Here is a 144,179-nt window from a genome sequence, read left to right as displayed (position 1 = left end):
AGGAGATTGATGTTGATTTTTATGGGTGAGGATATTAAGGAGATTGATGTTGATTTTTATGGGTGAGGATATTAAGGAGATTGATGTTGATTTTTATGGGTGAGGATATTAAGGAGAATTGATGTTGATTTTATGGGTGAGGATATTAAGGAGATTGATGTTGATTTTTATGGGTGAGGATATTAAGGAGATTGATGTTGATTTTTATGGGTGAGGATATTAAGGAGATTGATGTTGATTTTTATGGGTGAGGATATTAAGGAGATTGATGTTGATTTTTATGGGTGAGGATATTAAGGAGATTGATGTTGATTTTTATGGGTGAGGATATTAAGGAGATTGATGTTGATTTTTAGGGGTGAGGATATTAAGGAGATTGATGTTGATTTTATGGGTGAGGATATTAAGGAGATTGATGTTGATTTTATGGGGTGAGGATATTAAGGAGATTGATGTTGATTTTTATGGGTGAGGATATTAAGGAGATTGATGTTGATTTTTATGGTGAGGATATTAAGGAGATTGATGTTGATTTTTATGGGTGAGGATATTAAGGAGATTGATGTTGATTTTTATGGGTGAGGATATTAAGGAGATTGATGTTGATTTTTGGGGTGAGGATATTAAGGAGATTGATGTTGATTTTTATGGGTGAGGATATTAAGGAGATTGATGTTGATTTTTATGGGTGAGGATATTAAGGAGATTGATGTTGATTTTTGGGGGTGAGGATATTAAGGAGATTGATGTTGATTTTTATGGGTGAGGATATTAAGGAAATTGATGTTGATTTTTGGGTGAGGATATTAAGGAGATTGATGTTGATTTTTGGGTGAGGATATTAAGGAGATTGATGTTGATTTTTATGGGTGAGGATATTAAGGAGATTGATGTTGATTTTTATGGGTGAGGATATTAAGGAGATTGATGTTGATTTTTATGGGTGAGGATATTAAGGAATTGATGTTGATTTTTATGGGTGAGGATATTAAGGAGATTGATGTTGATTTTTATGGGTGAGGATATTAAGGAGATTGATGTTGATTTTTATGGGTGAGGATATTAAGGAGATTGATGTTGATTTTTATGGGTGAGGATATTAAGGAGATTGATGTTGATTTTTATGGGTGAGGATATTAAGGAAATTGATGTTGATTTTTATGGGTGAGGATATTAAGGAGATTGATGTTGATTTTTATGGGTGAGGATATTAAGGAGATTGATGTTGATTTTTATGGGTGAGGATATTAAGGAGATTGATGTTGATTTTTATGGGTGAGGATATTAAGGAGATTGATGTTGATTTTTATGGGTGAGGATATTAAGGAATTGATGTTGATTTTATGGGTGAGGATATTAAGGAGATTGATGTTGATTTTTATGGGTGAGGATATTAAGGAAATTGATGTTGATTTTTATGGGTGAGGATATTAAGGAGATTGATGTTGATTTTTATGGGTGAGGATATTAAGGAGATTGATGTTGATTTTTATGGGTGAGGATATTAAGGAGATTGATGTTGATTTTATGGGTGAGGATATTAAGGAGATTGATGTTGATTTTTATGGGTGAGGATATTAAGGAATTGATGTTGATTTTTATGGGTGAGGATATTAAGGAGATTGATGTTGATTTTTATGGGTGAGGATATTAAGGAGATTGATGTTGATTTTTGGGGTGAGGATATTAAGGAGATTGATGTTGATTTTTATGGGTGAGGATATTAAGGAGATTGATGTTGATTTTTATGGGTGAGGATATTAAGGAGATTGATGTTGATTTTTGGGGTGAGGATATTAAGGAATTGATGTTGATTTTTATGGGTGAGGATATTAAGGAGATTGATGTTGATTTTTATGGGTGAGGATATTAAGGAGATTGATGTTGATTTTTATGGGTGAGGATATTAAGGAATTGATGTTGATTTTTTGGGGTGAGGATATTAAGGAAATTGATGTTGATTTTTGGGGGTGAGGATATTAAGGAGATTGATGTTGATTTTTGGGGGTGAGGATATTAAGGAATTGATGTTGATTTTTGGGGGTGAGGATATTAAGGAAATTGATGTTGATTTTATGGTGAGGATATTAAGGAGATTGATGTTGATTTTTATGGGTGAGGATATTAAGGAGATTGATGTTGATTTTTATGGGTGAGGATATTAAGGAGATTGATGTTGATTTTTATGGGTGAGGATATTAAGGAGATTGATGTTGATTTTTGGGGGTGAGGATATTAAGGAGATTGATGTTGATTTTTATGGGTGAGGATATTAAGGAGATTGATGTTGATTTTTATGGGTGAGGATATTAAGGAGATTGATGTTGATTTTTATGGGTGAGGATATTAAGGAAATTGATGTTGATTTTTGGGGGTGAGGATATTAAGGAATTGATGTTGATTTTTATGGGTGAGGATATTAAGGAGATTGATGTTGATTTTTATGGGTGAGGATATTAAGGAGATTGATGTTGATTTTTATGGGTGAGGATATTAAGGAGATTGATGTTGATTTTTATGGGTGAGGATATTAAGGAGATTGATGTTGATTTTTGGGGGTGAGGATATTAAGGAGATTGATGTTGATTTTTATGGGTGAGGATATTAAGGAGATTGATGTTGATTTTTATGGGTGAGGATATTAAGGAGATTGATGTTGATTTTTGGGGGTGAGGATATTAAGGAAATTGATGTTGATTTTTATGGGTGAGGATATTAAGGAGATTGATGTTGATTTTTATGGGTGAGGATATTAAGGAGATTGATGTTGATTTTTATGGGTGAGGATATTAAGGAAATTGATGTTGATTTTTGGGGGTGAGGATATTAGGAAATTGATGTTGATTTTTGGGGGTGAGGATATTAAGGAGATTGATGTTGATTTTTGGGGGTGAGGATATTAGGAAATTGATGTTGATTTTTGGGGGTGAGGATATTAAGGAATTGATGTTGATTTTTATGGGTGAGGATATTAAGGAGATTGATGTTGATTTTTATGGGTGAGGATATTAAGGAGATTGATGTTGATTTTTTGGGTGAGGATATTAAGGAGATTGATGTTGATTTTTATGGGTGAGGATATTAAGGAGATTGATGTTGATTTTTGGGGGTGAGGATATTAAGGAGATTGATGTTGATTTTTATGGGTGAGGATATTAAGGAGATTGATGTTGATTTTTATGGGTGAGGATATTAAGGAGATTGATGTTGATTTTATGGGTGAGGATATTAAGGAGATTGATGTTGATTTTTATGGGTGAGGATATTAAGGAGATTGATGTTGATTTTTATGGGTGAGGATATTAAGGAAATTGATGTTGATTTTTATGGGTGAGGATATTAAGGAGATTGATGTTGATTTTTATGGGTGAGGATATTAAGGAGATTGATGTTGATTTTTATGGGTGAGGATATTAAGGAGATTGATGTTGATTTTATGGGTGAGGATATTAAGGAGATTGATGTTGATTTTTATGGGTGAGGATATTAAGGAGATTGATGTTGATTTTTATGGGTGAGGATATTAAGGAGATTGATGTTGATTTTTGGGGGTGAGGATATTAAGGAGATTGATGTTGATTTTTGGGGGTGAGGATATTAAGGAGATTGATGTTGATTTTTGGGGGTGAGGATATTAAGGAGATTGATGTTGATTTTTGGGGGTGAGGATATTAAGGAAATTGATGTTGATTTTTATGAGTGAGGATATTAAGGAAATTGATGTTGATTTTTATGGGGTGAGGATATTAAGGAGATTGATGTTGATTTTTATGGGTGAGGATATTAAGGAGATTGATGTTGATTTTTATGGGTGAGGATATTAAGGAGATTGATGTTGATTTTTATGGGTGAGGATATTAAGGAGATTGATGTTGATTTTTATGGGTGAGGATATTAAGGAGATTGATGTTGATTTGTTTTTTGGGGTGAGGATATTAAGGAGATTGATGTTGATTTTTATGAGTGAGGATATTAAGGAATTGATGTTGATTTTTATGGGTGAGGATATTAAGGAGATTGATGTTGATTTTTGGGGGTGAGGATATTAAGGAGATTGATGTTGATTTTTATGGGTGAGGATATTAAGGAGATTGATGTTGATTTTTATGGGTGAGGATATTAAGGAGATTGATGTTGATTTTTATGGGTGAGGATATTAAGGAAATTGATGTTGATTTTTATGGGTGAGGATATTAAGGAGATTGATGTTGATTTTTATGGGTGAGGATATTAAGGAGATTGATGTTGATTTTTATGGTGAGGATATTAAGGAATTGATGTTGATTTTTATGGGTGAGGATATTAAGGAGATTGATGTTGATTTTTATGGGTGAGGATATTAAGGAAATTGATGTTGATTTTTATGGGTGAGGATATTAAGGAGATTGATGTTGATTTTTATGGGTGAGGATATTAAGGAAATTGATGTTGATTTTTATGGGTGAGGATATTAAGGAGATTGATGTTGATTTTTATGGGTGAGGATATTAAGGAGATTGATGTTGATTTTTATGGGTGAGGATATTAAGGAGATTGATGTTGATTTTTATGGGTGAGGATATTAAGGAAATTGATGTTGATTTTTATGGGTGAGGATATTAAGGAGATTGATGTTGTTTTTATGGGTGAGGATATTAAGGAGATTGATGTTGATTTTTATGGGTGAGGATATTAAGGAATTGATGTTGATTTTTATGGGTGAGGATATTAAGGAGATTGATGTTGATTTTTTGGGGTGAGGATATTAAGGAGATTGATGTTGATTTTTGGGGGTGAGGATATTAAGGAAATTGATGTTGATTTTTATGGGTGAGGATATTAAGGAGATTGATGTTGATTTTTATGGGTGAGGATATTAAGGAGATTGATGTTGATTTTTATGGGTGAGGATATTAAGGAGATTGATGTTGATTTTTATGGGTGAGGATATTAAGGAGATTGATGTTGATTTTTGGGGGTGAGGATATTAGGAGATTGATGTTGATTTTTATGGGTGAGGATATTAAGGAGATTGATGTTGATTTTTATGGGTGAGGATATTAAGGAGATTGATGTTGATTTTTATGGGTGAGGATATTAAGGAATTGATGTTGATTTTTGGGGGTGAGGATATTAAGGAAATTGATGTTGATTTTATGGGTGAGGATATTAAGGAGATTGATGTTGATTTTTATGGGTGAGGATATTAAGGAGATTGATGTTGATTTTTATGGGTGAGGATATTAAGGAGATTGATGTTGATTTTTATGGGTGAGGATATTAAGGAGATTGATGTTGATTTTTGGGGGTGAGGATATTAAGGAGATTGATGTTGATTTTTATGGTGAGGATATTAAGGAGATTGATGTTGATTTTTATGGGTGAGGATATTAAGGAGATTGATGTTGATTTTTGGGGGTGAGGATATTAAGGAAATTGATGTTGATTTTTATGGGTGAGGATATTAAGGAGATTGATGTTGATTTTTATGGGTGAGGATATTAAGGAGATTGATGTTGATTTTTTGGGTGAGGATATTAAGGAATTGATGTTGATTTTTGGGGGTGAGGATATTAAGGAATTGATGTTGATTTTTGGGGGTGAGGATATTAAGGAGATTGATGTTGATTTTTGGGGGTGAGGATATTAGGAATTGATGTTGATTTTTGGGGGTGAGGATATTAAGGAGATTGATGTTGATTTTTATGGGTGAGGATATTAAGGAGATTGATGTTGATTTTTATGGGTGAGGATATTAAGGAGATTGATGTTGATTTTTATGGGTGAGGATATTAGGAGATTGATGTTGATTTTTATGGGTGAGGATATTAAGGAGATTGATGTTGATTTTTGGGGGTGAGGATATTAAGGAGATTGATGTTGATTTTTATGGGTGAGGATATTAAGGAGATTGATGTTGATTTTTATGGGTGAGGATATTAAGGAGATTGATGTTGATTTTTATGGGTGAGGATATTAAGGAGATTGATGTTGATTTTTATGGGTGAGGATATTAAGGAGATTGATGTTGATTTTTATGGGTGAGGATATTAAGGAGATTGATGTTGATTTTTATGGGTGAGGATATTAAGGAGATTGATGTTGATTTTTATGGGTGAGGATATTAAGGAGATTGATGTTGATTTTTAGGGGTGAGGATATTAAGGAGATTGATGTTGATTTTATGGGTGAGGATATTAAGGAGATTGATGTTGATTTTTATGGGTGAGGATATTAAGGAGATTGATGTTGATTTTTATGGGTGAGGATATTAAGGAGATTGATGTTGATTTTTGGGGGTGAGGATATTAAGGAGATTGATGTTGATTTTTGGGGTGAGGATATTAAGGAGATTGATGTTGATTTTTGGGGTGAGGATATTAAGGAGATTGATGTTGATTTTTGGGGTGAGGATATTAAGGAATTGATGTTGATTTTTATGGGTGAGGATATTAAGGAATTGATGTTGATTTTTATGGGTGAGGATATTAAGGAGATTGATGTTGATTTTTATGGGTGAGGATATTAAGGAGATTGATGTTGATTTTTATGGGTGAGGATATTAAGGAGATTGATGTTGATTTTTATGGGTGAGGATATTAAGGAGATTGATGTTGATTTTTATGGGTGAGGATATTAAGGAGATTGATGTTGATTTTTGGGGTGAGGTATTAAGGAGATTGATGTTGATTTTTATGGGTGAGGATATTAAGGAATTGATGTTGATTTTATGGGTGAGGATATTAAGGAGATTGATGTTGATTTTTGGGGTGAGGATATTAAGGAGATTGATGTTGATTTTTATGGGTGAGGATATTAAGGAGATTGATGTTGATTTTTATGGGTGAGGATATTAAGGAGATTGATGTTGATTTTTATGGGTGAGGATATTAAGGAGATTGATGTTGATTTTTATGGGTGAGGATATTAAGGAGATTGATGTTGATTTTTATGGGTGAGGATATTAAGGAGATTGATGTTGATTTTTATGGGTGAGGATATTAAGGAGATTGATGTTGATTTTTATGGGTGAGGATATTAAGGAGATTGATGTTGATTTTATGGGTGAGGATATTAAGGAGATTGATGTTGATTTTTTGGGGTGAGGATATTAGGAGATTGATGTTGATTTTTATGGGTGAGGATATTAAGGAAATTGATGTTGATTTTTATGGGTGAGGATATTAAGGAGATTGATGTTGATTTTTATGGGTGAGGATATTAAGGAGATTGATGTTGATTTTTATGGGTGAGGATATTAAGGGAGTTGATGTTGATTTTTATGGGTGAGGATTTTAAGGAGATTGATGTTGATTTTTATGGGTGAGGATATTAAGGAATTGATGTTGATTTTTATGGGTGAGGATATTAAGGAGATTGATGTTGATTTTTATGGGTGAGGATATTAAGGAGATTGATGTTGATTTTTATGGGTGAGGATATTAAGGAGATTGATGTTGATTTTTATGGGTGAGGATATTAAGGAGATTGATGTTGATTTTTATGGGTGAGGATATTAAGGAGATTGATGTTGATTTTTATGGGTGAGGATATTAAGGAGATTGATGTTGATTTTTATGGGTGAGGATATTAAGGAGATTGATGTTGATTTTTGGGGTGAGGATATTAAGGAGATTGATGTGATTTTTATGGGTGAGGATATTAAGGAGATTGATGTTGATTTTTATGGGTGAGGATATTAAGGAGATTGATGTTGATTTTTGGGGTGAGGATATTAAGGAGATTGATGTTGATTTTTATGGGTGAGGATATTAAGGAGATTGATGTTGATTTTTATGGGTGAGGATATTAAGGAGATTGATGTTGATTTTTATGGGTGAGGATATTAAGGAGATTGATGTTGATTTTTGGGGTGAGGATATTAAGGAGATTGATGTTGATTTTTTGGGGTGAGGATATTAAGGAGATTGATGTTGATTTTTATGGGTGAGGATATTAAGGAATTGATGTTGATTTTTGGGGTGAGGATATTAAGGAGATTGATGTTGATTTTTATGGGTGAGGATATTAAGGAGATTGATGTTGATTTTTGTGGGTGAGGATATTAAGGAGATTGATGTTGATTTTTTGGGTGAGGATATTAAGGAGATTGATGTTGATTTTTTGGGTGAGGATATTAAGGAGATTGATGTTGATTTTTGGGGGTGAGGATATTAGGAATTGATGTTGATTTTTATGGGTGAGGATATTAAGGAGATTGATGTTGATTTTTATGGGTGAGGATATTAAGGAGATTGATGTTGATTTTTATGGGTGAGGATATTAAGGAGATTGATGTTGATTTTTGGGGGTGAGGATATTAGGGAATTGATGTTGATTTTTATGGGTGAGGATATTAAGGAGATTGATGTTGATTTTTTGGGTGTGGATATTAGGAGATTGATGTTGATTTTTATGGGTGAGGATATTAAGGAGATTGATGTTGATTTTTATGGGTGAGGATATTAGGATTGATGTTGATTTTTTGGGGTGAGGATTTAGGAGATTGATGTGATTTTTATGGGTGAGGATATTAAGGAGATTGATGTTGATTTTTATGGGTGAGGATATTAAGGAGATTGATGTTGTTTTTTGGGGGTGAGGATATTAAGGAAATTGATGTTGATTTTTATGGGTGAGGATATTAAGGAGATTGATGTTGATTTTTATGGGTGAGGATTTTAGGAGTGATGTTGATTTTTATGGGTGAGGATTTTAAGGAATTGATGTTGATTTTTGGGGTGAGGATATTAAGGAATTGATGTTGTTTTTGGGGTGAGGATATTAAGGTGATTGATGTTGATTTTTATGGGTGAGGATATTAAGGAGATTGATGTTGATTTTTGGGGGTGAGGATATTAAGGAGATTGATGTTGATTGTTTATGGGTGAGGATATTAAGGAGATTGATGTTGATTTTTATGGGTGAGGATATTAAGGAGATTGATGTTGATTTTTATGGGTGAGGATATTAAGGAGATTGATGTTGATTTTATGGGTGAGGATATTAAGGAGATTGATGTTGATTTTATGGGTGAGGATATTAAGGAGATTGATGTTGATTTTTGGGGTGAGGATATTAAGGAAATTGATGTTGATTTTTGGGGGTGAGGATATTAAGGAATTGATGTTGATTTTTATGGGTGAGGATATTAAGGAGATTGATGTTGATTTTTATGGGTGAGGATATTAAGGAGATTGATGTGATTTTTATGGGTGAGGATATTAAGGAGATTGATGTTGATTTTTATGGGTGAGGATATTAAGGAGATTGATGTTGATTTTTATGGGTGAGGATATTAAGGAGATTGATGTTGATTTTTATGGGTGAGGATATGAAGGAGATTGATGTTGATTTTTTGGGTGAGGATATTAAGGAATTGATGTTGATTTTTGGGGGTGAGGATATTAAGGAGATTGATGTTGATTTTTATGGGTGAGGATATTAGGAGATTGATGTTGATTTTTATGGGTGAGGATATTAAGGAGATTGATGTTGATTTTATGGGTGAGGATATTAAGGAATTGATGTTGATTTTTATGGGTGAGGATATTAAGGAGATTGATGTTGATTTTTGGGGTGAGGATATTAAGGAGATTGATGTTGATTTTTATGGGTGAGGATATTAAGGAGATTGATGTTGATTTTATGGGTGAGGATATTAAGGAGATTGATGTTGATTTTTATGGGTGAGGATATTAAGGAATTGATGTTGATTTTTTGGGGTGAGGATATTAAGGAGATTGATGTTGATTTTTATGGGTGAGGATATTAAGGAGATTGATGTTGATTTTTATGGGTGAGGATATTAGGAGATTGATGTTGATTTTTATGGGTGAGGATATTAAGGAGATTGATGTTGATTTTTATGGGTGAGGATATTAAGGAGATTGATGTTGATTTTTATGGGTGAGGATATTAAGGAGATTGATGTTGATTTTTATGGGTGAGGATATTAAGGAGATTGATGTTGATTTTTATGGGTGAGGATATTAAGGAGATTGATGTTGATTTTTATGGGTGAGGATATTAAGGAGATTGATGTTGATTTTTATGGGTGAGGATATTAAGGAAATTGATGTTGATTTTTATGGTGAGGATATTAAGGAAATTGATGTTGATTTTTATGGGTGAGGATATTAAGGAGATTGATGTTGATTTTTATGGGTGAGGATATTAAGGAGATTGATGTTGATTTTTATGGGTGAGGATATTAAGGAAATTGATGTTGATTTTTGGGGGTGAGGATATTAAGGAGATTGATGTTGATTTTTATGGGTGAGGATATTAAGGAGATTGATGTTGATTTTTATGGGTGAGGATATTAAGGAAATTGATGTTGATTTTTATGGGTGAGGATATTAAGGAGATTGATGTTGATTTTTATGGGTGAGGCTATTAAGGAGATTGATGTTGATTTTTATGGGTGAGGATATTAAGGAGATTGATGTTGATTTTTGGGGGTGAGGATATTAAGGAGATTGATGTTGATTTTTGGGGGTGAGGATATTAAGGAGATTGATGTTGATTTTTATGGGTGAGGATATTAAGGAAATTGATGTTGATTTTTATGGGTGAGGATATTAAGGAGATTGATGTTGATTTTTATGGGTGAGGATATTAAGGAGATTGATGTTGATTTTTGGGGGTGAGGATATTAAGGAGATTGATGTTGATTTTTATGGGTGAGGATATTAAGGAGATTGATGTTGATTTTTGGGGGTGAGGATATTAAGGAGATTGATGTTGATTTTTATGGGTGAGGATATTAAGGAAATTGATGTTGATTTTTATGGGTGAGGATATTAAGGAAATTGATGTTGATTTTTATGGGTGAGGATATTAAGGAGATTGATGTTGATTTTTATGGGTGAGGATATTAAGGAGATTGATGTTGATTTTTATGGGTGAGGATATTAAGGAAATTGATGTTGATTTTTGGGGGTGAGGATATTAAGGAGATTGATGTTGATTTTTATGGGTGAGGATATTAAGGAAATTGATGTTGATTTTTATGGGTGAGGATATTAAGGAAATTGATGTTGATTTTTATGGGTGAGGATATTAAGGAGATTGATGTTGATTTTTATGGGTGAGGCTATTAAGGAGATTGATGTTGATTTTTATGGGTGAGGATATTAAGGAGATTGATGTTGATTTTTGGGGGTGAGGATATTAAGGAGATTGATGTTGATTTTTGGGGGTGAGGATATTAAGGAGATTGATGTTGATTTTTATGGGTGAGGATATTAAGGAAATTGATGTTGATTTTTATGGGTGAGGATATTAAGGAGATTGATGTTGATTTTTATGGGTGAGGATATTAAGGAGATTGATGTTGATTTTTGGGGGTGAGGATATTAAGGAGATTGATGTTGATTTTTATGGGTGAGGATATTAAGGAGATTGATGTTGATTTTTGGGGGTGAGGATATTAAGGAGATTGATGTTGATTTTTATGGGTGAGGATATTAAGGAGATTGATGTTGATTTTTATGGGTGAGGATATTAAGGAGATTGATGTTGATTTTTATGGGTGAGGATATTAAGGAGATTGATGTTGATTTTTATGGGTGAGGATATTAAGGAGATTGATGTTGATTTTTATGGGTGAGGATATTAAGGAGATTGATGTTGATTTTTATGGGTGAGGATATTAAGGAATTGATGTTGATTTTTATGGGTGAGGATATTAAGGAGATTGATGTTGATTTTTATGGGTGAAGCTATTAAGGAGATTGATGTTGATTTTTATGGGTGAGGATATTAAGGAGATTGATGTTGATTTTTGGGGGTGAGGATATTAAGGAGATTGATGTTGATTTTTGGGGGTGAGGATATTAAGGAGATTGATGTTGATTTTTATGGGTGAGGATATTAAGGAGATTGATGTTGATTTTTATGGGTGAGGCTATTAAGGAGATTGATGTTGATTTTTATGGGTGAGGATATTAAGGAGATTGATGTTGATTTTTGGGGGTGAGGATATTAAGGAGATTGATGTTGATTTTTGGGGGTGAGGATATTAAGGAGATTGATGTTGATTTTTATGGGTGAGGATATTAAGGAGATTGATGTTGATTTTTATGGGTGAGGATATTAAGGAGATTGATGTTGATTTTTATGGGTGAGGATATTAAGGAGATTGATGTTGATTTTTATGGGTGAGGATATTAAGGAGATTGATGTTGATTTTTATGGGTGAGGATATTAAGGAGATTGATGTTGATTTTTATGGGTGAGGCTATTAAGGAGATTGATGTTGATTTTTATGGGTGAGGATATTAAGGAGATTGATGTTGATTTTTATGGGTGAGGATATTAAGGAGATTGATGTTGATTTTTATGGGTGAGGATATTAAGGAGATTGATGTTGATTTTTATGGGTGAGGCTATTAAGGAGATTGATGTTGATTTTTATGGGTGAGGATATTAAGGAGATTGATGTTGATTTTTGGGGGTGAGGATATTAAGGAGATTGATGTTGATTTTTGGGGGTGAGGATATTAAGGAGATTGATGTTGATTTTTATGGGTGAGGATATTAAGGAGATTGATGTTGATTTTTATGGGTGAGGATATTAAGGAGATTGATGTTGATTTTTATGGGTGAGGATATTAAGGAGATTGATGTTGATTTTTATGGGTGAGGATATTAAGGAAATTGATGTTGATTTTTATGGGTGAGGATATTAAGGAAATTGATGTTGATTTTTATGGGTGAGGATATTAAGGAGATTGATGTTGATTTTTATGGGTGAGGATATTAAGGAGATTGATGTTGATTTTTGGGGGTGAGGATATTAAGGAGATTGATGTTGATTTTTGGGGGTGAGGATATTAAGGAGATTGATGTTGATTTTTATGGGTGAGGATATTAAGGAGATTGATGTTGATTTTTATGGGTGAGGATATTAAGGAGATTGATGTTGATTTTTATGGGTGAGGATATTAAGGAGATTGATGTTGATTTTTGGGGTGAGGATATTAAGGAGATTGATGTTGATTTTTATGGGTGAGGATATTAAGGAGATTGATGTTGATTTTTATGGGTGAGGATATTAAGGAGATTGATGTTGATTTTTATGGGTGAGGATATTAAGGAGATTGATGTTGATTTTTGGGGGTGAGGATATTAAGGAGATTGATGTTGATTTTTATGGGTGAGGATATTAAGGAGATTGATGTTGATTTTTATGGGTGAGGATATTAAGGAGATTGATGTTGATTTTTATGGGTGAGGATATTAAGGAGATTGATGTTGATTTTTATGGGTGAGGATATTAAGGAGATTGATGTTGATTTTTATGGGTGAGGATATTAAGGAGATTGATGTTGATTTTTATGGGTGAGGATATTAAGGAGATTGATGTTGATTTTTGGGGTGAGGATATTAAGGAGATTGATGTTGATTTTTATGGGTGAGGATATTGAGGAGATTGATGTTGATTTTTATGGGTGAGGATATTAAGGAGATTGATGTTGATTTTTATGGGTGAGGATATTAAGGAGATTGATGTTGATTTTTATGGGTGAGGATATTAAGGAGATTGATGTTGATTTTTATGGGTGAGGATATTAAGGAGATTGATGTTGATTTTTATGGGTGAGGATATTAAGGAGATTGATGTTGATTTTTATGGGTGAGGATATTAAGGAGATTGATGTTGATTTTTATGGGTGAGGATATTAAGGAGATTGATGTTGATTTTTATGGGTGAGGATATTAAGGAGATTGATGTTGATTTTTATGGGTGAGGATATTAAGGAGATTGATGTTGATTTTTATGGGTGAGGATATTAAGGAGATTGATGTTGATTTTTATGGGTGAGGATATTAAGGAGATTGATGTTGATTTTTATGGGTGAGGATATTAAGGAGATTGATGTTGATTTTTATGGGTGAGGATATTAAGGAGATTGATGTTGATTTTTATGGGTGAGGATATTAAGGAGATTGATGTTGATTTTTGGGGGTGAGGATATTAAGGAGATTGATGTTGATTTTTATGGGTGAGGATATTAAGGAGATTGATGTTGATTTTTGGGGGTGAGGATATTAAGGAGATTGATGTTGATTTTTATGGGTGAGGATATTAAGGAGATTGATGTTGATTTTTGGGGGTGAGGATATTAAGGAAATTGATGTTGATTTTTGGGGGTGAGGATATTAAGGAAATTGATGTTGATTTTTATGGGTGAGGATATTAAGGAGATTGATGTTGATTTTTGGGGGTGAGGATATTAAGGAGATTGATGTTGATTTTTGGGGGTGAGGATATTAAGGAGATTGATGTTGATTTTTGGGGGTGAGGATATTAAGGAGATTGATGTTGATTTTTGGGGGTGAGGATATTAAGGAGATTGATGTTGATTTTTGGGGGTGTGGATATTAAGGAGATTGATGTTGATTTTTGGGGGTGAGGATATTAAGGAGATTGATGTTGATTTCTGGGAGTGAGGATATTAAGGAGATTGATGTTGATTTCTGGGAGTGAGGGTATTAAGGAGATTGATGTTGATTTCTGGGAGTGAGGATATTAAGGAGATTGATGTTGATTTCTGGGAGTGAGGGTATTAAGGAGATTGATGTTGATTTCTGGGAGTGAGGATATTAAGGAGATTGATGTTGATTTCTGGGAGTGAGGGTATTAAGGAGATTGATGTTGATTTCTGGGAGTGAGGGTATTAAGGAGATTGATGTAGATTTTTGGGGGTGAGGATATTAAGGAGATTGATGTAGATTTTTTTCGGTAAGGGTATTAAGGAGATTGATGTAGATTATTATGGGTGAGGATATTAAGGATTATGGAACCAGCCCGTTGATGCAGTTAAGATGCAGATCTGCCATGATCTAATTGAATGGTAGAGCAGGTTTGAGGGGCTGAATGGCCTCCTCATGCTCCTCGAGTCGTTGGCAGAAGGTTGGTCAGTTCTGGTTGAAGAGAGGCCAGGAAGGAATTTGTGTATTATTATGTCCTGGGAGAGGAGTGGTTAGTGGTATGTTCTTGACATTTAGGAATTAAATATAAAAATGGTTGGTTTGTTTTGACAGATAATGACAGATGTGGTTGGGAACCCAGAGGCCGAACGAAGGGCTGATTTTTACCAGCAACCGTGGTCCCAGGAAGCAGTCAGCAGATACTTCTACTGTAAGGTGACTATCACGGAGCTGGCCAAAGCCCCATTGCACAGTGTTCCTAATTTCCTGTCTCCACACAAACTCCTGTCCCATCAACAACTGAAGTGGGTCACAAGGGTCAGGCGGTGTTGAAATGCGGTTGGGGGTGGAGATCGCTGCCTGGGGGGGGCCTTGGATTTCACCCAAAGGAGGGAGCCCCAATCTTGCAAGGATGCGGTGTCCCCCCGCAGCGGTAGACCCCTCAGCCTTCAATTAAATTGAGGCAGAGGTGGGAATAAGCCCTTAAATGACCATTAATTGGCCACTTAAGGGCCTCAATTTTATGCCCCCCCCCCCCGCCTCCATTCCCCTCCTGAGGGTACCCATAAAATTCTGCCCTATGTGATTCCCATCACACGTCAACAAGGTTGACTCTTAACTGTCCTGTGAAGTTGCCCAGCAAGACAATCAGTTGTATCATAACCACTGCTACTGGTTCAAGAAGGCAGCTCACCACTACCTTCTTCTAGAAACTAGGGATGGGCAATAAATACTGACCTGGCCAAGCGACACTCACATACCGAGAATGAGTTCTAGGAAATTGCATTAGAAAGTCTTCTGAGTGAGAAATGAATGATTAATCCCAAATATATCTTTGATGAAGCAGTGAAAGCCTTTACTTGGAGCTGCCAGTTTGTGGTAACTTGTGGCTCAGTTAGAGATTCGGTGACAACTGGAAATTGTTTCTATTTTTTATGTAAATTGCAGTGTTCCACCAGCCCTGCAGCTCCTACAATGCCAGTCGACTTTCTTTCCTACTGTGGTGTGAGATCCCTCATTTTCTCTCCTGCAGCCTCTTTTTATTTCCTCCTTCCAGTAATTCTGTATTACCCTCGACAAAAAAAACCTTCCAGAATTTTCTTTTTTCTTTCCCTCTGCTGCTGGTGTGACTGGGGAACTGTCCCTGGAAACTCCAAACCCTTCACCCAAGTATCCATTTTTGATTCCGAGCCAGGGCACCAAGTGCGATGTATCCCAGTGACACTCGCTTTGACGGTTGAAAGTGCATCTGTCAGATCTCCAGCAGAGAAACAGCATTTCCCCAACTGGGCTGTGCCACGTGAGCCTCCTCCCACTCTCTTGTCATCTGAACACAGACTCTGATTTATTGCCTGTGCAAGCCATTGGCCGAGGGTGGCACAGTAGCAAAACATCTCATAACAATACCTTCCATTTATAGATCACCTTTAACATCGAAAAATATCCCAGAGTATCAACTAAAAATAAAATAGACAAGGCAGGAGATATGAGGAAGGTTGGCCCAAAGCTTGTTCAAAAATCGAGGTTTCATGGAAGGTCTTCGGAGAGAGAGAGGTTTACGGATAAAATTCCAGAGTTTATCAGCGAAAGGGACATCAATGGTGCATTTAAGGAATCGAGGGATAGACAAGAGTGCGGAATGGGGGTGGGGGTAGGGGAGGCAGATTTAAGACTGAACGACATTAGAACCAGGAAGGATTGAAGACATGAAGGGATTCAAACATAAGGATGAGAATTTTGAATTTTAGAAATTGGGAATAATTGTTCATCGTAGGTCAGCAGTGAGAGGAACGTTGGGTGAGCGGGATAGAATAAAAGCAAGAGGGTTTTGATCTGTTTAGAGGGATCCAGCAGAAATCGCTGGAGGTGATTCAGAGCTTGGACCGAGTGCTGCTCTGTCCCCGCTTGGAGAACTGGATAAGCCGTGACTCAGCGGGTAACTAGCACCCCTCCACGTCAGACAATCAGGGGCTCAAGCCCCACTCGAGAGGCCAGAGCTCATAAAATAGGCTGACATACCCAGCACAGTACTGAGGGAGAGCTGCACGGTCAGAGGGTCAGTACTGAGGGAGTGCTGCACTGTCGGAGGGTCAGTACTGAGGGAGTGCTGCACTGTTAGAGGGTCAGTACTGAGGGAGTGCTGCACTGTCGGAGGGTCAGTACTGAGGGAGTGCTGCACTGTCGGAGGGTCAGTACTGAGGGAGTGCTGCACTGTCGGAGGGTCAGTACTGAGGGAGTGCTGCACTGTCGGAGGGTCAGTACTGAGGGAGTGCTGCACTGTCGGAGGGTCAGTACTGAGGGAGTGCTGCACTGTCGGAGGGTCAGTACAGAGGGAGCGCTGCACTGTCGGAGGGTCAGTACTGAGGGAGCGCTGCAGTGTCAGAGGGTCAGTACTGAGGGAGTGCTGCCCTGTCAGAGGGTCTGGACTGAGGGAGTGCTGCACTGTCAGAGGGTCAGCACTGAGGGAGTGCTGCACTGTCGGAGGGTCAGTACTGAGGGAGTGCTGCACTGTCGGAGGGTCAGTACTGAGGGAGTGCTGCACTGTCGGAGGGTCAGTACTGAGGGAGTGCTGCACTGTCGGAGGGTCAGTACTGAGGGAGTGCTGCACTGTCGGAGGGTCAGTACTGAGGGAGTGCTGCACTGTCGGAGGGTCAGTACTGAGGGAGTGCTGCACTGTCGGAGGGTCAGTACTGAGGGAGTGCTGCACTGTCGGAGGGTCAGTACTGAGGGAGTGCTGCACTGTCGGAGGGTCAGTACTGAGGGAGTGCTGCACTGTCGGAGGGTCAGTACTGAGGGAGTGCTGCACTGTCGGAGGGTCAGTACTGAGGGAGTGCTGCACTGTCGGAGGGTCAGTACAGAGGGAGCGCTGCACTGTCGGAGGGTCAGTACTGAGGGAGCGCTGCAGTGTCGGATGGTCAGTACTGAGGGCGTGCTGCACTGTCGGAGGGTCAGTACTGAGGGAGTGCTGCACTGACGGAGGGTCAGTACTGTGGGAGCGCTGCACTGGCGGAGGGTCAGTACTGAGGGAGTGCTGCACTGTCGGAGGGTCAGTACTGAGGGAGTGCTGCACTGTCGGAGGGTCAGTATTGAGGGAGTGCTGCAGTGTCGGAGGGTCAGTATTGAGGGAGTGCTGCACTGTCAGAGGGTCAGTACTGAGGGAGTGCTGCACTGTCGGAGGGTCAGTATTGAGGGAGTGCTGCACTGTCGGAGTGTCAGTATTGAGGGAGTGCTGCACTGTCAGTGGGTCAGTACTGAGGGAGCGCTGCACTATCAGTGGGTCAGTACTGAGGGAGCGCTGCACTGTCAGAGGGTCAGTACTGAGGGAGTGCTGCACTGTCAGAGGGTCAGTACTGAGGGAGTGCTGCCCTGTCAGTGGGTCTGGACTGAGGGAGTGCTGCATTGTCAGAGGGTCAGTACTGAGGGAGTGCTGCACTGTCGGGGAGTCAGTACTGAGGGAGCGCTGCACTGTCGGGGAGTCAGTACTGAGGGAGCGCTGCACTGTCAGAGGGTCAGTACTGAGGGAGTGCTGCACTGTCGGAGGGTCAGTACTCAGGGAGAGCTGCACTGTCGAGGGTCAGTACTCAGGGAGAGCTGCACTGTCGAGGGTCAGGACTGAGGGAGTGCTGCACTGTCGGGGGGTCAGGACTGAGGGAGTGCTGCACTGTCAGAGGGTCAGTACTCAGGGAGTGCTGCACTGTCAGAGGGTCAGTACTCAGGGAGTGCTGCACTGTCAGAGGGTCAGTACGGAGGGAGAGCTGCACTGTCGAGGGTCAGTACTCAGGGAGTGCTGCACTGTCGGGGGGTCAGGACTGAGGGAGTGCTGCACTGTCGGGGGGTCAGGACTGAGGGAGTGCTGCACTGTCAGAGGGTCAGTACTCCGGGAGAGCTGCACTGTCAGAGGGTCAGTACTGAGGGAGTGCTGCACTGTCAGAGGGTCAGTACTGAGGGAGTGCTGCACTGTCAGAGGGTCAGTACTGAGGGAGTGCTGCACTGTCAGAGGGTCAGTACTGAGGGCGTGCTGCACTGTCAGAGGGTCAGTACTGAGGGAGTGCTGCACTGTCGGAGGGTCATACTGAGGAGTGCTGCACTGTCGGAGGGTCATACTGAGGAGTGCTGCACTGTCGGAGAGTCAGTACTGAGGGAGTGCTGCACATTCGGAGGGTCAGTACTGAGGGGTGCTGCACTGTCGGAGAGTCAGTACTGAGGGAGTGCTGCACATTCGGAGGGTCAGTACTGAGGAGTGCTGCACATTCGGAGGGTCAGTACTGAGGGAGTGCTGCACTGTTGGAAATGCCATCTTTCAGATGAGATGTGAAACCATGGTTCTGTTTGCTGTTCGATGATTCTTAAAGATCCTGGGGCCACTATCTGAAGGGCAGGACAGTTCTCCCTGATGTTGAGGGCCGATATTTATTTCTCAATCAAAATCAACATAATTAAATCATCTGGTTATTATCACATTGCTGTTTGTGGGTGTTTGTGTACAAATTAGTCGCTGTACAGCAGTGACTTCACTTCAAAAGTACTTAATAGATGTAAAATGCTTTGTGACTGCCTGAGCTTGTGGAAGGTGCTATAGAAATGTAAGTCTTTCTTTCTAACAAGCTTCCATTTCCTTCTTTAGATACAACAGCGAAGACAGGAACTGGAGCAAGCCATGGTAGTGCGCAACACCTAAGGGCTTCCCTTGGACAATCATCACTACTGGAACAGACACTACACTGCCATCCGTTAAACTGTTACAAACACCCGACAGCCCTGTCTCACAGGCCTCTCCCCAAAACATGCTCCTGTTCCTTATGCTGTCCTTTGCTCTTCCAACTTCTCTCCCTGCATCACTGCTCCCCCTCCCCAACACATCAATACCCTGACTCTGTCTCGGGTCTCGTGTCAACTCGGTTCCGACTCCGGTGTTCACCTGCAAGCCCAGGCCAACAGGTATCAGTTGCCTATTTGTCCATGTTGGGCCTCACAGCCCAGCTTGATTCAACATTCCTGCCTGGTGTCAGCAGCTGAAACTGGGAGGTAGATCCTCACTGCTTCTGCGGCTGAATCCAGCCAGAGCTGCAACTGGGAGACTCTTGTCCACACCAGGCAATCCCTTGACCACAGAGCAGGGCTGGGAGAGAGAGGGGGAGGTGGAGGCTGTGTGCAACATTGTTATTGCTCCCCAAGTCTTATTAAATGATGATCGTGCGCCGACCCTGTGAAGGAGCGTGTTCATGGGTTATCCAACATGGTCAACTGAGTGGTGCAAACACAGGCTGGACAAGGCTCCGTCACTGGCTCACCAAGTGTTGTTGCCTTGGAGACCACTTAACTGTAACCAACCAAGCAAGCCAATCATGGTGCACTGCCACTGGACCTCAAAACTCATGAGAACACCCAACTAGCTGGGACTGTCTCTAAATCTCGTGTCTCCTCGTGCAGTTCAGTTCATCAAAGAAGGTAAACATCAGCAGGAGCTGGCTCTCGATTTGACCATGTTGCAAAGTTTGTCCTCGAGCAGTCAGTCAGTGAAACTACAAAGTTGGATGGTATGTGGCTCAGACTCTAGGATCTGGGTTATAATCCAACTGAAAAGGTTGAGGTGATGTTCTCCTCAGTCAGGTGTCTGTCTGTGTCCTCTGTAAATTGGGTTCCGATAATCTTTATCTAGTTCCAAGTAAGAATAGGTCAAAGCACATCATCGCAGTCCATGAATTAGCGATCTTGATCCAAGAGGCCGCAGAATGGCTGGTGTATGGAAAGGGAAAAGGTCACACTTAAAACAATTTTTTTTATTCGTTCACTGGATGTGGGCATCGCTGGCCAGGCCAGCATTTATTTCCCATCCCTAATTGCCCTTGAGAAGGTGATGGTGAGCTGCCTTCTTGAACCGTTGCAGTCCATTTGGGGTAGGTACACCCACAGTGCTGTTAGGAAGGGAGTTCCAGGATTTTGACCCAGCGACAGTGAAGGAACGGTGAGACCAGCATCTGAAGACCAGTAGCTGCGACCCCAGTTGTGCATCCTCACAGCCTTCAAACGGCGACTACAGAAATTATCCAGTCATTGCTATGGTCACCATAGATGAACATCTATAATATGTAGAGGCAGCATTGCAAGTTCAGATCTTTACTTTCATGGGATGTGGGCGTCACTGGCAAGACCAGCATTTGTTGCCCCGTCCCTAATGGTCATTGAGAGGCTTGTTTAGCCATTTCAGAGGGCTGTTAAGAGTCAACCACGTGCCAGTCACCTGGAGGCCAGACCAGGTAAGGACAGCAGATTTCTTTCCCTAAAGGACATTGGTGAACCAGATGGGTTTTTATGACAATCGATAGTTTCATGGCCATCATTACTGAGACTAGCTTTCAATTCCAGATTTTGATTAATTTTTTGTTATTAATTGAATTCAAATTTCGCCAGCTGCCGGAGTGGGATTTGAACCCGTGACCCGAGAGCATTAGGCTGGGCCTCTGGATTACTAGTCTAGTGACATTACCACTACACCACCTTCTCCCCATATCTTTGCAGCTGTTGGAGATTTATTGAAACATTTGAAGCTCAGGAATTGGCTGTACTTAACCAGCATCTGAGTGAATTTGTTGTCTGTGTGGACATCTTGGTGTAAAGCACAGGTTGCAGTCAGTTCTGTGACTGTACTGATGTTAGATTACAGTATCACTTTATGCTGTGTTGGTTCCCATTCTCTAAACACTATGTTATAAATGGACACTGGGATTAGCAATATGATAAAGGAATAGGCTCAATTCTATTTTTGTTCTGCTTCCTGGTAACCTCTGTACAGACACCAGCTTGGTGCTTTATCCAAATGGCTACTTCTAATTCATGGAATGACACCGCACAGTAGGAGGCCATTCGGGCCATCATGCCTGTTCCAGCTCTTTGAACTATCCAATCAGTCCCACTCCCCCCACTCATTCCCCAGTCCCTGCAAATTTCTCCTTTTCAAGTATTTCTCCAATTCCCTTTTGAAAGTTATTATTGAATCTGCTTCACCGCCCTTTCAGGCAGCATGTTCCAGATCACAACAACTTGCTATTGTTAAAAAAAATAAATTCTCCTCATCTGCCCCTCTGGTTCTTTTGCCAATGATATTTGTGTTGGCCTAGAGGATTGGCAAGGATTTGGGAGGGAAGGGTATCACTGCCTCACCTGATTCTCTCCTCCTGCCGTCAACACATGGAACTTCTCAATAGAGGGCAGGAGGCTGATTTCCTTTTATTATTCTATATCCTCCCTGACCACCACCACCCCCCCCCCCCCCCCAGAGGAACTGAGGTCAATCTGTGATGTGTCCAACTGCCCCATGGCTGATATCAGTTAGCTCTCTCCAGACAGGAACTAAGCCTTGGGACCTGGGAGCTTCTAAACTCAGCTGCCTCTGAGCTGACCCACCTCCATTCCAAGCCCGGGTGTGCAAACATTTTGCTAATGAAACGCCTGCAGTTTAACTCCCAGCCAGTGGCTTCTGGTCTTGCACAAGTGACCTAAATCTCATCGGAGCAAGTCTGGGAATCTGTAGGCTGGCACCAGTAAAAGACCAACTGGGTCACTAAAGTTGTTTAGGGAAGGAAACCCTCCATTCTGACCAAACTCGACACCTGACTTCAGTACTACACTGTGTGAATGATTCTTAATGCCCTCAGGGCAACTAGGAAGGGTCAGTAAATGCTGTTTTGACAGTGTTTCCCACATTCCAAGAACAAATTTAAAAACCCACCTCTCCCCTGAGGGCCTCTGCTTCTCATGGCAGTGCCATTCTGCTCCAGTGTTATTGTTCCATTCCTGGAAGCAATGACACCTGCTGGGCTTCCATGAGAGCAGAAATGCTCCATTACTTTACTGTTCTGAATGTCTGGGCTGTGTGCAGGCAGGCTAATTGACATTGGAGGGCATCGCAGCTGTCCCTCTTCCTGTCCCAACACTTTCCATGATGGTAGCTGGAGGGCAGTTGGAAAGAGGCCGATTTATTTTAATACTCGTTCTCGGGACGTGGGTGTCGCAGGTGAGACCAGGGTTTATCAGCCATTGTTTGGTGCCCTGAGTAGGCGGTGATGGAGTTTCTGTTCAAACCACTGAGGTCTGTGTGGTGCTCCCACACAGGTAGGCAGGGAATTCCAGGATCCTGACCCAGCGATGGTGAAGGAGTGGCAGATATATGTCCAAGTTTTTTTTCATAGAAACCTATAAAATTCTAACAGAACTTTACAGGGTAGATGCAGGAAGGATGTTCCCGATGGTGGGGGTGTCCAGAACCAGGGGTCATAGTCTAAGGATACGGGGTAAACCTTTCAGGACTGAGATGAGGAGAAATTACTTCACCCAGAGAGTGGTAAGCCTGTGGAATTCGCTACCACAGAAATTGGGGGCAGCGCAGTGGTTAGCACTGCAGCCTCACAGCTCCAGCGACCCGGGTTCGGTTCTGGGTACTGCCTGTGCAGAGTTTGCAAGTTCTCCCTGTGACCACGTGGGTTTCCGCCGGGTGCTCCAGTTTCCTCCCACAGCCAAAGACTTGCAGGTTGGTAGGTAAATTGGCCATTGTAAATTGCCCCTAGTGTAGGTAGGTGGTGTGGAGATGTGGTAGGAATATGGGATTAATGTAGGATTAGTATAAATGGGTGGTTGTTGGTCGGCACAGACTCAGTGGGCCGAAGTGCAAGTTTCAGTGCTGTATCTCTAAATAAATAAATAAAAAATAAATTAAAAAGCAGTTGAGGCCAAAACATTGTATGTTTTCAAGAAGGAGTTAGATATAGCTCTTGGGTCTAAAGGGATCAAAGGGTATGGGGCGAAAGCGGGAATTGGATAATCAGTCATGATCATAATGAATGGCAGAGCAGGCTCGAAGGGCTGAATGGCCTACTCCTGCTCCTATTTTCTATGTTTTTTATGCTTTAAGTTAGGATGGTGTCTGACGTAGAGAGGAACTGAGAAGTGATGGTATTTCAATTACATTGCTGCCCTTGTCCTGGTAGGTGGTGGAGGTCACAGGGTAGATCGGTGCTGTGGAAAGGATCTTGGCAAGTTGCTGCAGTGCATCCAGTAGATGCTACATACTGCAGCCAGTGGTGGAGAGAGTGAAGAGTTTCTTGACAATTGTTAAGGCTGTACCCATCCAGGCAAATGAGTGTTCCATCCTCTTCCTGACAAGCCATGGAGATGGTGGAGAGGCTTTGGAAAGTTAGGAGATGAGCCAGAAGGGTACCCAGCTCTGCTCTGCTTGTGGGGCCATGCTCAGCAATGGGCTGCTAACTGGTGGTAATGTGGTGCCAGTGTCCCTAATTCCAGCACACTAACTGCTGAGGACCACCTAACTCCCCCCACACTAGAAGCTTATCCCTGGGGCTTGTTGTAACATTGCACAGTGTATTCCCCGCTGGGCTGCGATGGCAGATTTACATCAGTTGCTCGCTCTGAGATTATTGGTGTCTCAGACGCAGTGTCTACCTGTAGCCAGTGGAAGAAATTGGTCAGCATCCTGGGTTGGGTTCAGGAGAAGCCAGGGCTGAGTAAGAGTGCAGCTCCTCCTCCTTCTGGCCTAGTTCTTAACTCACCTACTCTCCATGAGAAAATAACTCTTAGCATGTCTTCAGGAAATTGCTGTCAAGGCCAGCATTTATTGCCCATCACTTAATTCCCAGAGAAGTTGCTGTGGACTGTCATTTGGACTGTTGCAGTTCTTATGGTACTGTTTCCCCCACGATGGTTGTCAGGTGGGGAATTCGAGGATAACAACCTGGCGACAATGAAGGAAATTTTGCTGAAACAAACTGGGATTGAGTGGTGTAAGGGATTGGACCTTTGTGACCTGGAGTCCAGTCCAGCTCATAACTGCTAACTCTAAACATCTTGCATGAAATTAATTTGCCCATCAGCACAAAACTACCCTGAGTTCTGTAGCAGTGGCTAAGTTCATACGAGACACCATGGCTAGCTAATGTAGGAAGTGGGATCAATGTAACACTGGTGAGGTCTGGAGTGCTCGTCTCAATTTGTGACTAACAGCACTGTGGGTTTACCTACCCCAAATGGACTGCAGCGGTTCAAGAAGGCAGCTCACCACCACCTTCACAAGGGCAATTAGGGATGGGCAATAAATGCTGGCCTAGCCAGCGATGCCCACATCCCATGAGTGAATAAAAAAAAGAGTAAGGGCAGATTTGGGCTTGTACTTGATGCTGCCACTAGATGCCTATAGATTCGCCAGCATTGAGATCCTTCACATTAATGAGCACAAAGAGTCACCTTTGGGGACTCCTTCCTCTACCCCAAGCCCAGCTCTGCCTTTGCCCTGCTCCATTAAGGAGATCCCAACTCTGTTTTAGCTATTGTCAAACAAGTATCTTTCCGAAATGCAGTGTGTTGACCTCCACACACTTAGTGCCTGAATGTTTTCCCCAGTCTTGTCTGTACTGTATAAAGCTCAGTGTTGCTTTTTAGCTGAGTGCATTATGCAAGATCTGCTGTTGTAGACTTGCTGATCTGCAGTGTACAATGTTTGGAAATGTAACTGTGAATTTGCTTGATCAGACTTTGTATTGTAATTTGGGTGGGAATGGGCGGGGAGGGGGGGGGGTTTATCATGCTCCTTTTTTTGTAGAAGTGGAGACCACATTCTGTAAATGAGCCGCTAACTTTAATAAAGTAGCACTGATGGTGCAATGGGTTTGTGGAATCTGTCTGACCACCTTTCAACCATCCTCGGTCGTGTGTGAGGCTTGAAAGAAGTGTCGGAAGAACAAAGAACAGTACAGCACAGGAACAGGCCATTCGGCCCTCCAAGCCTGCGCCGATTTTGATGCCGGCCGAAACAAAAACCTTCTGCACTTCCGGGGCCCGTATCCCTCTATTCCCATCCTATTCATATATTTGTCAAGATGTCTCTTAAACGTCGCTATCGTACCTGCTTCCACCACCTCCCCCGGCAACAAGTTCCAGGCACTCACCACCCTCTGTGTAAAAAACTTGCCTCGCACATCCCCTCTAAACTTTGCCCCTCGCACCTTAAACCTATGTCCCCTAGTAACTGACTCTTCCACCCTGGGAAAAAGCTTCTGACTATCCACTCTGTCCATGCCGCTCAACTTTGTAAACCTCTATCAATTCTCCCCTCCACCTCTGTCGTTCCAGTGAAAACAATCCGCGTTTTTCCAACCTCTCCTCATAGCTAATGCCCTCCAGACCAGGCAACATCCTGGTAAACCTCTTCTGTACCCTCTCCAAAGCCTCCACGTCCTTCTGGTAGTGTGGCGACCAGAATTGCACGCAATATTCTAAGTGTGGCCTAACTAAGGTTCTGTACAGCTGCAACATGACTTGCCAATTTTTATACTCTATGCCCCGACCGATGAAGGCAAGCATGCCGTATGCCTTCTTGACTACCTTATCTACCTGCGTTGCCACTTTCAGTGACCTGTGGACCTGTACGCCCAGATCTCTCTGCCTGTCAATACTCCTAAGGGTTCTGCCATTTACTGTATACCTCCCACCTGCATTAGACCTTCCAAAATACATTACCTCACATTTGTCCAGATTAAACTCCATCTGCCATTTCTCCACCCAAGTCTCCAACCGATCTGTATCCTGCTGTATCTTCTGACAATCCTCATTATTATCCGCAACTCCACCAACCTTTGTGTCATCCGCAAACTTACTAATCAGACCAGCTACATTTTCCTCCAAATCATTTATATATACTACAAACAGCAAAGGTCCCAGCACTGATCCCTGCGGAACACCACTAGTCACGTCCCTCCATTCAGAAAAACACCCATCCACTATTACCCTCTGTCTTCTGTGACTGAGCCAGTTCTGTATCCATCTTGCCAGCTCACCTCTGATCCCGTGTGACTTCACCTTTTGTACCAGTCTGCCATGAGGGACCTTGTCAAAGGCTTTACTGAAGTCCAGATAGATAACATCCACTGCCCTTCCTTCATCAATCATCTTCGTCACTTCCTCAAAAAACTCAATCAAATTAGTGAGACACGACCTCCCCTTCACAAAACCATGCTGCCTCTCGCTAATAAGTTCATTTGTTTCCAAATGGGAGTACATCCTGTCCGGAAGAATCCTCTCCAATAATTTCCCTACCACTGACGTAAGGCTGACCGGCCTATAATTTCCTGGATTATCCTTGCTACCCTTCTTAAACAAAGGAACAACATTGGCTATTCTCCAGTCCTCTGGGACCTCACCTGCAGCCAATGAGGATGCAAAGATTTCTGTCAAGGCCCCAGCAATTTCTTCCCTTGCCTCCCTTAGTATTCTGGGGTAGATCCCATCAGGCCCTGGGGACTTATGTGCCTTAATGCTTTGCAAGACGCCCAACACCTCCTCCTTTTTGATAATGAGATGACTGAGACTATCTACACTCCCTTCCCTAGGCTCATCATCCACCAAGTCCTTCTCCTTGGTGAATACTGATGCAAAGTACTCATTTAGTACCTCGCCCATTTCCTCTGGCTTCACACTTAGATTCCCATCTCTGTCCTTGAGTGGGCCAACCCTTTCCCTAGTTACCCTCTTGCTCTTTATATATGTATAAAAAGCCTTGGGATTTTCCTTAATCCTGTTTGCCAATGACTTTTCATGACCCCTTTTAGCCCTCCTGACTACTTGCTTAAGTTCCTTCCTACTTTCTTTATATTCCTCAAGGGATTCGTCTGTTCCCAGCCTTCCAGCCCTTACAAATGCTTCCTTTTTCTTTTTGACTAGGCTCACAATATCCCGTGTTATCCAAGGTTCCCAAAACTTGCCAAACTTGACTTTCTTCCTCACAGGAACATGTGGTCCTGGATTCTAATCAGCTGACATTTGAAAGGCTCCCACATGTCAGATGTTGATTTACCCTGGCTGGCTCCAGAACAATACATTTCCAAACGAAAGCAAGACATTAGACCCAACTGCTGCCTGTTCGCTTATACTATCCAGAAACTCAAATGATTCAGTCCTTTCTCCTTCACTTTCTCAGTCTCGTTCTCAACGAATCCAACCCCTTCCCAATCACTCCTACGCCCCAGAATTCCAATTGGAGCGTACCACTCTCCATTCATTCCCAAAGCACTTCTCATAAATTATCATTTAATGGAATCATTTGTCAATGGGCCAACTGGGTTTCTGTTCACTTTTATTGCTGAATGAGTCAAAAATGATGATATTTATGCCGGGATGTCTTGGAGTTTTAATGCCAAAATAACACGTCTGCCAATGAAAGCTTGAAACTAAATTAACCCTTAGTGGCAGAGTCAATAACCCCACCCCTGATCCATGCAGTTCTGCAGTGCCAGCCTCATTCACTACTGGAACCTAAAGGATAACCTGAAACTTGGGTGGGTGTGGAGGGGAGATCATTATCAGTGGACATCAAATAACCCTCCAAATCAACTTAAAAAGGTCCTGCATGGACAAGGGATGACGAGTTTACCAGTTCTCTGTGGTGCTTAACTGCACGGTTATAGCTGATTAAATCCCAGCACTACTCCAGTGCATGTTTGGGGTCTATGGTGGGGGCTGCGGGCAGTATGATTGATCTTCAATGGTAGCACAGAATGGACAATAGTCGCTGGGCCTCCTGTTTCACATCCTCAATGATCTCCATGGGAATAAAATTGGCAGGACGTTAAACAGCATAGTGATTTACTATTGTCTGTTTTGTGCAGAAGACCAACCGCATCCCCACCCTGAGCCTGTCACCAGCCTACATCTGAGATTTCTGGATTCAGTTAAGTGGAGTTTCCATGGCAACAGGCTTTTAGATACCCAACTGTGTTTCCTCATCTCGCCTCTGGTTCTTTTGTCAATCACCTGAAATCTGTCTCCTTTGGCTACACCCTTCTGCCACTCCTTATTTACTCTGTCAAAGCTCTTCATGATTTTGAAGAAGGAAAACAATCCCAGCTTCTCCAGTTTCTCCAGATCACTGAAGTCCCTCATCCTTGCTGACATTCTAGTAAATCTCTTTTGTATTCTTTCCAAAGCCTTCACATCTTTCCTAGAGTGTCATGCCCAGAATTGAATACCGCACTCCAGCTCAGACCAAACCAGTGTTTTATAAAAGTTTAACATAACCTCCTTGCATTTGTACTCTATGCTTCTGTTTATAACGCCTAGGATTCTATATGCTTTTTTTTTTAACAGGCTTCTCAACTTGTCCTCCCACTTTCAAAGATTTGTGTACGAAAACCCACAGCTCCCTCTGCTCCTGCACCAGCTTTAAAATTGTACCATTTCGTTTATTTTGCTTCTTCTCATTCTTCCTACCAAGATGTATGACCTCACACTTCTCTGCCTTAAATTTCACCTGCCACATGTCTGCCCAATTCACCAGACTATGTCCTCCTAAGTCTGTTACTATCCTCCTCATGGTTTACTACATTTCTCAGTTGAAAATATGAACAAATGAATTAGGAGCAGGAGTAGGCCACTCGGCCCCTCGAACTTACTCCACATTTCCACCTACCCCTGATAACCTTCCACCCCCCTTGCTTATCAAGAATCTATCTACCTCTGCTTTAAAAATATTCAAAGACTCTGCTTCCTCTGCCTTTTGAGGAAGAGAATTCCAAAGACTCACAACCCTCTGAGAGAAATAATTTCTCCTCATCTTTGTCTTAAATGGATGACCCCTTATTTTTAAACCGTGACCCCACTTCTAGATTATCCCACAAGGAGAAACATCCTTTCCACATCCACCCTGTCAAGACCCCTCAGGATCTTAAATGTTTCAATTAAGTCGCCTCTTACTCTTCTAAACTCCAGTGGATATAAGCCTAGCCTGTTCAATCTTTCCTCACAGGACAAACCGCCCTATCCAGTCATTAGTCTAGTAAACCTTCTCTGAACTGCCTCCAACGCATTTACATCCTTCCTTAAATAAGGAGACCAATACTGTACACAGTACTCCAGATGTGGTCTCACCAATGCCCTGTATAGAACATAGAACATAGAAAAATACAGCACAGAACAGGCCCTTCGGCCCACGATGTTGTGCCGATCCTTTGTCCTCTGTCAAGGACAATTTAATCTATACCCCATCATTCTCCTTTATCCATATACCTATCTAAAAGCCGTTTGAAAGTCCCTAAAGTTTCTGACTCAACAACTTCCCCAGGCAAGGCATTCCATGCCCCGACCACTCTCTGGGTAAAGAACCTTCCCCTGACATCCCCCTTATATCTCCCACCCTTCACCTTAAATTTATGACCCCTTGTAATGCTTTGCTCCACCCGGGGAAAAAGTTTCTGACTGTCTACCCTATCTATTCCCCTGATCATCTTATAAACCTCTATCATGTCACCCCTCATCCTTCTCCGTTCTAATGAGAAGAGGCCTAGAATGTTCAGCCTTTCCTCGTAAGACTTATTCTCCATTCCAGGCAGCATCCTGGTAAATCTCCTCTGCACCCTCTCCAAGGCTTCCACATCCTTCCTAAAATGAGGCGACCAGAACTGCACACAGTACTCCAAATGAGGCCTTACCAAGGTCCTGTACAGCTGCATCATCACCTCACGGCTCTTAAATTCAATCCCTCTGCTAATGAACGCTAACACCCCATATGCCTTCTTCACAGCCCTATCCACTTGAGTTGCAACTTTCAACGATCTATGCACATAGACCCCAAGGTCTCTCTGCTCCTCCACATGCCCAAGAACCCTACCGTTAACCCAGTATTTTGCATTCGTGTTTGTCCTTCCAAAATGGACGACCTCACACTTTTCAGGGTTAAACTCCATCTGCCACTTTTCAGCCCAGCACTGCAACCTATCCAAGTCCCTTTGCAGACGACAATAGCCCTCCTCGGTATCCACAACTCCACCAACCTTTGTATCATCTGCAAATTTACTGACCCACCCTTCGACTTCCTCATCCAAGTCGTTAATAAAAATCACAAACAGGAGAGGACCCAGAACTGATCCCTGTGGCACGCCACTGGTAACTGGGCTCCAGGCTGAGTATTTACCATCTAAGACCACTCTCTGCCTTCTATCAGTTAGCCAATTCTTAATCCAACTGGCCACATTCCCCACTATCCCATGCCTCCTGACTTTCTCCATAAGTCTACCATGGGGGACCTTATCAAATGCCTTACTAAAATCCATGTACACCACATCCACTGGTTTACCCTCATCCACTTGCTTGGTCACCTGCTCAAAGAATTCAATCAGGCTTGTGAGGCAAGACCTACCCCTCACAAAACCGTGCTGACTGTCCCGAATCAAGCAGTGTCTTTCCAGATGCTCAGAAATCCTATCCCTCAGCACCTTTTCCATCAACTTGCCTACCACCGAAGTAAGACTAACTGGCCTGTAATTCCCAGGGTTGTTCCTATTCCCTTTCTTGAACAGGGGCACAACATTTGCCACCCTCCAATCACCTGGTACCACCCCCGTCAACAGAGAAGATGAAAAGATCATTGCCAGCGGCTCTGCAATTTCATCCCTTGCTTCCCATAACATCCTTGGATATACCCCGTCAGGCCCGGGAGACTTGTCTATCTTCAAGTTATTCAAAAACCCCAACACATCTTCCCTCCTAACGAGCACTTCCTCGAGCTTACCAGTCTGTTTCACACCGTCCTCTTCAGTAATACACCCCTTCTCATTCGTAAATACCGAAGAGAAGTACTCATTCAAAACCTCACTTATCTCTTCCGGCTCAACACACAGTCTCCCGCTATTGTCCTTGACCGGACCTACGGTCCCCCTAGTCATCCTCATATTTCTGACATACGCGTAAAAGGCCTTGGGGTTTTCTTTTATCCTACCCGCCAAGCATTTTTCATGCCCTCTCTTAGCTCTCCTAATCCCTTTCTTCAGATCCTTCCTGGCCATCTTGTATCCCTCCAGAGCTATGCCTGTGCCCTTTTTCCTCAACCTTATATACGCATCCTTCTTCTTCCTAACAAGACTCTCAACCTCTCTTGTCAACCACGGTTCCCTCACATGACCATCCCTTCCCTGTCTGACAGGGACATGCTTATCAATGGCCCCTACTATCTGCTCCTTGAAAAAGTTCCACATTTCGACCGTGCCCTTCCCTGCCAGCATATGCTCCCAACTTATGCTCCTCAGTTCCTGCCTGACAGCATCATATCTACCCTTCCCCCAATTGTAAACCTTGCCCTGTTGCACATACCTATCCCTCTCCATTACCACAGTGAATGCTACAGAATTGTGATCACTATCTCCAAAGTGCTCGCCCACCAACAGCTCTATCACTTGCCCTGGTTCATTACCTAGTACCAAATCCAATATTGCCTCCCCTCTGGTCGGGCAGTCTACATACTGAGTCAGAAAAGCTTCCTGGACATACTGCACAAACACTACCCCATCCAAACTATTCGATCTAAAGAGTTGCCAATCAATATTTGGGAAGTTGAAATCCCCCATAATTACTACCCTGTGACTTCTGCTCCTTTCCAAAATCTGTTTCCCAATCTGCTCTTCCACCTCCCTGCTGCTATTGGGGGGCCGATAGAAAACTCCCATCAAGGTGACTGCTCCTTTCCTGTTCCTGACCTCAACCCACAGTGCCTCAGTCGGCAGATCCTCCTCGAAAATTCTTTCAGCAGTTGTTACACTATTTCTAACTAACAATGCCACCCCCCCACCTCTTTTACCACCATTCCTAATCTTATGAAAACATCTATAACCAGGTACCTCCAAGAACCATTCCTCCCCCTCACCTATCCACGTTTCAGTGATGGCCACAACATCGTAGTCCCAAGTGCCCATCCACGCCTTCAATTCACTCACCTTATTCCTGATGCTTCTTGCGTTGAAGTATACGCACTTTAACCCTTCTCCGTGCCCATCTGTCCTCTGCGACAGTGCTACCTTCGAAGCATAACCTCCTTATTTTGTATTCAATTCCCCTCGCGATAACCAATACCATTCTATTAACTTTCCTAATTTCGTGCTGTGCCTGCATACTAACCTTTTGCGATTCATGCACTAGGACACCCAGATCCCTCTGCATCTCAGAGCTCTGCAATCTCTCACCATTTAGATAATATGCTTTTTTATTCTTCCTGCCAAAGTGGATAATTTTACACTTTCCCACAATATACTCCATTTGCCAGGTCTTTGCCCACTCACTTAACCTATCTATATCCCTTTGTAGCCCCCTTATGTCCTCTTCACAAGTTACTTTCCTACCTATTTTTATGTCAACAGCAAATATAGCGACCATACCTTCAGTCCCTTCATCTAACTCATTTATATAAATTGTAAAAAGTTGAGGCCCCAGCACTGATCCCTGCGGTACACCACTTGTTACATCTTGCCAACCAGAAAATGACCCATTTATGCCTACTCTCTGTTTCCTGTTATCTAGCCAATCTTCTATTCATACCTTGAATATTTCTAAATGCCCTGCTATACCATCTTTAATAATAGCTTCTAACATTTTCCCTAAGACAGATGTTAAGCTAACTGACCTGTAGTTTCCTGCTGTCTGTCTCCATCCCTTTTTGAATAAAGGAGTTACATTCACTATTTTCCAATCTAACAGAACCTTCCCAGAATCTAGGGAATTTTGGAAAATTAAAACTAACGCGTCAACTATCTCACTAGCCACTTCTTTTAACACCCTAGGATGAAGTCCATCAGGACCCGGGGACTTGTCAGCCCGCAGCTCCAACAATTTGTTCAGTACCACTTCCCTGGTGATTGTAATTTTCTTGAGTTTCTCCCTCCCTTCCATTTCCTGATTTACAGCTAATACTGGGATATTACTTGTATCCTCAATACTGAAGACCGATACAAAATACCTGTTCAATTCATCTGCCATCTCCTTATTATCCATTATTAATTCCCCGGACTCACTTTCTACAGGACCAACGCTCCCTTTGTTAACTCTTTTTTAAAAATATCTATAGAAACTCTTACTATCTGTCTTTATATTTCTAGCTGGCTTTCTCTCGTACTCTAATTTTACCTTCCTTATCAATCTTTTAGTCATTCTTTGCTGTTTTTTATATTCTGTCCAATCTTCTGACCTGCCTCCCATCTTTGCGCAATTATAGGCTTTTTCTTTGAGTTTGATACAATCTTTAACTGTTTTAGTTAACTCCTTCTCCAACCCAGAAACATTTGTAACACAAACAAGAAATGCTGGAAATACTCAGCAGGTCTGGCAGTGTCTGTGGAGAGTGAAGCAGAGTTAACGTTTCAGGTCAGTGACCCCTTCATCAGAAATATTTGTATTTGGTTTCAAATGCTCCATTTCTACAGCCAGGCTCTTCCTAGAGCCACAGTTCCAGCTGACTAATTCATAAAGGTCTCCTCTGCTGAAGGTCTTGTTGATATAGTTGGTAGCACACTCACCTCTAAGTCAGAAGGTTGTAGCTTTAAGCCTCACTCCAGAGACTAGAGCCCCTAGTTCATATTCCAGAAATGGCAATGAGATAGTGACTCAATTATCTGTTTCTGGTTTAGGGAACTTTGGCCAGAGCAGCAGGGTGAGCTCCCTGCACTTCTTAGAATAGTGGCCGTGGGATCTTTTAATTCTACCTGTGACAGGGCCTCAGTTTAATATCTCATCCAAAAGACAGCAGCAACTCCAGCTGTGCTGCACTCCCTCACTACTGCACTGGAATGTCAGCCTGTGATGTGATTATGTGATGAAGTCCCTGAAGTGGGGCTTGAACCCATGACATTCAGACTGAGAGGTGAGACTACTACTCACTGAGCCACAACTGTACAGTGTAGGTGTTAAACAATCGACATGGAAGCTCGAAACAGAGATCAGGAAACAATCCTGATGAAATTTATATGACGTTATTAATTTAATGTTCCCTCCAAATCTGTTTCCTATCCCTTGAGAAGGTTCTAAGTCTTACTAGGCTACAATCTCACAGGCACCAGGGGCACTCAGTTACGACACATGCCTAGATTCTGAGTGTTAGAATGTTATTTAACCATGGGAGATCTTCACAGCTCACCCAATGTCTGTCTCTGCAAACACTTTCCAACAGGAATCCTTGGATTGTAATCAAGAACTTAGAACCCCAGCTGATCACGTTTGCTCCTCATACCAGGGGGTGCCAAGGACAATTGACCCTAGGTATTAATTTGAAAATGTATTGCCTCAGGCCATTGAATTGTATCTGCCACCCATCCTGCCAGCCTATCTAGGTCCTCCTGAAGTCCGTCACAATTTCTCATACCCTCCAATCTGCAATCATGAGCAAATTTCAACACAACTCCCTCAAATTGAGATCGTTCATACATGTTGTAAATAAGTTATCCCAACCCAGATCCTTATGTAATATTATTCACCTTTCCACTCGACGCGTTCTTTAACCTATGTACTTTCTGCACTCTAAACATCTCCCTATCTAACTTAATTCCATTACCTTTACTGTAAGTGGTACCTTACCCAGTACGTTTGAAAATACAGATAAACCACATCCACTGCATTTTCTTTGTTTAGCCTCTCAACAAATTCTATCGGGTCAATCAGGCATGCGCTGTCTTTTAAACATTGCTGCTGACTGGTCCTGATTAACTGAAGTTTATTCTTCTTTTCTTTGGCCTCCTTGTCTCGAGAGACAATGGATACGCGCCTGGAGGTGGTCAGTGGTTTGTGAAGCAGCACCTGGAGTGGCTATAAAGGCCAATTCTAGAGTGACAGGCTCTTCCACAGGTGCTGCAGAGAAATTTGTTTGTCAGGGCTGTTACACAGTTGGCTCTCCCCTTGCGCTTCTGTCTTTTTTCCTGCCAACTACTAAGTCTCTTCGACTCGCCACACTTTAGCCCCGCCTTTATGGCTGCCCGCCAGCTCTGGTGATCGCTGGCAACTGACTCCCACGGCTTGTGATCAATGTCACAGGACTTCATGTCGCGTTTGCAGAAGTCTTTAAAGCGGAGTGCTTAGAAATCGCCCAATATTATAGACTAAGACTAACCAGTCTATAATTTCCTGCCGCCTTTTTGAGTCACCCTCAGTTCACGGAAATTTCTTACCATAGAAATTTGGGAATTATAGTCGGGAGCATCTGCTATTTCTTTCCGAGCTTCTCTCTGGATCCTCACATGTAAACCATCAGTGCCTTGTGATTTGTCTCCATGGAGACATGATTGACATAATTTCCAACTCTCTTTGATTAATTAGCCACGGATCAGGGAGTAGCACTCTCACCTCTGAATCAGAGGGTTGTGGATTTAAGTCCCACTCGAGATTTGAGTTCCAGAATCTAGTCTGACCCTCAGTGCAGTACTGAGGGAATGCTGCACTGTTGGAGTCATGTTTTGGATATGATGATTAACGGAGGTCCTGTCTGTCCTCACAAGTGGACATAAAAGATTCCGTGGCACTATTGCAAAGAAGAGCAATGAAGCCGGTGTCCTGGCAAATATTTATCTCTCAATCAATATCACAAAACCAGATGATATAGTCAGTATCACTTTGCTCTTTGTGGAACTTGTGTGCAAATTGGCTGCTGCATTTCCTGCATTGCAACAGTGACTACAATTCAAAAGTACTTTATTGGCTGTAAAGTGTTTTGGAACATCCTGAAGCTGTGAAAGGCACTATAGAAATGCAAATCCTTCTTCTTTCTCCATTGTTCTACAATTTCTATACCCACCACCTCTTTGAAAACTAGTACAAAGTACTGTTCTAGTACCTCTGCTCTTTCCTCATTCTCCACTACATATCTGCCCCATTGTTCTCTTCGCAGTCCTATCCCCAGACCTCATTACAGCCTTGGTTCAAACATGGACAAAAGAGCTGAACTCAAGAGGTGAGGTGAGAGTGACTGCCCTTGACATCAAGGCAGCATTTGACAGAGTATGACACCAAGGAGCCCGAGCAAAACTGACGTCAATGGGAATCAGGGGGAAAACTCTCCACTGGTTGGAATCATACCTAGTACAATGGAAGATGGTTGTGGTTCTTGGAGGACAATCAACTCATTCCCAGGGATTCCTCAGGGTAGTGTCCTAGACCTAACCATTTTCAGTTTCTTCATCAATGGTCTTCCATCCAACATAGGTCAGAAGTGGGGATGTTCGCTGATGATTGCACAATGTTCAAGACCATTCGCAACTCCTCAGATACTGAAGCAGTCCATACCCACACCCAGAAAGACCTAGACAACATTCAGGCTTGGGCTGATAAGTGGCAAGTTACATTCGCGCCACATAAGTGCCAGGCAATGACCATCTCCAACAAGAGAGAATCTTCCATCATCCCCGACACCTCATCACCTTTCCACGGCACCTTCCCATGCAATTGCAGAAGGTGTAATACCTGCCCTTTTACCTCCTCTCTCCTCACCATCCAAGGCCCAAACACTCCTTCCAGGTGAAACAGCGATTTACTTGTGCTTCCTTCAATTTAGTTTATGGATTCGCTGCTCACAATGTGGTCTCCTCTACATTGGGGAGACCAAACACAGATTGAGTGACCACTTTGAGGAACACCTCCGCTCAGTCCAAAAGCATGATTCCGAGCTTCTGGTTGCTTGCCATTTCAACACCCTCACCCACCCACCCCCTGCTCTCATGCTCACATTTCTGTCCATGGCTGTTGCTGGCTAGGCCAGCGTTTGTTGCCCATCCCTAATTGCCCTTGAGAAGGTGGTGGTGAGCTGCCTTCTTGAACCGCTGCAGTCCATGTGGGGTAGGTATACCCACAGTGCTGTTAGGAAGGGAATTCCAGGATTTTGACCCAATGACAGTGAAGGAACGGTGATATAGTTCCAAGTCAGGATGGTGTGTGACTTGGAGGAGGACTTGCAGGTGGTGGTGTTCCCATGCATCTGCTGTCCTTGTCCTTCTAGGTGGTAGAGGTCGTGGGTTTGGAAGGTGCTGTCGAAGGAGCCTTGGTGCGTTGCTGCAGTGCATCTTGTAGATGGTACACACTGCTGTCACTGTGTGTCGGTGGTGCAGTGTATTTTTTTTATTCTTTCATGGGATGAGAGAGTCGCTGGCTAGGCAAGCATTTGTTGCCAATCTCTAATTACCCTTGAGAAGGTGGTGGTGAGCCATCATCTTGAAACACCGCAGTCCATCTGGTGCACGTATGCCTACAGTGCAATTAAGAAGGAAGTTCCAGGATTTTGACCCAGCGACAGTGAAGGAACGGCGATATAGTTCCAAGTCAGGATGATGTGTGACTTGGAGGGGAACTTGCAGGTGGTGGTGTTCCAATGCATCTGCTGCCCTTGTCCTTCTAGGTGGTAGATGGCGTGCCAATCAAGCAGGTTGCTTTGCCCTAGATGGTGCCAAGCTTCTTGAGCGGCACTCATCTGGGCAATTGGAGAGTATTCCATCACACTCCTGACTTGTGCCTTGTAGATGGTGGACAGGCTTTGGGGAGTCAGGAGGTGAATTACTCACTGCAGAATTCCCAGCCTCTGACCTGCTCTTGTAGCCACAGCATTTATATGTTTCTGGTCAATGGTAACCCCCAGGATGTTGATAGTGGGGGATTCAGCGATGGTAATGCCGTTGAATGTCAAGGGGAGATGGTTAGATTCTTGTTTGAGATGGTCATTGCCTGGCACTTTTGTGGCGTGAATGTTACTTGCCACTTATCAGCCCAAGCCTGGATATTGTCCAGCTCTTGCTGCATGTGGGCACCTCTGACCTTATGATTGAAGGATGGTCAGTCCTAGGACACTACCCTGAGGAACTCCTGCAGTGATGGCCTGGGACTGAGATGATTGGCCTCAAACTGAAGCTTTTTTGCTAGGTACGACACCAACCTGTGGAGAGTTTTCCAAAATTCCCATCGACTAATTTTGCTAGTGCTCCTTGCTCCATTCTCAGTCAATTGCTGCCTTGATGTCAACGACAGTCACTCTCACCTCACCTCTGTAATTCAGTTCTTTTCACAATCTATATCAATGATTTGGACTTGGAACCAAATGCAAGATTTCTAAGTTTGCTGATGACGCAAAACTAGGTGGGAATGTGAGTTGTGAGGAGGATGCAAAAAGGCTTTAAGGGTATTTTGACAGGAACGTAGGAGCAGATGTAGGCCATTCAGCCCATCGAGCCTGCCCCACCATTCAATATGATCAGGGCTGATCTTCCATTTCAATGCCTTTTTCCCCACACTATCCTCATATCCCCTTATGTCATTTGCATTTAGAAATCTGTCAATCTGACAGGCTAAGTGAGTGGGCAAGAACATGGCAGATGGAATATAATGTGGAAAAATGTGAAGTTATCCACTGTTGTAGGAAAAGCAGACATGCAGAATATTTCTTAAATGGTGAGAGATTGGGAAGTGTTGATGTCCAAAGGGACCTGGGTGTCCTTGTTCATGTCACTGAAAGCTAACATGCAGGTGCAGCAAGCAATTAGGAAAGCAAGAGGAATTGAGTACAGGAGTAAAGAAGTCTTGCTGTTATTGTATAGAGCCTTGGTGAGACGGCACCTGGAGTATTGTGTACAGTTTTGGTCTTCTTACCTAAGAAAGGATATACTTACCATAAAGGGAATGCAACGAAGACTCACCAGATTCATTCCTGGGATGGTGGGACTGTCCTATGAGGAGAGATGGAGGAAACTGGGCCTGTATTCTCTAGAGTTTAGAAGGAGAGGTGATCTCATTGAAACATACAAAATTCATACAGGGCTCGACAGGGTAGATGCAGGAAGGATGTTTCCCCTGGCTGGGGAGTCTAGAAAAGGGGACACAGTCTCAGAATAAGAAGTACACCATTTAGGATTGAGATGAGGAGGAATTTCTTCACTCAGAAGTTGGTGAATCTTTGGAATTCTCTACCCCAGAGGGCTGTAGAGGCTCAGTCATTGAGTATATTCAAGACAGAGATCAATAGATTTCTAGATATTAAAGATATCAAGGGATTATGCGGATAGTGCAGGAAAATGGCATTGAGGTAAAAGGTCAGCCATGATCTAGTTGAACGGTGAAGCAGACTGGAGGGGCCGAATGGCCTACTCCTATTTCCTATGTTTGTCCATGTTTGGACCAAGGCTGTCATGAGGACTGGTGGAATCCAAACTGAGAATGGGTGAGCAGGTTGTTGCTGAGTAAATGCCGCTTAACAGCACTGTCAATGACACCTTCCATCACTTTTCTGGTGATTAAGATAGACCAATGGGGCGGTAATTGGCTGAATTTGATTTGTCCTGCTTTTTGTGGACAGGTCATACCTGCGCAATTTTTCACATTGCCGGGTAGATACCAGTGTTGTAGCTGTACTGAAACAGCTTGGCTAGGGGCGCAGCAAGTCCTGGAGCACAGGTCTTCAGTACTATTGCCGGAATATTGTCAGGACCCATAAACTTTGCAGTATCCAGTGCCTTCAGTCGTTTCTTGATATCACGCGGAGTGAATCGAATTGGCTGAAGTCTGGCATTTGTGACGCTGGGGACTTCAGGAGGAGGCAGAGATGGATCATCCACTCAGTACTTCTGGCTGAAGATTGTTGCAAATACTTCAGCCTTATGTTTTGAACTGATGTGCTGGGCTCTCCCATCATTGAGGATGGGGATATTTGTGGAGCCACCTCCTCCAGTTAGTTGTTTAATTGTCCATTACCATTCATGACTGGGTGTGACAGGACTGCAGAGCTTCGATCTGATCCGTTGGTTATGGGATCGCTAAACTCTGTCTATCACATGCTGCTTCCACTGTTTACCACACATGCATGTAATATAACTTCACTCGGTTGGTACCTCATTTTGAGGTACGCCTGGTGTTGCTCCTGGCCTGCCCTCCTGCATTCTTCCTTGAGGCAGGGTTGATCCCCTGGCTTGATGTTAATGGTAGAGTGGGGTTTATTGTTGAGGCAGAGTTTTTACTGAGGGGGTTTAATGTTGAGATGGAGTTTTCACTGAGGGGGTTTAATGGTGAGATGGAGTTTTCACTGAGGGGGTTTAATGTTGAGATGGAATTTTCACTGAGGGGGTTTAATGTTGATGTGGAGTTTTTACTGAGGGGGTTTAATGGTGAGATGGAGTTTTCACTGAGGGGGTTTAATGTTGATGTGGAGTTTTTACTGAGGGGGTTTAATGGTGAGATGGAGTTTTCACTGAGGGGGTTTAATGTTGAGATGGAGTTTTCACTGAGGGGGTTTAATGTTGATGTGGAGTTTTTACTGAGGGGGTTTAATGTTGAGATGGAGTTTTCACTGAGGCGGTTTAATGTTGATGTGGAGTTTTTACTGAGGGGGTTTAATGTTGATGTGGAGTTTTTACTGAGGGGGTTTAATGTTGAGATGGAGTTTTCACTGAGGGGGTTTAATGTTGATGTGGAGTTTTTACTGAGGGGGTTTAATGGTGAGATGGAGTTTTCACTGAGGGGGTTTAATGTTGAGATGGAGTTTTCACTGAGGGGGTTTAATGTTGAGATGGAGTTTTCACTGAGGGGGTTTAATGGTGAGGCGGAGTTTTTACTGAGGGGGTTTAATGTTGAGATGGAGTTTTCACTGAGGGGGTTTAATGTTGATGTGGAGTTTTTACTGAGGGGGTTTAATGTTGAGATGGAGTTTTCACTGAGGGGGTTTAATGGTGAGATGGAGTTTTCACTGAGGGGGTTTAATGTTGATGTGGAGTTTTTACTGAGGGGGTTTAATGTTGATGTGGAGTTTTTACTGAGGGGGTTTAATGTTGAGATGGAGTTTTCACTGAGGGGGTTTAATGTTGAGATGGAGTTTTCACTGAGGGGGTTTAATGTTGATGTGGAGTTTTTACTGAGGGGGTTTAATGTTGATGTGGAGTTTTTACTGAGGGGGTTTAATGTTGATGTGGAGTTTTTACTGAGGGGGTTTAATGTTGAGATGGAGTTTTCACTGAGGGGGTTTAATGTTGATGTGGAGTTTTTACTGAGGGGGTTTAATGTTGAGATGGAGTTTTCACTGAGGGGGTTTAATGTTGAGATGGAGTTTTTACTGAGGGGGTTTAATGTTGATGTGGAGTTTTTACTGAGGGGGTTTAATGTTGAGATGGAGTTTTCACTGAGGGGGTTTAATGTTGAGATGGAGTTTTCACTGAGGGGGTTTAATGTTGATGTGGAGTTTTTACTGAGGGGGTTTAATGTTGATGTGGAGTTTTTACTGAGGGGGTTTAATGTTGAGATGGAGTTTTCACTGAGGGGGTTTAATGTTGATGTGGAGTTTTTACTGAGGGGGTTTAATGTTGAGATGGAGTTTTCACTGAGGGGGTTTAATGTTGAGATGGAGTTTTCACTGAGGGGGTTTAATGTTGATGTGGAGTTTTTACTGAGGGGGTTTAATGTTGATGTGGAGTTTTTACTGAGGGGGTTTAATGTTGATGTGGAGTTTTTACTGAGGGGGTTTAATGTTGATGTGGAGTTTTTACTGAGGGGGTTTAATGTTGAGATGGAGTTTTCACTGAGGGGGTTTAATGTTGAGATGGAGTTTTCACTGAGGGGGTTTAATGTTGATGTGGAGTTTTTACTGAGGGGGTTTAATGTTGATGTGGAGTTTTTACTGAGGGGGTTTAATGTTGAGATGGAGTTTTCACTGAGGGGGTTTAATGTTGAGATGGAGTTTTCACTGAGGGGGTTTAATGTTGATGTGGAGTTTTTACTGAGGGGGTTTAATGGTGAGATGGAGTTTTCACTGAGGGGGTTTAATGTCGAGATGGAGTTTTTACTGAGGGGGTTTAATGTTGAGATGGAGTTTTCACAGGGGGTTTAATGTTGAGATGGAATTTTCACTGAGGGGGTTTAATGTTAATATGGAGTTTTCACTGAGGGGGTTTAATGTTGAGATGGAGTTTTCACTGAGGCGGTTTAATGGTGAGGCGGAGTTTTCACTGAGGGGGTTTAATGGTGAGATGGAGTTTTCACTGAGGGGGTTTAATGTTGAGATGAAGTTTTTACTGAGGGGGTTTAATGGTGAGGCGGAGTTTTCACTGAGGGGGTTTAATGGTGAGATGGAGTTTTCACTGAGGGGGTTTAATGGTGAAGCGGAGTTTTCACTGAGGGGGTTTAATGGTGAGGCGGAGTTTTCACTGAGGGGGTTTAATGGTGAAGCGGAGTTTTCACTGAGGGGGTGTAATGGTGAGGCGGAGTTTTCACTGAGGGGGTTTAATGGTGAGGCGGAGTTTTCACTGAGGGGGTTTAATATTGAGGCGGAGTTTTCACTGAGGGGGTTTAACGTTGAGATGCAGTTTTCACTGAGGGGGTTTAACGTTGAGATGGAGTTTTCACTGAGGGGGTTTAATGTTGAGATGGAGTTTTCACTGAGGGGGTTTAATATTGAGGTGGAGTTTTCACTGAGGGGGTTTAACGTTGAGATGCAGTTTTCACTGAGGGGGTTTAATGTTGAGATGGAGTTTTCACTGAGGGGGTTTAATGTTGAGATGGAGTTTTCACTGAGGGGGATTAATGTTGAGGTGGGAGGGTCTATTGAGGGTGTTTGATATGGAGGGTGAGCATTCAGAATAGCAACAGCTGGTGCCTTAAAACCAGCCGCTTCGGGTAGATGGAGCTCATTAGTTGTGGTTGGCGGTCTGTCTAGGAGCGGGCAAACTCTGATTTTAAACCTACCCGTGCCTCCGGGTGGGACTCTTTAGCCAGAGGCTAGGAGAAGGAAACTCCGATGTAAAACCTACACCTTTGTGATTACCACAGTCATTTCAGCCCCACTGAGGCACTGCAGAGAAACCCTTAGCCTAAAGAGTGAGATCATCAGCGTGAGCTGATCTTCACTTTAAATCAACTAAGCGCAGGTGGGAAGAATAAGGCCTGCACCAATAATGGCACGTGCAAGATGGCTTTTCCTTTATTACCCGAGGTATAGAATATAAGAGCAGGGAGGTTATGCTGGAACTGTATAACTCATTGGTTAGGCCACAACTTGAATACTGTGTGCAGTTCTGGTCACCTCATTACAGAAAGGATGCAATTGCACTAGAGAGGGTACAGAGGAGATTTACGAGGATGTTGCCAGGACTGGAAAAATGCAGCTATGAGGAATGATTGGATAGGCTGGGGTTGTTCTCCTTAGAGCAGAGGAGGCTGAGGGGAGATCTGATTGAAATGTACAAAATTTTGAGGGGCCTGGATAGAGTGGAGGTGAGTGACGAGGGAGCTTAGATTTAAAGTGATTGGTAAAAAAAAATTAGAGGGGAGATGAGGAAAAACTTTTTCACCCAAAGGGTGGTGGGGGTCTGGAACTCACTGCCTGAAAGGGTAGTTGACGCAGAGACCCTCAACTCATTCAAAAGGAGCCTGGATATGCACCTCAAATGCTGTATTCTGCAGGACAAGGACTAAATGCTGGAAGGTGGGATTAGAAGAGATGGATTGTTTTTCAGCCGGCACAGACACGATGAACCAAGTGGCCTCTTTTTGTGCCTTAAACGTTTTATGATTCTATGGCAATGGCAGCTGCAGTCTCAATTCTGCATGAAGGTGGCTCAGAAGTCTAGGTTGTCTGACTGGAGACATCATCATCCTTTGGCAGCACTCTAAGTGACCAAGCAGCCTTTTCTAGGGATAGTGCTGCTGCTCCAAATGAGGTCAACGGGCATCTCTCAAACATTGCAAAAGAAAGACGTAACGAAAAGAGCCAAAACATTCTGAAATTTGCCTGTTGAAATGTTCGCAAAATAACTGACAGATGACAACTTGCGCCCTCCAAGACGAATTGTGTTTGTTGCCAAAGAATTAGCTTGGCTTGATATCGATATTTTTTTTTATTCATTCAGGGATGTGGGCTTCACTGGCTAGGACAGCATTTATTGCCCATCCCTAATTGCCCTTGAGAAGGTGGTGGTGAGCTGCCTTCTTGAACCGCTGCAGTCCATTTGGGGTAGGTAACTTGCTGGTGGTGGTGTTTCCATGTATTTGCTGCCCTTGTCCTTCTAGTTGGTAGAGGTCGCGGGTTTGGAAGGTGCTGTCTAAGGAGCCTTGGTGCGTTGTTGCAGTGCATCTTGTAGATGGTACACATTGCTGCCACTGTGCGTCGGTGGTGGAGGGAGTGAATGTTTGTAGATGGGGTGCCAATCAAGTGGGCTGCTCTGTCCTGGATGGTGTCGAGCTTCTTGAGTGTTGTTGGAGCTGCACCCATCCAGGCAAGTGGAGAGTATTCCATCACACTCCTGACTTGTGCCTTGTAGATGGTGGACAGACTTTGGGGAGTCAGGAGGTGAGTTACTCGCCTCAGAATTCCTAGCCTCTGACCTGCTCTCGTAGCCACGGTACTTATATGGCTACTCCAGTTCAGTTTCTGGTCAATGGTAGCCCCTAGGATGTTAATAGTGGGGGATTCAGCAATGGTAATGCTGTTGAATGTCAAGGGGAGATGGTTAGATTCTCTCTTGGAGATGGTCATTGCCCGGCCCTTGTGTGGCGCGAATGTTACTTGCCACTTATCAGCCCAAGCCTGGATATTGTCCAAGTCTTGCTGCATTTCTACATGGACTGCTTCAGTATCCGAGAAGTCACGAATGGTGCTGAACATTGTGCAATCATCAGCGAACATCCCCACTTCAGACCTTATGATTGAAGGAAGGTCATTGATGAAGCAGCTGAAGATGGTTGGGCCTAGGACACTACCCTGAGGAACTCCTGTAGTGATGTCCTGGAGCTCAGATGATTGACCTCCAACAGCCACAACCATCTTCCTTTGCGCTAGGTATGACTCCAGCCAGCGGAGGGTTTTCCCTGATTCCCATTGACCTCAGTTTTGCTTGGGCAATACTCAGTGAAGTTCGCTTTGCAGAACAAGATTCACCAACAGAATATGGTGCAGGCTACAATCTTTCTTGGTTAGGGAAAGGCAAGGAGGAATGATGTCTAACCAGTGTCGGCTTTATGATAAAGAATACAATTGCAAGCAAGCTCCACAGCCTTCCCATCAGTCATTCTGATCGTCTCATATCCCTTCGACTGCCCATTCAAAACAACCAATTTGGCACCGTTATCAGTGTATATAACCCTACACTACAGGCTGATCGTGTTGTGAAAGAAGGCTTCTATCGTGATCTGCACAATCTTCTTCTTAAGACCAACACCAATGAGAAACTCATCATACTGGGGGATCTTAATGCAAAACTTGTTTGCTTCTGGAATTTTGTACCGAGCATAAACTCAGCATCACCAATACCCTGTCCTGGAAGGTGGTCAGATTCAAAACCACTTGGAAACATCCACGTTCAAAACACTGGCACCTCTTGGACTACATCCTAGTCTGCCAATGTGACACCTGAGATGTATTTCGGACCAGAGTTATGCCCAGTGCTGATTGTTACACTGACCACAGAATGGTCTGAGCAAAAGTCACCCTCAAAATTAAGCCACCTCCCCAAGAGAAAGGGCCCAATAACAAAAAAACTCCAAGTTCACCGACTCCATCTGCCACAGGTTAAGGAAGAACTTGAGAGCAAACTGGAAATTAAGTCCAATGATAACATGTTCCCAGATGCTGAAACGGACCCAGGTGAACAGTGGAAGCAGACGATCAGTTCTTCAGGAAACAACTGCAGAAGTGGTCAGTTACTCAGTGAGAAAGAACAGGGACTGGTTTGATGGAAATGACTCCAGAATCCAAGATTTGCTACAATGCAAAACTTCTTGCAAGGCCAGGCGACCAATTGGCAAAAGCCACTTATGGGGAGCCTGCAGAACCCGACAAACCAAAGTTTGAGTTATTCAGAACGACTGGTGGCAAGCACTGGAAGAGAAGACACACAGTTACGCAGATAGCGGTGACATGAGACTGTCCCACCTGGCACAGGCACTGCTGCGATCATCTGATAGCACAACCCTGCTTACTGACAAAGAGACCATCATGATTCAATGGTCAGAGCACTTTGAAAGCCTCTTTGGGGATGAAAGGATGGTGCAGGAAGCTTTGATAGCAAGGATAACACAAAGGAAAACAACGTTCAAATTGGATGAAGCCCCCAACCCACAAAGAGATCACAAGCGCTACAGCACGATTGAAATTCTGCAAGGTCCTGGGTATTGCTGGTATTCCAGCAGAGCAGGGAGGTAGCATACTTCTTGACAAGCTCACAGAGCTGTTTATGGCTTGCTGGGAGAAAGACATAATGCCACTTCACAAAGCAGTGATTGTCACCCACTACAAAAACAAGGGGGAAAAGTCAGGTTGCTCAAATTACAGAGGCAAAATCTTAGCAAAAGTACTTCTAAACAGACTCGTATGAACAATCACTGAGGAAACTCTCCCAGAGAGTCAGTGTGGATTTAGGCCAAGCAGAGGAACAACAGATATGGTCTTTGTACTGAGACAGATCCAAGAAAAATGCAGGGAACAGAACATGGGCCTGTATGTTTCCTTCATGGACCTCATAAAGGTCCTTGATACCATCAGCCGGGATGGACTGTGGGAAATACTGTCTAGACTGGGTTGTACACAAGTTCCTGGAGATACTCTGACAGCTGCATGTAGGACAGCAAGGTTAGGTGAAACTGAATAGAGCTCTCTCTCTCTGACAGCTTCCCTATCTCCAATGGTGTAAAACAAGGGTGTGTTCTTGCACCAACCCTCCATCCATCTTCGTCAGCCTCATGCTTCAGGAGGCTAAGAGAGATTGACAGAGGGTTGTTTACATCTGTTTCTGAACAAATGGAGGTCTTTTCAATCTACAACTCTCAGCACTATCAAACACCACAGAAGTGCACATATTGGAACTTCTTTTTGCTGATGATTGTCCCCTTGTAGCCCACACACAGGAAGCACCTCAGCTCATCGTGAACAGCTTCTCAGAAGCAGCGAAGGCATTCAGCCTTACGATCAGACTGAAGAAAACAAGTGCTTCTCCAACCCACACTCCGTGAAAATTACAACTCACTGATCGATATCGAGCTCTTCAGGAGGGTTGAAACTAGTTTGGCAGGGGGATGGGAACCGGAGCTACGGAACAGTGGATGGGGTAGCTGTTGAACAGGCAGATACAGAGTGCAGAGAGTCTGTGAGGAAGGTTAGACAGTTGACAGGGCAAAGTTGCAGCCAGTATGATGGGTTGAAGTGTGTCTATTTTAATGCAAGAAGTGTCAGGAATAAGGGTGATGAACTTAGAGCATGGATCAGTACTTGGAGCTACGATGTTGTGGCCATTACGGAGACTTGGATATCACAGGGGCAGGAATGGATGTTGGATGTTCCGGGGTTTAGATGTTTCAAAAGGAATAGGAAGGGAGGTAAAAGAGGTGGGGGAGTGGCATTGCTAATCAGGGATAGTATCACAGCTGCAGAAAGGGAGGTCGTTGAGGAGGGTTTGTCTACTGAGTCATTATGGGTGGAAGTCAGAAACAGGAAAGGAGCAGTCACTTTGTTGGGAGTTTTCTATAGATCCCCCAATAGCAACAGAGACACGGAGGAACAGATTGGGAGGCAGATTTTGGAAAGCTGCAGAAGTAACAGGGTTGTTGTCATGGGTGACTTCAACTTCCCTAATATTCATTGGAACCTCCTTAGTGCAAATAGTTTGGATGGAGCAGTTTTTGTCAGGTGTGTCCAGGAAGGTTTCCTGACTCAATATGTAGATAGGCCAACTAGAGGGGAGGCTATGTTGGACTTGGTGCTTGGCAACGAACCAGGCCAGGTGGCAGATCTCGCGGTGGGAGAGCATTTCAGTGATAGTGATCACAACTCCCTGACCTTTACTATAGTCATGGAGAGGGACAGGAGCAGACGGGGTGGGAAAATATTTAATTGGGGGAGGGGGAATTACAATGCTATTAGGCAGGAACTGGGGAGCTTAAATTGGGAACTGATGTTCTCAGGGAAATGCACGACAGAAATGTGGAGATTGTTTAGGGAGCACTTGCTGCGACTGCTGGATAGGTTTGTCCCGATGAGGCAGGGAAGGGATGGTAGGGTGAAGGAACCTTGGATGACAAGAGATGTGGAACAGCTAGCCAAGAGGAAGAAGGAAGCTTACTTAAGGTTGAGGAAACAAGGATCAGACAGGGCTCTAGAGGGTTACAAGGTAGCCAGGAAGGAACTGAAGAATGGACTTAGGAGAGCTAGAAGGGGACATGAAAAAGTCTTGGCGGGTAGGATTAAGGAAAATCCCAAGGCGTTCTACACTTATGTGAGGAACAAGAGTGAGGGTAGGGCCGATCAGGGATAGTGGAGGAAACTTGTGCCTGGAGTCGGAGGAGGTCGGGGAGGTCCTAAATGAATACTTTGCTTCAGTATTCACTAGTGAGAGGGACCTTGTCGTTTGTGAGGACAGCGTGGAACAGGCTGATATGCTCGAACAGGTTGAGCTTAAGAGGGAGGATGTGCTGGAAATTTTGAATGATATGAGGACAGATAAATCCCCGGGGCCAGACGGGATATACCCAAGGATATTACGGGAAGCGAGGGAAGAGATTGCCGCGCCTTTGGCGATGATCTTTGCGTCTTCACTGTCCACTGGAGTAGTACCGGATGATTGGAGGGTCGCAAATGTTGTTCCCTTGTCCAAGAAAGGGAATAGGGATAACCGTGGGAATTATAGACCAGTCAGTCTTATGTCGGTAGTGGGCAAATTATTGGAGAGGATTCTGAGAGACAGGATTTATGATTATTTGGAAAAGCATGGTTTGATTAGAGACAGTCAGCATGGCTTTGTGAGGGGCAGGTCATGTCTCACAAGCCTTATTGAATTCTTAGAAGATGTGACGAAACACATTGATGAAGGAAGAGCAGTGGATGTGGTGTATATGGATTTTAGCAAGGCGTTTGATAAGGTTCCCCATGGTAGGCTCATTCAGAAAGTAAGGAGGCATGGGATTCAGGGAAGGTTGGCTGTCTGGATACAAAATTGGCTGGCCCATAGAAGTCAGAGGGTGGTAGTAGATGGAAAGTATTCAGCCTGGAGCTCGGTGACCAGTGGTGTTCCGCAGGGATCTGTTCTGGGACCTCTGCTCTTTGTGATTTTTATAAATGACTTGGATGAGGAAGTGGAAGGCTGGGTTAGCAAGTTTGCCGATGACACGAAGGTTGCTGGTGTTGTGGATAGTGTGGAAGGCTGTTGTAGGTTGCAACGGGACATTGACAGGATACAGAGCTGGGCTGAGAAGTGGCAGATGGAGTTCAACCTGGAAAAGTGTGAAGTGATTCATTTTGGAAGGTCGAATTTGAATGCAGAATACAGGCTTAAAGACAGGATTCTTGGTAGTGCGGAGGAACAGAGGGATCTTGGGGTCCATGTCCATAGATCGCTCAAAGTTACCACCCAAGTTGATAGGGTTGTTAAGAAGGCGTATGGTGTGTTGGCTTTCATTAACAGGGGGATTGAGTTTAAGAGCCGCGAGGTTATGCTGCAGCTCTATAAGGCCCTGGTTCGACCTCACTTGGAATATTGTGTTCAGTTCTGGTCGCCTCATTATAGGAAGGATGTGGAAGCTTTAGAGAGGGTGCAGAGGAGATTTACCAGGATGCTGCCTGGACTGGAGGGCATGTCCTACGAAGAAAGATTGAGGGAGCTCGGGCTTTTCTCATTGGAGCGAAGAAGGATGAGAGGTGACTTGATAGAGGGGTACAAGATGATGAGAGGCATAGATAGAGTGGATAGTCAGAGACTTTTTCCCAGGGTGGAAAGGGCTATCACCAGGGGGCATAATTTTAAGGTGATTGGAGGAAGGTTTCGGGGAGATGTCAGAGGTATGTTCTTTACACAGAGAGTGTTGGGTGCGTGGAATGCGCTGCCAGCGGTGGTAGTAGAAGCAGATACATTAGGGACATTTAAGCGACTCTTGGATAGGTACATGGATGATAGTAGAATGAAGGGTAGGTAGTTAGTTTGATCTTAGAGTAGGTTAAAGGTTCGGCACAACATCGTGGGCCGAAGGGCCTGTACTATGCTGTACTGTTCTATGTTCTATGGTTATCAATTCACATATCTGGGCAGCGTTACGTCAATCGATGCCTCCAGCAGTAAAGACATTGACAATCGCTGGTCCAAAGCCAACAGCTCTTTTGGCCAACTCTCTAAATGACTTTGGAAAAAATCACATTTTGCACATTTCCACGAGAATCCAGGTGTTATCACTACCCTCTTGTATGGCTTGGAAGCTTGGGTCCTGTACAGAAAAAAAATTAAGCTACTTGAACACTTCCATCAATGCTGCTTTGCTCCATCATGAATATCAAATGGCAGGACTACATTACAAATATTGAAGTCCTTAGAAGAGTGAATTTACCCAGCATTGAGAACATTCTCCTACAACGGCAGCGGTGCCGGACAGGGCACGTGTCACACATGGAAAACACCAGAATGCCAAAAGGAGTGCTGTATGGAGACGTGTGCTTCAGGAAGCAGAATCGAGGTGCTCCGCAAAAAATGTTTCAAGGACCAGCAGAAGAAACAACTCTCCTTGGCTGACGTCAAAGAACAGATGTGGGAGCAAGAAGCTGCTGACAGGAACAACTGGTGCGCAAAAATCAGGAACGTTATGCACAGGTTTGAGTCCTTAAGACGCGAAGCCGTAGGAGAGAAACATCAAAAACGGAAGGAAGCTGCTTCTGCCCAGGTTCCCCCAGCTCAAGAATTCCGGTGCCTGTGGATCTTGAATTGGACTGTTTAGCCACCAGCAAGCGTGTCAGCACCCATAGAGCCAAATCTTCACTCGATCTTCGTCTATGAAGAACTAGCCATCATCACCATTGTTGTTGTAGAGAGATGCTAAGAGGCTGTCTCTCCTGACTGGACAGTCTAGAACTAGGGGTCACGGTCTCAGGATAAGGGGTCAGCCATTTAGGATTGTTGAGAAGAAATCTCATCACACAGAGGGTGTAAATCTTTGGAACTCTCTATCCCAGAGGGCCATGGATGCTCAGTTGATGAATATATTCAAGACTGAAATCATTAGATTTTGGGGCATTAAGAGAATCAGGGATCTGTGGATAGGGTGCCTAAGTGGAGTTGATGCAGATTAACTATGATGTTACTGAATGGTGGAACAGGTTCGAGGAACTGTATGGCCTACACCTGCTCCTACTTCTCATTAGTGCAGTCAAATAAAACAGTTTAAAATTAACTACATTTCAACACTGAACTCCAGTTCCAAGCTGAACTCCCTCTGCCCACCAGGCCACTCATCTCAGCCCCAAGACACTTCTGCAGGGATTTCTCAGGGTAGCATCTTAAGCCCAACTATCTTCAGCTGCTTCATCAATGACCTTCCCTCCATCAGAAGTGGAAATGTTCGATGATGATCGTACAACGTTCAGTACCATTCACAACTCCTCAGATACTGAAGCAGTCTGTGCCCGCATGCAGCAAGACCTGGACAACATTCAGGTTTGGGCTGATAAGTGGCTAGTCACATTCACACTAAACAAGCACCAGACAATGACCATCTAACTTTCTCCCAGTGATATTCAACAACATTACCAGTGTTGAATTCCCCATCAACATCTTGGGGGTTACCACTGACCAGAAACTGAGCTGGACGAACCGTATAAATACTGTGGCTACAAGAGCAGGTCAGAGGCTGGGAATTCTGTGGCGAGTAACTCACCTCCTGACTCTCCAAAGCCTGTCCACCATCTATGAAGGCACAAATCAGGAGTGTGATGAAATACTCCCGACTTGTCTGGTTGAGTGCAGCTCCAAAAACACTCAAGAAGCTCAATACTATACAGGACAAAGCAGCCCACTTGATCAGCACCCCATCCACCACCTTCAACATTCACTCCCTTCACTACTGGTACACAGTGGCAACAGTGTGTACCATCTACAAGATACACTGCAGCAACTCACCAAGCCTCTTTTGCCAGCACCTTCCAAACGCATGACCTCTATCACCTAGAAGGACAAGAACAGCAGATGCATGGGAGCATGACCACCTGCAAGTTCCCCTCCAAGCCACACATCATCCTATTAGGAACATAGGAGCAGCAGTTGGCCATTCAGCCCATCGAGCCTGCCTTGCCATTCAATACGATTATGGCTGATAATCCATTTCGATGCTTTTTCCCACATATCCCTTTATGTCATTTGTATTTAGAAATCTGTCAATCTCTGCTTTAAGCATACTCAATGACTGAGCTTCCACAGCCCTCTGGGGTAGAGAATTCCAAAGATTCACAACCCTCTGAGTAAAGAAGTTTCTCCTCATCTCAGTGCTGAGTGGCTTCCCCCTTATTTGGAAATTGTGTCCCCTGGTTCTAGACTCCCCAACCAGGGGAAACATCTTAGCTGCATCTACCCTGTCTATCCCTTTAAGTATTTTGTAGATTTCAATGAGATCACCTCTTATTCTTTGAAACTCTAGAGAATACAGGCCCAGTTTCCCCAATCTCTCTTCATAGGACAGTCCCGCCATCCTGGGAACAAGTCTGTTGAACCTTTGTTGCACTCCCTCTCTGGTAATAATATCCTTGGATGGAGTGCAAAGATGATTTACTAGGCTGATTCCTGGGATGGCAGGATTGACGTATGAGGAGAGATTAGGTTAACTCGGCCTATATCCACTAGAGTTTAGAAGAATGAGTGGGGATCTCATAGAAACCTATAAAATCCTAACAGGATTAGACAGGCTAGATGCAGGGGGGATGTTCCCGATGGCTGGGGAGTCCAGAACCAGGAGTCACAGTCTCAGGATATGGGGTATGCCATTTAGAACGGAGATGAGGAGAAATTTCCACTCAGAGGGTGGTGAACCTGTGGAATTCTCCACCGCAGAAGGCAGTGGAGGCCAAATCATTAAATCTATTCAAGAAGGAGATAGATATATTTCTTAATGCCAAAGGGATCAAGGGATATGGGGAAAAAGCGGGAACAGGGTACTGAATTAGATGATCAGCCATGATCTTTTTTGAATGGCGGAGCAGGCCCGAAGGGCCAAATGGCCTACTCCTGCTCCTATTTTCTATGTAATATCCTTGCTAAGGTAAGGGAACCAAACTGCACACAGTTCTCCAGTCTAACCAAGGTTCTATACAATTGAAGCAAGACTTCACTACTCCTGTACTCAAATCCTTTTGTGATCAAGGCTAACATACCATTAGCCTTCCTAATTGCTTGCTAAACCTGCATGCTAGCTTTCAGTGACTTATTGACAAGGACACCCAGGTCCCTTTGTACATCTACTCTTTCTAATCTATCATTTAAGAAATACTCTGCACATCTATTCCTCCTACCAAAGTGGGGATAATCACATTTTTCCACATTATAATTCCATCTGCCCTGTTGTTGCCCACTCACTAAGTCTCTCCAAATCCCCTTGAAGCCACTTTGCATCTTCCTCACAACACACATTCCCAGCTAATTTTGTGTCATCCGTGAACTTGGAAATACTACATTTTGGTCCCCACATCCAAATCATTGATTATATATTGTGAACAGCTGGGGCCCAAGCACTGATCCTTGCGTACCCCACTAGACACAACCTGCCAATGCGAGAATGACCCATTTATTCCTACTCTCTGTCTTCTGCCTGTTAACCAACCCTTCATCTATGCCAGTATATTACCCCCTATCCCATGTGCTTTAATTTTGCCAAACAACGTCCTGTGGGGGACTTTATCAAAAGCCTTCTGAAAATCCAAGTATACCATGTCAACTGACTCCCTTATTTCAATTCTGTTAGTAACATCCTCAAAAAACTCCAACATGTTCGTCAAACATGATTTCCCATTCATAAATCCATGATGACTATGCCCAATCAGATCATTATTATCCAAGTGTCCATTTATCACATCCTTTAGAATAGATTCTATCATTTTCCCCAATGATTGATGCAAGACCAACAGGTCTGTAATCCCCTGTTTTCTCTCTCCCTCCCTTCTTAAATAGTGAGGTGACATTTGCTACCTTCCAATCTGCAAGAACTGTTCCAGAACCTATAGAATTTTGGAAGATGATCACCAATGCATCCACTATCTCCATAGCTACCTCTTTCAACACTCTGGGATGTAGAATATCAGGTCCTGGGGACTTATCAACCTTCAGCCCCATTAATTTCTCCAAATCAACCTTCTTACTAATACTAATTTTGTTTAATTCCTCATTGTCCCTAATCCCATGGATCTCGAATTCTGTGAGATTTCTTGTATCTTCCTCAGTGAAGACAGACACAAAGTAATCATTTAGCTTCTCTGCCATTTCTCTATTCCCCATTATAAATTCTCCTGACTCTGTCTGTAGTGGACCCACATTTGTCTAGCCAAATGTTTCCTTTTTACGTACCTATAGAAGCTTTTACAGTCCATGTATATATTTTCTGATAGCTTACATTCATATTCTATTCTCCCTTTCTTTATCGGTTTCTTGGTCCTCCTTTGCTGTTGTTCTAAAATCATCTCAATCCTCAGGTTTACTATTTCTGGCAACTTTCTAGACCTTTTCGTTTAATCTTATACAATCCTTAATTTCCTTTGTTATCCACGGATGACTGCCTTTACTTTTGGGATTTTTGTGCCTTGAAGGAATGTATAGTTGCTGTAAACTATGTAATATTTCTTTAAAGACTATCCATTGCTTATGTACTGTCATACCTTTTAATGGATTTTCCCAATCCACCTCAGCCAATTTGCCCCTCACACCTTCATAATTTCCTTTGTTGAAATTTAACACCCTGGTTTCAGATTGAACTACCTCACTTTCAAACATAATGTAAAATTCTATTATATTATGGCCATTCGTCCCTAAAGATTTTTTTACAGCAAGATTATTAATTAGCCCTTTCTCATTACATAATACTAGATCTAAAATAGCCTGTTCTCCAGTCAGTTCCTCAACCTACTGCTCTAGAAAACCATCCCTAACACACTCCAGAAACTCATCCTCCACATAGAAACAAGGCGCAGGAGTAGGCAATTCAGCCCTTTGAGCCTGCTCCGCCATTCATTATGATCATGGCTGATCATCCAACTCGGTAACCTGTTCCCGCTTTCGCCCCATATCCTTTGATCCCATTAAACCCAAGAGCTATATCTAACTCCTTCTTGAAAACAATGTTTTGGCCTCAATTGCTTTCTGTGGTAGCGAATTCCACAGGCTCACCACTCTCTGGGTGAAGAATTTCTCCTCATCTCATTCCTGAAAGGTTTACCCCGTATCCTTAGACTATGACCCCTAGTTCTGGACTCCCCCACCATTGGGACCATCCTTCCTGCATCTACCCTGTCAAGTCCTGTTAGAATTTTATAGGTTTCTATGCGTTCGCCCCTCACTCTTCTGAACTCTAGTGCTTATTAGGTTTACCCAGTCTATATGTAGATTGAAGTCACACATGATTACTGTATTACCCATGCTACATACTTCTCTAATCTCCTGATTAATACCATGCCCCACACTACCACTACTGTTTGGTGGCCTATAAACAACTCCTACCAATGTTTGCTGCCCCTTGCTGTTTCTTAGCTCCACCTAAACAGATTCTGCATTTTGTTCTTCCGATCTGAGATCCTCCCTTACTAATGTACTGATCCCATCCCTTAACAGTGCAACACCACCTCCTTTTCCTTTTTGCCTGTCCTTCCTAAATGTCAAATATCCTTGAATATTCTGTTCCCAGTCTTGGTCACCCAGTAGCCTTGTTTCCATTATGGCAATTAGATCATACCCATTTACCTCTATTTGGGCCTTTAAATCATCTAGCTTGTTGCGAATGCTGCGTGCATTCAGGTAGAGTGCCCTTAACCTTGTCTTCTTGACATTATTCTGCATTCTAAATCTAGTTGATGATTTCCTTTGTTTTGCCTGCCTTCTAATGTCACTTGCTACTTTTCTACTCCTGTTGCCAGCTTTACTTCCTTCCAATTTGAGCTACCCCTCAGGTTCCCAAACCCCTGACAATCTAGTTTAAACCCTCCCCAACAGAACTAGCAAATCTCCCTGTGAGGATGTTAGTTCCAGTCCTGTTAAGGTGTAGTCTATCCATCGTGTATGGGTCCCAACTGCCCCAGAACCAGTTCCAATGCCTCAGAAATCTGATGCCCTCCCTCTTCCACCAATTCTCCAGCTACGCGTTCAATCGATTAACCCTCCTGTTCCTATGCTCACTAGCACGTGGCACTGGGTATAATCCTGAGATTACTGCTTTGGAGGTCCTGCTTTTTAATTTCCTTCCTAACTCCCTAAAATCTGCTTTCAGGACCTCATCCCTCTTCTGACCTATGTCATTGGTAGGAACTTGGAACTATATAACTGTTCCCTCATTGTCGTTGGGTCAAAGTCCTGGAACTCCCTCCCTAACAGCACTGTAGGTGTACCTACACCTCTTGGACTGCAGCGGTTCAGGAAGGTGGCTCACCACCACCTTTTCAAAGGCAATTAGGCATGAGCAATAAATGTTGGCCTTGCCAGTGCTGCTCACATTCCATGAAAGAATAAAAAGCTGCCTTCTCCCTCCAGTGACCTGCCACCTGGAGCAATCTGCTTAAATTCTCTCTGTTAACACTTACCAGTCTGGTCTGGTAGACCAAGGATCACACTCAGTTTCAGCATCAAACACCTGCCGAGGCCAAATTCACTTCTTTAGCAGACTCTCAGTCAGCCACCCACCACTGCAAAGGAATATCCTTCTAAGGTGTGTGCAGAGCACAGGTGAGCCTTGCTGTGTACCTAGTCTGTGCTGTACCTGATCCAGCATGTCTTGATGGTGGAGGATGGTAAGATTAGGTTCTGCTGCCACATTCCTGCAGTTTACTATCCTGCCTATGCATCCCACCTAGACTCATCATGACAGATGCCTCATTTGGATGAAACAATCGGAAAGCTGTTACCTGCATGGAGCTGTGGGCCCATGAGACAGATTCAATTGGGGCCTTAAAAAGAGAGCCAGATAATTTATTGGATTAGAAAGAAATTGCAGGGCTACAGGGAAAAGGCTGGGGAGTGGGTCTGGCTGAGTTGCTGTTGCAGAGTTGGCATGGACACGATGAGTCAAATGGCCTCCTTCTGTGCTGTAACCATTCTATGATTTTGGCCGTAAACCTCAGGGCAGGCAGAAACAGGCAATATAATTGGCTTGTCTGCAGTACTCCCGGGCTAGTGAGGAAGAGAATCAGCCACAAGTCTCAACTTGTTATGCAGCAATCCCTAGAAAGTGTGTGTGTTGTGTATCTGTACATGTATGGAAGTGTATTTATGTGTGTATGCATATATGTGTATATATTTGAGTGCGTATGCGTGTGTATGGATATGCATGTGTATATGGGTCAAAGTTTTCCGCATGTTCATGCATAAACATTTAGTGAGGACAGTGCCTGTCAAGCTCAGTCGTGTGCCTCACACATCTACCAATCACCTTGAATCTGTGCCCCCTGGTAATTGACCTCTCCTCTAGGGGAAACAGGTCCTTCCTGTCTACCCCTCTCAATATCCTCCAGTTTAATGTGTATTCCCTCACTTTATTTGCCCTCCCCAAATGCATTAACTCACACTCCTCCAGACTGAATTCCATTTGCCACTTTTCCACCCACTCAACCAAACCATTGATATCTTTCTGGAGTTTACAACTATCCTCTTCACTATCAACTACATGACCAATTTTTGTGTCATCAGCAAATTTCCCAATCATGCCTCCCACATTTAAGTCCAAATCATTAATATATACCACAAACAGCAAGAGACCCAACACTGAGCCCTGTGGTACACCACTGGAATGGCTGAAATGGCCTGACCAAGGTGAGTGTCAGTATGTTCAGAAGGAGGAGGAGGAGGGTGTGGTAGGGGAGTAAAACAGAAGTAAACAACAAATAGGATGGGGAGACTGCTCCAAATAAGTAAGTTATAGACAAATAAAATATTGCAAAGGAGAAAGCAATCCATTTATACAGAGACTCAACGGATCTGCAAGACATCCCAAAGCACTTCACAACCCATGGATGGCTTGTTAAACTGTTAACTAGACAAACCTGGCAGCCAAAATTGCACACAGCAAGATCCCACAGCAGCAAATAACGTGAATGAGCTATTTTTGTCAGTGGTGGTTGTGGAAGAAGATTGACTGTTGAGGGCAAAAATAAAGGTAAAGATTAGGGGCTTTCTCCTTCTCAAGTGGACTGCAGCCTTTGACATGGTTGACATCATCCTCCTGCAAAGCCTCTCCACTGTTGTCCAGCTGGGTGGACTGCACGTGCCTGGTTCCACACTTATGTATCTAATTGTCACCAGAGAATCACCATCAATGCCTTCTCTTCCCATTCTTGCACTGCTACCTCTGTTGCCCTCGAGGATCTATCTTTGTCCCTCTCTTATTTAGAGCCATAGAAAAGTTACAGCACAGAAAGAGGCCATTCAGCCCATCATGTCTGCACCAGTTGAAAAAAAACAGCTGCCCAATCTAATCCCACCTTCCAGCACCTGACCCATAGCCTTGCAGGTTACAGCAATCCAGGTGCAGGTCCAGGTGCCTTTTAGATGGTTTGAGGGTTTCTGCCTCCACCACCGATCCTGGCAGTGAATTCCAGACATCCACCACCCTCTGGGTGCAAAAGTTTTTCCTCATGTCCCCTCTAATCCTTCTACCAATCATCTTGAATCTGTGTCCCCTGGTAATTGACCTCTCCGCTAGGGAAACAGGTCCTCCCTGTCTACTCTATCTAGGCCCCTCATAATTTTGTACACCTCAATTAAGTCACCACTCAGCCTCCTCTGTTCTAAGGAAAACAACCGTAGCCTATCCAATCTTTCTTCATAGCTGCAACTTTCCAACCCTGGCAACATTCTTGTAAATCTCTTCTGTACTCTCTCCAGAGCAATTATGTCCTTCCTGTAATGTACGCAATATTCCAGCTGTGGTCTAACCAGCATTTTATACAGTTCTAGCATTACATCTCTGCTTTTGTATTCTATACCTCGGCCAATAAAGCATTCCATATGCTTTCTTCACTTTATCCACCTGCCCTGCCACTTTCAGGGACCTGTGGACATGAACTCCAAGGAACCCTCAATATCCTCCCGTTTATTGTGTATTCCCTAGCTTTGTTTGCCCTACCCAAATGCCTGGAGAACCATTTGTACAGGAAGTGTTGTCAATTGAAGCAGCTTGAGCTCCGGATTTTGGAACATGAGCGGCAGCTCGCAACACTGCGGTGTATTCATGAGGATCAGAGCTATGTTGATAGCATGTTTATAGATGCGGTCACCCAACAGCTTAAGAGTATGCAGGGATAGAGGGAATGGGTGACCACTAGACAGTCAAAAAGAATCAGGCTGGGAGTGCATGAGACCCCCGAGTGCATCTCACTCTCCAGCAGGTATTCAGTTCTGAATACTGAGGAAAGTGATGCTTCACCTGGGGAGTGCAGCCAGAGCCAAGTCCATGGAACCACGGGTGGCTCAGCTGCACAGGGGGATACAGGAAAGACTAGAAGAGCCATAGTGATAGATGATTCAATAGTCAGGGGAACAGGCAGGTGTTTCTGTGGCCGCAGACGTGAACCTAGGATGGTGTGTTGCCTCCCTGGTGCCAGAGTCAAGGATGTCACTGAGCGGCTGCAGAGCATCCTGAAGGGGGAGTGTGAACGGCCAGCAGCCGTGGTCCACATCGGAACCAACAACATAGGTAGAAAGAGGGATGTGGTCTTGCAATCAGAATTTAGGGAGCTAGGTAAGAAATTAGCAAGAAGGACCTCAAAAGTAGTCATCTCCGGATTACTCCCAGTGCCACTCGCACGTGAATATAGAAGGATAAGGCAGACGAATGTGTGGCTAGAAAGATGGTGCAGGATGGAGGGCTTCAGATTCCTGGGACATTGGGACTGGCTCGGGGGGAGATGGGACCTGTACAGGCCAGATGGGCTGCACCTGAACAGAGCCGGGACTGAGTACCCTGCGGGAGGTTTTGCTAGTGCTGTTGGGGAGGGTTTAAACTAGTTTGGCAGGGTGATGGGGACCTGAGGGTAGACTCAGCTGGGACAAAATCAGAAATTAAAATGGAAGGCAAAAAATTAATGGATGAGTCTGGAAGACAGAGCAAACGAGGGTTGGAAAATTAATAAAAAGAGTTTGGCAGTGCTCAAGAGTATCTATTTCAATGTAAGCAGTATAGCAAATAAAACAGATGAGCTGAGGGCACAGATAGACATGTGGCAGTATGATATCATAGCTATTACAGAAACATGGCTTAGGGAGGGACAGGAATGGTAGCTCAATGTTGCTGGTTACAGGGTTTTCAGACGAGATAGGGAGGGGGATAAGAAAGGAGGGGGAGTGGCAATTTTGGTCAAGGAAACTATTACAGCTGTGAGGAGTGATGATACAGAAACATAGAAAATCTCTTAAACGTCGCTATCGTACCTGCTTCCACCACCTCCCCTGGCAACAAGTTCCAGGCACTCACCACCCTCTGTAAAAAAAAGTTGCCTCGCACATCCCCTCTAAACTTTGCCCCTCGCACCTTAAACCTATGTCCCCTAGTAACTTACTCTTCCACCCTGGGAAAAAGCTTCTGACTATCCACGCCGCTCATAACTTTGTAAACCTCTATCATGTCGCCCCTCTACCTCTGTCGTTCCAGTGAAAACAATCAGAGTTTTTCCAACCTCTCCTCATAGCTAATGCCCTCCAGACCAGGCAACATCCTGGTAAACCTCCTCTGTACCCTCTCCAAAGCCTCCATGTCCTTCTGGTAGTGTGGCGACCAGAATTGCACGCAATATTCTAAGTGTGGCCTAACTAAGTTTCTGTACAGCTGCAACATGACTTGCCAATTTTTATATTCTATGCCCCGACCGATGAAGGCAAACATGCCGTATGCCTTCTTGACTACCTTATCCACCTGCGTTGCCACTTTCAGCGACCTGTGGACCTGTACGCCCAGATCTCTCTGCCTGTCAATACTCCTAAGGGTTCTGCCATTTACTGTATACCTCCCACTTGCATTAGACCTTCCAAAATGCATTATCTCACATTTGTCCGGATTAAACTCCATCTGCCATTTCTCCGCCCAAGTCTCCAACCGATCTATATCCTGCTGTATCCTCTGACAATCCTCATCATTATCCGCAACTCCACCAACCTTTGTATCGCCCGCAAACTTACTAATCAGACCAGCTACATTTTCCTCCAAATCATTTATATATACTACAAACAGCAAAGGTCCCAGCACTGATCCCTGCGGAACACCACTAGTCACATCCCTCCATTCAGAAAAACACCCATCCACTGTTACCCTCGGTCTTCTGTGACTGAGCCAGTTCCGATTCCATCTTGCCAGCTCACCTCTGATCCCGTGTGACTTCACCTTTTGCACCAGTCTGCCATGCGGGACCTTGTCAAAGGCTTTACTAAAGTCCATATAGACAACATCCACCGCCCTTCCCTCAGCTTTGTGTCATCTGCAAATATGGATATATTAAATTTAATTCCCTCATCTATATCATTTATATTGTCAATAGTTGGGGACCTAGCACTGATCCCTGCGGTACCCCACTAGTCACTGCCTGCCACTCGGAAAAAGACTCATTTATTCCTACTCTTTGTTTCCTGTCTGCCAACCACTTCTCGGTCCATGTCAGTACCTTACCTCCCAATCCCATGTGCTTTAATTTTGCAGCTAATCTCTTATGTGGGACCTTGTCGAAAGCCTTCTGAAAGTCCAAATACACCACATCCACTGGTTCTCCCTTATCTATTATACTAGTTACATCCTCAAAAAATTCCAGTAGATTTGTCAAGCATGATTTCCCTTTCGTAAATCTATGTTGACTTTGTCTAATCATGTCATTGTTTTCCAAGTGCTCTGCTATTACATCTTCTGTAATGGACTCTAGCATTTTCTCCACTACTGATGTCAGGCTAACTGGTCTATAATTCTCTGTTTTCTCTCCACCTCCTTTTTAATATAGTGGGGTTACATTAGCTACCCTCCAATCCATTGGAACTGTTCCAGAGTCTATAGAACTTTGAAAATGACCAGCAATGCATCGAGTGCCAGTTCCTTAAGTACTCTGGGATGTAGATTGTCAGGCCCTAAGGATTTATCAGCCTTCAATCCGATCAATTTCCCTAACACCATTTCCCTACTAATACCAATTTCATACAGTTCCTCCTTCTCCTTAGACCCTAATGTTCCCCAACATTTCTGGGAGGTAATTTGTGTCCTCCTTTGTGAAGACAAAACCAAAATATGTATTTAAATGGTCTGCCATTTCTTTATTCCCCATTGTAAATTCCCCCGTTTCTAACTGTAAGGGACCCACATTTGTCTTCACTAATCTTTTTCTCTTCACATATCTATAGAAGCTTTTACAATCAGTTTTTATGTTCTCTGCAAGCTTACACTCATACTCTATTTTCCCCTTCTTAATTAATCCCTTTGTCCTCCTTTGCTGAATTCTAAACTGCTCCCAATCCTCAGGTTTGCTGCTTGTTCTGGCCATAGGGCGGCACAGTGGCACATTGGTTAGCACCACAGCCTCACAGCTCCAGGGACCCAGGTTCAATTCTGGGTACTGCCTGTGCGGAGTTTGCAAGTTCTCCCTATGACCGCATGGGTTTTCGCCAGGTGCTCCGGTTTTCTCCCACAGCCAAAGACTTGCGGGTGATAGGTAAATTGGCCATTGTAAATTGCCCCTAGCATAGGTAGGTGGTAGGGAATATGGGATTACTGTAGGGTTAGTATAAATGGGTGGTTGTTGGTCGGCACAGACTCGGTGGGCCGAAGGGCCTGTTTCAGTGCTGTAAAAAAAATATAAATAAAATTCTATAATGTTATGGTCACTTTTCCCCATAGGACCCCGCACAACAAGATTGTTAACTAATCCTTTCTCATTACACAATATCCAGTCAAGGATAGCCTGTTCTCTAGTTGGTTCCTCAATGTATTGGTCCAAAAAACCATCACGAATGCACTCCAGGAATTCCTCCTCGACAGTATTATTGCTAATTTCTTTTGCCCAATCTATATGTAGATTAAAGTTGCACCCATAGTTACAGTTGCACCCTTATTGCATATGTCCCTAATTTCTTGTTTAATGCTATCCTCTACATCACTGCTGTTTGGGGCTCTATACACAACCCCCACCAATGTTTTCTGCCTCTTGGTGTTTCTTAGCTCCACCCACACAGATTCCACATCAGGATTCTCAGCTAATATCCTTCCTCACTATTGTATTGATTTCCTCTTTTACTAACAACTCCAGCTCCTTTCCCTTTTTGCCTGTCCTTCCGAAATATTGAATACCCCTGGATGTTCATTTCCCATCCTTGGTCACCCTGCAGCCATGTCTCCGTAATCGCAACTATATCATATCCATTTACATCTATTTGTGTGGTTAATTCACCTACCTTATTGCGAATACTCCGCGCATTGAGACATAATGCCTTTAGGCTTGTCTTTTTAACATTCTGAGTCATCTTAGCATTATTTCGCACTATGGTCCTATTTGTTTCTTGCCCTTGATTTCTATGCCTTCCATATTTGCCTTTTTGTTTCCTGTCTTTTGTTTCTATCCTTGTTTCCTCCTCCTCGGTCTCCCTGCTCAGGTTCCCATCCCCCTGCCATTCTAGTTTAAATCCTCCCCAACAGCACTAGCAAACACCCCTGCGAGGAGATTGGTTCCAGTCTTGCCTGGGCGTAACCCGTCCCGCTTGCACAGGTCCCACCTTCCCTAGAACCAGTTCCGATGTCCCAGGAATCTAAATCCCTGCCTCCTGCGCCATTTCTCCAGCCACGCATTCATCTGGTCTATTCTCCTGTTCCTATACTCACTAACACATGGCACAGGAAGTAATCCTGAGGTCCTGCTTTTTAATTTAGCTCTTAACTCCTTAAATTCATCTTACAGGATCTCATCCCTTTTTCTACCTATGTCGTTGGTACCGACATGTACCACGACCACTGGCTGTTCACCCTCCCCCTTCAGAATGTCCTGCAGCCTCTCCGAGACATTCTTGATCCTGGCACCAGGGAGGCAACATGACATCCTGGAGTCTCGTTTGTGGCCACAAAAAAGCCTATCTGGTCCCCTTACAATTGAGTCTCCTCTCACTATGGCTGTCCCAGTCTTCCCCCCACCACCACCCCCCCCCCCCCCCGCCCCACCCACTGTGCAGCAGAGCCATTTGTGGTGCCACGAACTTGGCTGTTGCTGCTTTCCCCTGGGAGGCTATCCCACCCCCCCCACAGTATTCAAAGTGATATATCTGTTTGACAGGGGGATGGCCACAAGGGACTTCTGCACTACCTGCCTGGGCCTCCTACTCTGCCTGGTGGTCACCCATCCCTTTTCTGCCTGTGCAGCCATTACCTGTGGTGTGATCACCTCGCTAAACATGCTATCCATGACATCCTCAGTATCGCGGATGCTCCACAGTGAATCCACCCGCAGCTCCAGCTCCGTAATGCGGATAGCCAGTAGCTGCAGCTGGATACACTTCCTCCACACATGGTCGTCAGGGACACTGGAAGCGTCCCTGATTTCCCACATAGCGCAGGAGGAGCAGATCACGGGTGCGAGCTCTCCTGCCATGACTTAGCTTTAGATTAATTAGTTACTCCCTTTAAAAAGTACTAATTACACTAAGAGCCTTGTTCTACTCCAAACACTCCCCACTACAATCTAAAGTCCTTAATAAATTACACTAAAAAAATCCACACCTTAGTAGTACTCACCTCATCACTTGAGGTTTTTTTTGGAAAATCCCCTTCTTTTTTTGAGCTATTTAAATGCACTAACAGCTGTTACTCACCCAACCTTGCAGATTTCCCATGATGTCACTATAAATTTGTTTTCCCCTTTTTTGAATCTCAGCATGCGCTGGCACAGAGAGCCTGCCGCCGCTCCGGTCTCCAGGTAGTAAGGGCCTCGAGCCCCACGCTCTCTTGTTCAGATCCTGCTCCGGATCAGCCTCCTCCCAGGTCCACCAGCCGCCGCTCCAGTCTCCAGGTAAGTAAGGGCCTCGAGCCCCACGCTCTCTTGTTCAGATCCTGCTCCGGATCAGCCTCCTCCCAGGTCCGCCAGCTGCCGCTCCGGCCTCCAGGTAAGTGAAGACCTCGAGCCCTGCTCTTTCCTTTTCAGGTCCTGCTCCGGATCAGCCTCCTCCCAGGTCTGCCTGCCGCCACTCCTGTCTCCAGGTAAGTGAGGGCCTTGAGCCTTGCGCTCTCTTTTTCAGGTCCTGCTCTGGATCAGCCTCCTCCCAGGTCCGCCTGCCACTGATCCGTTAACCAGGTATGTCGGAAGGTTCATTAAATGAGGCCATATGGATTGAGCTAAGGAGCACACTGCTGGGAGTGTACTATAGACCCCCAAACAGTCAGAGGGAGATAGAAGAGCAGCTATGTAGGCAAATCTCTGAGAAGTGCAAGAACAATAGGACAGTAATAGTAGGGACAGTTTTAGTGTGAAAGGAATTGAGGGAGCAGAATTCTTGAGGTGCATTCAGAGCTTTTTTGGCCAGTATGTAGCAAGTCCAACAAGAGAGGGCACAGTTTTAGACTTAGTTTTAGGAAATAAAGATGGACAGGTGGAAGGAGTGGCAGTGGCATTTTGGTGGTAGTGATCATAATTCAGTTAATTTTAACATAACTATGGAAAAGGACAGAGATAGAACAGGAGTTAGAGTTCTCAATTGGGGCAAGGCCAATTTTACGAAACTGAGGAGTGATTTAGTAAAAGTGAACTGGAAACAGCTACTTGAAGGTAAATCAATGTCAGAACACTGGGAGGCATTCAAAGGGGAGATTCAAGGAATTCAGGGCAAGATAAGACAGAAAAGGGAAGCTTATATCCGTCACTGAGAACTCAATACTATAGAAAGCCGAGAGGAGTATAGAAAGTGGAGGGTGAAAGGAAATTAGAAAAGTAAAGAGAGGGCATGAAAGAATATTGGCAAGCAAAATCAAGCTGAACCCAAAGATGTTCCATCAATACATTAAGAGTAAGAGGATAACTAAGGAGAGTAGGGCTCATAAAAGACCAAAAAGGTAACCTATGGGTAGGAGCGGAAGATATTGGTATGGTTCTTAATGAATACCTCGCATAAGAGGGGGATGGTGCAGACATTGTAGTTAAGGAGGAAGAGGAAGTATTGGATGTGATAGACAAAGGGAGAGAGGAAGTATTAATGGGATTAGCATCCTTTAAAGTTGATAAATCACCAGGGCCAGATGAAATGTATCTTGAGCTGTTCAAAGAAGCAAGAGAGGAAATAGCAGAGGGTCGGACCATCATTTTCCAGTCCTCACTGGATACAGGTGTGGTGCCAGAGGATTGGAGAATTGCTAACGTTGTACCTCTGTTTAAAAAGGGAGTGAAGGATAGACCGAATAATTACAGGCCAGTCAGTCTAACCTCAGTAGTGGGAAATTATTGGAATCTATTCTGAGAGACAGGATAAACTGTCAATTAGAAAGGCACAGGTTAATCAAGGATAGTCAGCATGGAATTGTTAAGGGAAGATCTTGTTTGACCAACTTGATCTAATTTTTTGAAGAAGTAATAAGGAAGATAGATGAGGGTAGTGCAGTTGATGTGCTCTAAATGGATTTTAGCAAGGCTTTTGACAAGGTCCCACATGGCGGACTGGTTAAAAGAACAAATCCCATGGGATCCAGGGAAATGCAGCAAGGTGGATACAAAATTGGCTCAGTGGCAGGAAACAAAGGGTAATTGTTAACAGGTGTTTTTGCGACTGGAGGGCTGTTTGCAGTGGCATTCTTCAGGGCTCAGTACTGGGTCCCCAGTTTTTTGTGGTGCATATTAACGATTTGGACGTAAATGAAGGCGGCACGATCAAGAAGTTTGCGGACGACACAAAGATCAGCCGTCTGGTAGATAGCAAGGAGGATAGCTGTAGGCTGCAGGAAGATATTGATGGTCTGGTCAGATGGGCAGAAAAGTGGCAAATGGAATTTAACTTGGAGAAGTGTGATGTGATGCATTTGGGGAGGTCAAACAAGGCAAAGGAATACACGATTAATGGGAAAATACTGAGAAGTGTAGAGGAAGTGAGGGACCTTGGAGTGAATGTCCACAGATCCCCGAAGGTAGCAGGACAGGTGGATAAGGTGGTTAAGAAGGCATATGGAATCCTTTCCTTTATTAGCCGAGGTAAAGAATACAAGAGCAGGGAGGTTATGCTGGAACTGTAGAACTCATTGGTTAGGCCACAACTTGAATACTGTGTGCAGTTCTAGTCACCTCATTACAGAAAGGATGCAATTGCACTAGAGAGGGTACAGAGGAGATTTACAGGGATGTTGCCAGGGCTGGAAAAATGCAGCTATGAGGAAAGATTGGATAGGCTGGGGTTGTTCTCCTTGGAACAGAGAAGATCTGATTGAAATGTACAAAATTGTGAGGGGCCTGGATAGAGTGGAGGTGAAAGGTCTATTCACCTTAGCAGAGAGGTCAGTGACGAAGGAGCATAGATTTAGTGATTGGTCGAAAAATTAGAGGGGAGATGAGGAAAAACTTTTTCACCCAGAGGGTGGTGATGGCCTGGAACTCACTGCCTGAAAGGGTAGTTGAGGCAGAGACCCTCAACTCATTCAAAAGGAGTCTGGATATGCACCTCAAGTGCCATAAGCTGTGGGGCTATGGACTAAATGATGGAAGGTGGGATTAGAATAGGTGGATCGTTTTTCATCCAGCACAGACACGATAGGCCAAGTGGCCTCTTTCTGTGCCTTAAACTTTCTATGATTCTATACATTACCTCACACTTCTCTAGATTGAATTCCATTTACCACTTTTCCATCCACTCAACCAAACCATTGATATTGTCATGCTAGGCCCCCACCTGCCGAGAATGAGGCACATCAATCTTGTCATGAACATTGATTTTTAACCCTTACTAGAGTGAAGAAAGGACTTGTTAAACAAATCAGCCTTGGCTGGAAAGTCTTTTGCATATTAAAAGACAGTGTTTGGAAGGACAAAGCAGTCATTCCCTGACACATTCAACCCACAATGGACTTTTGATCACCAGACATTGAAGGTGGGGGAGCTCGCATTCCAGGTTGACTGCTAAGATGGCTGAATACACAAACGGACATGGTCAAACCGACAAATCACATGACTAACCTGCTGGGGAACCTGAGTTTTTTGAATTTGTACAGTTTGGGCAGCAAAGGCTGTTTGTTCCTGGATTGAGAAGATCTCTCCTGTCTGCTCTCATCTGTCTCACAAGCCTCTGAATCCACTGAAGACACATGACTCCCAAGAGAGAAAAGCGTCCTATAGCAAACAAGGTTGAAGAAGAATACTGGACCCCAATGAAAAGCAAGATCTACCTACAATCAAGGACTCTACAATGAGCTCGAAGAGCCTTAACAATAACTCTTCAGATATTGCCTCAAACCTTTCCACTTTATTTTTCTTCTGCTCTTTTCTGTCTATTTGCATGTATCGCGTATGCATGCTAGCATGGGGTGTGTCGTGTATCTGTAAGCATTAAATGAATTAGAGTTTAATTTTAATAAATTTCAACTTTTCTTCTTTAAACCCAAGAAAGCCTGTTTGTGCTAGTTTCTTTGCATTATAATTGGAAAGCGATGAACAAGGATTCACCAAAGGGTAGCTAAAAAGTGTGTTTAAAATTAAACCCTGTTAAGGTAACACCAGGTGAAGACTGAAAGGCAACCCTAGACCTGGTGAGCATGTGGAATTCACTACCACAGAAAGCAGTTGAGGCCAAAACATTGTATGTTTCAAGAAGGAGTTAGATATAGCTCTTGGGTCTAAAGGGATCAAAGGGTATGGGGCGTAAGTGGGAACAGACTACTGAGTTGGATGATCATAATGAATGGCGGAGCAGGCTCGAAGGGCCGAATGGCCTACTCCTGCTCCTATTTTCTATGTTAGACCTCTTTCTCACCGGGTCATAACAACATATTTCTGGAGTCTACAGCTATCCTCATTATCAACTACACGGCCAATTTTTGTGTCATCTGCATATTTCCCAATCATGCCTCCACATTTAAGTCCAAATCATTAATATATACCACAAACAGCAAGGGACCCAACACTGAGCCCTGTGGAACGCCACTGGAAACCAGCTCCCAATTGCAAAAACATCTGTCGGCCATTACCCTTTGTTTCCTGTCACTGAATCAATTTTGGATCCAACTTGTCATATCCCCATATCCCATGGGCTTTTATTTTTCTGACCAGTCTTTTTTTTAATGATGCGTTCCTGGCTGGCTAGGCCAGCTTTTATTGCCCATCTCTAATTGCCCTTGAGAAGGTGGTGGTGAACTGCCTTCTTGAACCGCTGCAGTACATGTGGGGTAGGTACACCTACAATGCTGTTAGGGAGTTTCAGGATTTTGACCCAGCGACAGTGAAGGAACGACGATATAGTTCCAAGTCAGGATGGTGTGTGGCTTGGAGGGGAACTTGCAGATGGTGGTGTTCCCATGCAGCTGCTGCCTTTGTCCTTCAAGGTGGTACAGGTCACGGGTTGGAAGGTGCTGTCTAAGGACGTGTTGCTGCAGTGCATCTTGTAGAGCATCCAAAACTCTGCTGCCCTTGTCCTTACTTGTACCAAATCCTGTTCACCTGTCACCAATGTTCGCTGACCGACATGGCTCCCAATTAAGCCACGCCTCGATTTTAAAATTCTCATCCTTGTTTTCAGATTTCTCCCCAGCCTCATCCCTCCCTATCTTTGTAACCTCTTCCAGCCCTACAACCGTCAGCTATCTGTGCTCCCCTAATTCCAGCCTCTTGAGCATCTCCCATTTTAATCACTCCACCATCGATGACTGTGTCTTCAGCTGCCTGGGCCCCAAGCTCTGAAGTTTCCTTCTTAATCCTCTCCCCCTCTCTAACTCGCTTTCTTCGTTTAAGATACTCCTTAAAAGCCACCTCATTGACCAAGCTTTTGGACATCTGGCCTAATATCTCATGTGGCTGGGTGTCAAATTTTATTTTATAATGCTCCCGTGAAGCACCTTGGGATGTTTTATTAAATTTATATAGTGCCTTTAATGTAAGTTGCTGTTGTCTTTCAAGTGGAGGTGGGCTGTAAGAGAGCGTACTAAGGGAACGAGTTTCAGATGACCATTACTGACAGTCATCTCATTTAGATGACATCAGGAAGTAGCAAAGAATATTTGCAGGAGAGGACCCATGAGGTGTGACACATTTGTCTGTTGATCCCATTCAATAATCAAACAGTAACAGCTTATAATGCTGTGTCATTGTTCAATGTGGCAGCACAGTGTTTAGAACAAACAGTTACAACATAAAGTTACAGCTTTTAAGACAAAATGTCAGACAGAGCCTTTGAACAGCCCCAAACAGTGTCCTTTACTAGAGGGGACCAGACATTCTGACACAAGTGCAATATTTTGTTTGCAGGAAGCAGTGCTGCCACTAGGATAGCAATAAGAGCTTCCCAAAGCATTTCACATACATGAAGTACTGTTATGTGGGTACATGTGGCAGGCTGCACACACACCACCCCACGCAGCCCCCCAAAACAGCAATGAGATGAATGATCAGCAAAACCTGACATTGGTTGAGGGATAAAAGTTAACAAGGGCACCATACTCCCTCCTCTTTTTCTTTAAAAGAAAGTGCTGTGGGATCTTTAACATCTACCCAAGGGAAAACTGAGCCTTGGTTGAATGTCACTCAACAGTGCAGCACTCCCTCAGTCCTACACTGCAGCTATCAGCCTGGATGATGGGCTCAAGCCTCTGGAGTGGGGCATCAAACTGACAGTGCGAGTCAGAGGTGAGAGTGTTATTAACTGAGCCCCAGCTGACATTTAACCTGTAATGCTGAGTGGTAAGAAGTTTTGGTAGGATGTTCACTTGAAATGTGAAAACATCTGGCAGGCAAGTTACAGCTTCTGCCCTTCCAGACCTGGATTGTGTCTGGATAGCATTTTGTATAATACTTATGTGGAAATGATGAGAATAATTTGAAATGATGAACAGCACATTAAAGTGCATACAACTGGATGGAGAATCTCCCAGTAATACACCAATACCAACAGGCTATATAAACCTAGTGACAACACTGGGAAGCAAGGTGCAAATAAAATCAAAGAGAGAAGCTAGTTACTGATCATTAAATACTTAAAGTAGCTTTGGGCGGGGAGAGTTAAAGCTGAAGCCAGAAGCTGATCCACAGCCTTCAGTCTTCCCCTCCCTTCCTTCTTCTGCTAATCTTCTCGCTTACCTCCTGAAGGGGTTTCGTAGGATATGGTTCCGGGGACCAAGCAGATGAAAATACTTGCTGAGGTGGCTATTATTTACGTGCGAGTCGAAACGACTAAGTGTTGGCAGGATAGTTGCCTGTTGAATAACAGACAAGCTCAGTGCTGTCCCTATTGAAAGGGCGTATAAACACACACACACACACACACACACACACACACACACACACACACACACACACACACACACACACACACACACACACACACACGTGTAGATAACTGCGTGTTACAGTATCCAGCATCCAGAATGATCAGGAACAGGAACCCTGCCCAATTCTCTGCTCTCTTACCCAGTCGCCAATGCGAACTGTAGAAACTCAGCTGAAGCCCTGACCGAGATTGCCCGGGACTCAGCACAGTGCCGAGAGTTAACCCTAGGCTCTTCCAGACTGGAGGCACAAAATAGGTAAGAGCAGAGGTCTCATCACTCACAGGTCTCCATCGGATTGCTGCTCTCCAGGCACCCAAACCAATTAATAATAGATGGGAATAAAACGATCAATTATCTGTTATACATCTGTCACATTCTCAAAACAGAACCATTAAAATGCATTTCTTATTGCAGCAGAGACTCTGCAGGTCAATACTAGGGCTGGGTGAGTGCAGTGTGAGACACAGGCTTTTCACCTCGAGAAACAGTTTTGAATCCAGCCCAGACAGTGGGGGTGAAAGTGCTCACCCACTAATTGAAGCGCAGGCAGTTACAGTCATGTTCCCACTGGTTGAAATAAAATGAACTGGCAATCCCGCCTGAAAGCCAAGAGGATAGAAAACTATGCATGGTACGATATTGCTCGTTCGAGGTCAAGCATGGACAGGAGCTTTACGCTGTTGGGTCAAAAGGCCTGTTTCTGTGCTGTAAAATTCTATGTACCCCACCTAACGGGGAAGGCTCAAAGCTGACACGGGTGCCTGAAATAGGAAGGTGTTCCACTCCCCAGTGCTAACATTCTTCAGCTCACTGATGGTTTGCCAATTCTCTCTGCTCTTCTCCTGAAAGTGCTAAGTCCTGCTCTACAAGAAACGGTTGCTCTCTTAGATAGCCAGAAGGTCATCAGAGACAAATCCTGCCCTCATCCAAAAGCAAAGAAGTAATGGTAAACATTTAAAAATCAACGATTAGTCCTCAGCTGCAGTACTGTGCCCAATTCTAGGCACCAACTTTAGGAAGGATGCCAAGACCTTGGAGTGATTGCAGAAGAGATTTACTAGAATAGAACCAGAGATGAGGGACTTTAGTTATGTGGGGACACTGGAGAAGCTGAGATTGTTCTCCTTAGAGCAGAGAAGGTTAAGGGGAGACTTAATAGAGGTGTTCAAAATTATAAAAGTTTTAAATAGAGTAAATAAGGAGAAACTGTTTCCATTGGCAGGTGTATCAGTAACCAGAGGACACAGATTTAAGTTAATTGGCAAATGAACCAGAGGGGAGATGAGGAGAATTTTTTGTTTACGCAGCGAGTTATGATGATCTGGAATGCGCTGCCTGAAAGGGCGGTGAAGCAGATTCAATAGTAACTTTCAAAAGGGAATTGGATAAATACTTGAAAAGGAGAAATTTGCAGTGACTGCGGAATGAGTGGGGGGAGTGGGACTGATTGGATAGTTCAAAGAGCTGGAGCAGGCATGATGGCCCGAATGGGGAAAGAGCAGGGGGGAGCTGTACTAATTGCTTAGCTATTTCAAAGAGCCAGCACAGGCACGATGAGCCGAATGGCCTCCTTCTGTGCTGCATCATTCTATGGTTCCAACTTCTACACCTGTACAATTTCCACCAGTATCATTGGATCAGGATTAATGGCCAATTATCCCTTGCCCCCACCCAGGCTGCAGCTCACTGATTGTTTGCCTGGTCAAACAAACCAGCAAAGGAGTTATTAACACACTGAGCCACTGAATGCATTCAATTTACAGACTTATTTCAGAAATCAAACGAAACTGAACACAGCAGGTCAGGATTGAAGAGGGGAGATGGATGAAAATCCCAGGTTCTTGCTTGATTTGAAAGAATAAAGTGTTTTTGCAGAACTTTCCCTAAAGAAATCAAATGGGTGGGTAAAGTCCATGATCAGATAGAGTGTACAGAGTATGTGGGAGGAATGGGTTTGATGGACTGAATGGCCCAGTTCTTGTTAAGAACTTTAAAATTACCTATTGCATGTAAAGTATTTGCTGAACATTTTGCCTAAGCTCAGTAGATTTGATGCGTGGGGGAGTCAGCAGAGAGTGCAACCTGTGATATGGAATCTGGTTCCATGTATCCCCCAGTTTATTTTCCAAGAATTCTTGTTGATTGAAGTGAGAGATGTTAATGCTGGAGAATGGACCATCTCATGTCAAGTTCAGTATTGTTAAGATGCTGAGTAAAGCTCCTTCAACTAAAGGCCCCAGTGCAGCGCAGCACCAAGCCTGAAGAAACTATTAAAAAATAAATAGTGGGATCTGATGCTAAATTTGGGTTATAAACGTCTGCAGATTGTGGGGGAAGGAAAGACTGCGAGAAGCAAGGAATTCCTTGCTGGATTGCAACTGCCCAAAATTCAGGATCTTTACAACCAGCCTGTTCGTCATTCAACGGGATTATGGCTGATCTTTATCTTAACTCCATCTGTCTGCCTTCGTTCCGTAACTGTTAATAACCTTGCCCAGAAAAATCTATCACTCTCAGTTTTGTAATTTTCAATTGACTCCCAGCCTCAATAGCTTGTTTTTTGGGGAGAGTTTTCCAAATTTCCAATATCCTTTATATGAAGGGGATTAGATTGAATGGCGATCCCAGAGACTAAAAGCCAGCATCTAACCGACTATAACTAACAGTCCTCGAAATCACAAGCTTTTTTCTTAAAATACTGCACAGATAAGTCCCATAATATCCTTCGTTACAATGCCAAGTCTAAGTGCTGTTGGCTTGCTCTTGCTCGTACATGGCCAAGGCCAGCTGGGAGCGTGACGCCAGCCCTTCCAGGTTACTGAGGACACAGCGGTGGTAGACCTCCTCGTTCAGCCGTGGATTGCACGTGCGGTGGGTGTACTTCTGCACCAGAGCCGGCTCCACCGGCCGGAAGACATGCAGGCTCGAGTACTTGATGAACACGTCGTACACCTCCATGCTCTCCAGCATCTCATCGTTATCCAGGATGTCGGCTGCCATCTTGGTCCGAGCCGCCATGTAGTCAGAGTTGAAGAAGCAGGCCTCGCTGAAGACCCGTCGGTCAAAATGGCCATCCTTTAGGAACTCAGCAGAGGAAGGGGTCTGCTGCTCCCGGTAGATGATGGCGGGGTTATACTCTTGGAAGTGTATGGGGAAGAAGACCTGCCAGTTATTTATGGTGTTCATCCGGCAGCGGTTAAGAAACTCGCCACTGATTTCGGTCCAGACACTGGCTATGAAGAACAAGGTATCCACAGGGTGCTTCTTGGAGATAATGTCCATGATCTTAACCTGGGATGGAATGTCTGTCTTGACACTGATCCACGGGATTTTCACGTCAGAGTACCTCTTCTCAATCTCAGCTATGGCGGACTTGACCCCCGCAAATACATCATTCTGGCTCACGCGCTGTGCGTCAAAGGGGTCGTAAATGAACAGGAAGGTCAGCAGCATGTTGTCATGCATGTCCAGGACGTTCATGGAGTAGGCATCCAGGAAATTCCCCACATAATCCTCCTCATGCACGGTCAGGGGCAGGATCACCTGAACCCGGGTAGCCTCGGTCACATAAGGCATGGGGATGATCTCTATGCTGCTGAGCGGCCGCAGCAGGCTGACCCGCTTTGCGATGGCCCGGCTGTAGCCCTTCTGGGTGTGGGCCTCCAGCAGCAGGTCCAGCGTGTACTCCATCCCCCGGGTCGGGTCGAAGCGTCGGTAGCCGTTGAGAAGCTGCCTCTTGCGGAAGTGCAGCAGGGGCTGGTATTTCTCGTTCAGCTGCTGCACAGCAGTCTCTATGATGTCACTAATGTCCGCCTTGTTGATGCCGCGGAGCTCACACTTTGGAGCCCCTTCAACACATGAGTAAATTTGCTCCTCTGTGAAATAGTCCCAGTTTATGATCTCGAAGCGGGTTTTGGGTTTGAATGGCGGATTGATGCCAATAGGCCAGGACGCTCCAGCTTCCCCTTCTGGTGTCAGCTTACTCAGGTTCCTTATTTCCACCTACAACACACAAATAAAGAGATTAGCACTTGGGAATTTCAATTATTGAGAAACTCAAATGGATGATTGAGGGCTGGTGTGAAGGACGTCATTGAGGTTTGTAAAGAAGGACAGAAGAGTTAAATTAGGAAGTAGTGGTTTGGTGACACAAGCACAGGAAATTGAGTCATAGAGCTATACAGCACAGAAACAGGCCCTTCGGCCCATCATGTCTGTGCCAGCCATCAAGCACCCAACTATTCTAATCCCATTTTCCAGCACTTGGCTCGTAGTCTTGTATGCCATGGCATTTCAAGTGCTCATCTAAATACTACTTAAATGTTGTGAGGGTTCCTGCCTCTATCACCCTTTCAGGTAGTGTGTTCTAGATTCCAACCACCCTCTGGGTTTCCTTAAATCCCCGCTAAACCTCCTGCCCCTTACCTTAAATCTACACCCCTAGTTATTGATCCCTCCGCTAAGGGAAAAGGTTTCTTCCTAACTAACCTATCAATGCCCCTCATAATTTTGTATACCTCAAATCAGGTCCCTCCTCAGCCTTCTCTGTTTGAAGGAAAACAGCCCTAGACCTTTCAGTCTCTTTTCATGGCTTGAAATGCTCCAGCCCAGGCAACATCCTGGTGAGTCTCCTCTGCACCCTCTCCAGTGCAATCACATCATTCCGATAGTGTGGTGCCCAGAACTGCACACAGTAATCCAGCTGTGGCCTAACTAGCGTTTTATACAGCTCCATCATAACCTCCCTGCTCTTATATTCTACGTGTCGGCTAATAAAGGCAAGTATCCCATATGCCTTCCTAACCACCTTATCTACCTGTGCTGCTGCCTTCAGTGATCTATGGACAAGTACACCAAGGTCCCTCTGTACTCCCTAGGGTCATACCATCCATTGTATATTCCCTTGCCTTGTTAGTCCTCCTAAAATGCATCACCTCACACTTCTCAGGATTAAATTCCATTTGCCACTGCTCCGCCCATCTGTATCGTCCTGTAATCTAAGGCTTTCCGCCTCACTATTTATGACACCACCAACTTTCGTGTCATCTGCAAACTCACTGATCATACCTCCTATATTCACGTCTAAATCATTAATGTACACGATATTGTTTTCATATTTTTAACATTCTCCCCTTAGAGAACTGGGTGATGTAGTGGAAGAATTTGCAGGCTGATTAACAGCCTAACAAGGTAAAATTATTATTAATTTTTCTTGGAGAACAGTGCGACATAATGGAAGGATGGGGCATAGGGTTTTATTTATTTAGAGATACAGCACTGAAACAGGCCCTTCGGCCCACCGAGTCTGTGCCCACTATCAACCACCCATTTATACTAATCCTACACTAATTCCATATTCCTACCACATCCCCACCTGTCCCTATATTTCCCTACCACCTACCTATACTAGGGGCAATTTATAATGGCCAATTTACCTATCAACCTGCAAGTCTTTGGCGTGTGGGAGGAAACCGGAGCACCCGGAGGAAACCCACGCAGACACAGGGAGAACTTGCAAACTCCACACAGGCAGTACCCAGAATTGAACCCGGGTCGCTGGAGCTGTGAGGCTGCGTGCTAACCACTGCGCCACTGTGTTTTGATAGAGTAAATAAGGAGAAACTGTTTCCACTGACAGGAGGGTCAGTAATCAGGGGACACAGATTTAAGGCCACTGGTGAAAAAAGAGATAAGAATTTTTTTTTAAACGCAGCGGCTTGTTGTGATCTGGAATGCGCTGCTTGACAGAGTGATGGAAGTAGATTCAACAGTAGCTTTAAAAAGAGAATTGGATAAATACGTGAAAAGGAGAAATTTGCAGGGCTATGGGGAAAGATAAGGGGAATGGGATTAATTGGATAACTCTTTCAAAGAGCCAGCACAGGCACGATGGGCTGGAGGAGAGCGGCATTTGAAGAATTGTACCCCAGGAATCGGACCCAAGAGAGGTAGTTATAAATATTGCCCTGCGGTTTTCGTAGTAACGAAGATGGAATCTAAGTTCTTAAAACACCTGTAAAAATCCTGGAATCCTGTGCAATAAAAACAGAATTGAATTTATTCACAGTCTCTGTGAGCTAGTGGCCCTCCGAATGATCTAAATGATCTCTACCCCAACAATACCTGCAGTTCTCCAATTTCCCAGTATGTTCTCTCTAGTTCAATCTCACTGAAGCGGCGATGAAGGCGGTACATCAGCACAGGGTCTGACACCAGGTGAATGGTGAAGGCCTTTTTGAACTCTCCACTGTCTTCTTTATCTGGGTCTGTGTTCTTGCCCAGTTGGAAGGAGTGGTAACGCACATCCTGAAACAAACACATTATGAGACATCAGTGCAAGGGAACAGAACGCATCTCATTTCAGGCACCCAGTGTCAGCAACAATCACTCCCACACAGGGAATAAAGTTCCCTCTGCTCTGCAGCATCTCACCACTGTGCCCTTAATGCAATGAGACAATTTTTCATTTTCCACATCAGCTGGTCTGTGGTGTCTCCCAGTTAGACAACCAATGCAGTGACACCTGGGGCCAAATTAAAGGCAACTTTACACTAGGAGCCCCTTGCCCAAATGGTACTGGATCGCGATTGCCCGTATCACAAAGGGTTGTCACAGTCTGATAGAGACAACCTTAATTCTCTGTCTTGATTGGATCTGAATACTGGTCCTGTAAGTGGAGGCAGTGACGTAATGATATTGTCACTGGACTAGGAATCCAGACACACAAGCTAATGCTCTGGGGACATGGGTTTGAATCCCACCATGGCAGAGGGTGAAATTTGAACTCAATTAATAAAAAAAGAAATTAAAAGCTTGTCTAATGGCGACCATAAAACCATTGTTGATTGTTGTAAAAGAAAACCATCTGGTTCACTAATGTCCTTCAGGGAAGGAAATCTGCTCTCCTTACCTGGTCTGTCCTACTTGTGACTCCTGACCCACAGCAATGTGGTTGACTCTTAAATACCCTCTGAAATGGCCAAGCAAGTCACTAAGTTCAAGGGCAATTACAGATGGGCAATAAATGCTTGCCTTGCCAGCGACACCCACATCTCATGAATGAATAAAAAAAAGGAAATAACATCTTTCCAAATACAAGGAATTTTCAAATGAAGATTCCAAACTGAATTAATAACACCCTAGTGGCAGGTTCAAAAGGCTAGAATTATTAAAGTTTAAAGGAGGCCATTTGGTCCAAAATGTCTGTACTGGCTCCTTGTTACAGCAAGCCAAAACTAATCTCACTGCCCCGCTCTCTCCCCATAGCCCTGTACCAATCCCCAAACTAATCCCACTGCCCTGTTCTCTCCCCGTAGCCCTGTATCAATCCACAAACTAATCCCACTGTCCCGCTCTCTCCCCATAGCTCTGTATCACAAACTGCTTATCAATTAAACTTGTGAAGTATTTGGAGGTTGTGGCACTTGTTATGTTATTACTGTGCAATTTTCCCCTTTTCGATAGAGCTATTTTAATAAGATGACGGTGCTGTCATTTTCATCTATAAAGCTCTTTGCGCCTTGTGGTTGGAGTCTGGTCGTTTTTCTGACTCCCCACCACCACCCTTCCACAGAGGTGTGCAGCAGAACTCCTGCTCGCAGCTGCCGGCTGGAGGCGGATCCTCAGGAAGGGAAGGGAAGACTGAGAAGCTACTTCTCTCTCCGCCAAGCCTACCAGATCGTGGAGGAGCTGGCTTTATAATCGCAGTTATCCGCTTAGAATTGTAGAAATCTACAGCATAACAGGAGGCAATCCTAAACTAATATCCCAATCTGCCCTCGTAGTCCCATATCGATCCAAAATTAATCCCACTGCCCGGCTTTCTCCCTATCGCCCTGTACCAATCCCAAATTAAACCCACTAACCTATTCTCTCCCCATAGCCCTGCATCAATCCTAAACTAATCCCACTGCCCCGCTCTCCCCATAGCCCTGCATCAATCCTAAACTAATCACACTGCCCCTCTCTCCCAATAGCCCTGTATCAATCCCAAACTAATGCCACTGCTCCACTCTAGAAATGTGAACAAAGAACTTGGTTATAAAATAGAAGTCCTGTTTTCAAAGATGCAATTACTTCTGATTCACTTGACAGAGCTATTAGAATCCTGAAGGATCTTGTATTAGCAGGAAATCAAATCCAAAAACACATGCCAGAAACACACCCACTGTCTAGTTTGCGACTTGGTTGAAGAATTCTATATTTTCTCTTTATAATTCAACCCCATTTGCTAACTCTATCCATTGGAAAACTCCTATGGTGAGAACAGAACACTTTCAAGTTCCAAGAAAGTTTGGGATAATCCCATCTCCTGGAGTCAAGGCTAGTATTTTGGGTTTTCACCAAAATTAAAAACAGATCAAGTTGCACAAAGCCATTCCCTCAAAACTCTGGAAGAATAACGCATGTAATAAAAATAATGGAATGCTATAGAGACTGATTCAATCAGACTAAAGCAGTGACCCTGCCCACAGTAACTGCCTACCCTCGTGTTCACACAGTGAACAGGCACTGCACTGCACAACTCTGGGAGGATGTGTGCATGAGGTGGATTCAGAGGCCCATAAGTAGTGTTGCAAATACTTGGACACATGGGGAGAAGGTATGGAAGTATTTAACATTTTCTTGGGAAGGGAGGGAATGTTTCAAGTTTGAGATGTAGTTTATGTGTGGGATTACAACGAATCCCAATAAGAACAAAATGGCACAATGTTAAAGGGAGTGCAAGAACACCTAGGGTTGTTTGTGTACAAATGTTTGAAAGGGATAGGACAAGTTCAGACAACTGTTCAAAAAGCAAATGGGATTCATAGCTTTTTAAACACAGATAGCACTGTCACCTCCAAATCCCACTCGACAGATCTGAGCACAAAATCCATGCTGACACCATTGGAGTACTGAGGGAGTGTTGCAGTGTAGGACGTGCCATCTTTCATATCAGACATTAAACCGAGGCCCCATCTGCCCTCTCAGGCGGACGTGAAAGACCCCAAGGCACTTTACGAAGAGGAGCAAGGGAGTTTTTCCCCAGTGTCCTGGGCCAATATTTATTTCTGAACCAACATCACTAAAAATAGATTATCTAATCATTATCACACTGCTGTTTGTGGGAGCTTGCTGCGCACAAATTAACTGCTGCATTTCCCAAATTACCACAGTGACTACACATCAAAAGTACTTCATTGGTTGGGAAGTGCTTTGGGGCATCCTGAGGTTGTGAAAGGTCCTATATATAGGGGGAAGGCGGTGGCGTAATGGTATTGTCACCGGACTAGTAACCCAGAGACCCAGGGTATTGCTCTGGGTTCAAATCCCACCACAGCAGAAGGTGGAATTTGAATTCAATTAATAAAAAATCTGGAATTAAAAAGCTGGCCTAATGATGGCCATGCAACCATTGTTGATTGTTGTAAAAACCCATCTGGTACACTAATGTCCTTTAGGGAAGGAAATCTGTTATCCTTACCTGGTCTGGCCTACATGTGACTCCAGACCCACAGCAATGTGGTCGACTCTTACATGCCCTCTGAAATGGCCTAGCAAGCCACTCAGTTGTATCTAACCGCTACAAAGTCAATAAAAAGGAATGAAACCGGACGGACCACCTGGCATTGACCTAGGCACCGGAAACAACAATGGCAAACCCAGCCCTGTCGACTCTGCAAAGTCCTCCTTACTAACATCTGGGGGCTTGTGCCAAAGTTGGGAGAGCTGTCGCACAGACTAGTCAAGCAACAGCCTGACATAGTCATACTCATGGAATCATACCTTACAGACAATGTCCCAGACAAAGCCATCACTATCCCCGGGTATTTCTTGTCCCACTGGCAGGACAGAACCAGCAGAGAACAAAGAACAAAGAAAATTACAGCACAGGAACAGGCCCTTCGGCCCTCCAAGCCTGCGCCGATCCAGATCCTCTATCTAAACCTGTCGACTATTTTCTAAGGGTCTGTATCTCTTTGCTTCCTGAGGTGGCAGCACAGTGGCATACAGTAGGGAGGGAGTTACCCTGGGAGTCCTCAACATCGACTCCGGACCCCATAAAGTCTCATGGCATCAGTTCAAACATGGACAAGGAAACCTCCTGCTGCCCTCCCTCAGCTGATGACTCAGTACTCCTCCATGTTGAACACCATTTGGAGGAAACACTGAGGGTGGCAAGGGCACAGAATGTACGCTGGGTGGGGGACTTCAATGTCCATCACCAAGAGTGGCTCGGTAGCACCACTACTAAGCTGGCTGAGTCCTAAAGGACATAGCTGCTAGACTGGATCTGGGGTAGGTGGTGAGGGAACAAACATGTGGGAAAAACATACTTGACCTCGTCCTCACCAATCTGCCTGCCGCAGATGCATCTGTCCATGACAGTATTGATAGGAGTGACCACCACACAGTCGTTGTGGAGACGAAGTCCCGCCTTCACATTGAGGATACCCTCCATCGTGTTGTGTGACACTATCACTGTGCTAAATGGGATAGATTTCGAACAGACCTAGCAATGCAAAACCGGGCATCCATGAGACGCTGTGGGCCATCAGCAACAGCAGAATTATACTCAACCACTATCTGGAACCTCATGGCCCGGCATGTCCCCCACTCTACCATTACCATCAAGCCAGGAGACTAACGCTGGTTCAACGAAAACTGCAGGAGGGCATGCCAGGTGTCAACCTGGTGAAGCTACCACACAGGACTACTTGTGTGCCAAACTGCGTAAGCAGCATGCGACAGACAAAGCTAAGCAATCCCATAACCAACGGATCAGATCTAAGCTCTGCAGCCCTACCACATCCAGTCGAGAATGGTGGTGGACAATTAAACAACTGACAGGAGGAGCTGGCTCCACAAATATCCCCATCCTCAATGATGGGGGAGCCCAGCACATCAGTGCGAAAGATAAGGCTGAAGCATTTGCAACAATCTTCAGCCTGAAGTGCCGAGTTGATGATCCATCTCAGCCTCCTCCTAAAGTCCCCAGCATTACAGATGCCAGACTTCAGCCAATTCGATTCACTCCATGTAATATCAAGAAACGACTGAAGCCACTGGATACTGCAAAGGTTATGGCCCTGAACAATATTCCGGCAATAGTACAGAAGACCTGTGCTCCAGAACTTGCCATGCCCCTAGCCAAGCTGTTCCAGTACAGCTACAACACTGGCATCTACCCTGCAATGTGGAAAATTGCCCAGATATGTCCCGTACACATAAAGTAGGGCAAGTCCAACCCGGCCAATTACTGCCCCATCAGCCTACTCTCAATCATCAGTAAAGTGATGGAAGGTGTCATCAACAGTGCCATCAAGCAGCACTTGCTTAGCAATAACCTGCTCAGTGACACTCAGTTTGGGTTCCGCCAGGGCCACTCAGTTCCTGACCACATTACGGCCTTGGTTCAAACATGGACAAAACAGCTGAACTCAAGAGGTGAGGTGAGAGTGACTGCCCTTGACATCAAGGCAGCATTTGACAGAGTATGGCATCAAGGAGCCCTAGCAAAACTGAGGTCAATGGGAATCAGGAGGAAAACGCTCTGCTGGTTGGTGTCATACCTTACACAAAGGAAGATGGCTGTGGTTGTTGGCGGCCAACCATTTAAGCCCCAAGTCGTTGCTGCAGGAGTTCCTCAGGGTAGTGTCCTAGGCCCAACCATCTTCAGCTGCTTCATTAATGACCTTCCTTCAATCATAAGGTCAGAAGTGGGGACTTCATCAGAAGTGCTGATGATTGCACAATGTTCAGCACCATTCGTGACTCCTCAGATACTGAAGCAGTCCGTGTAGAAATGCAGCAAGACCTGGACAATATCCAGGCTTGGGCTGATAAGTGGCAAGTAACATTCACGCCACACAAGTGCCAGGCAATGACCATCTCCACAGTGGCGAAGTGGTTAGCACCGCAGCCTCACAGCTCCAGCGACCCGGGTTCAGTTCTGGGTACTGCCTGTGTGGAATTTGCAAATTCTCCTTGTGACTGCGTGGGTTTCCGCCGGGTACTCCGGTTTTCTCCTGCAGCCAAAGACTTGCCCCTAGTGTAGGGAGGTGGTAGGAGAATGGTGGGAACGTGGTAGGGAAAATGGGATTAATGTAGGATTAGTATAAATGGGTGGTTGTTGGTCGGCACAGACTCGGTGGGCCGAAGGGCCTGTTTCAGTGCTGTATCTCTCTATGACTTTAAGAGAGAATCAAACCATCTCCCCTTGACATTCAATGGCATGACCATTGCTGAATCCCCCACTATCAACATCCTAGGGGCTACCATTGACCAGAAACTGAACTGGAGTAGCCATATAAATACCGTGGCTACAAGAGCAGGTCAGAGGCTAGGAATCCAGCAGCGAGTAACTCATCTCCTGACTCCCCAAAGCCTGTCCACCATCTACAAGGCACAAGTCAGGAGTGTGATGGAATACTCTCCACTTGCCTGGATGGGTGCAGCTCCAACAACACTCAAGAAGCTCGACACCATCCAAGACATAGCAGCCTGCTTGATTCGCACCCCACCCACAAACATTCACTCCCTCCACCACCAACGCACAGTGGCAGCAGTGTGTACCATCTACAAGATGCACTGCAGAAAAGCACCAAAGCTCCCTAGACAGCACCTTCCGAACCCGCGACCTCTACCAACTAGGACGAGAGCAAATGCATGGGAACACCACCACCTGCAAGTTCCCCTCCAAGTCACACACCATCCTGACTTGAAACTATATCACAGTACAAATTGGGTATCGAGGCTGTGCACTCTCTAGCAGGGGGACTGCCGAGAGGTGAAGAGTAGGACCTTTGACTGATTTTATCCCTATCCAAACCCTAGGGGAGATTTTCTTGTCCCTCTCACCATCCTAGCTGAGGTGAAGTAGTTCAAGTCAGGGATCATGGTTCAGCTACTCTGTGGTGTAAACAGATGAGTTGCAGGTAAACCCCAGGGCATAAATTCTTTGCTGTCATCAGATGCTGGGTCAAGTATGTTTAGGAAATTCTTCCCATTCCTTAATGGGGTGTAACTGTACATCTAAGATTTGTGTGGTGTACAACGATGGGGAATTTTAAATCCATTCACTGGATGTGAACTTATTGCTCATCCCTACTTGCCCCTAAAGAATGTGCTGTTAAGATACACCCAGTGCTGTTAAGGAGAATGTTTCAGGATTTTGATCCAGTGACAGCAAAGGAACGTCAATATACTTGCAAGTCAGGATGGTGTGTGGCTTGGAGGGGAACTTGCAGGTGGTGGTGTTCCAATGAGTCTGCTGCCCTTGTCCTTCTAGGTGGTAGAGGTCGCTTATTTGGAACCACAGAGTAGCTGAACCATGATCCCTGACTTGAACTATTTCACCTCAGTTAGGATGGTGGGGTACGGCAGGGATCAGTGCTTGGGCCCCAGCTGTTCACAATATATATCAATAATTTGGATGTGGGTACCAAATGTAGTATTTCCAAGTTCACTGATGACACAAAAATAGGTGGGAATGTGTGTTCTGAGGAAGATGCAAAGCTGCTTCAAGGGGATTTGGACAGACTTAGTGAGTGGGCAACAACGTGGCAGATGGAATATAATAGAGTGTCATAGAGAGATACAGCACTGAAACAGGCCCTTCGGCCCACTGAGTCTGCGCTGACCATCAAGCACCCATTTATACTAATCCTACATTAATCCCATATTCCCTACCACATCCCCTCCTACATTAATCCCATATTACCTACCACTCTCCTACCACCTACCTACATTAGGGGCAATTTACAATGGCCAATTTACCTATTAACCTGCAAGTCTTTGGTGGCTGTGGAAAAATGTGAGGTTGTCCACTTTAGTAGGAGGAACAGATGTGCAGAGTATTTCTTAAATGGTAAGATATTAGAAAGTGTAGATGTACTAAGGGACCTGGGTGTCCTTGTCAATAAGTCACTGAAAGCTACCATGCAGGTGCAGCAAGCAATTAAGAAAGCTAATAGTATGTTCGCCTTTATTGCAAGAGGATTTCAGTACAAGAGTAGTAAAGTTTTGCTTCAATTGTATATAACCTAGGTTAGACCACACCTGGAGTACTGTGTGCAGTTTTAGTCCCCTTACCTTTGGAAGGATATTATTGCCATAGAGGGAGTGCAACGAAGGTTCACCAGACTTGTTGCCAGGATGGCAGGACTGTCCTATGAAGAGATATTGGGGAAACTAGGCCTGTATTCTCTAGAGTTTCAAAGAATGAGAGGTGATCTCATTGAAACCTACAAAATACTTAAAAGGATAGACATGGTAGATGCGGCTAAGATGGTTCCCCTGCTTGGGGAGTCTAGAACCAGGGGACACAATTTCAAAATAAGGGGAATGTCACTTAGGACAGAGATCAGGAGAAATTTCTTGACTCAAAGGGTTGTGAATCTTTGGAATTATCCACCCCAGAGGGCTGTGGAAGCTCAATCATTGAGTATGTTTAAAGCAGAGATTGACAAACTTCTAAATACCAGAGACATAAGGGGATATGAGGATAGTGTGGGAAAAGGGCATTGAAGTGAATTATCCAAACATAGACTGAGATAATAGCAGTGTAAAGGGCAGTGAAGGGCAAGAGTTCCTAGTGTGTGTTCAGGAAAAATTTCTATAACAATATGTTGCTAGTCCAACAGAAAGGAGGCACTGCTAGACCTGGTACTTGGTAATGAGGTGGGTCAAATATCAGTAGGAGAGCATTTAGGAGATAATGATCATTATATCATAAGGTTTAGGCTGATTATGGAAAAGGACAAAGAACAATCCAGGGTAAAAATAATTAACTGGAGGAAGGCCAACTTCAATAGGGTAAGAATGGAGAAGGTGCAAATAAATTGGAGTCAAAAGCAGGCAGGGAAACCGGTAGATGAACAATGGGCTACCTTCAAAGAAGAGATAGTTCAGGCACAGTCAACGTACGTTCCCTTGAAGGGGAAAAGTAGAGCAAACAAATCCAGAGCTTTCTGGATGACAAAAGAGGTGGAGATTAAGATAAAGAAAATGTGTGCTTATGCCAGATTGAAAATACTATCGAGAACCAGAGGTCCAGAGGGGAAGTGAAAAAGCAAATAAGAGAAGCAAATAGAGAGCATGATAAGGGACTGGCAGTTAGCATTAATGGAAATCCCAAAGTTTTCTATCGGCATATAAATAGTAAAAGGGTGGTAAAAGGAGGAGTGGGGCCAATCAGAGACCAGAAAGGGGATTTACACATGGAGGCAGAGGGCATAGCTGAGGTATTAAATGAATGCTTTGCATCTGTCTTTACCAAGGAAGAAGATGCAACCCAGACAATGTTGAAAGAGGAGGTAAGTCAGACACTAGAGGGTTTAAAATTGATAAAGAGGAAATTTTAGATAGGCTGCCTGAACTGAAAATGGATAAAGCACCAGGACCAGATGAGATGCATCCAAGGATACTGAGGGAAGTGAGGGTGGAAATCGCAGCGACACTGGCCATAATTTTTCAGTCTTCCTTAGACTCGGGGGTGATGCTACAGTTCAAAATCGGGTGTAAAGATAAGCCCAGCAACTATAGGCCAGTCAGTTTACCTTCGGTGGTGGGAAAACTTCCAGAAAAAATAATTCGGGACAAAATAAAAAGTCACATGGATAAATGCGAGTTAATTAAGGAAAGCCAGCATGGATTTCTTAAGGGAAAATCATGTTGAACTAACTTGTAGTTTTTTGAGGAGGTAACAGAGAGGGTTTAGGAGGACAATGCTGTGGATCCGGTGTACATGGACTTTCAAAAGACATTTAATACAGTGCCACATAACAGACATGAGAGCAAACTTGTCGCTCATTGAATAAAAGGGATGGTAGCAACATGGATACAAAAATGGCTGAGTGACAGGAAACTAAGAGTAGTGGTTAATGGATGTTTTTTGGGCTGGAGGAAGGTTTGTTAGGGATCGATGTTGGGACCCTTGCTTTTCCTGATATATATTAATGACCTAGACGTTGGTGTACAGGGCACAATTTCAAAGTTTGCAGACGATACGAAACTTGGAAGCATTGTGAGGAGGATCGTGCAGAACTTCAAAAGGACATAGACAAGTTGGTGGATTGAGCAGACAGGTAACAGATGAAGTTCAATGCAGAGAAATGTGAGGGGATTCATTTTGGTAGGAAGAACATGGAGAGACAATATAGAATAAAGGGTACAATTCTAAAAGGGGATGCAGGAGCAGAGGGACCTGGGTTTATATGTGCATAAGTCATTGAAGGTGACAGGACGGGTTGAGAGAGCAGTTAATAAAGCATACAGTATCCTGGGCTTTATTAATAGGGGCATAGAACATAGAACATAGAAAATACAGCACAGAACAGGCCCTTCGGCCCACGATGTTGTGCCGATCCTTTGTCCTCTGTCAAGGACAATTTAATCTATACCCCATCATTCTCCTTTATCCATATACCTATCTAAAAGCCGTTTGAAAGTCCCTAAAGTTTCTGACTCAACAACTTCCCCAGGCAAGGCATTCCATGCCCCGACCACTCTCTGGGTAAAGAACCTTCCCCTGACATCCCCCTTATATCTCCCACCCTTCACCTTAAATTTATGACCCCTTGTAACGCTTTGCTCCACCCGGGGAAAAAGTTTCTGACTGTCTACCCTATCTATTCCCCTGATCATCTTATAAACCTCTATCATGTCACCCCTCATCCTTCTCCGTTCTAATGAGAAGAGGCCTAGAATGTTCAGCCTTTCCTCGTAAGACTTATTCTCCATTCCAGGCAACATCCTGGTAAATCTCCTCTGCACCCTCTCCAAGGCTTCCACATCCTTCCTAAAATGAGGCGACCAGAACTGCACACAGTACTCCAAATGAGGCTTTACCAAGGTCCTGTACAGCTGCATCATCACCTCACGGCTCTTAAATTCAATCCCTCTGCTAATGAACGCTAACACCCCATATGCCTTCTTCACAGCCCTATCCACTTGAGTTGCAACTTTCAACGATCTATGCACATAGACCCCAAGGTCTCTCTGCTCCTCCACATGCCCAAGAACCCTACCGTTAACCCAGTATTTTGCATTCGTGTTTGTCCTTCCAAAATGGACGACCTCACACTTTTCAGGGTTAAACTCCATCTGCCACTTTTCAGCCCAGCACTGCAACCTATCCAAGTCCCTTTGCAGACGACAATAGCCCTCCTCGGTATCCACAACTCCACCAACCTTTGTATCATCTGCAAATTTACTGACCCACCCTTCGACTTCCTCATCCAAGTCGTTAATAAAAATCACAAACAGGAGAGGACCCAGAACTGATCCCTGTGGCACGCCACTGGTAACTGGGCTCCAGGCTGAGTATTTACCATCTAAGACCACTCTCTGCCTTCTATCAGTTAGCCAATTCTTAATCCAACTGGCCACATTCCCCACTATCCCATGCCTCCTGACTTTCTCCATAAGTCTACCATGGGGGACCTTATCAAATGCCTTACTAAAATCCATGTACACCACATCCACTGGTTTACCCTCATCCACTTGCTTGGCATAGTGTACAAGAGGAAGGAAGTTGTGTTGAACTTGTATAAGACACTAGTTCGGCCAAGAGATTCACGAGAATGGTTCCAGGGATGAGGAATTTCAGTTATGAAGATAGATTGGAGAAGTTAGGACTGTTTTCCTTGGAGAGAAGGCGGAGAGGTAATTTGATAGAGGTATTCAAAATCATGAGGCGTCTGGACAGAGTAGATAGAGAGAAACTGTTCCCACTTGTGAAAGGATCGAGAACAAGAGGACACAGATTTAAAGTATTTGGTAGGAGAAGTGAAGGTGACATGAGGAAAAACTTTTTCACACAGCGAGTGGTTAAGGTCTGGAATGCACTGCCTGAGAATGTGGGAGGAGGCAGGTTCAATTGAAGCATTCAAAAGGGAATTAGACAGTTATATGAAAAGGAAGAATGTGCAGGGTTATGGAGAGAAGGCAGGGGAATTGGACTGAGGGAATTGCTCTTTCAGAAAGCCAGTGCGGACATGATGGGCCAAATGGCCTCCTTCTGCGCTGTAACAATTCTGTGATTCTGTGGATGATCAGCCATGATCGTATTGACTGGTGGGGTAGGTTCGATAGGCTGAATGGCCTACTCCTGCTCCTATGTCTATATCAAACTCACAAATTACATTCTTTGTGATTGCAACTGTGATAACCTATCCCGCCTCATGCTTCTCGGTAAATTGGCAGCCTTCAACACAGTTGACCAAACCATCTTCCTCTAATACCTCTCCTCTGTCATCCAGCTGTGTTGAACTGACCATGATTGGATCTGATCATGATTGGATTGGAACCAGAGATTTTAATCGCTCCTCCACTGCCAAGGGCCTAAGCTCTGGAATTCCCTCCCTAAACCTCTCCACCTCTTTGCTCCTATGAGATGGTCTTCAAAACCTATCTCTTTGACCAAGCTTTTCATCATCTGCCCTAATTTCTCCTTATGTGACCTTGTGTCAAATTTTGTTTTATAATCACCCCTGTGAAGTGCCTTAGGCGTTCTACTACATTAAAGGCGCGATATAAATGCAAGTTGTTGTTGTTGTCACCTATCAGCCCAAGCCTGGATGTTGCCCAGGTCTTGCTGCAAGTAGGCATGGACTGCTTTATCATCTGAGGTCTGATGTGAAATCACAAGGTGCCTGACTGGTTCTCTCTCCCTATAGGTTCCTACACATAACCATCTGTTTTAGCTATGAGTCAACATTCTGTGGAAAGTTAAAACATTAAATTTAGTAAGTCCCGTTTCTAACTTGAAAGTTTCTGGGTTCCTGTTTCAGTTTTGAGGCATCTGCGAAATTATGAGCAAAATTACAGCTCAGACAGTGCAACCCATCAATTTAAAAATACCCTCCTCAGCACAATCGTTCTGAAATATTTGAAAACTGCAGAACAAAACTGGAGGTAAAGACATCACCAACAGTTGTGAAGGGTTATTTTTCCCCAACGGTGTTAACTCCCATTGCAGGTCATTCCAAGGGTGCTTACCTGCACTGTGAAGTAGCCTAGCAATACGAGTCAAGGGCAATCAGGATGGGCAGAAAATATCAGCCTTGTCAGTGACACCCACATCCCAAGAACAAATGTTTTAAGAATGACAAGTTGTGAAACTAAATTGAATAAATCTGGTAATTTGTGGGCTGGCACCAGGGAAAAACACCATGAAAACTGCCACATTGCTGTAAAAACCTAGGCATAGAAAAAATATTACAGCACTAATCAAAGAGGAGCAGGAGGGGAGTTTTCCGGAGTGTCCTGGCCAATATTTATACCTCAACAAACATCACTAAAACAGATTATCTAGTCATTATCATATTGGCTATTTGTGGGAACTTGCTATGCACAAATTGGCTGCTACCTTTTCTATATTACAACAGTGACTACACTTCGAAAGTACTTCATTGGCTGTGAAGTGCATTTGGACATCAGGAGGTCATGCGAGGTGCTATATAAATGCAGAGCTCACAGTTATAAGGTCCCTCATGGTTCTATTATACTGTGGTAGTTGCGAGAGTATTTGTTTAAAACCCTCTCTCTGCCTCTCCCATCTCATGCTTATAATCACACTCCTGACCTTCCCCCTCCAAGCTTAAACATTTAAAACCCAAGGCTTTCATTACCTAACCGCTACTTTGCAATTTACCTTGCCCTGTCTGTTCCTCTTTTGTGATGTTCTGCGCTGAGTCTTGGTGCTGTCCCTTAATTTCTCAATGGTGGGAGCAGGGTGGGGGATGTCAGTGAGTCTTTGTGGGAGCTTGCTGTGTGCAAATTGGCTGCCACATTTCCTACATTACAGCAGTAGCTACACTTTAAAAATACTTCATTGGCTGTGAAGTGCCTTGGGTTGCTCTGAGATTGTAAAAGGTGTTATAGAAACACAAGTTTGCTCTTTTGTCAAAATTAAACAGTGCATGAGCAGATTTTATTGCTTGGTTTGGGGAGTGGGGTAGAACTCTATATTCAAAGTACTCCCCTCAGGAGTACCTGACCTGCATAAACGGCAAGTGTTATCCACATCAATCAGTACTCTACGTGTAGCTGGGTGAACACGGGTACCTGAAGGTCAAGAGTCTTTCAGAGTTTAGCCAAATGATTTGTTTTTGCATCTAAGAGCCACACCATGAGGGTGAATTACCCACTGGACGAGGCCAGGCCAACATTTGGAACTGTTTTGTGGTCAAACTTCTATTATACTCTTTTGTAGCTTTATTGGAAGGGAAGTTTAGAGCGTTTGGTAAAAATTACAATTTGAGTTAACTCTGACCACTTCCCGATCAATAATTAGAGCCAGGCACTCCACACAAAGGTACTGACAAGGAATGTTTTACGCTGGGACATAGTGACCCACTTCATAAATCCTTGTGACAGCTCTCAATGAAATTGGAATTCTTCCTTCCCTTCCTCATCCTCACCACCCACAATTATTCCTGCTTTGTTGAAAAATTCTTCTTTAGTCATGAGCAGGATCCAGTGGGATTCAAATTCCTCACAGGGAGCAGGGCCATTTGCCAAGCATACAGAATTGGGGAGGGAGGAGGCAGAGAACGCTCGAATGTGTTAGTTGATCTGGTTGGTCTGCAGCAGCCATTAAACCCATTCAATGCTAAAATAAAAGCAAAATACTGGCAGCATCTGTGGAGAGAGTAGCAGTTAACATTTCAGGTCAGTGCACTGATGAAAGGCCGGGCGACAAATGACTTTCCAGCTCTTAGTCCATAGCCTTGTAGTTTACGGCACTTCAAGTGAAAACCCAGGTACTTTTTAAATGTTGAGGGTTTCTGCCTATACCATCCTCTCAGGCAGTGTGTTCCAGATCCCCACCACCCTCTGGGTGAAAAAGTTACTCCTCGTCTCCCCTCCAAACCCTTCTACCTCTTACCCTAAATCTATGCCCCCTGGATATGGACCCCTCAACCAAGGGGAATAGGGCCTTCCTATCCACACTATCTAGATCCTTCAATTTTATACACTTCAACTAGGTCTCCACTCAGCTTCCACTATTCCAAAGAAAACAACCTTAGCCTATCCAATCATTCCTCATAATTCTCTAATCCAGGCAATATCCTCATAAATCTCCTCTGTACCCTCTCTAGTGCAATCACATCCTTCCAACTGTGTGGTGCATACTGCACACAGTACTCCAGCTGTGACCTAACCAGTGTTTTATACAGTTTCAGCATAAACTTCCAGCTCTTATATCCTATGTCTCTGCTAATAAAGGCAAGTATCCTGTATGCCTTCTTGACCACCTTATCTAACTGTCCAGCTACCTTCAGGGATCTGTGGACATGCACTCCAAGGTCCCTCTGTTCCTCTACACTTCAGTATCCCACCATTTGTGTATTCCCTTGCCTTGTTAGCCTTCCCCAAATGCATTACCTCACACTTCTCCAGATTGAACTCCATTTGCCACCTGACCAGTCCATTGCTATCTTCTTGCAGTCTACAGCTTTCTTATCAACCATGTAGCCATTTTTTGTATCACCTGCAAACTTATCACACCCCTTACATTCAAGTCCAAATCAGTGATCTATACCACAAAAAGCAAGGGACCTATAATGGCCCTGTGGAACCCCACTGCAAACAGCCTTCCAGTCACAATAACACCCATCAACCATTACCCTTTGTTTCCTGCCCCTGACCCAACTTAGGGACTAACTTGCCACTTTGTCTTGGATCCCATAGGCTTTTACTTTTGTGGTCAGTCTGTCATGTGGGACCTTATCAAAACCTGTCAAAATCCACGTTGATTACATCAAATGCACTGCCCTCATTGACTCTCCTTGTTATCTCCTCAAAAAAATTCAATCAAGTTAGTCAGACACGACCTTCCCTTAACAAATCTGTGCTGACTGTCCTTGATTAATCAGTGTCTCTTTAAATGATGATTTATCCTGTTTTAGAATTTTTTCCAATATTTTTCTCATCACCGAGGTTAGGTTCACTGGCCTGTAATTACTTGGTCTATCCTATTCTTTTTTAAACAATGGTACAATGTCCTCTGGCACCACACCTGTAGCCAGAGAGGATTGGAAAATGATGGTCAGAGTCTCTGCTATTTCTTCCCTTAACAGACTAGGATCCATTTCATCTGGGCCTGGGGATTGTTAAACCCCTTAATATTTCCCCTTCACCTTGTTAATTTCATCCAAAATTTCACACTCCTGTCTGTATCGTCCTTCTCTTTTGTGAAAGAAGACAACCATACCCATGTCCTCTGCAACCACACACAGGTTACCCTTATGGTCCTTATAAGTCCTATGCTTTCTTTACTTATCCTCTTGCTCTTCATGTATTCATACAAAAGGTTTTCCTTGAGCTTACTTGCCAATATTTTTTCATTCCCTCTCTTTGCTTTCCTAATTTCCTCTTTAATTTCACCCCTACACTATCAATTTTAGGTTTTCTGCAGTATTGAGCCCTCAGCGACCCGGGTTCAATTCCGGGTACTGCCTGTGTGGAGTTTGCAAGTTCTCCCTGTGCCTGCATGGGTTTCCTCCGGGTGCTCCGGTTTCCTCCCACATGCCAAAGACTTGCAGGTTGATAGGTAAATTGGCCATTAGCAATTGCCCCTAGTATGGGTGGGTGGTAGGGAAAATATAGGGACAGGTGGTAGGAATATGGAATGTGTGTAGGATTAGTATAAATGGGTGGTTGATGGTCGGCACAGACTCGGTGAGCCGGAGAGGCCTGTTTCAGTGCTGTATCTCTAAACTAAACTAAACTATTAGTACTCCATGGCAGCAGTGTATACCACCTACAGGATGCACTGCAGCAACTCACCAAGGCTCCTTCAACAGCACCTTCCATACCCACTACAAACTAGAAGGACAGCAGGCGCATGAGACCACCACCAGCTACAGGTTCAAGGCACACACAATGTTGACTTGGAAATATATCAGGGCTATTTCATCGCCACTTGTCTAGAAACATAACCACTATGCTATCATTCCACCGGCAGAGCAGCGCTCCCTCAGCACTGCACTCCCTCAGCGCTGGCCCTCCGACGGCGCGGCGCTCCCTCAGCACGGCCCCTCCGACGGCGCGGCGCTCCCTCAGCGTCGCCCCTCAGCACTGCCCCTCCGACGGCGCGGCGCTCCCTCAGCACTGCCCCTCCGACGGCGCGGCGCTCCCTCAGCACTGCCCCTCCGACGGCGCGGCGCTCCCTCAGCACTGCCCCTTCCGACGGCGCGGCGCTCCCTCAGCACTGCCCCTTCCGACGGCGCGGCGCTCCCTCAGCACTGCCCCTTCCGACGGCGCGGCGCTCCCTCAGCACTGCCCCTTCCGACGGCGCGGCGCTCCCTCAGCACTGCCCCTTCCGACGGCGCAGCGCTCCCTCAGCACTGCCCCTTCCGACGGCGCGGCGCTCCCTCAGCACTGCCCCTTCCGACGGCGCAGCGCTCCCTCAGCACTGCCCCTTCCGACGGCGCAGCGCTCCCTCAGCACTGCCCCTTCCGACAGCGCAGCGCTCCCTCAGCACTGCCCCTTCCGACGGCGCAGCGCTCCCTCAGCATTGCCCCGCCAACAGTGCAGCGTTCCCTCAGCACTGCCCCTTCCGACAGCGCAGCGCTCCCTCAGCACTGCCCCTTCCGACAGCGCAGCGCTCCCTCAGCACTGCCCCTTCCGACGGCGCAGCGCTCCCTCAGCACTGCCCCGCCAACAGTGCAGCGTTCCCTCAGCACTGCCCCTCCGACGGCACAGCACTACCTCAGCACTGCCCCTCCGACAGCACGGCGCTCCCTCAGCACTGCCCCTCCGACGGAGCGGCGCTCCCTCAGGTCTGCACTGGAGCGTCAGCATAGATGATGATTCAAAATGGTAGTTTTTTTCCTTTGACCCCAATGTATTCCAAGATCTCTCCCATACGCTGCTCAGTGCCTTCTGATGTCCTTGTAATTTGCTTGTAGAACATGTTGAAACAGTACATGTAGCTTTTTTGTTTCCTGTTCTAGAAAATAACTGATGTTCCCTCGAAGTTTACAGCTATTTCCAAATCTCCCAGGTACTGATTGAAAGTAATGTTCTAGTCAATCATAGGTCATAGAATCATAAAGCACTGAAAGAGGCCATTCAGCCCATCGTGCCTTGATAGCTCTTTGGAAAGCTTTTAAATTAGTCCCACTCACCATGCTCATTCCCCACAGCCCTGTAATTCTTTCCCCTTCAAGTATTCATCTAATTCCCTTTTGAACGTTACCACTGAATCTGCTTCCACTGGCCTTTCAGGCAGCGCATTCCAGAGCATAACAACTGTGTGTGAAAAAGTCAGCCCCAAACCTTGTTTTTTTAGCTACGCATCAGAGAGATATTAAAGGGACAAGATGTCAGGTTCCAGAGAAATGATAGGGGGATAAAAAACAAACCTGTTGAACTTGGGTGCAACTAGAGGCCATACCTTAACCCCATTTCAGATGTTCCTGCAGCCATAGAACATAGAACAGTACAGCACAGGCCCTTCGGCCCATGATGTTGTGCCAACCCTTTAACCTACTCTAACATCAAACTACCTACATACCCTTCATTCTACTATCATCCATGTACCTATCCAAGAGTCGTTTAAATGTCTCTAATGTATCTACTTCAACTACCACGGCTGGCAGTGCATTCCACGCACCCACCACTCTCTGTGTAAAGAACCTACCTCTGACATCTCCCCGAAACCTTCCTCCAATCACCTTAAAACTACGCCCCCTGGTGATAGCCCTTTCCACCCTGGGAAAAAGTCTCTGACTATCCACTCTATCTATGCCTCTCATCATCTTGTACCCCTCTATCAAGTCACCTCTCATCCTTCTTTGCTGCAATGAGAAAAGCCCCAGCTCCCTCAACCTTTCTTCGTAGGACATGCCCTCCAGTCCAGGCAGCATCCTGGTAAATCTCCTCTGCACCCTCTCTAAAGCTTCCACATCCTTCCTATAATGAGGCGACCAGAACTGAACACAATATTCCAAGTGTGGTCTAACCAGGGCCTTATAGAGCTGCAGCATAACCTCGCGGCTCTTAAACTCAATCCCCCTGTTAATGAAAGCCAACACCCCATACGCATTCTTAACAACCCTATCAACTTGGGTGGCTACTTTGAGGGATCTACGGACGTGGACCCCAAGATCCCTCTGTTCCTGCGCACTGCCAAGAATCCTGTCTTTAAGCCTGTATTCTGCATTCAAATTCGACCTTCCAAAATGAATCACTTCACACTTTTCCAGGTTGAACTCCATCTGCCACTTCTCAGCCCAGCTCTGCATCCTGTCAATGTCCCGTTGCAACCTACAACAGCCTTCCACACTATCCACAACTCCAGCAACCTTTGTGTCATCGGCAAACTTACTAACCCAGCCTTCCACTTCCTCATCCAAGTCATTTATAAAAATCACAAAGAGCAGAGGTCCCAAAACAGATCCTTGCGGAACACCACTGGTCACCGAGCTCCATGCTGAATACTTTCCATCTACTACCACCCTCTGTCTTCTGTGGGCCAGCCAATTCTGTATCCAGACAGCCAACTTTCCCAGAATCCCATGCCTCCTTACTTTCTGAATGAGCCTACCATGAGGAACCTTATCAAACGCCTTGCTAAAATCCATATACACCACATCCACTGCTCTTCCTTCATCAATGTGTTTTGTCACATCCTCAAAGAATTCAATAAGGCTTGTGAGACATGACCTGCCCCTCACAAAGCCATGCTGACTGTCTCTAATCAAACCATGCTTTTCCAAATAATCATAAATCCTGTCTCTCAGAATCCTCTCCAATAATTTGCCCACTACCGACGCAAGACTGACTGGTCTGTAATTCCCAGGGTTATCCCTATTCCCTTTCTTGAACAAGGGAATAACATTTGCCACCCTCCAATCATCTGGTACTACTCCAGCGGACAGTGAGGACGCAAAGATCATCGCCAAAGGCGCGGCAATCTCTTCCCTCGCTTCCCGTAATAACCTTGGGTATATCCCGTCTGGCCCCGGGGACTTATCTATCCTCATTTCTTTCAAAATTTCCAGCACATCCTCCTTCTTAACATCAACCTGTTCGAGCATATCAGCCTGTTTCACGCTGTCCTCACAAACGACAAGGTCCCTCTCACTAGTGAATACTGAAGCAAAGTATTCATTAAGGACCTCCCCTACCGCCTCCGACTCCAGGCACAAGTTCCCTCCACTATCCCTGATCGGCCCTACCCTCACTCTGGCCATCCTCTTGTTCCTCACATAAGTGTAGAACGCCTTGGGATTTTCCTTAATCCTACCCACCAAGACTTTTTCATGTCCCCTTCTCGCTCTCCTAAGTCCATTCTTCAGTTCCTTCCTGGCTACCTTGTAACCCTCTAGAGCCCTGTCTGATCCTTGCTTCCTCAACCTTAAGTAAGCTTCCTTCTTCCTCTTGACTAGCTGTTCCACATCTCTTGTCATCCAAGGTTCCTTTACCCTACCATCCCTTCCCTGCCTTATCAGGACAAACCTATCCAGCAGTCGCAGCAAGTGCTCCCTAAACAACCTCCACATTTCTGTCGTGCATTTCCCTGAGAACATGTGTTCCCAATTTAAGCTCCCCAGTTCCTGCCTAATAGCATTGTAATTCCCCCTCCCCCAATTAAATATTTTCCCATCCCGTCCACAGGGTGGATGCTGAGAGGATGTTTCTCCTGCAGGGGAGTCTAGAAGTAGGGGACACAGTTTAAAAATCTTTTCTCTCAGAGGGTCATTAGTCTGTGGAATTCTCTTCCCAAGAGAGCAGTGCAGGCAAGGTCATTGAATATTTTTAAGTCTGAGTTAGATTCTTGATTGACAAGGGAGTCAAAGGGTATAGTGGGTAGACAGGAAAGTAGAGTTGAGGCTACATCAGATCAGCCATGATCTTATCAAATGTCGGAGCAGGCTCGCGGGTCGACTGGCCTACTCCTGCTCCTAATTCATACGTTCGTATCCCTACAAAAGTTATCTGTGGCTTAGTGGATAGCACTCTTCCCTTTGATTCAGAAGCTTGTGGGCTCAAGCTCCACTCTAGAGACTTCAACACATAACCTATGCTGCCACTCAGACATGATCGTATTGAATGGCAGAAGAGTTTTGATGGACCAGATGGTCTACTCCTGCTCCTTGTGCTCACTGCAGTCCAGCCTTGAAGAAGTGCTGCACTGTCAGAGGTGCTGTCTTTCAGATGTTAAACCAAGGCCCAGTCTGTTCTCTGAGGTGGCCACAAAGGTTCCCTCAAAGAATAGCAAGGGAGTTCACCTTGGTGTCCTGGACAATATTTAGCCATCAGCCAACATCACAAAAAAGGTTATCTGGTCATAAGCACATTGCTGTTTGTGGGAGCTTGCTGTGCGCAAATTGGCTGCTGCATTTCCTACATTATGGTCAATGTAGTCACTGTTGTAAAGTGCTTTGGAACGTCCTGAGGTTGTGAAAGGCACTACAGAAATGCAAAGCTTTTCTTTCACCTCCCATAACTACAAGATCCCACAAGGTTCTAATATTCTGGGATCAGTGCCAGACTATTTTTATTTTACACTCTCTCCACCTCCCTTCCCATTTTTTGATTACACTTCTACAAAGCACCTTTGGACATTTTTCAATGTTAAAGAATTTTCTATGTTAAATTTAAGTTGTTGTTCGAAACTGAATGAAGGTTTCTCCCAGGTGATTGCGAGACTGTGTAAGGTTGGGAAAGATTGATGTTGTCTGTAAGTTGTATTATGTCTGGATGAGACAGGACTATTCACACTGCGAGTACTCTGTTCGATTATGATCTCCACATAACAAACAGGATACAGGAGAAGATGGAGAAGGCGCAAAAAATAATTTCCGAAAATGATACTGAAACTGAAAGGTTATAACTATTAGTAAAGGTTGAACAAACGAGTGCGCTTTTCTCTAGAGTCGAGAAAGCTTAGAGGCAACCTGATAGACGTCTGTAAAATTATGAAAGGGTTCAACAGAATAGACATAAAGAAGGTGTTTTCAATTCTGGGGGCGTTCAAATCAACGGACCATAATATGAGACAGTCACTAATAAATCCAATAGGGAATTCAGGAGAAACTTTAGAGCAAGGATATTCGGGGCTGGAGCTGGAGCACATTACAATTTTACAAGTTTTGTCTCCCCTCTCCCCGACTCCCCCTTCCCTCCTCCCTCTGCCCCCACACATCTCCCTTCCCGTACCCCCCCAACTCAGTTCCCCCACTCTCCCCGTTCCACCCCAAACAGCCGCCGTCCCTCTCACCGCTCTCCCTCCTCTGTTCCCCCCTTCTCCTTCCCCTGTCCTCCCTCTGTTCCCGTTCCCCCCCTCTCCCGCCCCGACTCCCTCCCACTGCCCCCCTCCACTCCTCCCACTCGCCTCCCCGCCCCCTCCCACTCACTCTCCCTCCCGCCCCCTCCCACTCTCCCTCCCCATCCCCTCCTTGCTCCCTCACTCCAGCCCCGTGTCCCCCCCCACTGACAGCTGCAGAGAGCAGGAGCGCTCAGCACAGCAGATTTGTGGTTGATCAGTTTTTTAAAAATCTCGCTGTCATTTTCACAGGTGCTGACATCTGGAGCAGTGGTTTCCCAACTTTGGACAGATTCGGAGCTTTCCGGTGGGTTCCAACTTTTTTAAAAAGGCCGCTGGGAGTGGTTGAGGTGAATAGTATAGCTGCATTTAATGGGAATCTGGATGAACACAAGAACAGAAAGGGCGAAAAGGATATGTTGACAGGGTAAGATGAAGAGGGGTTGGGGGAGGCTCATCTGAGTCATGGTTCAACTATACAATGCCATGGTTACAGCACACCTGGAGTTGTGAGCAGTTTTAGGCATTATACCTCAGGAAGGATATACTGGCATTGGAGGGAGTGCAACATAGATTTACTCGAATGATATTGGACTCCAGGGGTTAAATTACAAGGAGAGATTAAACAAACTTGAGTTGTATTCCCTGGAATTAAGATGATTTATGAGATTGAAATTTTGAAGATATTAAGGAAAACAGGGAGAAACTATTTCCACTGGGTGGGGAGTCGAGAGGGGCATAGTCTAAAATTAGAGCCATACCATTTAGGAGTGAAATTAGGAAACACTTTTACACACAAAGGGTAGAAGTTGTTTGGAATGCTCTTCTGCAAATTAATTGTTAGTTTTGCTAGATTGTTAATTGTTAGTTTTAATTCTGAGATTGATAGATCTTTGTTAACCAAAGGTATGAAGGGATATTGGCAAAGGCGGGTACATGGAGTTTGGTCACAGATTAGCCATGATCTCATTGAATGGTGGAACAGGCTCGAGGGACTAAATGGCCTCCTTCTGCTCCTAGGTGTGGAGCATAAACACCGACATAGTTTCAAATGGCCAGTACTCCAGGGAAGGACAAAGAAATGCTTCAAAGACACTCTGAAGCTCTCTTTGAAGAGCAGCAGCATTGACATTGATGACTGGGAGAAGTTTGCTACCAATTGTTCCAAATGACGGCAACTTGTTCATCAAGCTTGGAGTCCAAATGGCTTAATGATGAGGCAGAGCGGTGGCAGAGAAGGAAAGAAAAGGAAGCAAATGCTGCACTCCGGATCTCACTACCTGGGGCGCCCTGCCCCAGGACCAAAGATCTGCGGGTCGAGAATCGGCCTGTTCAGTCACATGGCTATCCATGGCAGAAACTCGCGACCTTGAGTACACATCATTCTTGAAATGTGGTACAGCCGCCGCAGACCAGTTTGCCTGAGTCAGCGATTTCTGTGCTGTAAATTCTGTGCAATTGTTTTTTCCTGCCTTTTTTGTATGCAACCCTATCACAATGAATAATGCATGTACAGATTGTACGTTGAATGGTTTTTTTCAAACTGCATTCCTAGAAAAGATAGCAACACACAGTCATTAAACCTCTGTACACTGGGGAAAGGGAAACAAGTGGCTCTGCCAAAGGTTCTACAGAGCACAGACCACCATTGGAAGAACACAGTCATCAATGGCATGAAATCTGTTCTCCAGTAATCAGTAGGCACCTCACCAGCGTGAATGAAGTACTGAAAAGTGACTGATGGTCTCACGACAAGCTATAGGAGAATGCTTTGTTAAATGATTCACAACAAAATTCCAAACAATTTTGTGTGTTTCAAATTGAAGGACATTCGTTCTCAAAAACTAAACAGTCCCAGTAATTGAAGAAACAAAAAAAACCTTTGATAGATGACTATGATATATCTTAATTTATTTGATTTGATAACTTTTTTTTAAAAAAGCACCCAGTACAAGCACTCTTGCCTCAGGCTCTCACTCACTGATGGGCCAGTCCAGCCAAATTAAGTACAGAAACTTCCTGGCGTAGCTCCAGAAAAATAAAAAAAAAACATTTCTGAATGGCTGCAAAAGTCCCTGGGAAAACACACTGCAGGCTGGGCTTTGACAGAAAGATAAAGAGCTGGGATTTCTAAAGCACCTTTTTACAACCACAGGGTATCCCAAAGTGTTTTTATTTTTTATTTAGGGATGTGGGCGTCGCTGGCTAGGCCAACATTTATTGCCCATCCCTAATTGCCCTTGAGAAGGTGGTGGTGAGCTGCCTTCTTGAACTGCTGCAGTCCATGTGGGGTAGATACACCCACAGTGATGTTAGGAAGGGAGTTCCAGGATTTTGACCCAGCGACAGTGAAGGAATGGCGATATAGTTTCAAGTCAGGATGGTGTGTGACTTGGAGAGGAACTTGCAGGTGGTGGTGTTCCCATGCATCTGCTGCCCTTGTCCTTCTAGGTGGTAGAGGTTGCGGGTTTGGAAGGTGCTGTCGAAGGAGCCTTGGTGCGTTGCTGCAGTGCATCTTGTAGATGGTACACACTGCTGCTACTGTGTGTAAGTGGTGGAGGGAGTGAATGCTTTTTTTTTAAGGTGGTAGATGAGGTGTTGATCAAGCAAGTTGCTTTGTCCTGGATGGTGTCTTTGGAGTCACACCCATCCAGGCAAGTGGAGAGTATTCCATCACTCCTGACTTGTGATCTGTAGATGGTGGACAGGCTTTGGGCATCAGGTGAGTTACTCGCCTCAGAATTCCCTGCCTCTAACCTGCTCTTGTAGCCACAGTACTTATGTGGTTACTCCAGTTCAGTTTCTGGTCAATGGAACATCTCCACTTCTGACCTATTGATTGAAGCAAGGTCATTGATGAAGCAGCTGAAGTTGGGCTTAGTGTCATATTTTGTTTTATAATGCTCCGGAGAAGCACCTTGGGACATTATATTATATTTAAGTTGTTATATTTATATAAGTAGCAGCTGTTGTTAAATTTGTAATGGATTGAATTTTGTTATGAAAGGATATGGAGCTAAGGTAGGTGGATTGAGTTAATATACAGATCACCCATGATCTCACTGAATAGTCCAACAGGTTCAAGGAGCTAAATGGTCTCCTCCTGATGCTAGGAGTCATAGCTGACATCTTTTTACCCGTAAACTGCAGAAAGCATGCAAGCGAGCAACAGACTTTGGCACTTTTGGTCAGATCCCCAACCCAGGGCCTTGTCACTCCATGCAAGACGTGCTAAATAAAAATCAGATTACCTCCCTTTAACCTAGGTGCAATAATTGACCTATTAGCCTGGCAGGAAGCAGAATGCATCACAGCTTTGGTTGGCAGGTTCCATAATTTGCACTTATATAATCACCTAACCATGTAGAAAAACGTCCCTGGAGTAATCAATAACCAAGATCAGAGAAGGAGATTAGAAGGGCTAAACCAAAGGCTTCATCAAAGAGATGAGTTTTAAAAAAGGTCTTAAAGGAGGAGCAGCAGCAAAGGAGAAAATTCTTGCCTAAGTTGTTGAAGGCACAGTGCCCATGGTGGCATGAAGGGAGGAGGAATACGTGACCAGAGTCTTAGGAACAGAGTTTGGAGGGTGGTTGCGGGCGTGGAGGAGGGATTCGGGGTGAGACTTGTCGGGCTGCAGAGGTTACATATCGGGAATGGGAAACACGAGGAAATTATTACGTTTGAAGACTTGATTGAGGCCAGGAGCCAATGTCAGTCCGTGAGCACAGGGGTGATTGACAAGTGGGACTTGAGTGATTGGAAAGCTCAGCTCAGCTGCATGTATCCTGAGAGTAGAGGCTGGGAGGTCAGCCGTGAAAGCATCAAAATAGTCACATTTGTGAGCGATGAGAATTTCAGGCTTCGCAGTTTGTGTTATTTGAAAGACACGAATGGGAGATCATCTCTGTTTTGTATTAACAATATTTGGTATACAGTGAGAATATTTGCAAAGTCTGGTATTTCTAGTCAAACTGTGAAAGGAATAACATTTATTACTTCACTAGAAATAGCAATCTGAGATAATTTTCCCACTATATTTACAATGCAAGCAGTACATTGTTACTAAAGGAAAGCCTCTGCCATTGAGAACACGGGAAAGCAGTCAGGCTACACACATCCAACTCACTAAGTTATTTTGACACAGGATCATGTGTACTGTCACTCTGTGCTGGAGGATATGAGCTGCTTCTTTCACCAGGTCTCGCTCAACGTCACTTTCACTCCCTATTTCCATTCCTTAGTATTCTGCGTGCAACTGCAATGGTTTCCCAACCATTATCTATAAGGCACAAGCCAGGAGTGTGATGAAATACTCCCCACTTGCTTGGATGAGTGCAGCTCCATCAGCACTCCAGAAGCTTGACACCATCAAGGACAAAGCAGCCCGCCTGATCATCAGTCCAGTCACCACTTTAAACATTCACTCCCTCCACTAGCACTGTGGCTGCAGTGTGTGCTACCTACAGGATGCAAAGCATGAACTCGCCAAGGTCTCTTTGCCAGCACTGGCACCTAGATGGATAAATGCAGAAGGTGCACAGGAACACCACCAGCTCCCAGTCACACACCATCCTGACATGAACATATATGGCTCTTCCTTCATCACCATTGGGTCGATTTCCTGGAACTCCCTACCTAACAGCACTGTTTTGAGACTGTGGAATGCACTACTAGAGTTAGTGAATGAAACAGCAAACAGTCAACATTCGGAAACAGGTGATTAAAGGACAAGGGAATAAAGGATATGCAAACAAGGCAGGTACGTGGGAGTAGAATAATGCTCATGTAAAGGATGAACAGCAATAGAGACTGGTTGGGCTGAAAGATTTGGGTTTGTGCAGTAATTCCAATTAAAGGCCTACTCGGGCATGCAATTGAAACCCGACTTGGGCCCGACCCGACCCAACCCAGAGTGCTTTGAATTTTTTCTCACGCCCGACCCGACCACCGGAATGAAGTTAATTATATCAAAGAGGTTGCGCTCTACCTTGGATGGCATCGAAGTGGAATCTACAGCATGAGCGCAATAATGTCATAGAGACGCTCACGGCAGACTCGTGCTGAGTCCGGATGTACGTTTCCCGCCTTGACAAAGATAAAGAACAAAGAACAAAGATAATTACAGCACAGGAACAGGCCCTTCGGCCCTCCAAGCCTGCGCCGATCCAGAGCCTCTCTCTAAACATGTCGCCTATTTTCTAAGGTTCTGTATCTCTTTTCTTCCTGCCCATTCATGTATCTGTCTAGATACATCTTAAAAGACTCCATCGTGCCCGCATCCACCACCTCCGCTGGCAATGCGTTCCAGGTGCCCACCACCCTCTGCGTAAAGAACTTTCCACGCATATCCCCCCTAAACTTTTCCCCTTTCACTTTGAACTCGTGTCCTCTAGTAATTGAAACCCCCACTCTGGGAAAAAGCCTCTTGCTATCCACCCTGTCTATACCTCCCGGCCGTTCAAATTTTGAAGCTTACTTCCCTTTCCCTCCCTGAGCAAAACGCAGCACTGTGTCCGACCCGGCTCGACCAGACCCGAGCCCGAATGACGGACCCAAAAGAGACCCAAGCTGAACCAGACATGTGTCGTCGGGCTGGTCGGGTTCGGGTAGGGTAGCCATGCTCTAATTCCAATGTAATTTGTTATGAAAGTGCTTCTGTTTTAGTTAAATATATTTTTTGAGGAACTCATAGTCAAACTGAAGAAATGTTGGGCCAGTTTTTTTCCAAGAGGATCATCAAGAGGACACTGAAAGGACTTGTTTGACCAACATGTACTAGTTGTCACATGACTCATGTTATAAATAGAACAGAAACCCTGGTAACTGGGGAAGGTGTGTGCAGAGATATCACAGGTCAGAAGGTGGACTTTGTGTTTCCAGTTTCACTTTTGAATTGTTTGGAGTTGGGAATGAACTGTTTAAAAGGGGGCTGGAGTTCAAAAAAAACTGAAGGACAGACGCAGCTCAGCTGAGCCTGTTCCATCTCTTTAAAAAGCCTGCAGAAAAGGGACAGAACTTCCGAGGAGAGAGGAGAACTTCTGAGGAGAGGGGAGAACTTCCAAGAAGGAAAACCACAACCCAGCTCAGCTTTCCAGCACCTCTCTAAAAGACCCTGAGAAGTTCACTATATCAACTCATCGCGTCTCCTGTCTTTGAAGAAAAGCCTGCTAAATTAATTATCAACGCCACCTGAAAAGAACTGTTCTAAAAAGATCCCAGTGGCCCGTTTATGTGTACTCGGAGGACAGATTGTATGCCAGTTTTGGCACACAACAAATCTCATCTGCTGTTTCTTCATAATGAGCAAGTATTCAGCCCAAGTGTTTTTCTTTATCTGCAATAGAGCTCTAAACTAAAATCCCTTTTATTTTTCCGGTTTACCAGTATATGTGTGTGAATATGAAAGGCTAAGATAAAAAGGGAATTGTAATATTTCAATCTGTGTGTTTATGCTTTACTTCATTACTGGTTATGACTTGTTTTATAATAAACTGATCATTTTGTTGTTTATTAAATAAATCTGGTTGCTGTGTTTTATTCTGGGAAAAAGAGAGTATATGATTGACCGTATCGGTAAGTGAAAACATTTAAATATATGTTGTGACCGGTGGAGAGGTAGAACTAGAATAAACAATGTACTCCTCCCGCCTCGTTCTTAACATATAACTAGGGGCACTTTGCGGGATAAACCCAACGCCGCAACATGCAATTGTAAGTGGGGTAATAATAATTGAAAAAGGTAAAATAAAAAGAACCAGGTTTCTTGTGTAATAGAGTAAAGTCTACACCACCGGAATGTCTAACAGTTGCTGCAATTTTTCTGAGGATGGAGAATGTATCCCTGAGTGATTTAAGGAACTTAAGCTAATAGCATTGGCAGCAAAACTGAGGTTAGAGTTAAAACCAAGAGCTAAGAAAACAGACATTATTGAAGTAATAGCACACCATTTGTAATTGGAAGAAGAAAGCAAACCAGAGGCTGGTATAGTTGAATTAGCTAAAATTCAGTTACAGATGAAGCAGCTTCAGCTTCAACAGAAAAAGGAGGAAAAAGAATTGTAAAAACATGAACTTGAAATAGAATTGACAATGAAGAAACTTGAACTTGAGGAAAAGGAAATGGAACAGAAAGAGAAACAGAAGGAAAGGAATTCAAATTTAAAAAAATGGAACTAAGACAAAAGAATGGCCTTGGCTCCAAGGAAAGTTCTGCAGAGGAAAGATCTGCCCCCAGCCCAGGACCTAGTGGAAAGCTGTTTAAATTTGTACAAGCCCTCCCTAAGTTTGAGGAAAGGGACATAAAGGCATTTTTCATTTCTTTTTTTAAAAAGCTAGCCAAACAGATGAAGTGGCCAAAGGAAAGCTGGACACTACTTATGCAAAGCAGGTTGATGGGCAGAGCTCACGAAGTTTATGCCATGCTTTCTGAGAAGGCTTCGGCAGATGAGGTCCCAGAAAAGGCTACGCTCGCTGCAGATGAGTTAGTCCTTGAAGCATACAGGCAGAAATTTTCAAACCTCTGAACATTGGTGGGGCAGACTTATATAGAATTTGAGAGGGGAAAGCAAATTAATTTTGATCGCTGGATACAAGCACTAAAGATGGAGGCCACATATGAGAACCGTAGGGAAATAATTCTCCTGGAAGAATTAAAAAATTCACTCCTTCCATTAGCATGAACCCATGTAGAAAACCAGAAGGTTTCAACAGCCAGATAGGCAGTGGAAATTGATGATAACGAGCTTGTTTATAAGCCCAAACCCTTTGTCCAACACCCCCACAAAGCTGAGAAGGAAAGTGAAAGGAAGGCAAGTAGCCAGGATAAGGAGGGACAGCTGGTAACGCCCCAGGATCTCCTCCTCAGACCAGAAAGGAAAATGCTGAGGGTGGAAGTGAGGTCCACAAGCTTAAGTGTTACCATTGTCACAAGGTGGGACATCTTCGTGCAGAATGTTGGAAGCTGTAGGGTAAACCCATGGGAATTATTTGGGTACACAAAGTCAGTGCAGAGAAAGGGCCCTGACTGACAGTACTACAGATCAGGCTGTATCTGTGACTGCAGCTGTAAGGCCAAATACAAAAACCATCGAGAGTGTAGGGGTTGTGAATAAGATACCTGACAAAAGGAAAAGTAACTCCTTATCCCTCAAGTGAGGCAGGCAAACCTATTAGTTATACTTAGGGATACAGGAGCAACCCAAATTCTTTTGCTGGGAAAAGGCATAACATTTCCACCACAGAGCGCACTGAATGTCATAGACTCAGTTATACAGCAGAGAAACAGGCCTTCGGCCTTCTGTGCCAGCCATCAAGCACCTATTCAAATCCCATTTTCCAGCACTTGGCCCGTAGCCTTGTATGCTATGACATTTCAAGTGCTTATCTAAATACTTCTTAAATGTTGTGAAGGTTCCTGCTTCTACCACCCTTTCAGGCACAGCGTTCCAGATTCCAACCACCCTCTGGGTGAAAAAATGTTTCCTCGATTCCCTCTAAACCTCCTGCCCCTTATCTTAAATCTATGCCCACTGGTTACTGACCCCTCCACTAAGGGAAAAAAATTCTTCCCATCAATGCCCCTCATAATTTTGTATATCTCAATCATGTCCCCCCTCAGCCTTCTCTGCTCTAAGGTAAACAACCCTAGCCTTTCCACACTCTCTTCATAGCTGAAATACTCCAGCCCAGGCAACATCCTGGTGAATCTCCTCTGCACCCTCTTCAGTGCAATCACATCCTTCCTATAGTGTGGTAACCAGAACTGTATACAGTACTCCAGCTGTGGCCTAACTAGCGTTTTATACAGCCACATCATAACCTCCCTGCTCTTATATTCTATGCCCCGGCTAATAAAGGCAAGTTTCCCAAATGCCTTCCTAACCACCTTATCGACTTGTGCTGCCGCCTTCTGTGATCTATGGACAAGTACACCAAGGTCCCTCTGACCTTCGGTACTTCCTAGGGTCCTACCATCCATTGTATATTCCCTTGCCTCCCAAAATGCATCACCTCACACTTCTCAGGATTAAATCCCATTTGCCACTGCTCCATCCATTTTACCAGCCCAACTATATTGTTCTGTAATCTAAGGCTTTCCTCACTATTTACGACACTCCCAATTTGTGTGTCAACTGTGACCTTACTGATCATACCCCCTATATTCATGTCTAAATCATTAATGTACACTACAAACAGCAAGGGTCCCAGCACCGATCCCTGTGGTGCACCACTGGTCACAGGCTTCCACTCGCAAAAGCAACCGTCGACCATCACCCTCTGCCTCCTGCCACTAAGCCAATTTTGGATCCAATGGGCTTTTACCTTCTTAACCAATCTCCCATGCAGAACCTTATCAAAAGCCTTACTGAAGTCCATGTAGACTACATCAACTGCTTTATCCTCATCTACACATCTAGCCACCTCCTTGAAAAATTCAATCAAGTTAGTTAGACACGATCTCCCCCTGACAAAGCCATGCTGTCTATCCCTGATTAATCGCTGCCTCTCCAAGTGGAGATTAGTCCTGTCCCTGAGAATTTTTTCCAATAGTTTCCCTACCACTGATGTTAGACTCACTGGCTTGTAATTATCTGGTTTATCCCTGCTACTCTTCTTGAATAATGGTGCCACATTCGCTGCCCTCCAGTCCTCTGGTACCTCTCCTGTGGCCAGAGATGATCTGAAAATTTGTGTCAGAACCCCTATCTCCTCCCTTGCCTCACATTACAGCCTGGGATACATCTCATCTAGGCCTGGGGATTTATCCACTTTTAAGCCCGCTAAATCAGCTAACACTTCCTCCCTTTCCATGCTAATATGTTCAAGTATATCACAATCCCCCTCCCTGATCTCTACACCTACATCGTCCTTCTCCATAGTGAACACAGATGAAAGGTAATCATTTAAAACCTCACCTATGTCCTCCGGCTCCGCACATAGATTGCAACTTTGCTCCCTAATAGACCCTACTCGTTCCCTGGTTATCCTCTTGCCCTTAATATACTTATAAAACGCCTTGGGATTTTCCTTTATCTTGCCCGCCAGTGTTTTTTCATGTCCCCTCTTTGCTCTCCTAATTACTTTTTTTAAGTACCCCCCCCCCCCCCTACATTTTCTATACTCCTCTACTGCCTCTGCTGTTTTCAGCACTCTGAATCTGCCATAAGCCTCCTTTTTTTTCCTTATGCAATCCTCTATATCCCTTGACATCTAGGATTCCCTGGACTTGCTGGTCCTACCCTTCACCTTAATGGGAATATGTTGGCTCTGAACTCTCACTATTTCCTTTTTGAATGACTCCTACTGGTCTGATGTAGACTTTCCTATAAGCAGCTGCTCCCAGTCCACTTTGGCCAGATCCTGTTTTATCAGATTGAAATCCACCTTCCCCCAATTCAGTACCTTTATTTCCGGTCCATCTTTGTCCTTTTCCATAACTACCTTAAATCTTAGAGTTATGGTCACTATCCCCGAAATGCTCCCCCACTGACGCTTTTACCACTTGTCCAGGATTAGGTCCAGTACTGCCCCTTCTCTTGTAGGACTTTCTACGTGCTGCCTCAAAAAGCTCTCCTGTATGCATTTTAAGAATTCCACCCCCTTTAAGCCTTTTGCACGAAGACTATCCCAGTTGATATTGGGGAAGTTGAAATCCCCTACTATTATTACCCTATTATTTTTACACTTCTGAGATTTGCCTACATATCTGCGCCTCTATCGTTCCCCGACTGTTTGGAGGCCTGTAGTACAATCCCAGCCAAATGACTGCCCCCTTTTTGTTTTTAAGTTCTACCCATATGGCCTCAGTTGAGGAACGCTCTAAGATATCATCCCTCCTTACTGCAGTAATTCACTACTTTATCAACAGTGCAATGCCACCTCCTCTTTTACCCCCTCCCCTGTCACACCTTAAGATTCTATACCCTAGAATAGAGTTGCCAGTCCTGCCCCTCTCTCAACCATGTCTCTGTGATAGCAATATCCTAATCCTATGTGTTAGTCAATGCCCTCATTCATCTGCCTTACTATTAAGACTCCTTGCGTTAAAATAGAGACAATCCAACCTTGCATTATTCACTTGTGCCTTAACAGGTCTGTATTTGCTCTGCCTTACAGACTGACTCAGTTTCTCTTCGATATTTGACTGTGCATCACCCTTACTGTACCTCCACTCTGTATCCCATCCCCCTGCCAAATTAGTTTAAACCACACCCACCCCACTACCTGGACTACACTTCTTCACACCCTACCTCCTGTAAGGACTCCATTCCAGTCTCCCAGTTTCCCCGTCTCCGACGCATCTGCTCTGATGATGCCACCTTCCATGACGGTGCTTCTGATATGACCTCCTTTTTCCTCAACCGAGGATTCCCCCCCCACTGTTGTTGACAGGGCCCTCAACCGTGTCCGGCCCATTTCCCGCACCTCTACCCTCACCCCTTCCCCTCCCTTCCAGAACCGTGACAGGGTTCCCCTTGTCCTCACTTTCCACCCCATCAGCCTCCATACCCAAAGGATCAACCTCCGCCATTTCCGCCACCTCCAGCGTGATGCCACTACCAAACTCATCTTCCCCTCCCTTCCCCTGTCAGCATTCCGAAGGGATCGTTCCCTCCGCGACATCCTGGTCCACTCCTCCATTACCCCCACCACCTCGTCCCCGTCCCACGGCACCTTCCCCTGCAATCGCAGGAGGTGTAATACCTGCCCATTTACCTCCTCTCTCCTCACTTGCTCAGTCCGCAAGCAGGACCCTGAGCTTCTGGTTGCTTGCCATTTCAACACCCCACCCTGCTCTCATGCTCACATCTCTATCCTGGGCTTGCTGCAGTGTTCCAGTGAACATCAACGCAAGCTCGAGGAACAGCATCTCATTTTCCGATTCGGCACACTACAGCCTGCCAGACTGAACATTGAATTCAATAATTTCAGAGCATGACGGGCCCCCCATTTTACTTTTATTTAGATATTTTTTATTTGTTACATTTTTTACAATTTTTTTCTTTTGTTAATTTCATTTCATTGTAGGTTGCTCAGTTTGCTTACCCACTGTTTTTTTTCATGTTTGTACTTGCTGCTATTCAATCCTCAGTTCATTAACACCCTATTTGTACTAATGCTTTGTCTTTCAACACACCATTAACATATTGTTTGCCTTTGCTCCGTGACCTTTTGGTCAGCTATGTGGCCTTGTCCAATCTACACCTTCTCCTTTGTTATCTCTTGCCCCACCCCCGCTCACTTGCTTATAACCTTTGACATTTCTAAGATTTGTCAGTTCCGAAGAAGGGTCACTGACCCGAAACATTAACTCTGCTTCTCTTTCCACAGATGCTGCCAGACCTGCTGAGTGGTTCCAGCATTTCTTGTTTTTATTTCAGATTTCCAGCATCCACAGTATTTTGCTTTTATTGAAGTATTAGCATTACTGCCTTTGCAGGGTGAACTGCTGAAAGCACGGTTCAGTGGCCCATATAAAGTGGTCAAAAGAATTGGTGAAGTAAATTATTTGATTGACACCCCAGATCGCCGGAAAAAGAATCAACTGTGTCATATTAATACGTTGAAACAATATCATTGCTGGGAGGAGGATAAGCAAGAACAGGTATGTCAGGTAATAAGGACAGTGAAGGATGAAAGGGTTAGTGAGGATGAGGCATTGACGATCCTCAAATTGAACCTCCTACTATCCGGTTAGCTCATACTGAATTGCTAGGGAGATTGGACACTATGCTTTCATATTTAAATGCAGAATGACAAGAAGATCTAACAAGGCTATTAACAGCATTTAAAGGAGTCTGTAAGGATAAGCCAGGATGTACAACATTAGCCACAGATGATGTGGATGTAGGGCAATCCTTTCCTATAAAACAGCATCCTTATCGCTTAAGTCCAGAGAAACAGGCCTAGGTAATAGCAGAAATCCAATACATGCTGGAAAATCACCCAATAGAATCCAGTCAAAGCAGCTGGAGATCGCCAGTAGTATTAGTGCCGAAACCTGATGGTTCAACTAGACTTTGCATAGACTACAGAAAAGTTAATGCAGTAACAAAGACAGAATCCTACCCATACCTCGCTTGGAAGACAGTGAACAGGAGGAACAGATGTGCAGTGTATTTCTTAAATGATAAGAGATTAGAAATTGTAGATGTACAAAGCGACCTGGGTATCCTTATCAATAAGTCACTGAAAGCTGACATGTAGGTGCAGCAAGCAATCAGGAAGGTATGTTAGCCTTTATCACAAGAGGACTTGAGTACATCAGTAGTGAAGTCTTGCTTCAACTGTATAGAACCTTGGTTAGACTGCACTTGGGGTACTGAGAGAAGTTTTGGTCCCCTTACCTGAGGATCGATATTATTGCCATACAGGGAGTACAATGAAGGTTCACCAGACTTGTTCCTGGGATGGCGGGACTGTCCTCTGAAGAGAAATTGGGGAAACTGGGCCTGTATTCTCCAGAGTTTCGAAGAATGAGAGGTGATCTCATTGAAACCTACAAAATACTTAAAGGGATAGACAGGGTAGATACAGCTAAGATGTTTCCCCTGGTTGGGGAGTCTAGAACCAGGGGACACAATTTCCAAATAAGGGGGAATCCTTGTAGGACTGAGATGAGGAGAAATTTCTTTACTCAGAGGGTTGTGAATTGTTGGAATTCTCTACCCCAGAGGGCTGTGGAAGCTCAGTCATTGAGTATGTTTAAAGCAGAGATTGACAGATTTCTAAATACAAATGACATAAAGGGATATGGGGATAGTGTGAGAAAAAGGCATTGAAGTGCAAGATCAGCCCTGATCGTATTGAATGGCGGAGCAGGATAGATGAGCTGAATGACCTGATTCCTCTGCTCATGCTTTGACACGCTGTATACTTTATTACCGCGCTCTCAACTTGACCTGTGAGCTTCAAATATTTCTAAGTACCAACGATATAAAGGCATATGGGGATAGTGTGGGGGAAAAAGCATCAAAGTGGATGATGAGCCATGATCATATTGAATGGTGGAGCAAGCTCGATGGGCTGAATGACCTACTCCTGCTCCTAGGTTCCTAAAACTGTATTGACAGAGTGGCAGTGCCATGTTCCTCACAAAAATATTTGCTAAAGGGATACTGGCAAGTTGCTTTAACACCCAAGCTAAAGAAATATCGACCTTTGTCACATCAGATGGTCTTTTCCAATGCCGAGCGATGCCATTCGGTCTAGAGGATGCCCTAGTCACTTTTCAGAGACTAGCAAACCAAGTGGTAGCCAGTGTTCCTAACTGTGTGATTTACCTTGATGATGTGCTGGTCTATAGTTACACCTGGAAGGACCACTTGGAACAACTGGGGGAGCTCTGTTTGGAAGGACTTGGTGATAAACATTGTGGAAAAATTCAAAAACCAGAATGCCAGACTATGCCGATGGAGTTTACTATTACAGCTCTAACATTTAAAGATTATCCACATTGCGGGCTAAACTAATGTTATTGCAGATGCTTCATCGAGAATCTAACTTTGCTTTGAGTTATCTAAATGCAAAGATGGTACAAAGCAGACTGTATTAGCTACAAGAAAAAAGTGAATGAGTAGGAGTGTGAAAGTGTGTTTTAAAATGTTTTCATCTTCTGTTTATTTACACACTTTGTAATGAAACATTTAAACATGGAGTTTCATTCCTGCAAGGACGGAGGTGTTATAAAAGTGCTTCTGTTTTAGTTAAATATATTTTTTTGAGGAATTCATAGTCAAACTGAAGAAATGTTGGGCCAGTTTTTTCCCCAAGAGGATCATCAAGAGGACACTGAAAGAACTTGTTTGACAACATCATTTACTGGTTGTCACATGACTCATGTTATAAATAGAACAGAAACTTGGGAAGATATGTGCAGAGAAGTGACTGGTCAGAAGGTGGATTTCTGTTTCCAGTTTAATTTTGAATTGTTTGGAGTTGGGAATGAACTGTTTAAAAGGGATTGGAGTTTGAAAAAAAAAAACTGAAGGACAGAACCTCAGCCGAGCCCAGCCTGTTCTAGCTCGTTAAAAAGCCTGCAGAGAAGGGAGAAAACTTTCAAGGAGAGAATTCCTAGGGAAGAGGAGAAGACCACAACCCAGCTCAGCTTTCCAGCACCCCTCTAAAAGACCCTGAGAAGTTCACTGTGCCAACTCATTTTGTCTCCTGTCTTTGAAGAAAAGCCTGCTAAATTAATTATCAACGCCACCTGAAAAGAACTGTTCTAAAAAGATCCCAATGGCCCGTTTGTGTGTACTCGGAGGGCAGACTGTATGCCAGTTTTGGAACACAAGATATCTCATCTGCTGTTTCTTCAAGAATGAGCAAGTATTCAGTCCAAGTGATTTTTTTGCCTGTAACAAAGCTCTAAACAAAAATCCCTTTTATTTTTCCAGTTAACTGGTGTATGTATGTATATGTGTGTGTGTGTGTGTGTGTGTATATGAGTGAGAGTGAGAAAGAGAGAGAGAAAGTGTGAGGGGCTAAGGTAAAAAGGGAAATGTAATATTCCAATCTGTGTTTATGCTTTACTTCATTACTGGTTAAGACTTGTTTTATAATAAACCGATAATTTTGTCGTTTAGTAAAGAAACTTGGTTGGTATGTTTTATTCTGGTGGGAAAAATAGAGTCTGTGATTGACCATACCGGTAAGTGAAAACATTTAAATATATGTTGTGACCCGTGGAGAAGTGGAGCTAGAATAAACAGTGCACTCCTCCTGCCTCAGTCGCAACAAATTTCATTACAATACCATACGGTGTAATATAGCCCGAGGCAAAAACAGAAAGTGCTGAAAGATCATAGCCATGTCAGACTCAAAGAGCAAAGACAAATAAAGGATTTCTAATGAAGGGCCCCCACCTAAAACACTTCCACAGTTTTCTGGGGTTAATTTCACATTTCCAGCATGCTCAGTATTTTTAAAAATAAATCCTATATAATCAAAGATGCATACTGAGCGGGTTACGACGACAGACTCTGCCCTGTGTAAAAATTACCATCTGCTACTAGTTAGGTTCACAGCATAAGACAGGAACTAAGGAAACATTCAAATTAGTGCCTTCTGTTAAAAACCACTTAATGACCATTCAGTGGCTGTCTCTCTTCTTGCCTAGTTTTATTACCCTTTCAATTTTCTGTTTTCCTGAAAGCACAGGCACTAACTGAGATTACAACTTCAAAGACTCCTGGCTCTCTGTTGCCAGGAGTGGTCACTCTTCACCTGGGGACCTGGAATCAGTGCATCAACAAACCATTCAACAATGCAGGGCATCTTGTCTGAGCCCATTCCTGTATTTGCTGGAAGTCTGTTACCTAATTACCCCGAACCCCTATATGTACATTCAGGAAAGAGAGACCCTGGCTGATGTTTTGTTTCCTTACCCACTTATTTTCAGCCCAGGAGAAACTAACACCCCACTGTTGCTCTGTCCAAGATCGACCAACTTGGTTTGGAATCAAATCTGGAACACACCTGGTGAGAGTCACCAATGCCACATACAGGGTACTAATCCACTAAAACTTTATCTAAACACTGACTAATCTGCCCGCGGCTGAGTGAGCAAAGGCAACAACTGATGGAGCACTAAGCCAAAAAGATTGGAAACCCAGGTCTTGTTGACAATTCCAACAGGGCAGCAGCTGGAGCTGCCTCACTCCACAGAAACGAGTACGATTCAAGTTGACACTCCCAGTGTAGTACCAAGGGAACGCTGCACTATGGAGGTGCCATCATTCAGTTAATCTGAGGCCTAGTTAGGTAAAGGTCAAATATCCCATGGCACTAATCGAAGGACAACAGGAGAGTTCTCCTTGGTGACCTGGCCAATATTTATCCCTCAGCCGACATCACAAACAGATCACCTGGACATTATCACATTATTGTTTGTGGGAGCTTGCTGTGCACAAATTGACTGCCACATTTCATGACTACATTTTAAAAAGTACTTCATTGGCTGTAAAGCGCTTTGGGATGGTCCAACATCGCTAGTCTTCCATTGCGCCACACAAGTGCCAGGCAATGACCATCTCCAACAAGAGAGAATCTAACCATCTCCCCTTGACATCCAATGGCATTACAATCACTGAATCCCCCACTATCATCTTGGGGCTTACCAATGAGCAGAAACTGAACTGGAGTAGCCAAATAAATACTATGGCTGCAAGAGCAGGTCAGAGGCTAGGAATCCTGCAGTGAGTAACTCATCTCCTGGCTCCCCAAAGCCTGTCCACCATCTACAAGGCACAAGTCAGGCATGTGATGGAATACTCTCCACTTGTCTGGCTGGGTGCAGCTCCAACACTCAAGAAGCTCAACACCATCCAGGACAAAGCAGCCTGCTTGACTGGCACCCCATCCAGCACCTTCAACATTCACTCCCTCCACCACTGACGCACAGTGGCAGCAGTGTGCATCATCTTCATGATGCACTGCATCATCTTCATGATGCACTGCATCATCTTCATGATGCACTGCATCATCTTCATGATGCACTGCATCAACGCACCAAGGCTCCTGAGACAGCACCTTCCAAACCCACGACCTCTACCACCTGGATGGACAAGGGCAGCAGATGCATGGGAACACCACCACCTGCAAGTTCCCCTCCAAGCCACACACCATCCTTACTTGGAACTATATCACCGTTCCTTCAACGTCACTAGGCCAAAATCCTGGAACTCCCTTCCTAACAGCACTGTGGGTGTACCTACTCCACATGGACTGCAGCGGTTCAAGAAGGCAGCTCACCACCACCTTCTCAAGGGCAATAAATGCTGGCCTAGCTATCGATGCCTACATCCCATGAAAGAATTAAAAAAAACAACTGGCTCAGATTCTTAGGTTCTAGTGGGCGGGCAGCACCAGTCAATGATCCTTTGGTCACGATCCAGTAATTGCTGCTGTGAAGAACGCACACGTGGACACTGGGCAAGGGGCACATCGACTCACCAACGCATCATACAGGGTACTAATTAGCTCTCCAGTCGAAAAGCGCACCTAGAGTGCAAGCTCACAAACAAAGGATGGCCTTTCCCACTGGGAGCTGCCAGCCACAGAACCATAGTATTTACAGAAAAGAAACAGGCCATTCGGCCCAATTGGTCTATGCTGGCATTTAAACTTCACATGAGCCTCCTCGCACGATATCAATACATCCTTCTATTCCTTTAGGAAAACAGGAACAGGCCATTCATCCCCTCGAGTTTGTTCTGTCATTCAATGAGATCATGCATGATCTTTATCTTAACTCTATCCACGCACCTCGGCTTCACATCCTTTCATACCCTTGTCCAGCAAAAATCTACTGATCTCAAATTTAAAATTAATTGAGCTAGCACCTCCTGCTTTGTGGGAGACAGTTCCACACCTCACCACCCTCTGTGTGAAGAAGTGCCTCCCCCTCATGCGCTGATGTAGCTTCTCCTTAATTGTATCTATGCTATTCACCTCAATCGCTGCGTGTGGTAGCAAGTTTCAAATTCTCACCACTGTCTGTGTAAAGTCAACACTATGTTCAAGCAGGTCTGTGTCTTAAGAGCAGGGAAGGGGAAACTGACTTGTGACTGACCTTGTGTTTGTCGACGCAGCTGATGCCAATGTAGTCGATGATGCAGCGACCTAGCCACTCGTCGGGACGAACACTCAGGATATCATTGCGACAATTGTCCAGGTACCGCTGAAGCTTGACAAGGACGCTCCGCGACATTACATAACCGTAGCCGCCGTGGCAGTAACGTGATTCCAGGTCGCCACCAATGAACTCTTCCGCCCGGCCCAAGTACAGGTCCTTGTTGATGCTCAGGTGAGAAACGAGAGACTTGATACGCTCGGCCTCCGTGTACGTGTTGTCCTGCGCCAAGTAGAACCAGTCGTATTCGTTACCAAAATGCTCATAGATGTATTGGATAGTCCGGTACATCAGCCACACTGGCCGGTCGTCTCCATGGGAGACTATCTGCATCCCATGTGGGATCTTTGTATTGCGAAACCCAGTAAAGTAAATCAGCCTGCTGAAGTGGTGGGCCACTGTCCGATTAACAGAGACAGCCAATGTATTCAGGGTAGCCTTGGACGTCAGGACACCAACAAACAGTCGATCACGGATTCCCAGCTCCGTATGGATGTAACGTGTCCTGGTAGAAGAAAAATAGTCAACCTCACGCACTGGTGCCTGCATTTGTACTTTTCCCTCCCACAATAACATCTTCCCTCCGCTTCCAAAAGTACCAATACCTGTAAGGTCTGGTGAACGAAAATGATTCCAGAGTACGATTTGAAGTAGTGCTGGGGCTGGGGGAGGTGGTGTTCTCCCTGGTGTCCTGGCCATTATTTCTCTCTCAATGTAGCTATCTCTCAATCAACATCAATAAAGAAAACAGATTACCTGGTTATTTAAGTCATTTGATTTGTGGGATCTTGATGTGTGCAAATTGGTTGCCGTGTTATTTACAACAGTGACTGCACTTCAAAAAAGTACTTCATTGCTATTAAGTGATTTGGGACATCCTGAGGTCATGAAAGGAGGCATATAAATGCAAGTCTTACCTTTCCTTTTTGCTGGAGAGTGGCTGATGACCACAAGGCACGAAGTTGCTCTCACAATTGCTTCACTACAAACCCTTGTGACTTTAGTTCAACAATGAACTAGTACACTTCTACCAAGTTATTGCCGTGCATGTTATTTTGAGACCCAATCGTCATCGTCTCGTTGCTGTACACAAATTGGCTGCAGCGTTACAACAGTCTCTACAACGGTGACAATTCAAAAGTACTTCATTGGCTGTGAAGTGCTGTGGGACATCTTTGAAGGTGGCAGTATAAGTTGAGAAGGCCATTAAAAAAGCAGAAAGGATCTTTGGTTTTATACGGTCATAGAGCACAAAAGCAAGGAATTTACTCTAAACCTTATATTTGTTAGGCCTCAGCTGGAGTATTGCATTCAATTCTGGGTACCAAACTTTAGGAAGGATGTCAAGGCCTTTGAGAGGATGCAGCAAAGATATATTCTGGCACGATACCAGGGATGAGAGACTTCACTTACATGGAGAAACTGGGATTGTTCACCTTAGAGCAGAGGAGCTTTGATAGAGGTGTTCAAAATCATGAGGGGCTTTGAGAGAGGGAATAAAGAGAAACTAATGTTTCCACTGGCAGGAGAATCAGTAACCAGAGGACAGAGATTTAAGGTGACTGGCAAATGAACCAGAGGCAATGGGAGGAAATATTTTCCTCCTTACACAGCGAGCTGTTACGATCTGGAATGCACTGTCGGAAAGGGCAGTGGAAGCAGATTCTATAGTAACATTCAAATGAAAATTGGATAAATACTCAAAGGGAAAAAAAATTACAAGGCTGTGGAGAACATAAGAAAACAGGAACATAGGAGCAGAAGTAGGCCATTCAGCCCATTGAGCCTGCTCTGTCATTCAATACGATCATGGCTGATCATCCACTTCAATGCCTTTTTCTCACACTATCCTCATGTCCTCTTCTGTCATTGGTATTTAGAAATCTGTCAATCTCTGCTTTAAACGTACTCAATGACTGAGCTTCCACAGCCCTCTGGGGTAGAGAATTCCAAAGATTCACAACCCTCTGAGTAAAGAAATCCACCGAGTCCTCTGCCTCGTAAATGCACAACAGTGACTCCAGCTGCCACTCGAGTTCCGAAACCGGAGCTCAAGCTTCGGAAGCTGGTGACACTTACTGCCGATGTGGTTGTCTAGGACACGTGGTGCGTCCATGACTTCCCACATACCGCAGGACATACATTCCACTTGGCCGAGCTGACCTGCCATAACGTAACTTTAAAAACTTATTACAATGAGAAGCAAAATAACTTACCAGTTACTCACCAAACTGCTTCTTCCCCTGTAACGAAGAGAGAGGCAGCTACTGGAGGCTGAAAAAAGGTAGAAGAAAGAAAGCATCCCCCTCCCTCACGCAGCAAACTCCCACTTTACACTCTGTGCACTCAAATTTATTTTTTTCTTAATTTATAGTTCCCCTCCTTACTGAGCTCACTCAATTACCAAACTCCCTTCTTTACACGCTGTGACCTCCGGCAACGCTCAGCGCAGACCAGGGAAAGAGTAGGAGAGTGGAAAGAGCTGGCATAGACACACTTAGCCATATGGTCTCCTTCTAAGCTGCATCATCCTATGATCTGGAGATTGTAAAGGCACTCGAGAAATTCAAGTTATTTCTTTTTAGTTCCATGGGCACAATCAGTCCTCTAGTATTTTAGCTAAGTCATTATTACAACATGCTTAGATGAGGAGGAAATATCAGCAGAGAGTCAGGATAAAAGGGTCATTTTCAGGTTGGCAAGCTGTAACTAGTGGAGTGCCACAGGGATCAGTGCTAGGGCCTCAACTATTTACGATCTATATTAATGACTTGGATGAAGGGAGAGTATTGTAGCCAAATTTGCAGACGACACAAATATAGGTAGGAGAGCAAGTTGTGAGGAGGACACAGTGTCTGCAAAGAAATATAGGTAGGGTAAGTGAGTGGGCAAAAATTTGGCAGGAGTATAATGTGGGAAAATGTGAGGTTGTCCACTTTGGTGGAAAGAATAGAAAAGCAGAATATTATTTACATGGAGAGAGACTGCAGAATGCTGCAGCACAGAGGCATCTGGATGGCCTTGTACATGAATCACAAAAAGTTAGCATGCAGATACAGTAAGTAATTAGCAAGGCAAATTGAATATTGGCCTGTATTGCAAGGGGGGTGGAGTATAAAAGTAGGGAAGTCTTGCTACAATTGTACAGGGCATTGGTGAGACTGCACCTAGAGTATTGTGTACAGTTTTGGACTCCTTACTTAAGGAGGGATATACTTGCAATGGAAGCCGTTCAGAGAAGGTTCACTAGGCTGATTCCTGGGATGAAGAAATAAAAACAAGAAATGCTGGAACCACTCAGCAGGTCTGGCAGCATCTGTGGAAAGAGAAGCAGAGTTAACGTTTTGGGTCAGTGACCCTTCCAAAGAAGGGTTAACTCTGCTTCTCTTTCCACAGATGCTGCCAGACCTGCTGAGTGGTTCCAGCATTTGTTTTTATTTCAGATTTCCAGCATCCGCAGTATTTTGCTTTTATTCCTGGGATGAAGAGATTGTCTACCCATTGGAGTTTAGAAGAATGAGAGGTGATCTTATTGAAACATATAAGATTGTAAGGGGGCTTGACAGGGTAGATGCTGAGAGGATGCTTTCCCTCATGGGGAAATCTAGAACTAGGGAGCACAGTTTCAAAATACTGAGATGAGGAAGAATTTATTCTCTCAGAGGTTGTTATTCTTTGGAATTCTCTTCCCCAGACAGCAGTGGAGGCTGGATCAATGAATATATTCAAGGCTGAGTTGGACAGATTTTTGATCTACAGTAAAAGTTATGTGGGGCAGGCAGGAAAGTGGAGTTAAGGCCCCAACCATATCAACCATGATCTTATTGAATGGTGGAGCAGGCTCGAGGGACCAAATGGTCTACTCCTGCTCCTATTTCTTATGATCACAGCCTGAGCCCAGTCCGAATCCTGAGCTCGCCTGAATCCGATCCTTAAGCTGACTTCACCCATGCTCATCTCAGTGCATTTCCTGGCCAGCGGCACTGCACTGTAATCAGGAACGGCAGCTTTCTTTGATTCTGAGCTCAGGATCAATAAGGCAGATTTAGGTGCTACTCACCCAGCTAATTCAGCTCAGAGCTAAGGTCGCACTTGTATGGCTCAGTAGTTAAATGCACAGTAATCATCAGAACAGAGGAAATTAGGGGGGACCTATTAGAGGTGGTCAAAATTACAAGGGGATGTGACAGAGTCACAGGCACCTGGGCCTTCAGCTGCCTGGGCCCCAAGCTCTGGAATTCCCTCCCTAAACCTCGCTGACTCTCTAACTCTCTCTCCTCCTTTAACACGCTCCTTTAAAAGTTATCTCCGCAACCAAGCTCGAGTTCTAGGTTCTGCTGATGTGTTTGGTGTCACTGTAAAGCACCTTGGGATGTTTTACTATCTTAAAAGTGCCATATAAATGCAAGTTGTTGTTGTAAAACATCTTCATATGTCATCACCAACACCAAGCTCCAGCCCAAGCAGATTGTTTTGGCATTTTTATTCTATTTTAGTGACTTTTATAAAAATTTGTCACTGGCAAGAACACCATTTATTGCCCTCCCTAACTGCCCTTGAGAAGCCTTCTTGAACCTCTGCAGTCCATATATGGTAGGTACAGCCACAGTGCTGTTAGGGAGGGAGTTCCAGGACTTTGACTAGCAACAGTGCAGGAATGGCGATATAGTTCCAAGTCAGGATGATGCGTGGCTTGGCGGGGAACTTGCAGGTGGTGGTGTTCCCATGCATCTACTGCCCTTGTCCTTCTAGGCGGTAGAGGTTGTGGGTTTGGAAGGTGCTGTCTAAGGAGCCTTGGTGAGTTGCTGCTGTGCATCTTGTAGATGGTACACACTGCTGCCACCGTGCAACTTTTAGATGGTACACACTGCTGCCACTGCGCACCAGTGGTGGAGGGAATGAATGAATGATGGGGTGCCTATCAAGCGGGCTACTTCGTCCTTGATGGTGACAAGCTTTTTCAGTGATGTTGGAGCTGCACCCATCCAGGCAAGTGGAGAGTATTCCATCACACTCCTGACTTATGCCTTGTAGATGGTGGACAGGCTTTAGGGAGACAGGAGGTGAGCTACATGTCACAGGATTCCTAGCCTCTGACCTGCTCTTGCAGCCACGGTATTTATATAGCTACTCCAGTTCAGTTTCTGGTCAATGGTAACCCCCAGGATGTTGATAGTGGGGGATTCAGCGATCAGAATACCAATGAAGGTCAAGGGGAGATGGTTAGATTCTCTCTTGTTTGAGATAGCCTGGCACTTGTGTGGCGCGAATGCTACTTGACACTTATCGGCCAAGCCTGGAAATAGTAGTAAACCTGAGGATTGGGATAGAATACAGCAAAGGAGGACGACAAAACTGATAAAGGGAGAATAGAATATGAATGTAGGCTAGCAAAAAATATAAAAACGGACGGTAAAAGCTTCTATAGGAACATAAAAAGGAATAGTCTTGTTAAGACAAATGTGGGACAGGCAGAGTAAGGAGAATTTATACTGGGGAATAGAGAAATGGCAGAAAAGCTAAATGAATACTTTGTGTCTGTCTTCACTGAGGAAGATACAAGAAATCTCCCAGAATTAGAGATCCAAGCGATTAGGGAGAGTGACGAGTTGAAGGAAATTAGTAACAAGGTGATATTGGAGAAATTAATGGGGCTGAAGGTTGATAAGTCCCCAAGGCGTGATATTCTACATTCAGAGTGTTGAAAGAGGTAGCTATGGAGATAGTGGATGTATTCGTGATCATCTTCCAAAATTCTACAAATTCTGGAGCGGTTCCTGCAGATTGGAAGGTCACAAATGTCACCCCACTATTTAAGAAGGGAGGGAGACAGAAAACAGGGAATTACAGACCTGTTAGCCTTACATCAGTCGTTAGGAAAATACTAGAAACTATTCTAAAGGATGCAATAAATGGACACTTGGATAATAATGATCTGATTGGATATAGTCAACATGGATTTATGAATGGGAAATCATGTTTGACGAACATGTAGGAGTTTTTTTTGAGGATGTTGCTAACAGAATTGATGTAGGGGAGTCGGTGGATGTGGCATACTTGGATTTTCAAAAGGCCTTTGATAAAGTTCCCCCACAGGAGGTTGGTTAGCAAAATTAAAGCACATGGGTTAGGAGGTAATATACTACCATGGATTAAGGATTGGTTAATAGACAGAAAACAAAGAGTAGGAATAAATGTGTCATTCTCGCGTTGGCAGGCTGTGACTAGTGGGGTACTATAGGGATCAGTGCTTGGGTCCCAGCTGTTCACAATATATATCCATGATTTGGATGTGGGGACCAAATGTAGTATTTCCAAGTTCGCGGATGACACAAAACTAGGTGGGAATGTGTGTTGTGAGGAAAATGCAAAGCGGCTTCAAGGGGATTTGGACAGACTTAGTGAGTGGGCAACAACGTGGCAGATGGAATATAATGTGGAAAAATGTGATTATCCCCACTTTGGTAGGAGGAATAGATGTGCAGAGTATTTCCTAAATGGTAAGAGATTGGAAAGTGTAATTGTACAAGGTGACCTGGGTGTCCTTGTCAATAAGTCACTGAAAGCTCACATGTAGGTGCAGCAAGCAGTTAAGGCTAATGGTATGTTAGCCTTTATCACAAGAGGATTTGAGTACAGGAGTAGTGAAGTCTTTCTTCAACTGTATAGAACCTTGGTTAGACCGCACCTGGAGTACTATGTGCAGTTTTGGTCCTCTTACCTCAGGGAGGATATTATTGCCATACAAGGAATGCAACAAAGGTTCACCTGACTTGTTCCCGGGATGGCGGGACTGTCCTATGAAGAGAGATTGGGGAAACTGGACCTGTATTCACCAGAGTTTCGAAGAATGAGAGGTGACCTCATTGAAACCTACAAAATACTTAAATGGATACAGGGTAGATGCAGCTAAGCTGTTTCCCCTGGCTGGGGAGTCTAGAACCAGGCGACACAATTTCAAAATAAGGGGGAAGCCACTTAGGACAGAGATGAGGAGAAATTTCTTTACAGTGAATCTTTGGAATTCTCTAACCCTTGGGCTGTGGAAGCTCAGTCATTAAGTATGCTTAAAGCAAAGACTGACAGATGTATAAATACAAATGATATAAGGGGATATGAGGATAGTGTGGGAAAAAGGCATGAAAGTGGATGATCAACCATGATCGTATTGAATGGAAGAGCAGGGTTGACGGGCTGAATGGCCTACTCCTGCTTCTATGTTCCTATGTCTTGCTGCATTTCAACACGGACTGCTTCAGTATGAGAGTCGCGATTGGTGCTGAACATTGCACAGTGAACATCCCCACTTCTGACTTTATGATTGGAGGAAGGTCATTGATGAAGCAGCTGAAGATGGTTGGGTCTAGGACACTACCCTGAGGAACTCCTGCAGTGATGTCCTGGAACTCAGATGATTGACCTCCAACAACCAACTTCCTTTGCACTAGGTATGACTCCAACCAGAGGAGAGTTTTCTCCCGATTCCCATTAACTCCAGTTTTTCTAGGGCTCCTTGATGCCATACTCGGTCAAATGCTGCCTTAATGTCAAGGGCAGTCACTCTCACCTCACCTCTTGAATTCAGCTCTTTTGTCCATGTTTGAACCAAGGCTGTAATGTGGTCAGGAGCTGAGGGGCCCTGGCGGAACACAAACTGAGAGTGTCAATGAGCAGGTTATTGCTAAGCAAGTGCCGCTTGATAGCACTGTCGGTGACACCTTTCATCACTTTACTGATGATCGAGAAGACTGATGGTGTGGTAATTGGCCGGGTTGGACGTGTCCTGCTTTTTGTGTACAGGACATACCTGGGCAATTTTCCACATTGCCGGATAGATGTCAGTGTTGTAGCTTTACTGGAACAGCTTGGCTCGAGGCGCAGCAAGTTCTGGAGTACAGGTCTTCAGTACCATTGCCATATGTTGTCAGGGCCCATATTCGCTGCAGTATCCAGTGTCTTCAGCCATTTCTTGATATCACATGGAGTGAATCGAAACAGCTGAAGACTAGCATCTGTGATGCTCGGGACCTCAGGAAGAGGCTGAGATGGATCATCAACTCAGCACTTCTGGCTGAAGTTTGTTACAAATGCTTCAGCCTTATCTTTTGCACTGTCTGCTGGGCTCCCCCATCATTGAGGATGGGGATATTTGTGGCGCCACCTCCTCCAGTTAGTTGCTCAACTGGGTTACTCGTCCAGTGACAATACCGCCTCCCCTCAAACACTTCATAAGGCAAATTTGTTTCCACAGTGACTTCTGTATGCAAACATAGCAGTGGTTCTGCACTAAAAGTCTGACAAAGGCCCATCTCAGCTCCGGGTTCCAGTCACCCACTGTCGTTGGCTTACCAGCCACTCTCCCCTGCCTCCATGTACAACTCATCCTCATCAGGAGCAGTGTTGGTTGAGACATCAGAACTCCCCACTCGTGATCCCGACATCAGCCACGATCTTCTCGGAGCAGCCAATTAAGAAGTCACCTCCAGGAGCCACGTCCAATGAAGGATGGTGGCCAGGTTCCAACGTCGGGAGGTCCATTCAGCACGGCCCATGTTTAAGGCTGTCTTTCTCCTTCGCAGTGTGAACGCTGCTCCGGAGTGGTGGCGGTGCCATAGAGGCATCTTCAGTAGGAAGGGAAGCGGCTGCCACTGCACCAGGTACAACATTGGCAGAGACAACAGTCTCCATGAAGTGGCTGCAATGGCATGTCTTCTGGCTGGGAGACCAGCGCATTGTAAATTTAAAAAATACCTCAATTGTTTTGCATCTCAGACCTCCTGCCGTGAAGCCGCCTCTGCTTCATTGACAGGCTCCTGACACAGCGGGGCCCCATGTGCCATCGGGAAAATTTCAATCCTTTGAACAAAGAACAAAGAACAAAGATAATTACAGCACAGGAACAGGCCCTTCGGCCCTCCAAGCCTGCGCCGATCCAGATCCTCTCTCTAAACATGTCGCCTATTTTCTAAGGTTCTGTATCTCTTTTCTTCCTGCCCATTCATGTATCTGTCTAGATACATCTTAAAAGAATCCATCGTGCCCGCATCTACCACCTCCGCTGGCAATGCGTTCCAGGTGCCCACCACCCTCTGCGTAAAGAACTTTCCACGCATATCCCCCCTAAACTTTTCCCCTTTCACTTTGAACTCGTGTCCTCTAGTAATTGAAACCCCCACTCTGGGAAAAAGCCTCTTGCTATCCACCCTGTCTATACCTCTCATGATTTTGTACACCTCAATCAGGTCCCCCCTCAACCTCCGTCTTTCTAATGAAAATAATCCTAATCTGCTCAACCTCTCTTCATAGCTAGCGCCCTCCATACCAGGCAACATCCTGGTGAACCTCCTCTGCACCCTCTCCAAAGCATCCACATCCTTTTGATAATGTGGCGACCAGAACTGTACGCAGTATTCCAAATGTGGCCGAACCAAAGTCCTATACAACTGTAACATGCTGGAATAGGGGCTGATTGCCCTAGTATGTATCGTAATTGACTACCCGCCGCTGTCGGGCAGGTAGTTGTTGCCACTGGCACAAAGCCGGCCTGATCCAAATCCATTGAAATTTTCACATCCCACTCCCCCAAGCTGCCTCCATGGGACTGGGAAAATAGCAGTGAGCCTGACTGTGTCAAGATCCAAGCTGAACCTGAAGGTCTGCAGAACAAGACTACCATTTCTTCCCAGTATCAGTGTGTGAACACACCCTACAGATTAAAAAGCTCTTCAAATCCTTGTTTGAACAAATTGCAAATCTGTGGAAAAAGGGCAGGGAAGCGAAGTAGAACAGCCAGAGAATAACCACCTGACCCTGACCCACAGTAGCTCTGTGAGTTACCAAACTCCATGATACGGTACTAAGATGAACAGACCAGAAGGTTGCATGCTAAATTCTCAATCTGCGCCCAAGTAGCTGATTATAACCACAGTAAAGAAAAAAAGACTTGCATTTCTATCGCAACTTTCACAACCTCAGGACGTCGCAAACTGTTCAGTCAATACTTTTACTGAAGTGCAGTCACTGTTGCAATATCGGAAACGTGGGGTCAATTTGTACACAGCAAGATCCCACAAACAGCAATTAGATAAAAATCAAATAATTTGTTTGATGATATTGGTTGAGGGATAAAAATTGGCCAGGAGACCAGGAAGAACTCCCCCAGCTCTTCTTTTCAAATGCCGTGTGATCTTTTACACCCACAAGGGGACAGTCGGAGATCGGTTTAATGTCTCAGCTAAAAGACAGCACCTCTGACAGTACAGCACTGGACTGGGGCTTGCCCCCATGACCTTCTGAGTCAGAGGTGAGCAAGCTGCCCATTGAGCTATGGCTGACAGTAGGTGTTGGGGCACAACAGTTGTCCTCAGTGACATTCCCAGGGGCAATTAACCAGTGTTCCTACTCTTGATTGCTCTTTAACGAATTGGAAAAGGGACTGCTTGGATGTCAGGCAAGGACAGAATCAGGTATAGTTCTGATGCTTTGCACAGTTGAATAGCTTGGCACCATTCACCACTGAAGCTTATACAGGGAAAAGTGTGCACTTTGGCCGGGTCTTGTACGGTGGCCAGTACGCATGGACCCATCCTCCCAGCAAAAGTCAGAGCAAGAACAATTTAAATACGAAAGCCCCATCTTTGGGGAAAAAAATTCAATATTCCAAGCATGTGTTTTCTTTTAACCATCACCAACATGCATTTCTTTTTCATGTTAAATTCTTACCTCAACACTTTCTTGTGTGGTTTGTTGGGATCCTTGTAATAAGGGACAATTCTGGGTTCATACTCCTTGTTGTCACCAAGCTCTCCCATCTCAGCTCCGGGTTCCAGGCGTCTGCTGTCACGGGGCAGCCCCCTGCTCTCTGCTGCATCCATGCACGACTCGTCCCCATCTCCCTGACTCCAGGAGACTCGCAGCAAACTCAGGCTGCAGCCCAAGGATAGCCCCAGGATCAGGGGGAGAGCAGGGCGGAGGAAGAGTAGCAGGGAAGTCAAACGCATTGTATAGAGTGAGCAAGAAAACCAGCAGAGAGCAAGCGAGAGAGACGCACACTACATAAAGATGTGATACAAATATTCTTATGAAAGTTACTCGAACTACTTATATAATTGAAATATCTGTTTTGTCCCAGACACAAATCGTATAAAACTGACACAAGTACTGACAGGCTTGAAGTGGCAAGCCTAAGCTACCAGCACCACACTTTGGCTCTGACTTTCAACAATTTTAATCCCACTAAAGTTACAACCCAAGAGGGTTGATTTTCTTTTTCTGCCTGAAGCTAGCGTCACAAGGAAGTCTCTCCAATCACGAGAGAAAGCATATTACAGCGACACCCAAAGGGCACAAAGTCAGTTTCAAAGGGAGATTTAATCCACACTCGTTTAAACAGTCAACAGAAAGCCAAAGTTTCAAATCAGAACATGATCAATAAAACTCTAACACTGATCACACCAGACACAGCAACGTAGAAACTACTGACATCGCATATCAAACCACTTGCACTTCAACAGAATTGAAAATGCACAACTTTGAAAACTTCACCAGAATGCATAATAAATACTAACGGCAGTACATAAACAATACCAGGGGGACAAAAACATCTTCAATTCCTCATAAATCCTACACCTTGATGCCAGTCATAAACTGGTTAAAATTCTACTACAGTCATGTTTGTTCTCTCTCTCCCATCTGCTTTGTTTTCCACATATTTTCGAACACACCAGAGAAATAAACCTTTCCCAACCCCTTCCAAGCTTCCGTTTTCCTTTGGGGGAAAATAACTTTTCCCAATATTCATTGTGGGTACAGAGAAAAACAGTATGTTCAACACACAGTAAAGGGGTGCTAGACTGTTGAGAAAAGGATTCAGATGAAATCCCTTCTACTTTTACATTCTGGACCTCTCTGCCATATCAAGTGGATGCACTGAACAATAAGTCAGTGTTAAACCACAGGAAAATCAGGGGAGACTGTCAGATAGAATGTTTCACCTGCAATCCTTATTTGAGCTCCCTTAGCATTAAAACAAATTGTGGGAACAGGCTGGTAAATTCTTCTTAGTTGAAATGCTATCACAGAATTCCTCACTCTCAGGATCAGAATCTCACAGGAAAGCACCTTTAGGTTGATGAGGCTGCAAACCTCAACAATCTGAATCGCAGTTTAAATCTTTAAGACGCATCAGATGGAGTCTCATGGCACAAAGCACTCAGACTTTCAATACTTTATCACAGTCAGACTGAGGGACACCGCTTGATCAAATGCTTCACATGGTGAATGCCAGGTTTAGATCATAGTGCAAGGCTCAGTGGCTGCAGTCTCATTATCACAGATTATAGATTTTCACACTGAACAAGCTCAATAGTTCAATTAATTTGAAGTCTTGGCTCACTTCAGATCCCTGTGTTCTCGGTTTGGGGGCGGTGGGGGGTGGGGGGGGGGGGTCAGTCCCAGCAGTATTAGTGGCTGCAGTCACTCTGCTTTCAGGCTGGGGATAGGGGAGGGCCTGGTCCCCTGCTCTCAGGCTGAGGGAGGGAGAAAATGAGGGCCTGGTCCCCTGGTAACTGCTTTCAGGCTGGAGGAGAGGGGGCCTGGTTTCCTGGTCGCTGCTTTCAGGCTGGAGGAGAGGGGGCCTGGTTTCCTGGTCGCTGCTGTCTGGCTGGGAGGAGGGAGGGTCTGGTCCCTGCTGTAGGGCCTGGTGCCTGTTGTCAGGCTGGAGGGAGGCAGAGCCTGGTCCCTGCTGTCAGGCTGGAGGGAGGCAGAGCCTGGTCCCTGTTGTCAGGCTGGAGGGAGGCAGAGCCTGGTCCCTGTTGTCAGGCTGGAGGGAGGCAGAGCCTGGTCCCTGTTGTCAGGCTGGAGGGAGGCAGAGCCTGGTCCCTGTTGTCAGGCTGGAGGGAGGCAGAGCCTGAGCCTGGTCCCAGCTGTCGGGCGGGAGGGAGGGAGGGCCTGGTCCCTGCTGTCAGGCGGGAGGGAGAGAGCGGGGGCCTGGTTTCTGCTGTCAGGAGGGAGAGAGGGGGGGCCTGGTTTCTGCTGTCAGGCGGGAGGGAGAGAGGGGGGGCCTGGTTTCTGCTGTCAGGAGGGAGAGAGGGGGGGCCTGGTTTCTGCTGTCAGGAGGGAGAGAGGGGGGGCCTGGTCCCTGCTGTCCGGCTGGAGGGAAAGAGCGAGGGCCTGGTCCCTGCTGTCCGGCTGGAGGGAGCGAGGGCCTGGTCCCTATCAGGCTGGAGGAGGGAGGGCCTGGTCCGGCTGGAGGATGAGGGCCTGGTCCCCGCTGTCCGGCTGGAGGATGAGGGCCTGGTCCCCGCTGTCAGGTTGCGGGCCCTGATCTCGGCTTTATGGTCCCCAGGTTGAGAGCTCGATGCTGAGTGAATTTCCAGGCCGCAATTTAGCGACTGTCTCCGCCAGGTTATAGTCTGTCGGTGCAGGAGCTGCCAACTGTCCCACTCTCCGCTCCTGGCTTCCGCGGACCGTTAACCACGCATGCGCAGAGCCCGAGCTCTTCGCTCCGCCCCCGGCTCCTCACCGGTGCGCCTGCGCGTCACTGACGGAGGCAGCAGAGCGCAGGCGCGAGAACGGTCTCACATCCACGTGCAGGGAGAAAGCGCGGGAAAGGACAACAAAATGGGGAAGCTGCCAGAGTTGAGGTAATGTAGAATCCCAATAGTTACAGCACTGAAGAAGGCTATTGGGCCGGTTATGCAAGAGAAACTCCCCTAGTCCCATGAAATCTTGTCATTTAATCTCTCCTGCCCTCTGCTCTATCACACCTTCCCTTTTGTTCTTCTTGCCTTCTACCCCCTTTCACTTGCACAAAACTTATCACATTGCTAACCTTTGCCAGTTCTGATGAAGGGTCATCAACCCGAAACGTTAACTCTGCTTCTCTCTCCACAGATGCTGCCAGACCTGCTGAGTATTTCCAGCACTTTCTGTTTTTATTTCTCCTAGTCCCACTCCCCTAATTTTATTTGTAGTCCTACAGCTGTTTTCTCTTCAGATAAATTATCCAATTCTCTTTGAAGGGTTCAATTGAATCTGCCTCCACCACAGACAGTGGATGCACAAGATGTGAGCAGGGTTCTTAATGAGTTTTTTGTCTGTCTTCACAAAGGAGAGGGTTGATGTAGACATTGTAGTTAAAGCGGAGTGTGAAATATTAGATACAGTAAGCGCAATGAGAGAGGAAATACTAGAGGGTCTGACATCCTTGAAAGTGGATAAATCACCAGGGCCGGATGGATTGCATCCCAGATTGTTAAAGGAAGCCAGGGAGGAAATAAAGGATGCGCTGAGGATCATCTTCAAATCTTCACTGGATACGGGCGAGGTGCCAGATGATTGGAGGTCTGCGAACATTATACCATTGTTTAAAACGGGGGCGAGGGATAGGCCAAATAATTACAGGCCGGTCAGTCTGACCGTGGTGCTGGATAAATTGTTAGAATCTATTCTGAGAGACAGGATAAACTGTCACTTAGAAAGGCACGGACTGATAGGGATAGTCAGCATGGATTTGTTCGGAGAAGGTCATGTCTTACTATCCGAAGAAGGGTCACTGACCCGAAACATTAACTCTGCTTCTCTTTCCACAGATGCTGCCAGACCTGCTGAGTGGTTCCAGCATTTCTTGTTTTTATGTCATGCCTTACTAACCTGATTGAGTTTTTTAAGGAAGTAACAAGGAGGATTGATGAGGGTAGTGCAGTGGATGTGGTCTACATGGATTTTAGTAAGGCATTTGGCAAAGTCCCGCATGGCAGACTGGTCAAAAAAATGAAAGCCCATGTGATACAGGTTGGATCCAAAATTGGCTCAGTGACAGGAAACAAAGGATAGTAATCGACAGATATTTTTGCGAATGGAAAGCTGTTTCCAGTGGCGTTCCACAGGGCTCAGTGTTGGGTCCCTTGCTGTCTGTGGTAGATATTAATGATTTGGACTTAAATGTGGGAGGCATGATTGGGAAATTTGCTGGTGACACAAAAATTGGCTGTGTAGTTGATAGTGAAGAGGATAGCCATAGACTCCAGAAAGATATCAATGATTTGGTTGAGTGGGCGGAAAAGTGGCAAACGGAATTCAATGCAGAGAAGCGTGAGGTAATGCATTTGGGAAGGGCAAACAAAGCGAGGGATTACACAATAAACGGGAGGATATTGAAAGGGGTAGAAGAAGTGAGAGACCTTGGAATGCATGTCCACAGGTCCCTGAAGGTGGTAGGACAGGTAGATAGAGTGGTGAAGAAGGCATATGGAATGCTTTCCTTTATTGGCCGAGGTATAGAATTCAAAATCAGGGATGTAATACTAGAACAGTATAAAATGCTGGTTACACCACAGTTGGAGTATTGCGTACAGTTCTGGTCACCACATTACGGGAAGGACATAATTGCTCTGGGAGAGAGTACAGAGGAGATTTACAAGAATGTTGCCAGAGCTGGAAAATTGCAGCTATGAGGAAAGATTGGATAGGCTAGTGTTGTTTTCCTTAGAACAGAGGAGGCTGAGGGATGACTTAATTGAGGTGGTCAAAATTATGAGGAGCCCAGAGTGTGGACAGGAAGGACCTGTTTTCCCTAGCGGAGAGGTCAGTTACCAGGGGCCACAGATTTAAAGTGATTGGTAGAAGTATTAAAGAGGACATGAGGAAAAACTTTTTCACCCAGAGGGTGGTGGGTGTCCAGAATTCACTGCCAGGAACAGTGGTGGAGGCAGAAACCCTCAACTCATTTAAAAGGTACCTGGACCTGCACCTGAAGTGCTGTAACCTGCAAGGCTACGGACCAGGCGCTGGAAGGTGAGATTAGATTGGGCGGTTAATTTTTTCAGCCAGCGCAGACATGATGGGCTGAATGGCCTCCTTCTGTGCTGTAATTTTTCTATGGTTCTATGGTTCTAGTGCATTCCAGATCCGAACCACTCACTGCGTAAAAAAGGTTTTTCCTAATGCCGCGGTTGCTTCTTTTGCCAATCACCTTAAATTCATGCTGTCTGGTTCCTGGTCTATCCGCCAATGGGAACGGGTTCTCTCTATCTACTCTGTCCAGACCCCTCATGATTTTGAACACCTCAAAACTCCTCTTAATCTTCTCTTCTCCATGGAGAACAGCCACAGCTTCTCCAATCTATCCATGTAACTGAAGTTCCTCATCCCTGGAACCATTCTCATCAATCTTTTCTGCATCCTCGCCAAAGCCTTCATATCATTCCTAAAATGTGCCCAGAATTTGACACACTACTCCAACGGGGCCAAACCAGTGTTTTATAAAGGTTCATCACAACTTCCTTGCTTTTATACTCTGTGCCTCTATTTTTAAAGCCTAGGATCCCGTGTGCTTTATTAACCACTTTCTCAACCTGCCCTGCCACCTTCAAGGATTTGTGCACATATACCCCCAGGTCACTCTGCTCCTGCACCCCTTTAGAATTGAATAAATATACATTCCTCTGAGACACAAAGACCCAACAGGAAAGGTGAATCAACCGTGGCTAACAAAAGAAGTTAAGGATTGCATTAGGTCAAAGGAAGTGGCTTATAAGGTCACCAGAAAAAGTGGTAAGCCCGAGGATTGGGAGCAATTTAGAGTCCAACAAAGGAGGACCAAGAAACTGATAAAGAAAGGGAAAAAAGATTATGAATGCAAGCTAGCGAGAAACATAAAGGTGAACTGTAAAAGCTTCTTTAGGTATATGAAAAGGAAAAGATTAGCAAAGACGAATGTGGGTCCATTGCAGGCAGAGACAGAAGACTTTGTGGTGGAGAATGAGGAAATGGCAGAGAAACTAAACAGTTACTTTGTGTCTGTCTTCACGGAGGAAGACACAAAATCTCCCAGAAATACTGGGGAACCAAGGGACTTGTAAAAATGAGGAACTGAAACTAATTAGCATCAATAAAGAGGTAGTGCTCGAAAAATTAATTGGATTGAAAGTTGATAAATCTCCGGACCAAACGAGTGACTTCCCAGAGTATTGACGGAGGTGGCAAAGGTTTTATTTTTGTACTCAGAACTTAGAATTCTGTGTGTTTAAAAAAAACTGCGAAAAGGATTTTTGCTCAGTGGAAGACAGTAAAATAATTGGAATTCCTGCAGTGTTTTGAAAGGAAGTTCAGAACAAGAGTTGAATTTTATGGGTGTTTTGAAAGGAAATTGAACTTGTACAGGGAAAGGAAGGCCAGCAGTTTCAAGGAAACCACAGGGGTTTGACCTTTCTTCAGAGCAGCTTTTGAACCAAGGGGTGACTCTATGTCTGGACATGTGACCATGTTCAGCAAGGTTTTTTTTTTCAACTTGGGCCCATTAAAAAGCCTGTGAATTGGACAAAGGGCAGGCATTTGAAATCTTTGATATAAAAAGAAGAAATGCTGGAAATACACAGCAGGTCTGGCAGCATCTGTGGAGAGAGAAGCAGAGTTAATGTTTCAGGTCAGTGACCCTTCTTCAGAACTCAGTTCTGAAGAAGGGTCACTGACCTGAAACGTTAACTCTGCTTCTCTCTCCACAGATGCTGCCAGACCTGCTGAGTAGTTCCAGTGTTTCTTCTTTTTATATCAGATTTCCAGCATCTGCAGTATTTTGCTTTTATTTGAAATCTTTGCTTTGACCTGCTTGGAGCAAGAGAGAAAAGATCCAGAATAGTGTTACTTCTCTCTATAAAGGAGACTTGAATCTCTTGAAAAGGAATCCTGCATTTGAAAAGTGGCAGATTCCTGTTGTCTGCGTTCTCTGAAGAATTCCTGCATCCAGTGAGATTCTTGCTGCCTCCTGTGTTCTAAGAGATCTTGAAATCTGAAGAATTCTTCTCCTGCTAAACTGCTGCATCAAAACCCAAGTAGACCTATTGTTACACCCCTGCTGCAGTTAAATTGCCATGAGTGCCTACCTATCACAGACTGTTCATCAACCTTACCTAGAGAGACTTCAAGTGGCATCTGACTATTCGACTCTGGGACACCTCACTGTACCGAAAACATCCTACCAGAATGTGAATCTCAATTATTTTTATTATTCCTTCTATTCCTAAGAAACAGCTGTCAACCAAAAATTCTTTTCCCCCAGTTAACCGGTTTCCTTTTGAATGTATGAATGTGTGCATGAGCGTTCAGGAATGAAGGAGTTTTTTCATATATATAGATTTATCTTGTTAGTAGTTAAGACCTATTATTTCTTTTCGAAGAAATAGTTAATGTTGTTCTTGTTTAAAGAAACCTGGTTTGGTGTGCTTTATTCGGGGGGTAAAATACAGTGTTTAATTTGGCTATTCTTCAGTAGGTGGGAAAGTTATTTGATACGCTATGACCTGTGGAGTAATGGGACTGAATTAACAGTGCATTACTGCCGCCTTGGTTGTAACACTATAAAGATAGTGGATGCATCTTTCAAAATTCGATAGATTCTGGAAGGATTCCTGCAGACTGGAAAGTAGCAAAAGTAACCCCACTATTTAAAAAGGGAGTGAGAGAGAAAGCAGAGAACTGCAGACCTGTTAGTTTGACATCAGTGGTCGGGAAAATGTTAGAATCTATTATAAATGGTGAGATAACTGGACACTTAGAAAATAATGATATGACTGGGCAGAGTCAACATGGATTTATGAAAGGGAAATCATGCTTGGCACACCTGTTGGAGTTTTTTGAGGATGTTATTTGTAGCCTAGATAAAGGAGAACCAGTGGATGTGGTGTACTTGGATTTTCAGAAGACTTTTGATGAAGCCCCACACAGGAGGTTAGTAAGCAAAATTAGAGCACATGGGATTGGGGAGTAATATAATACTATGGATTGAGAATTGGTTAACAGACAGAAAACAGAGAGTAGGAATAAATGGGTCATTCTCAGGATGGCAGGCTGTTACTAGTGGGGTACCACAAGGATCAGTGCTTGGACCACAGCTGTTCACAATCTATACAAATGATTTGGATGTGGGGACCAATTGTAATATTTCCAAATTTGCGGATGACACAAAACTAGGTGGGAATGTAAGTTGTGAGGAGGATGCAAGGAAGTTTCAAGGGGATTTGGACAGGCTAACTGAACGGGCAAGAACATGACAGATGAAATATGATGTGAATAAGTGTGAAGTGATCCACTTTGGTAGAAAAACCAGAAAGGCAGAGTATTTCTTCAATGGTGAGAGGTTGGAAAGTATTGATGCCCAAAGGGACCTGGGTGTCCTTGTACATGAGTCACTAAAAGCTAAAATGCAGGTGCAGCAAGCAATTAGGAAGGCAAATGGTATGTTGGCCTTCATTGTAAGGGGATTTGAGTACAGGAGTAAAGGTGTCTTGCTGCAATTGTATAAAGCCTTGGTGAGACCGCACCTGGAGTATTGTTGACAGTTTTGGTCTCCTTATCCAAGGAAGGATATACCTGTCATAGAGGGAGTGCAACGGAGGTTCACTAGACTAATCCCTGGGATGGCAGGATTGTCTTATCAGGAGAGACTGCACAAACTGGGCCTGTATTCTTTAAAGTTTCAAAGAATGAGAGGTGATCTCATTGAAACTTACAAAATTCTCACAGGGCGTGACAGGGTAGATGTGGAAAGGATGTTTCCTCTGGCTGATGAGTCTAGAACCCGGGACACAGTCTCTGAATAAGGCGCAGGCCATTTAAGACTGAGATGAGGATGAATTTCTTTAATGAGAGGGTGGTGAATCTTTGGAATTCTCTACCCCAGAGGGCTGTGGAAACTCAATCATTGAGTATGTTCAAGACAGAAATCAATAGATTTCTGGATAATAATGACATCAAGCAATACAGGGATAGTGAGGAAAAATGGCGTAGAGGTAGATGATCAGCCATGATCTGTTTGATTGGCAGAGCAGGCTTGACAGGCTGAATGGCCTACTCCAGCTCCTATGTCCTGTAATCCTGGTTCTGGACTCCCCCACCATCGGGAACATCCTTCCTGCATCTACCCTGTCAAGCCCAGTTTGAATTTTATAGGTTTCTATGAGATCCCCCCTCTTCTGAATTCCAACGAATATAATCCTAACCGACTCAATCTCTCCTCATACATCAGTCCCGCCATCCCAAGAATCAGTCTGGTAAACCTTCTATGGCAAGAACATCCTCAGATAAGGAGACCAAAACTGCACACACTATTCCAGGTGTGGCCTCACCAAGGCCCTGTATAATTGCGGCAAAACATCAACTTTCAACGATGTTAATCCCATTAATACTTCTCTCTCTCTACATTTATCACATCCAATATTTCACATTCCTCCTCCTTAACTACAATGTCTGCATCGTCCCCCTCTTTTGTGAAGGCAGACGCATAGTATTCATTAAGAACCATGCCAGCAGACACAAAAGAGATTTACCAGGATGTTGCCAGGGCTGGAAAGATGCAGCTATGAGGAAAGATTGGATAGGCTGGGGTTGTTCTCCTTGGAACAGAGAAGGATGAGGGGAGATTTGATTGAAATGTACAAAGTTTTGAGGGGCCTGGTTAGAGTGAAAGGTCTATTCACCTTAGCAGAGAGATCAGTGACGAGGGGACATAGATTTAAAGTGATTGGTAGAAAAAATATAGGGGAGATGAGGAAAAGCTTTTTCACCCAGAGGGTGGTGGGAATCTGGAACTCACTGCCTGAAAGGGTAGTTGGGGCGGAAACCGTCAACTCATTCAAAAGGAGTCTGGATATGCACCTCAAGTGCTGTAATCTGCAGGGCTACGGACCAAATGCTGGAAGGTGGGATTAGAATAGGTGGATCGTTTTTCGGGCGACACATACATGATGGGCCAAGTGGCCTGTTTCTGTGCCTTAAACCTTCTATGATTCTTTCTGTGATTCAGTACTAGCTAGAAGGACAAGGGTAGTAGATGCATGGGAACACCACCAGCTGCAACTTTCCCTCCAAGTCACACACCATCCTGACTTGGATCTGTATCGCTGTTCATTCACTGTCGCTGGTTCAAAGTCCTGGAACTCCCTTCCTAACAGTACTGTGGGTGTACCTACACCATATGGACTGCATGGGTTCAAGAAGGCAGCTCACCACCACCTTCTCAAGGACAATGAGGGATGGGCAACAAATTCTGGTGTTGCCAGTGATGCCTACATCGCATGAAAGAATAAAAAAAGTGAGTGATGTTAGAGGACCGGATGTTGCAAATGTTACACCAGATGGTGCTGTTGAGCCAGTATTACAATTTTTAAAATTTTTTAAAAATTCATCTTCTTCAAGTATACGAAGTAAAGGATTTTGTTAGAGGGCCAATCCTTCTAAATATAGCCCACACTTGCCGCACTCTCGGGTACACCTGCACTGGTAGGCTGACCCCTCTCGATTCCAGCAGGGTCAGCTCTTTTGAAAAACCTAAATTAACCCTCGGCACAATTTGTTTGCACAAGGAGTGTTATGTCATACGAGGGGAAGATGGTGTATCTTTCCCTGCTGGCGAAGGTGGGGCGTAATCTTAAAGACCTGCTGCATTTCTTAAAGAAATCAGTTTCTACTTTGAAGTAACTCATATGCACAACATGGCTAGAGTAACACCCAGAACTGCCACTTCACCACGGAGAGCATGGATGATTTTTTGGAGGAGGCAACCTTAAGAAAATTGTCTCAATCTTTGGATACAAGGAAATCTTCTAAATACAGCACTGGCCCCACCTCTCACTTCTTAAACCTCCTAAATGTTTTAAGCTGCTCCTTCTAAAGGCTAGGCCTCTTTTCACACTCTCAACTCAATCATGTTTTCTCATAAACTTGCCACGTAAATTCTATAGAGACTTGTAGAATTATACAGAACAGAAGAGGGGTCATTTGGTCCATCATGTCTGTACCAGAAACAGCTATCAACTTATTTCCTCACCACATCACTTTTGTACACACCTTACTCATTGTTGCACATCGAGTGGAATCCAAGATGATCAGAAGCTACAATTTTCACTCAAAGTGGAATCGGAAATCTTTGCTGTTTATGGTATAGTTCCTTTCACTGTTCTTTTTCCTAAAATGTTCCAGCTAACAGGGGCCTCCAGAAATAGGCTCTGGCAAGGTAAATAGGAATTTGGGGTGGAGAAATCAGAAAGCCCATAATCGGGGAGATGGTGGGGGAGAAGCTGTTGTATCCGAGACTGTTGTGGCTGCACTCAGCTCCATGATTAAAATGGCTTTGTCATTGAAATTAGGTGCTTAGTCCTCTTGGGCAGGAAACCTGTCTGTGCCTGCAGTCAGTCAGATTAAAACAGTGGGTAGCAGGCACGTGGCACAAACTACCTTATCCCTCAACCATCACCAGCAGAGCAATGTAATTGGGCAGGATCCTGGGGATGGGAAGTCCCGCCCACCGAGAGCTGCTGGCCAATTTGTCCATTTTGGCAGGAAGAATAAAAAAGCATATTATCAAATGGTGAGAGATTGCAGAGCTCTGAGATGCAGAGGCATCTGGATGTCCTCGTGCATGAATCGCAAAAGGTTTGTATGCAGGTACTAGGAAAGCTAATAGAATGTTATCATTTATCGCGAGGGGAATTGAATACAAAATTAGGGAGGTTATGCTTCAGCTATACAGGGCATTGGTGAGACCACATCTGGAGTACTGTGACAGTACTGGTCTTATTTAAGGAAGGATGTAAATGTGTTGGAGGCAGTACAGAGAAGGTTTACTAGACTTATATCTGGAATGGGCTGTCTGTCTTACGAGGAAAGATTGGCTAAGCTTGTATCCACTGGAATTTAGAAGAGTAAGAGGCGACTTGATTGAAACATATAAGATCCTGAGGGGTCTTGACAGGGTGGATGTGGAAAGGATGTTTCCCCTTGTGGGAGAATCTAGAACTAGGGGTCACTGTTTAAAAATAAGGGGTCATCCATTTAAGACAAAGATGAGGAGAAATTGTTTCTCTCTGAGGGTCGTGAGTCTTTGGAATTCTCTTCCTCAAAAAGCAGTGGAAGCAGAGTCTTTGAATATTTTTAAGGCAAAGGTAGATAGATGCTTGATAAGCAAGGGGGTAGAAGGTTATCGGGGGTAGATGGAAATGTGGAGTAATCAGTTCAGCCATGAAGTTATTGAATGGCAGAGCAGGCTCAAGGGGCCGAGTGGCCTACTCCTGCTCCTAATTCGTATGTTCGTATTGCAATCAGTTGAAGTTGATCATTTTTAAAGAGAAGCTTGTACAGTTTTTTTTTTTAAATCCAGCTGCCAAATGGCTCCAGCACATCCTCAAGGATTGTAATTTAGACATTAGGCACTCAACCAATTAATTATCTGTGACAAAAACATTCTCTATATGATCATATTAGAATGCAATGCCCAGGGAATTTATTTTCCATTCAGCTGCTTTAATATCTGAGACCTGGGTTAGGCTGATATGAGGTGAACACAGTGATCTCCCATGAAAGAAAAAAAGAGAAAAAAGAAAGACTTGAATTTCTACAGCACCTTTCAACTAAAAGGTGGGGTGTGTGAGGGGTTATGTGAAAGGAGACCAGAAATCTAGAGAGAAAAATTGAGACAATAGAGCAGTTTAGTGGTTTGGGTAAAGACAAGCAGAGTGGGACAGGCAGGGACAGAGAGTTTAACAGTAGTAGTGCATCAGCAAATAAAATCCATGCAAAGAATAGTGGTTAAAAAAGTAAAATTAAAGCTCTTTTTCTGGATGCACAAAGCTGAATGGCCTCCTTCTGTACCGTAAATGACTCTATAGGCGGTATTTTATGCTCTCTCCCGTGGCGAGTTTGGAGGTGGGAGGATATTTAATTGGGTGAGATGCCTGGCTGCACCCCGATGAAGTCCATGGTGGGAAAGCTCGTTGACGGCCTTCCTGCCCCTCCAATTAAGGCCTTAAGTGGGCAATTAATGCCCAATTAAGGGTCTCTTCCTGCTGCCGCTGGTATTAACCCAGTGGCTGGCAGTTCTGTCGCCACACAGGGAGCATGACATGCGGTGTTGTGTGTTGCTTGTGGTCTTCATCTTCTGCGTTGCAGGGGGGGTGGGTCCTTCCCTCAGAGACATTCAGTGCTTGATCGAAGGACCCAGCTTTTGGAAGGAGGAACCCACTGAGATCCAACCCCCTGTCCTTACTGCTGACCCCCATACACCCCCTTCCACCACGATCCCCACACCACAAAACCCCTCCCGCCATCACTTACCTTTGGACTGAGTCACTCCTTGGTCCTAGGCCTCTGCTGTGTGCTGTTCCGTCTGCAGCCACCGCCTGCCGAGCAAAAGGGCTGCCGGCCTCTGATTGGCCAACAGCTCTTGGCAGGCAGGACTTCACGTCCCTGGGGTCCTGATCCTGGGGAAGGCCCACTGGTGGCCTCTCAAGTGCCTGATTGCTTCGTGATATGGCGGGCCTTCTCCAAAGGAGGTAACCAGGTTTTTCGCTGGCAATCAAGATCCCCGTCGCCTCCATAAAATTGCCCCCATGACTTTATGCATTTGTAACAAGATAGACAAACTAGCAGAACAAATAGAGATAAATGTGTTTGATCCAATCACCATTATTGAGGCATGGGGTGGAATGTTACTGTCTTCATTTCTAGTGGGACTTGGTAGCATCTTCGGGTGCTGGACCTGAACAAATTAATTAAGAGCCTGCCTCCGGACTCCCCAACCAAATAGGGAGGGTGGGCAGGATAACGTGGCCATTTTGTCAGAGGAAGGATTTTTGTTTAAAGGGACCAGAGCGTGTTTCAGAAACACAGAGCAGCACTTGTATTATTTAGGCTCTAAAGCACCCACAGGAATGGTGAGGAGACCACTCACTCTTATCTGGAGATCCTCCTGTTGGATCTGAGGGACTGCAGTGAAGTAAGCTCTCCTTAGGGTGGGAGGAGGAGGACAACTTCTCCAACCAAGCAGGCATGGATGGAAGTGACCAAGGAATTGAGCAGCAGCAGTGTGTCCCCTCCAACCTGGAGACCGTGCGCCAAGAGGATCCAGTACCTCAAGAGGGCAGACAAGGTGAGTGGCACAACACTTTCAGGTTCCAAGCCCCACACTCTGACTTACATAGCATTCTGATGCATGGTGCATCTCAACAGAACTTGCAGATTCAATCATTCTTCTTCTTGTAGGCATATCATCTCCCAATCTGAGTGGCCTACACTCACACTTGCCAACAACCTATTGCCCTCTCATACCCATTCTTCACAGTCACCCTGCACAAATGATGTCCTTCACACCTCTACACACAAGCC

At 44.5% G+C, this 144,179-nt stretch overlaps 2 protein-coding genes across 3 annotated transcripts in view; one reads left to right on the top strand and one right to left on the bottom strand.

Moving 5' to 3' along the window:
* Positions 1-20,715, top strand: part of LOC137369692 (SWI/SNF-related matrix-associated actin-dependent regulator of chromatin subfamily D member 3-like) — a 40,718-nt gene extending 20,003 nt beyond the window's left edge. The window contains exons 6-8 of the mRNA XM_068031028.1: positions 14,848-14,852; positions 15,034-15,135; positions 19,544-20,715. Coding sequence (XP_067887129.1) covers positions 14,848-14,852; positions 15,034-15,135; positions 19,544-19,597 — 161 coding nt within the window. The 3' untranslated portion in view covers positions 19,598-20,715. The remainder of the gene's footprint in view (positions 1-14,847; positions 14,853-15,033; positions 15,136-19,543) is intronic.
* A 50,212-nt stretch (positions 20,716-70,927) lies between these two features.
* LOC137369707 (chondroitin sulfate glucuronyltransferase-like) lies at positions 70,928-132,518 on the bottom strand. 2 transcript variants are annotated; one of them, XM_068031066.1, is made up of 5 exons: positions 132,047-132,518; positions 129,747-132,011; positions 118,965-119,529; positions 78,250-78,432; positions 70,928-76,128 (listed from the first exon to the last, which is right to left on the bottom strand). In XM_068031066.1, exons 2-5 carry the CDS (start codon positions 130,022-130,024, stop codon positions 74,869-74,871), a joined length of 2,286 nt encoding a protein of 761 aa, XP_067887167.1. In that variant the 5' UTR covers positions 130,025-132,011; positions 132,047-132,518; the 3' UTR covers positions 70,928-74,868. The 2 variants fall into 2 exon arrangements, with proteins under 2 accessions (XP_067887167.1, XP_067887168.1); XM_068031067.1 differs by having other exon boundaries at positions 129,747-132,120; positions 132,156-132,518.
* Between the last annotated feature and the right edge of the window lie 11,661 nt (positions 132,519-144,179).

This window comes from Heterodontus francisci, chromosome 5 (assembly GCF_036365525.1).
Source record: "Heterodontus francisci isolate sHetFra1 chromosome 5, sHetFra1.hap1, whole genome shotgun sequence".
Taxonomy (NCBI): Eukaryota; Metazoa; Chordata; class Chondrichthyes; order Heterodontiformes; family Heterodontidae; genus Heterodontus; species Heterodontus francisci.
Note: the sequence above shows the minus strand (reverse complement) of the source record. Positions and strands in the feature narration are given on the sequence as shown.

Bases quoted from the DNA above. Each gene is read 5' to 3' on its own strand.
- LOC137369707 (XM_068031066.1), bottom strand. From the start codon at position 130,024: ATGCGTTTGACTTCCCTGCTACTCTTCCTCCGCCCTGCTCTCCCCCTG. The intron at 119,530-129,746 runs GTAAGAATTTAA...TTCTTCTACCAG, and splicing joins CCACACAAGAAAGTGTTGAG to GACACGTTACATCCATACGG. The intron at 78,433-118,964 runs GTCAGTCACAAG...TGTTTGTTTCAG, and splicing joins GCTGCGTCGACAAACACAAG to GATGTGCGTTACCACTCCTT.